This window comes from Amblyraja radiata, chromosome 38 (assembly GCF_010909765.2).
Source record: "Amblyraja radiata isolate CabotCenter1 chromosome 38, sAmbRad1.1.pri, whole genome shotgun sequence".
NCBI lineage: Eukaryota > Metazoa > Chordata > Chondrichthyes > Rajiformes > Rajidae > Amblyraja > Amblyraja radiata.
The window spans coordinates 10400398-10544576 of NC_045993.1; the positions used below are offsets into that span (position 1 = coordinate 10400398).

Below are 144179 nucleotides of genomic sequence, written 5' to 3' on the forward strand. Positions count from 1 at the left end.
AGCCCAGATCCCTCTAAACCCGTCCTATCCATGTACCTGTCCAAATGTTTCTTAAACGCTGCAATGGAATTTAATATTAAAAGTCTTAACACATTTGGTGTGCTCATGTTCAGAACTTCCAGGAGCAGAATTAGGCCGTTCGGCCCATCAAGTCTATTCAATCATGGCTGATCTAGCTTTCCCTCTCAATCCCATTCTCCTGCCTTCTCCCCGTAACCCCTGACACCCGTACTGATCAAGAATCTTATCAATCTCCACCTTAAAAATATCCTTTGACTTGGACTCCACTGCCGTCTGTGGCAATGAATTCCACAGATTCACCACCTCCTGATTTTTTCTCATCTTCTTTCCAAAGGTAGGTCCGATTATTCTGAGGCTGTGGCCTCTGGTCCTAGACTCTCCCACTAGTGGAAACATCCTCTCCACATCCACTCTATCCAAGCCTTTCGCTATTTGGTAAATTACACTTGCAGCAAAAGGGTTATTCATGGTGGGAACAGGAATGAAGCAGGTTTGTCGATCAAATATTATTTACTTGTCAAAGATGGTGGCGCAGCGGTAGAGTTGCTGCCTCACAGCGCCAGAGACCAGGGTTCGATCCTGACTACGGCTGCTGTCAGTACGGAGTTTGTACGTTACTGCGACTGCAGTTACTTTGATTCTCATTTTGTGCTCAACATAGAACGTACAACAATACAGCGCAGGAACAGGCCCTTCGGCCCACAATATTTGTGTCAGACACCATGTTGTTTAAACAGTTCCATTCAATGGTTTATTATTATCTTATGACTGTCTCTCTCTCTCCCTCTCTCTCTCTGTCTCTCGATCTCTCTCTCTCTCCCTCTCTCTCTCCCTCTCTGTCTCTCTCTCTCTCCCTCGCTCTCCCTTTCCCCCTTACCACACCCTCTTCCCCTCTCTCTCTCTCTCTCTCTCTGTATATCTCTCCCTCTCCCTCTCTCTTTCACTCTCCCTCTCCCACCCTCCCCCTACCTCTCTCTCTCTCTGTCTCTCTCTCTGTCTCTCTCTCTCTCTCTCTCTCCCTCTCCCTGTCTCTCTCTCCCTCTCCCACTCTCTCTCCCTCTCTCCCTACCCCACCCTCTCCCTCTCTCTGTCTCTCTTCTTCGTCTCTCTCTCTTCTTTCTCTCTCTTTGTCTCTCTCTCTCTCTCTGTCTCTCCCCCCCGCAGCCAGCATTGATGGTGTGGAGGGTAAGACCCCTCTCTCACCGGCTCTTCCTCCTCGTGTCCGTCATCACTGTCTGCCTCCGTCCCCCTCTCTCGTGTTCCTGTCCTCGGGGGACGCGCATGGTCCGGCACAGCAGCCCACCCTATCGACTCCATCTCCACCTCACGCTGCCTCGGCAAGGCCAGCAGCATCATCAAGGACCAGTCTCACCTCGGCCACTCCCTCTTCTCCCCTCTCCCATCAGGCAAGAGGTACAGAAGTGTGAAAACGCACACCTCCAGACTCAAGGACAGTTTCTTCCCAGCTGTTATCATCCTACCACAACCAGAGAGCAGCGCTGAACTACTATCTACCTCTTTGGAGACCCTCGGACTATCCTTGATCGGACTTTGCTGGCTTTACCTTGCACTAAACGTTATTCCCTTATCACGTATCTGTACACTGCGAACGGCTCGATTGTAATCATGTGTTGTCTTTGTGCCGACTGGATAGCACGCAACAAAAGCTTTTCCCTATACGCAACAATAAACTAAACTGAACTGATCCACATGTGTAGGAAGGAACTGCAGACGCTGGTTTAAATCGAAGGTAGACACAAAATGCTGGAGTAACTCAGCGGGACAGGCGGCATCTCCGGAGAGAAGGAATGGTTGACGTTTCGGGTCGAGACCCTTCTTCACACCATATCCTTCCATTCCCTGTCCACTATTCCTATCTAAGTCCCTCACAAATGCCATGCTTGCATCTGCCTTCGCCACCACCCCTGGCAGCGCGTTCCAGGCACCCACCACCCTCTGTGTAAAAAACCCATGGCCTACTCCGCCACCTATTTTCTATATTTCTATGTTTCTAACTCCTGGATGGAGAGAAAACATGACGAATTGGGTTAGATAGATCAGCCATGATTGAATGGCGGGGTAGACTCGATGGGCCGAATGGCCTAATTCTGCTCCCATCACTTGTGAAGTTATGAACACCCACTCCCCCCCCCCCCCATCCCATTATGTGACATGCTTTTTCTACTTCTGATGGAAGATCATCTTCTTAAATGTTTTCCTCTCCCTCCAATGATGCTGTCAGATCTGCTCCTAATAGCCCTGTCCCACGGTACGAGTTCATTCCAAGAGTTCTCCCGAGTTTGCCCTGATACGGTAATGGCCGCTCGTCGGTACTCGGGGCTCTCGTGGACATTTTTCAACATGTTGAAAAATCTTCACGAGTCTTCCCGTGCTTACCTGCCGGTAGCGAGTCTTCCCGAGTACCTGCCGTTAGCGTTACGAGCCGCTAAGGGACGTCCCCGAGCTCCGACGTACCCGCTACGTTCATTCTCCGTGCTTACCACGAGTTTGATTTTTTTTAAACTTGGGAGAGCTCTTGGAATGAACTTTAATTAGGCAAGGCAACTTTAATTAGGCAAGGCAACTTTAATTAGGCAAGGCAACTTTAATTAGGCAAGGCAACTTTAATTAGGCAACACAGCTTCAGCCGTGGGACAGGGCTTTTATTTTGTTTCACTTTTGTACTGTATCTTTACCAGCTGTAGTTCCAGTCTTTAGCAGGGATGCCAATTGGACTCTGCTCACTAGCGACACCTGCTAGTGGGATCCTGAACTGCAGCCCTGAAACATGGAGCTCTTCCAGCCCCAGTAAACAAGGGCTCTTGTAAATGAAGCATTATTGCAAAGAGATTCAGGCAGCAAGTTGCATTGTAATTTAAATGTAACAGGGACATTTTTTAATTTTTTTAATTCTTTTATGTTTTATTCACAGCTTGGTTTGGGAACAGCTCCATCCATGAACGCAAGACATTGCAGACAATTGTGGACGCAGCCCAGACCATCACACAAACCAGCCTCCCTTCTATTGACCCCATTTACACCTCACGCTGCCTCGGCAAGGCCAGCAGCATAATCAAGGACGAATCACACCCTGGCCACTCCCTCTTCTCCCCTCTCCCATCAGGCAAAAGGTACAGAAGTGTGAAAACGCACACCTCCAGATTCAGGGACAGTTTCATCCCAGCTGATATCAGGCAACTGAACCATCCTACCACAACCAGAGAGCAGTGCTGAACTACTATCTAACTGTATGGCGACCCTCGGACTATCTTTGATTGGATTCGCTGGCTTTACCTTGCACTAAACATTATTCCTTTATCATGTATCTGTACACCGTAAATGGCTCTATTGTAATCATGCATTGTCTTTCCGCTGACTGGTTAGCACGTAACAAAAGCTTTTCCCTGTACCTCGGTACACGTGACAATAAACTAAACTAGAATCATGAAGGGATCTACTGGAGTCGCTGCCTCAAAAAGGCAGCCAGCATCATCACAGGCCCACACCACCCTGGCCACGCCTCATTTCACCCCTGCCATCGGGAAGAAGGTACAGGAGCCTGAAAACTGTAACGTCCAGGTTCAGGAGCAGCTTCTTCCCGACAACAAACTCCAACGAAACTCCAAACCACGAGCTGCTTTGATTGCACAAGGGACGTTGAGCTTTGTTTTTCTTTTACACTGTATCGTTTTATTGTTAATTTATCAAACTTCATTTTACACTGGTTTCTACCGAGTACTGTGTTTACATACCTGTTGGGCTGCTGTTCGTAAGAATTTCATTGCTCTGTGTCGGGACGTATGACAACGAGACACAAAAGGACACACAGTGCTGGAGTAACCTGGAGGGCCAGGCAGCATCCCTGGAGAATTCAATTCAATTCAATTCAATTCAATTCAATTTATTGTCATTTGGACCTCTTGAGGTCCAAACGAAACGCCGTTTCTGCAGCCATACATTACAAACAAATAGACCCAAGACACAACATATTTTACATAAACATCCACCACATTGCTGTGATGGAAGGCCAAAAAACTTCTCTCTCCACTGCACTCTCCCCCCCGATGTCAGAGTCAAAGTCAAAGTCAAAGCCCCCGGCGGGCGATGGCGATTGTCCCGCGGCCATTTAAGCCACGCCGGGTGATGCAAGGTCGCACACCGGGTCTTGGTGTTAGAGCCCCAGGCGTGCGCTCGCAGAGACCCGCCGCCATTCCAAGCCGCGCGGGGCGGTGCTGTAAGGCCCCGCTCCAGGAGCTCTTCAACCCCGCAACTCGGGCGGGAGAAGTCGCCGTTGCGGGAGCCCGGAAAAGCGGTCTCCCTCCAGGGACCCGCGGGCTCCCGGTGCTACCGTCCGCCAAACCCGCAGTTGCAGCCACCGAATCTCCGGGGGTCGGGCCGCAGCAGCGTCCACCACAGCTCCACCCGCTCTGGACTCGGCCAGCTCCGCGACGGTGAGGTGAGTTCGGCACCAGAGCCCCCGGTCTTCCTGTTGGAGGCCGCTCCTCGTTGCAGCCCCAACGACAACGGAGACCCGACAAAGAAAAGGTCGGGTCTCCCGTGCAGGGAGAGATTTAAAAGTTACCCCCAACCCCCCCACACCACCCCCACCCCCCCACACACATACCCCAACAAAAATAACAAAAACTACATAGACATAAAATAATAAAAACGCAGACGGACTGCAGAGGCCGCTGCAGACGAGAGTCGCGCCGCCTACCGGATGTGAAAAGAAAAGGAATAGCTGACGTTTTGGGTGGAGACCCTTCTTCAGACTGAGTGCATCCTTCTCTCCAGAGATGCTGCCTGACCCGCTGCTAAGGTGGCCAACTTTCTCACTCCCAAGTAAGGGACAAAAGGTCAAAGTAAGGGACAAATTCCCCACGGCAATTCGTTGACCGACTCGGCCGTGGCTGGGTGAATGATGAGTTGGCCCGGGTGCTGGACTGCACACCAAGCCCAGCCAGCGGGCCAGCTGAGGAGTTTTGGCCCGGGCCGCGTGCAAAGTCCGGCGCCCCATCCAACTCGTGAACCGATGATCGGCCATGAGAAGGAGGGGTGGCGGTGGTGTCGGCTGTAAGCGAAGGTCGGAAGGTCGGACAGCTGGCCGGGCTGCCGACCGACGGGGCCAGGGGCGAGGCACTGCTGCTGCACTCCATGGGCTGCACTACGTCGGGATGGGTGAGGCGGGGCCGGATGCGGCGCTCCGACCCGACAGTCCCCTCGACCCGACTAGTAGCACTCAAATACGGGACAAGGACGGTTCCATACGGGACAAACCAATGTACGGGACGTCCCGGCTAATACGGGACAGTCGGCAACCCTACCCGCTGAGTTACTCCAGCATTTTGGGCCTAACTTGTTTAGCTTTAGGCTTATTATTGTCACGTGTTTTAATACGATACTGCAAAAAGATTTGTTTTGCATATTACCCATCAAATCAGATAGCACTATCTATAAATACAATCAAGCTAGGCAGCACAGTGGCGCAGTTGGTAGAACTGCAGCCCCACAGCGCCAGGGACCTGAGTTCAGTCCTGATTTTGAGTGCTGTCTTTGTGGAGTTTGCAGGTTTTCCCTGTGACGGCATGGATTTCCTCTGGGTGCTCCGGTTTCCTCCCGCACCCCAAGGGCATGTGGGCTTGTAGGTGAATTGGCCATTGTAAATGGGTAGGAAGTTGAAGAGAAACAGAGTATGAATGTGAATGGGTGATCGATGGTGAGCAGGAGGGCCTATTCCAATACTGCATCATTAAACTAAGCCAAGCTCAAGTACGATATGCAGAGCAAAGCAAAGATACAGAGTGTAGAATATAGTTCTCAGCATTGTAGCGCACCAGTTCCAGAGACAATGTCCAATGTCTCCAATGTGGCAGAGGTGAATCGGACAGTACCCCGGCAATAGACAATACACAACAGGTGCAGGAGTAGGCCATTCGGCCCTTCGAGCCAGCACCGCCATTCAATGTGATCGTGGCTGATCATCCCCAATCAGTCCCCCGTTCCTGCCTTCTCCCCACATCCCCTGACTCCGCTATCTCTAAGAGCCCTATCTAGCTCTCTCTCCTATAGAAGGACCATTCAGAAGCCTGATAACAGAGGGGGTGATGCTGTTTTTGACTCTGGTGTTGTATGGTGGAATGAAGGATGAGAGGATATCTTATAGAAACATGTAACATTCTTAAAAGGGATTGGACAGGCTAGATGCAGGAGAAATATTCCCGATGTCGGGGGAGTCTAGAACCAGGGGTCATACAGTTTAAGAATAAGCGGTGGGCCATTTAGGACTGAGATGAGGAAAAACCTTTTCACCCAGAGAGTTGTGAATCTGTGGAATTCTCTGCCACAGAAGGCAGTGGAGGCCAATTCACTGGATGTTTTCAAGAAAGAGTTAGATTTAACTCTTGGGGTTAACGGAATCAAGGGATATGGGGGGAAAGCTGGAACGGGGTACTGATTTTAGATGATCACCCATGATCACATTGAATGGTGGTGCTGGCTCGAAGGACCAAATGGCCTACTCCTGCACCTATTGTCTATGTTTCTACAGTCTCAAGCTTCTGTATCTTCTGCCTGATGGAAACAGGCAGATGAAGGAATGACTGAGGATGGACAAGTCTTTGATTATAGACACAAAATACTGGAGTAACTTAGTTGGCTGTGTTTCCGATGCAGCCTGAAGTACAGATGGAAAAAGGCTTGGATCGGGTGGATGTGGCGAGGATGTTTCCACTAGTGGGAGAGTCCAGGACTAGAGGTCACAGCCTCAGAATTAAAGGACATTATTTTAGGAAGAATGAGGAGGAATTTCTTTAGTCAGAGGGTGGTGAATCTGTGGAATTCATTGCCAAAGAAAGCTGTGGAGGCCAAGTCAGTGGATAGTCTGAAAAAGGGTCTCGACCCGAAACATCACCCATTCCTGCTCTCCAGCGATGCTGCCTGTCCCGCTGAGTTACTCCAACTTTTTGTGTCTATCTTCGGATATTTTAAGGCAGAGATAGGTAGATTCTTGATTAGTACGGGTGTCAGAGGTTGTGGGGAGAAGGCAGGAGAATGGGGTTAGGAGGGAGAGATAGATCAGCCATGATTGAATGGCGGAGTAGACTTGATGGGCTGAATGGTCAAATTCTACTACTATCACTTATGACCTGTTGGCAGGGAGTCTGGTCTGTGTGGAAATAAGGAACTGCAGATGTTGGTTAATATACAAAAGGATATGAAGTGCTGAAGTAACTCAGCAGGTCATGCAGCACTGCTTGAGAACATGGACAGGTGACGTTTGGGATTGAGACCCTACTGTGATGCACCAGGCTTCATCCACACTCTCCGCAGTCTTGGGTAGAGCTGTTCCCAAAGCAAACTGTGATGCAACCTAACATTCGTCCCTTCCCACCCAAACAACCCCCTCCCCTGGTACTTTCCCTTGCCACCGCAGGAAATGCTACACTTGTCGCTTCCCACCCAAACAACCCCCTCCCCTGGTACTTTCCCTTGCCACCGCAGGAAATGCTACACTTGTCGCTTTCCCTCCATCCAAGGTCCCAAGCAGTCTTTCCAGGTGAGGCAGAGGTTCACCTGCACCTCCTCCAATCTCATCTATTGCATCCGCTGCTCTAGGTGTCAGCTGCTCCACATCACGCATTTCACAAAATTCTCCGGGGGAGAATGTCCAGGGAGGTAAACTGCTCCCCGGACATCGGCAAGTCTCCGCCCACTCCAAATGTTGTCGCCACTTCACTGACACACACTCACATTGGCACACACAAGGTTTAAAGGGATATGGGCCAAATGCGGATAAATGGAACTAGTTTAGATGGGGCATCTTGAACAAGTTGGGATGAAGGGCCTGTTTCCTTGTTGTAAGACATGACACATTGTAGAAAGGGTGCAATTGCTCTGGAGAGGATCCAGGGGCGATTAATGAAGATGTTGGCAGGGCTGGAATTTTTTTTTTCACTTTGAAGAAAGTTTTGATAACTGGGATTGCATTCTCTGCAGCAACGGAGGTGAAGAAAAAATTTAGTTGAGGTGAATAATATTATGAGAATAGGACCTGTTTTGCTTAACAAAGAGTGTTAATCATGTGTTCATCTTTATTGACGTGACACCATAATAAATATATTACAGAAAAAATAATTTAATGGGGTGGCACGGTGGCGCAGCGGTAGAGTTGCTACCTTACTACCACATGGGTTTTCTCTGGATATTCCGGTTTCTCCCACATCCAAAAGAAGTGCAGGTTTGTTGGTTAATTGGCTTCTGTAAATTGTCCCTGGCTTGTAGGATGGAACTGGTGTATGATAGATTGCTGGTCAGTGTGGACTTGGTGGGCTGAAGGGCCTGTTTCCATATATATGTTTTACATATATGTTTTACATATATATCTTAATTTCATTGAACCATATACGATTGAATATGTGGCATTATTTTCTTCTTGTTTATATAGTCAAAGGGTAAGGTTGATTGATTTATTTGTGCAGAACAGTGATGGAAGTCCGGCTTGCCTTGTTTCTCTGTTTTTTTTCTCTCTATACATGCATAACAGCATGAATTATAATCTGATTTCCATACATGACTATAATCATTCATGTGCTGCATCTGTTGATCGGAGCCTGGCTCTACTGTGGAATGTAATTAGGAATGTAAGTTAGCCTTACCTTATTCATACCTAATCCAATTTAAAGCATAAATGTTGCATTCAAGTGTAAATTAAAAGACTTGCTACAGTATGCACCAGATTGCACAATTTCAAGCTGAAAAATGTGAAAGCTCCCAACTTTACAGTTTACACATTCTGTAAAAATTTTGTTGTGCTATCAGGGACTGGGACAAATGGCAATAAAACACTCTTGACTCTTGAACTGCTGTCCCTTTAAGAAACCATGCCACTGGCTTCATGATTTATTTGTGCAGAACAGTGATGGAAGTCCGACTCTTGCCTTGTTTCTCAGTTTTTTTTCTCTCTATACATGCATAACAGCATAAATTATAATCTGATTTCCATACATGAATTATAGTAATTCATGTGCTGCACCTGTTGATCGAAGCCTGGCTCTACTGTGGAATGTGATTAGGAATGTAATTTAGCCAAACCTTATTCATACCTAATCCAAATTAAAGCATAAATGTTGCATTCAAGTGTAAGTTAAAAGACTCGCTACAGTATGCACCGGATTGCACAATTTCAGGTTGAAAAATGTGAAAGCTCCCTACTTTACAGTGCACTATGTTTACACATTCTGTAAACTTTTCGTTGTTCTATGTGGGACAAATGGCAATAAAATACTCTTGACTTGAACTGCTGTCCCTTTAAGAAACCATGCCACTGGCTTCGTGGGTCTCCGCCACCATTCGGCGGTCCAGCCGCCCCTCGTCTCCTCCTCGGCAATCTCCGGAAACACTCGGGCGCCTCCGTCCTCCTCCGCCCTCCCCTCGTCCTTCCCCGCTTCCGCTCGGCTCCCCCCTCCCGGCCGGAGCCGGTCGGCCGGCGCGCCGCGCACCCTGGGAGTTGTAGTCCGTGTTCCGGCGGCCCCACGGCCAGCGCCGGGGACCGGCGACTACAACGTCCGGCATGCCGTGCGGCGCCCGCGCCTGCGCGCTGGGCGGGCGAGCGGACAGTGCATTGTGGTAAGATGGTGGCTTCTCCATTGTTCAGCTGTGTGTTTGCAAGAGGAAAAAACCCCCTAAAAGCGACCCTTGGAGGAAATAAGGCCTGAAATTCACATGTAAGGTAATATTAAACCCACCTGTGAAAAAATGAATAGGACTAGCGAGAATTTGGAGCAATTGAATTTTGCCTATAATGGATTAAGAATATATTAATCACAGTGGGAGCATTGCAGCAGGGCTTTACTGTGTGTCTCTGGCCAAAGAGGGAAGGGTATTGCAGTCTACAGCAATCTAAGGCTCTATGTCCTGGGAATCAGTTGTTTTCTACCCATTCCCTCAATTATTAAGATCCAACTTGGGGGGAAATAGGCAGCATCCCCTCCCCTCCCCTCTCCACCATTCCCTCCCATCCACCTCAACCCCCCCCCCCCCCCCCCCCCCCCCTCCCAGCAGAACACAAACCAACACTTGGCATCAATCCACAGTCAACAGGGTAATCAGATCGGGCTCCCATCCTCTTGTTATTTATGCTTCTGTCTTGTCAACTTTGGGGGACTAAATTTATGATTTTTTAATTTTTTTTCTCTGAAGGTTTTTAATGTTTGCCATGTGCCTCTTGTCAGTACTTTACTTGAAGGTATGCAAGGTATTATGTAGACCGGTCAAAATATTGAAGAATATGCTTATCTGTATTGCACTTGTAAGAACTGAACCTGTGTTTAAATATTTCTTGAATTATTCATCTTCTGTGCAAATGCCAGATTTTAAATGGATTTTACTTTTATTTTGCTGTATAGTTTGTTGTGCATTTACCCTGGTTGGTAAAAGGGATGTTACTGTCTGGGAAACACAACGTTTTTCTGTATAGACGTCAAAACTCACTCAGCAGTGTTACATGGACAGTAGATGTTTTGCAATGTGTCACAGTCCAAAACTCAGGTGCATCCTTCACTGTGTGATAACTCTCTTGGTAGCCTGTAGCATCCTCACTGAGTAATGCTGTGGAAATGTTCTGTCCTGAATGTAATTGAAAATGGATTAAGACATGTGCGGGAAGGAACTGCAGACGCTGGTTTAAACCGAAGATCGATCCAAAAAGGTAGAGTAACTCAGCGGGACAGGCAACATCTCTGGAGAGAAGGAATGGGCGACGTTTCGGGACGAGACCCTTCCTCAGATTGGAAGGGTCTCGATCTGAAAGGACATCCATTCCTTCTCTCCAGAGATGCTGCCTGGCCCGCTGAGTTACTCCAGCTTTTTGTGTTTATCCTGCATTAAGACATCTCATGTCTTGTTTGATTAAAGATTATTGCCTGCTATGTTCTGAACTGGATGTTGAATTCTGGCTTCAAAGGCAAATAGATACCCAAAAGGGCTTTAATGAGGAAATGATTTAAAGTGGAGTAGAAAAGTGAGGGAGAGATGAACACCCTTCACAGAGTATGTACCACTTCGAGCTGTTGATCCTTGATTTCCCACTAATGTACATAGCCAATCCCTCTCCAAACAGTTTAACTTCTTACTGAAGAAAGGTTTTGACCGGAAACGTTCCCTATTTCCTTCGCTCCATAGATGCTGCCTCACCCGCTGAGTTTCTCCAGCATTTTTGTCTAACTTCTTCATTGTCCCATCCATCTCCGAACCTGCGGTGTTAGTTTGTAGGAATATTTTTGTAGGGCTGGTGGGGGACATTGCACAGTTGACAGAATTGATCTTTCTCCTGATTCCTCCTTCCAAAATAACCATTCTCCACATCAATTAGCACAGAAGGTGAAGTTAATTATGCCTTTGACCAGCACACACCGATAGAATATAGAACAGTACAGCACAAGAACAGGCCCTTCTGTCCACCATTTCTGTGCTGAACATGATACCAAGACCATCACATCTACCTGCTCGTAAGCCAAGATAGACACTTCCCTTCATTCACTGCATATCCAAAAGTAAATGCCACTAATGTATCTGCTTTAACCACCACCCTTGGCAGCGCATCCCAGGCATCTTTCATCCTCTGTAAAATAAAAATAAATCTCTAAGTTGAGAGGGGCAAAGTTTAAAGAATGTTAATGAAACCTATGTCCTCCTGGTATTTGACTTTTCCATACTGGGGAAAAGATTCTGACTGCCTACCCTATCTATACTTTCTAATTAAACTCACTGGGAACTGTAGAGAGAAAGCAGCAATGTCACTAACTAACATTTCCAAAGTTTCCGAACCTGAATCCCTATTGAGAAAATTGTGAACTAGATTAGAGGCTGTGTGCATGTCCCATAAAAATAAAATCCTGGAAGTTAGAAGACTATGAATATAAATTCATAAATATTTCACACATTAATGGGCACTGATTAGTGAAATCGAAGATGTTTCTGCTGATTGGGATGGAATTTGGAGACACCTTTACAAAAATGGGAGACAAAAATGCTGGAGAAACTCATCGGGTGAGGCAGCATCTATGGAGCGAAGGAATAGGTGACGTTTCGGGTCGAGATCCTTCTTACAGTGGTTGGTGGAGGTTTGCAAAATCCCACAAGTGGTAGTTGATGGAGACTCAAAGAACTGCAGACGTTGGAATCTTGAGCAAAACACAAAGTGCTGGAGGAACTCAGCCAGTAAGGTAACGTGTGGAGGGAATGGACAGATATTGTTAGATTTTAATACGGGATTAATAGATTTTTGTTAAACTAAAAGTATTGATAAAGATTGGGTGAAAGTTTTTGCAGTGTTAAGTCAGCCATGATTTTGTTGAACCACGTAATAGCCGTTCTTATTTGTATTTCTTCTTTGTAACTTATATATCGTAATTATATATTGAGACTGCAACTGGAATGTAGTGTGAAGTCAATTCTGCTTTCGAGCAGGAAACATCGATAGAATATAGAACAGTTTAGCACGAGAACGGGCCCTTCTGTGTACCATTTTTGTGCCGAACATGTTGCCAAGAAGGAACTGCAGAAGGGTCTTCAGAAGGGTCTCGACCCGAAACGTCACCCATTCCTTCGCGCCATCGATGTTGCCAAGATCATCACTTATCTACCTGCACATAGCCCATGTCCCTCAATTCCCTGCATATCCATGTGCCTATCCAAAAGTCTTCTAAATGCCACTAATGTATCTGCTTTTACCTTTGCCTTCCATCACAGTGAGGAGGAGATTCACTATGATGGATGTCTGTGTGAATTGAGTTGGTTGTGTGTCTTGTAAAATAGTTTCTTCTTGTTGTATGGCTGCAGAAACCAAAGTTCCTAACGGAAAAATAAAGTTCATCGTATTGTATTGTACCACCATTCCCGGCAGCATATTCTGGTCTCCCTCTCGAGGGAAGGGTAAACTTGAAGAAGAGGTAGTGCAATGAAGATTCGGCAGACTGATTTCTGGGAAGGATTGTCCTGTGAGGAGAATTTAGAAGGATGAAAAATGTTCTCATTGCATCAAGGTATTCTCATTGTCTCATTCTCATTTAGAAGGATCAAAAGTGTTCTCATTGTATCAAGCAAAATTCAGACAGGGCTTGATGGGGGTAGTTGGAAGGATTTTGGTTTCTGTGGCTGGGATGTCTGAAATTAGGAATTACAGTCTCAGAATAAAGAGTCAGTTATTCAGGATTAAACTGAGAAATCTATCCATTCCACAAATGGCATAGCAGGCTAAGAGTCTAAATGGCCTATTACATGTCATCTCAGGGTGCCCGCTCTACCACCCACCAAATGGAGCTGTGTCAGGGCCTGGCAGACATTGACGTCAACAGACAACAACCTGGCTGCTCAACACCCGGCTTGAGATCTAACTATTCCTTTGGTTTATGTTTCATTCGCAAGAAGAAGAAGCCTATTACTGTGCCTTTATATTGTGTTCTTGTGTGTCTGTAAACCTACCCCGTCCAGTAGACATAAGAGGTGGGGACTGCAGCATCCTGCAGTTCTAAGCCACGTTAGCAACTAATCTCAAAATGGGCAGACTGAAAATGATGAAGCGCTGGAGCTGTATGTAGAGAGGGCTAAACATCCTGCTCGCTGGGAACATGTTTTTCAGCACTTTAGAATAAATCATCCCATGTAGAACCCATGCAACCAGCGGGTGGGTGGCACAGTGGCGCAGCGTTGGAGCTGCTGCCTCACGGCGTCAGAGACCCGGGTTCACTCTGGACCTTGGGTGCGTCTGTGCAGAGTCTGTACGTTCTCCCCGTGGGTTTCCTCCGGGTGTTCTGGCTTCCTTCCACACTCCAAAAACATGCAGGCTTGTAGGTTAATTGGCTCCTGTAAATTTCCTCTAAAGTGTGCGATGCAAAGATAGATACAAAATGCTGGAGTAACTCAGGCAGCAAATATGGAGGGAAAGAATGGGTGACGTTTCGGGTCGAGACCCTTCTTCAGGATGCAAAACTGGGATAACATAGAATGAATGTATCTATGGTTGGCATAGACTCAGTCGGCTGAAAGGCTTGTTTCCATACTGTATCTCTAAACTAAAACTAAACCTCCATCACTGGAAACGGAATCTCTTTCATCTTTGGCATAGACTGCACAAACCAAGGCGTTCCTAAGATTGATTCCTTCCCTCAAATGTTGATGGGGACACAAGAGACTACAGATGGCGGAATCTTGAATTAAAAAAACCCTCAAAGTGCTGGAGGAACTCAATGGATCAGGCAGCATCTGGGGAGGGAAATGGACAGGTGACGTTCCGGGTCGGTACCCTTCTTCTCCGAGTCTGATGAATCAGTGTCTGAAGAAGGGTGCTGACCTGAAACATAGAAAATAGGTGCAGGAAGAGGCCATTCAGCCCTTCGAGCCAGCACCGCCATTCATTGCGATCATGGCTGATCGTCCCCAATCAATAACCCGTGCCTGCCTTCTCTCCATATCCCTTGATTCCACTAGCCCCTAGAGCTCTATCTAACTCTCTTAAATTCATCCAGTGATTTGGCCTCCATTGCCCTCTGTGGCAGGGAATTCCATAAATTCACAACTCTCTGGGTGAAAAAGCTTTTTCTCGCCTCAGTCTTAAATGGCCCCCTTTATTCTAAGACTGTGGCCCCTGGTTCTGGACTCACCCATTTTTCCTGCATTTAGCTTGTCCAATCCTTTTATATTGTGACGACAGATGGCACAATGGGCTAAGTGTTCGGCTGGCAACCGGAAGGTAGCTGGTTCGAATCCCGCTTGGAGTGCATACTGTCGTTGTGTCCTTGGGCAAGACACTTCACCCACCTTTGCCTGTGTGTGTCCTTGGGCAAGACACTTCACCCACCTTTGCCTGTGTGTGTGAATGTAATTATGTGAAGCACTTTGGGGTCAATGCAAGTTGACTAAAAATGTGCTATATAAATAAATAAATTTAAAGAAATTTAATATGTTTCGATAAGATCTCCCCTCATCCTTCTAAACTCCAGTGAATACAAGCCTAGTCTTTTCAATCTTTCCTCATATGACAGTCCCACCATCCCAGGGATCAATCTCGTGAACCTACGCTGCATTGCCTCAATCACAAGGATGTCCTTCCTCAAATTAGGAGACCAAAACTGTACGCAATACTCCAGATGTGGTCTTACCAGAGCCCTATACAACTGCAGAAGAACCTCTTTGCTCCTATACTGAAATCCTCTTGTTATGAAACATTGCCCTCACCAGATGCTGCCTGAGCTGCCGAGTTCTTCCAGTACCGTGCGTTTTTCCCCGTAGGTTGAAGTCCATCACCATAAGCTTTCTAAGTTTGAGGTGTTTGGCTTCAGTTTAACTGAAGGCTTGACTGGAAACAAATGACTCTTACAATGCATTGACTGTATCACACTTTTGGAGAGCGTGACATTGTGATAAGCAATATCGAATTACCGAACATTTTTACATTAAGTTTAAATAATGTTCCTTTTACTTTTGTCTTGCGTTGATGTTATATCTCATACTGATGCTAATTGATCTTCACGTTGCAATTTAGGATTTGTCTACCAGCTACAGCTACAGCGCCCTTCAAAAATCAAACTTCACTAAACTCAAGCATCTGCTGACCAGCAAGTCTGAAATATAAACACTAAACTCTCTGGAGTTTGCAAGGATGAGGGGAGACCTCATTGAAACTTACCGAATAGTGAAAGGCCTGGATAGAATGAATGTGGAGAGGATGTTTCCACGAGTGAGAGACTCAAAGACCAGAGGCCATTATAGCCTCAGAATAAACCTTTAGAAAGGAGATTCGGAGGAATATCTTTAGCCAGAGGGTGGTGAATCTGTGGAATTAATTGCCACAAACAGCTGTGCAGGCCAAGTCAATAGGTATTTTTAAGGCTGAGATTGGCAGATTCTTGATTAGGACGGGCATCAAAGGTTACGGGGAGAAGACAGGAGAATAGGGTTGAGAGGGAAAGGAAAGAATAGACTCGATGGGTCGAGTGACCTAATTCTGCTCCTATGTCTTATGAACTTATGAGCAGGGAAGAAGGTTATAAGGCGGTCAACCAAGATGATGACGGTGATCGTCATAGTCCAGGGAATACAGAAAGCGGACCTTTGCGTAAAATAAGAACGTTTTCTTCTTGACCGTTGCATTTTGAAGTGGGCACCTAGTGCACCATCTTTGGCTTTAGTGCATTCTTACAAGGCCTTCTGTCTGTCAGTGTTCCTAGTCAGCCCTTAGGCCCAAAGTCCATGTCGACCAAGATGTCCCATCTAAGCTCGTCCCATTTGCCTGTGTTTGGCCCATATCTCTCCTATCCGTGTACCTGTCCAGGTATCAACGGGCCTGTTTCTCTGCTGTACGACCCCCATGGCCCTATGACCCAGGAGCTGGTGTGTGGCAGGGGGTGGAGAAGTACCGCAGAAACAGACCTCTCCTCCTCCCATTGCCTTCCCATTTCTCCTACCACACTCACCGAACCTTTGAAGATGTTCTGCACTTTGGCCCTTGGCATTTCTTCCTAAACAGAAGATAAGAAGGAATTCATTAGATTCAAGATTCAAGATTCAAGAGAGTTTATTGTCATGTGTCCCTGATAGGACAATGAAATTCTTGCTTTGCTTCAGCACAACAGACATAGTAGGCATGACTACAGAACAGATCAGTGTATCCATATACCATTAAATAAAAATATACACACATGAATAAATAAACTGATAAAGTGCAAATAAACAGATAATGGTCTATTAATGTTCAGAGTTTTGTTTGAGTTGAGTTTAATAGCCTGATGGCTGTGGGGAAGTAGCTATTCCTGAACCTGGACGTTGCAGTCTTCAGGCTCCTGTACCTTCTACGTAAAGGCAGCAGGGAGATAGATAGTGTGTGGGAAGATAGACGCAAAACGCTGGAGTAACTCAGCGGGTGAGGCAGCATCTCTGGAGAGAAGGCTCCTGTACCTTCTACCTGAAGGCAGCAGTGTAATGAGTGTGTGGCCAGGATGGTGTGGGTCCTTGATGATACTGCCAGCCTTTTTGAGGCAGCGACTGCGATAGATCCCCTCGATGGAAGGGAGGTCAGAGCCGATGATGGACTGGGCAGTGTTTACTACTTTCTGTAGTCTCATTATCAATCTCCATTGGGAAACACAGTCATGATTCACATCCTTAACAGGCCAGATTGTGGCAAACGGCAAGGTCTGGATGAAAGGGTTAATATCCGTGATGAAGGCCATGAAGTTATATTACATTCGCCAATATCAAACAGGGAATGAAAAGTATGTTTTTTCTTGGTTAGCCAATACATGATACCAGTTCAGTTTAGTTTATTGTCACGTACAGGTACAGTGGAAATTTTTTGTTGCGTGCTAATCAATGTGGTTGACTCTTCTTTTCAGGGGCTGTTAGGCATGGACATTGATTACCAGTCTTAGTTTAGTTTAGAGACACAGCGTGGAAGCAGAACCTTGGACCCACCGAATCTGCGCTAGCCAGCGATCCCCGCACACTAGTTCGATCCCACACACTAGTGTCAAGTTGAAGAACCCATTCAAACCTGCCCTTCTTTGGGATGTGGGAGGCAACCGGAGCACCCGGAGAAAACCCACGCAGGCCACGGGGAGAGGGTATCTTATTGAAACATATAAGGGTTTGAACACGCTAGAGGCAGGAAACATGTTCCCGATGTTGGGGGAGTCCAGAACCGGGGGCCACAGTTTAAGAATAAGGGGTAAGCCATTTAGAACAGAGACGAGGAAACACTTTTTCTCACACAGAGAGTTTTGAGTCTGTGGAATTTTCTGCCTCAGAGGGCGATGGAGGCCGGTTCTCTGGATACTTTCAAGAGAGAGCTAGATAGGGCTCTTAAAAATAGCAGTCAGGGGATATGGGGAGAAGGCAGGAACGGGGTTCTGATTGGGGATGATCAGCCATGATCACATTGAATGGTGGTGCTGGCTCGAAGGGCGGAATGGCCTACTCCTGTACCTATTGTCTATTGTCTATTTGCCTGCATTCAGCCCATATCCATCCAAACCTTTTCTATTCATTTCAAAGTGTCCTTTAAATGCTGCTAAAGTATGAGACAGCGGTAGAGTTGCTGTCTTACTGCGCCATAGACCTGGGTTCGTTCCTGACCATGGGTGCTGTCTCTCTACAGAGTTTCTACGTTCTGTGACTGCTTGGGTGCTCAGGTTTCCTCCTACACTCCAAACACGTACAGCTTTGTAGGTTGTTTAAGAAGGAACTGCAGATGCTGGAAAATCGAAGGTAGACAAAAATGCTGGAGAAACTCAGCGGGTGAGGCAGCATCTATGGAGCGAAGGATATAGGCAACGTTTTGGGTCGAGACCCTTCTTCAGATTGAAGACTTCCCCCCAGGTTCCTATTAAATCTTGCCTATCTCACCTTAAACCTACATCCTATGTATGGCATAAACCTCATGGGCATCATGTTGAGTGTAGGAAGCAGATGCAATAAACTCTGGATGTATTTACTCACATATTGCCAAGTTAAAGAAGCCGACAGGCTAGTCTATTCAGATTTGATGAACACAGCAGTAGACTTGCGTTTAAAACTACAGTGAAAGTAGCTATTTTTAAGCGGTGAGATTAAATTGTGGATATCTCTAGGTCAGACAGATGTTTCCAGATGGTGAGGCCATGAAGCCATAAATATAAAATAGTCACTCATTAATCAAATAAAGAATTCAAGAGATAGGTTCTTTATCCCTGTGTGGTTAGTTCAGTTTCGTTTCGAAATACAGCATTGAAACAGGCCCTTTGGCCCAGTGAGTCCACGCCAGCCATCGATCACCCATTCACACTAGTATAATGTCACCCCACATTCCGACTCCCTCCACAATAGGAGCAATTTACAGAAGCCAATCAACCTACAAACCCTACCCGTCTGGGATGTGGGAGGAAACCGGAGCACCCAGAGGAAACCCACACGGTCCCAGGGAGAACGTACAAACAGAGGGCACCCGAGGTCCATTTACCAGTCCGTTTGGCAGTAGTTGTAGTCAATTAAACACTTAATGGCATTTAGGTAGACCAAGTGAGATAGAAAAGAATAGAAGGCCTTGCTAATGGATGAGTTGAAATCCAAACTAACGGAGCAGATGAGCATAGAAACATAGAAAATAGGTGCAGGAGGAGGCCATTCGGCCCTTCGAGCCAGCACCGCCATTCATTGTGATCATGGCTGATCGTCCCCTATCAATAACCCGTGCCTGCCTTCTCCCCATATCCGTTGATTGAAGCATGGTCGTCAAGAGTGTTTTATTGTCATATGTCCCAGATAGAACAATGAAATTCTTGCAGCAATACAAATGAATAGGTAAACATAGTACACTGTAAACAATATAATAAACGAGAAACAAAAAACTTCAGTGTGTGTACATATACATATTTACACATAGATACATGTCTAAGAAAGACATAAAACGATGGAGTAACACAGGCAGCATCTCTGGAGAGAAGCAATGGGTGATGTCTCGGGTCGAGACCCTTCAGATCTATGCCTATGTAGTTTAGATCGTAGTTGGAGGTTGTAGTGTTTCATAACCTAAAGGCTGTCGGGGAGAAGCTGTTCCTGAATGTGGATGTTACGGTTTTCAGGCTCCCGATGGCAGGGGTGAAATGGTGTGTGGCCAGGGTGGTGTGGGTCTCTGATGATGCTGGCTGCCTTTGTGGGGCAGCGACTCCTGTAAATCCCTTTGAGGTCAGAGCCCGTGATGGGCTGGGCAGTGTTCACCACTTTTACAGTGCGGTTGTTTCAATGCCTTTTCCCGTCATTATTTGCCACGGGTTTTGTTCAGCTATTTATCTCATTTTTCTTTCATCCATTTTCTCCTGTGCTCTCTGGAGGTTGCTGGCAGCAGTGGGTTCTGAAGCCTCAGTCAAATAAAGATCTCCTACCTGTGAGGCGTTAGAGCCATTTGAAAATAAGGTCTATCACAGTGTACCTACACTGAATGCCTGCAGACGTATTTTTTTGTGCTATGGAAACAAGGGACTGCAGATGCTGGTTAATACACATGGGTATAAAGTGCTGGAGTAACTGCGAGTCAAGTCAAATCAAGAGAGTTTATTGTCATGTTTCCCTGACAGGACAATGAAATTCTTGCTTTGCTTCAGCACAACAGAACACAGTAGGCATTGACTACAAAACAGATCAGTGTGTCCATATACCATTATATACGTAAATACACACATGAATAAATAAACTGATAAAGTGCAAATAACAGATAATGGGCTATTAATGTTCAGAGTTTTGTCCGAGCCAAGTTTAATAGCCTGATGGCTGTGGGGAAGTAGCTATTCCTGAACCTGGTCGTTGCAGTCTTCAGGCTCATGTACCTTCTATCTGAAGGTAGCAGGTAGATGAGTGTGTGGCCAGGATGGTGTGGGTCTTTGATGATACTGCCAGCCTTTTTGAGGCAGCGACTGCAATAGATCCCCTCGATAGACGGGAGGTCAGAGTCGATGATGGACTGGGCAGTGTTTACTACTTTTTGTAGTCTCTTCCTCTCCAGGGCGCTCAAGTTGCCGAACCAAGCCACGATGCAACAGGTCAGCATGCACTCTACTGTGCACCTGTAGAAGTTAGAGAGAGTCCTCCTTGACAAACCGACTCTCCGTAATCTTCTCAGGAAGTAGAGGCGCTGATGTGCTTTCTTAATAATTGCATCAGTGTTCTCGGACCAGGAAAGATCTTCAGATATGTGCACGCCCAGGAATTGGAAGCTCTTGACCCTTTCAACCATCGACCCGTTGATATAAACGGGACTGTGGGTCCCCATCCTACTCCTTCCAAAGTCCTCAATCAGTTCCTTGGTTTTGCTGGTGTTGAGGGACAGGTTATTGGTCAGGCAGCATCTCTGGAGAACATGGATAGGTGACGTTTCGGGTCGAGACGGCCTGAAGAAGGGTCTCGGGCCGAAACGTCACTGATCCATATTATGTTCTATTTGGTTCCAATTCCACCAATGCTGAGGCCAGCTGTAATACCTGGATTCCTGCCAAAACTGAAATAAACTAATTTGACACAGATTAAACTCATGGACTTTTTGATGCAAGTGTCCCTGTGCCACAGCGCCACCTGTCTGGCTAACAAGTGGCCTCTGGTAGTAATACTCCTTTTTAAAAAAGGATTTGATTTGTGCATGCCAGCAGAACTCTCTGTTCACTGACGTCTGATCATGGAGCATCCTTCATTTTGGATCGCAGGATTGTAACCATTTGCCTTTCACCTCTATTAGCTCAGTTTAGCAATACAGCGTGGAAACACTAGGCCCTTCAACCCCACCGAGTCCATGCCGACCAACAATCACCCCGTACACTCATTCTATCCTACACAATCGGGACAGTTTACAGAAGCCAATTAACCTGCAACCTGTACGTCTTAGGAATGTGGGAGGAAACCGGAGCACCCGGAGAAAACCCACGTGGTCATATGGAGAACGTGCAACCTCTGTGCAGATGGCACCCATAGTCTGGATGGAACCCGGGTCTCTGGCGCTGTATGGCAGCAAATCTACCGCTGTGCCACTGTGCCACCCTTTTTTTTCATGGCCTCATACAGGTAGTTACTGCCAAGTTGCTGAATGGTGGAAATTCAATTGCTTTGAATCGAATTGAGCCTACAGTAATGTCATCAGTAACCCAGAGAGTTGTGAATTTGTGGAATTCCCTGCCACAGAGGGCAGTGGAGGCCAAGTCACTGGATGGATTTAAGAGAGAGTTATGCCCCTGCCCACTTAGGAAACCTGAACGGAAACCTCTGGAGACTTTGCGCCCCACCCAAGGTTTCCGTGCGGTTCCCGGAGGTTTTTGTCAGTCTCCCTACCTGCTGCCACTACCTGCAACCTCCGGCAACCACCTGCAACCTCCGGGAACTGCACGTAAACCTTGGGTGGGGCGCAAAGTCTCCAGAGGTTTCCGTTCAGGTTTCCGAAGTGGGACAGGGGCATAGCTCTAGGGGCTAGTGGAATCAAGGGATATGGGGAGAAGACAGGCTTATTGATTGGGGATGATCAGCCATGATTGCAATGAATGGCGGTGCTGGCTAGAAGGGCCAAATGGCCTCCTCCTGCACCTGTTTTCTATGTTTATATCTAGCCAAAAGATGTCACTGTGGGCTGACTTGTCTTGTGATCGTGTAATATACAGTCACTGTATGACTGACTGACTCTGTGACAGTGAAGTCTTGTTGCTGTCTGTCTGACCGATCGACCCTGTCATAGGCTAGTGTTGTCACGGTGTGACTAGCTGACTCCAGTTCCATGTTAAAATGCAGTTCTGTCAGTATGTGACTGGTGCCTTCGGATCTAGTTTGATCTCTTAATCAGATTATTTTGCTCCTTGGCATTCGTCTTAATTTGGCCAGTCCTCTATTAGTACCCGGAACATTCACTAAGGCCTTTTGTTCAATGTTATCGTCTTTGTGATTGCGATTATAGGCACAGCATGGGAACAGGCCCTTCAGCCCAAGCCAACCCGTTCACACCAGTTCTATGTTGTCCCACTCCTTGCACACTGGGGGCAATTTACAGAGTCCAATTAACCTACAAGCCCACACGTCTTTGGGACGTGAGGGGCAAACCAGGAGGAAATGTACTCGGTCACAGGCAGAACATGCAGACGTACAAGGATGTTGCCAAGGCTAGAGGGTCTGAGCTACAGGGAGAGGTTGAGTAGGCTGGGTCCCTATTCCTTGGAGCTCAGGAGAGTGAGGGGTGATCTTATTGAGGTGTATAAAATCATGAGAGGAATAGATCGCGTAGATGCACTGCGTAAAACGAAACTGCGGATGCTGGTTTAAACCAAAGATGGACACAAAAAGCTGGAGTAACTCAGCGGGACAGGCAGCATCTCTGGAGAGAAGGAATGGGTGACGTTTTGGGACAAGACCCTTCTTCAGACGGGGGAACCAGTGTGAAGAAGGGTCTCTACCCTAAACGTCACCCATTCCTTCTCTCCAGAGATGCTGCCTGTCCCGTTGAGTTACACCAGCTTTGGGTATCTATTTTGGTTAGATGCACTGAGTCTCTTATCCAGAGTAGGGGAGTCAAGGACATAGGTTCAAGGTGAAGGGGAAAAGATTTAATAGGAATCTGAGGAGTAACTTTTTCACACAAAGGGCGGAGGGTGTATGGAACCAGCTGCCAGAGGAGGTAGTTGAGGCTGGGACTATCCCAACATTTAAGGAACAGTTAGACAGGCACATGGATAGTACAGGTTTGGAGGGATATAGACCAAACACGGGCAGGTGGGACTAGTGTAGCTGGGACATGTTGGCCCGTGTGAGCAAGTTGGGCCGAAGGGCCTGTTTCCACACTTTATCACTCTATGACTCTAGAGGTAGCCCGTGATGGTATACTCACCCTGTCACAGTCGCCTAGCATCTGCTCAAATTTAGCCTGGAGCTTGTTCTGCAATTATCTCTTTGCATCCCTGGTAGCCTTACAGAGATCATATGTGGCCTTCTTATACAGTGCTGGGTCATCTTTCTTGAAAGCTTTGGATCTGGACTTCAACGGAGTGAATCTCCTGTCATCCAAGGTTTCTGATCAGGATGGGAAGGGTTACGCATTTAAATTTCTTAAAGGAGTGCAGGAAACGTGTTCCCGATGTTGGAGGATGGTGCAGGAGTAGGCCATTCAGCCCTTTGAGCCAGCTGAATGTGATCATGGCTGATTATCCCCAATCAGTACCCCGTTTCAGCCTTCTCCCCATATCCCCTGACTCCGCTATTTTTAAGACTCCGCTCTCTCTTGAAAGCATCCAGAGAACCTGCCTCCACCGCCCTCTGAGGCAGAGAATTCCACAGACTCACAACTCTCTGTGAGAAAAAGTGTTTCCTCGTCTCCGTTCTAATTGGCTTACACCTTATTTTTAAACTGTGGCCCCTGGTTCTGGACTCCCCCAACATCGGGAACATGTTTCCTGCCTCTAGCGTGTCTAAACCCTTAACAATCTTATATGTTTCAATGAGATATCCTCTCATCCTTCTAAACTCCAGAGTGTACAAGCCCAGCTGCTCCATTCTCTCAGCATATGACAGTCCCGCCAACCTGGGAATTAACCTTGTAGTTGTCTGTTGTCAAGATTTTGTTATGGTAGATTGAAGGCAGATGCTGGTTTATCAAAAAAAAAAGGCAGGGAGGAAACGGAAGGGTGACGTTTTGGGTCAGGACCCTTCTCGCTGAGTTGCATTGTGTCCTGTTGTCACTACGAGCTGGAGTAACTCAGCAGGTCAGGCAGCATCTCTGGAGAACATGGATAGACTGAAGAAGGGTCCTGACCCGAAATGTCATCTCTCCGTGTTCTCCAGAGGTGCTGCCTGACCCGCTGAGTTACTCCGGCACTTCGTGTCGTCATTTCTGAATAGTGTATGATTAAGAGGAAGGGAAAACTTCAGTCATTTAGTTGAACGCACACAAAAACAATAGTGGGACCGCCACTGTAGAAGGTCTTTCCCATCCAGCGTGTGAATGAGAAATGCTGTTTAGTTTAGAGATACAGTGGGGAAACAGGCCCTTCGGCCCACCATGTCCACACCGACCAGCGATCCCCGCACATTAGCAGCACCCTACACACACTATGGACACACTGCTTCAAGGTTGAGAAGGAGTTTCTTCCCATTGGCCATTAGGACTGTAAACTCCTATCCCACCAGGGACTAACTTTACTGTACCACTCTACTGCTTTTTTTTTTTAATCCCCTTTTCCTTCCACAATATTTAATATGTAAAAGAATATGTGATTCTGTTCCATTCTGTTTGTAGTTTGTAGTTTGTTTGTTTGTTTGTTTGTCTTTTTGCACAAAGTCCGCGAGCATTGCCACTTTTCATTTCACTGCACATCTCGTATGTGTATGTGACGAATAAACTTGACTTGACAATTGTATATTTATACCAAGCCAATTAACCAACAAACCTGCACGTCTTTGGAGGGTGAGAGGAAACCGAAGATCTCGGAGAAAACCCACACTGTCACGGGGAGACCGTACAAACTCCGCACAGACATTACCCATAGTTGGGATTGAACTCGGGTCTCTGGCGCTGCAATTGCTGTAAGGCAACAACTCTATCGCTGCGCCGCCTGATGTCCTTTGGTCACTAGATTGGAGCTTGGGTCCTTCGAGGCTTATCTTCCATACTTTTTGTCACCAGTTCACCGTCAATGTTCATTTACAGGATGGGTTATGGAAAGAACATCGTGTCTCTGAAACCAAGTTATCCGTCTCCCAGAACTAGGCCAATGCAAAATAGTTGCACCTCAGGACATCACTACTAGTGAAATACAGTTTGACATTTTTGCACCGTAGGGAAACAGCGAAGATTTTTTGAGCGCAATGTTGCTACAAATAAAAATAATATTATGACCCGATGAACTGTCTTGGATTGTTTCTTGAGCCATAAATATCAACCCGGGCGCGATGGCGAAGTGGTAGAGTTGCTGCCTTACAGCACCAGACACCCTGCCGGAGACAGCGACTGGGGCTGTAGGTTCAAACTACAGGACCACTCAGTCCAACAAATCCTTTTCAGCCAAGCAATCATGCACGATCCACTGACTTAGGTGGCACAGTGGAAGAGCTGCTGCCTCACAGCGCCAGAGACCCATAGTCGATCCTGACCTCTGATGCTGTCTGTGTGCTGTTTGTATGTTCTACCTGTGACCGCGTGGGTTTTCCCCGGGTGCTCCGATTTACTCCCACATTCCGAAGATGTGCAGATTTGTAGGTTAGTTGGCTTCGATAGATTGTCACTAGTGTACAGGTGATCGTTGGTTGGCGCGGACTAGGTGGGCTGAGGGACCTGTTTCCACGCTGGTTCGTTAAACTAAACGAAGATACTAAATAAAGTCCTCTGCTCATGAGATGGAGTCATGGTGTTTAAGAAGGAACCGCAGATGCTGGAATATCGAAGGTAGACAAAAGTGCTGGAGAAACTCAGTGGGTGCAGCAGCATCTATGGAGCGAAGGAAATAGGCAACGTTTCGGGCCGAAACCCTTCTTCAGACTGATGTGGGGTGGGGGCGGGGAGAAGAAAGGAGAAAGGAAGAGGAGGAGCCAGAGGGCTGAGGGAGAGCTGAGAAGGGGAGGAGACAGCAAGGGCTACCGGAAAATGGAGGTCAATGTTTATGCCACTAGGGTGCAGACTGCCCAAGCGGAATATGAGGTGCTACTCCAATTTCCGATGGTGCTCACTCTGGCCATGGAGGAGGCCCTGGACAGAAAGGTCGGATTCGGAATGGGAGGGGGAGTTGAAGTGCTGAGCCACCGGGAGATCAGGTTGGTTAATGCGATCGCCAAGCCTACTCTTGGTCTCACCGATGTAGATCAGCTGACATCTAGAGCAGCGGATGCAATAGATGAGGTTGCAGGAGATGCAGGTGAACCTCTGTCGCACCTGGAACGACTGCTTGGGTCCTTGAATGGAGTCGAGGGGGGAGGTAAAGTGACAAGTGTAGCATCTCTTGCGGTTGCAAGGGAAAGTGCCCGGGGAGGGGGTGGTGCGGGAGGGAAGGGAAGAATTGACCAGAGAGAGTCATGGAATATTTAATGTACATCAGCCCAGAAAGCCCAGCCTTCTGAAAGTAGGTACTCGTAGTAGTACAGTGCTCCCTTATTATTATACAGTAGTTTTGACCCTATATTTCTGACGTGTGGTTTATTAAATGTAGACATTGAAAGAAAGCTGTGCTTTTGGTGTTAACCAAGTGATGGATGATTGCCAAGTCATTGCACCAAGATTTAGTTTAATTTGGAGATACAGCGTGGAAACAGACCTGTTCATGCACCAACCAGCGATCCCCACACATTAACACTACCCTACACACATTAGGGACATTTTACATTTTTTTAATACCAAGCCAATGAACCTACAAACCTGTACGTCTTTGAAGTGTGGGAGGATACCGAAGATCTCGGAGAAAATCCGTAGCGGCTCGTACGAGTAACGGTAGGTACTCGGGAAATCCGGTAAACTCGTGACGTTTTTTCAACACTGTGAAAAATGTCCACGAGTAAAAAGAAAATACTCGTGATGAAAAAAATGGTTACTTTTTACTCGTACGAGCCGCCACGAGACATCCGCGAACTCATACGGACCCGCTACGGACATTCTCCGAGTTTGAATCAGGGGAAAACTCGGGAGAACTCTTGAATTACCTCGTACAGTGGGACAGGGGTTTATCAATGGTCACAGTGGACTCGGTGGGCTGACGAGCCTGTTTCCTTGCTGTATCTTTCAATACAATCAAAAAAGAATTGGAAGTCTTATTACTATTACGGGCACCACAGTAAATATAATATCTGACTCTTAGTGAACAATGCCAAAGATGATATCTTTGTTATGGGTGCAATGTAATCTTAAAAATCGAATGACTTTGCACAATAATAACAAATTGCCAAGGATTTTCTAAACTGTCTAATACTAGTCAATGAAGTGATTGAGTCAAACCTGTATTTAGTTGAGAGTTTGACCTTGTTGTCATGTAGGGCCATGCACCACATTCATAAGTGAGAGGAGTAGAATTAGGCCCTTTGGCCGATCAAGTCTACTCCGCCAGTCGATCATGGCTGATCTATCTCTCCCCCTCAACCTCATTCTCCTGCCTTCTCCCCACAACCCCTGACACCCGTACTAATCAAGAATCTATCCATCTCTGCTGCAAAATATCCATTGACTTGGCCTCCACAGCCTTCTGTGGCAATGAATTCCACAGATTCACCACCCTCTGACTAAAGAAATTTCCTCCTCATCTTCTTCCTAAAGGAACGTCCTTTTATTCTGAGGCTGTGCCCTCTGGTCCCAGACTCTCCCACTAGTGGAAACACCCTCTCCACATCCACTCTATCCAGGCCTTTCACTATTCGGTGAGTTACTCGTGCGATAAAAGGATTTTTCATGGTGAGGCCTTCAGCCTGGGCCTTGGACCTTTGACCTGTTCAGACGGAGATGGAAGTGGTGACCCCATGAGTGAATGCTCGCATGCACGCATACACACACGCACATTCGGTAAGTTTAAATGAGGCCCCTTCCTCTCATCCTTCTAAACTCCAGCGGGTACAGGCCCAGTGCTGTCAAACGCTCATCATGTGTTAGCCCATTCATTCCTGGGATCATTCTGGACACTCTCCAGTGCCAGCACATCCTTCCTTGGATATGGGGCCGATACTCCAAATGCGGTCTGACCAGCGCCTTATAGAGCCTCAGCATTACATTCTATTCTAGTCGCCTCTAAATAAATGCGTTTGCCTTCCTTACTGCCGATTCAACTCGCATCCATTTCAGCTGCTTGTTTACTGTCTCTTCAGTTTTGTCAGCGCTGCTTCAGGATTCCTGATCCGGAATTATGGAAGAAGATGAAAACCAGGATCCGCAGCAGAACGAGATCCCGGGGGAAGAGCCAGGATTGGATCCGTGCACTGAATCAGCGAGAGAAAGAGGTACCATAGGTCATTTCCTTAACTCTACACTGTAACTCTTGGCATATGTGCATGTATGCGGGCGCGCGAGTGTAGCTCTTGGATATTCTGTTCATATGTTATAGGAACAGAATCAGGCCATTTGGCCCATCAAAGGAAATCCTGGCTGATTTATCTTTCCTTCTCAATGCCATTCTTCTGCCTTCTCCCCATAACCCCTGACTATTATTGGTATGGCTGTATGGCGACCACACATTTCACTGTACCATTTGGTACATGTGACAAATAAACGTATCTTGTATCTTGTAATCTAGAATCTGTCAATCTCCACCTTAAAAATACCCAATGACTTGACCTCCACAGCCTTCCATGGCAATGAATTCCACAGATTCACCACTAAAGAAATTCCTCCTCATCTCTTTTCTAATGGTGCGTCCTTTTATTTTGAGGCTATGGCCTCTGGATACAGGCTGCCCAGCGAGTGGAATCATCCTCTTCACATCCACGCTATCCAGGCCTTTCATTATTCGGTAATTTTCAATCAGGTTCCCCCTCATCCTATTAAACTCCAGCGAGTAAATGCCCAGTGCCCTCAAACGTTCATTATTTGTTAACCCTATCATCCCTGGGATTCCTCTTATTCAAGTGAGAACTCTCATAGGCAAACTAGCTGTCAGTGTTGAGCCCCTTAGTTGGTTGATTCATTTGAATATACCTTTACTTGAATATAATTGATATATTGAATATACCTTTACAGGACTTTCATATGAAGAAAGACTGGATAGACTCGGCTTGTACTCGCTAGAATTTAGAAGATTGAGGGGGGATCTCATAGAAACGTACAAAATTCTTAAGGGGTTGGACAGGCTAGGTGCAGGAAGATTGTTCCCGATGTTGGGGAAGTCCAGGACAAGGGGTCACAGTTTAAGGATAAGGGGGGAATCCTTTAGGACCGAGATGAAAAAAACATTTTTCACACAGAGAGTGGTAAATCTCTGGAACTCTCTGCCACAGAAGGTAGTTGAGGCCAGTTCATTGGCTATATTTAAGAGGGAGTTAGATGTGGCCCTTGTGGCTAAAGGGATCAGGGGGTATGGAGAGAAGGCAGGTACAGGATACTGAGTTGGATGATCAGCCATGATCATATTGAATGGCGATGCAGGCTCGAAGGGCCGAATGGCCTACTCCTGCACCTATTTTCTATGTTTCTATGTTTCAACTCCACTAAACCTGCTTTAACTCTGCTACTTTCCTGTCATGTATTTCTCATTTTGAAATGTTCAATCAATTCCCAGCCATTATGGATATTTTATGTTAGTAGTAGGAGTTCCATATTCTCACACCTTCTTTTGCATAAACTGCATTATTTTTCTTACTGAATTAAGGCAGGTGGATCAGCTGTGCCCTAATTGAATGTTAGCATGGAGGCTGTGGGCCGATGGGCCTGTTCCTCTGCTGTAGTGTTATGTGTTAGCACAGGTTTGAGGGATTCAATGGTCAATGTTTGTGTTTTTAAGATAGTATTTTGTGCTCATCTCGATGAAGTAAATTGGGGAAAACGTAGAAACAAAGAGAACATTGAATTCTCTAATTTTAGGTAACCACTAACTAACCCTCCCCCCCCCCCCCCCCCCTTTTCACTTACCCTCCCTGATCCCCTTCCCTCCCCTGAGCCCCACCTGGACTACCACATATTTTCTTCCCCTGCCTTCGCAATTTGCAGCTTAAAACCTCTCACACCTACTGTTCTTAACTCTGGCCTTTGTCCCAACCGTTTGATCTATTACCTGCCCCGCTTTGCCCTGCTTATCCCCTTTTCCAGTTTTCTTCTTCTCTACCCCCGCTAGTTTTCTTCTTCTCCCACCCCCCCCCCCCCCCCCCCCCCAACTACAATCAATCTGAAGAAGTGCCTCGCCCCGAAACGTCACCTATCCATGATCTCCAGAGATGTAGCATGAGTTACAGCAGTACATTGTGTCCTTTTGTGTATTAGCCAGCATCTGCAGGTCTGTGTCATCATCATCATCAACACACACGGTGCCTTTTACAATGCCGTGTACGACAGTGATCGCAACTTCTACAAGGTCCTCAATGGGCTTGCCCCCCACCTACATTAAAAGTCTTCTCACCCACCACACCACCTCCAGGTCCCTCAGATCGGCCGACTTGGGGTTGCTGAATATCCCGCGGTCTAGGCATAAGCTCAGGGGCGACCGCGCCTTTGCGGTTGCAGCTCCTAAACTGTGGAACAGCATCCCTCTTCCCATCAGAACTGCCCCCTCCATCGACCCCTTTAAGTCAAGACTAAAAACTCATGTGTACTCCCAAGCCTTTCTTGACGTCCTCTGAGCGAGGGCTATATGTATGTAGTGATGTTTGTGTTTAATCTATGAACCACTGTTGTTTGTTATACTATTCTTATACCAATGTAAAGTACTTTGGCCAACGAGAGTTGATTTTAAATGTGCTATATAAATCAATGCGACTTCACTTGACTTCTACTGAAGTGTGGATGGCCGTTGGCTTGCTAGGAGCTCACCCGCCCTTTGACAGGTCTTGTTTTTGGTCCTGCTGGGGGTCCACAGCCCCCTCCTCGCCTGGCAACCCAGGTGGCGGAGACGGTTTAGTCGCCGACTATCCGACCCTGGAGCGGGTAGCACGGGATTACATGGTACCCGTGGCGGGGGGGATCTCCCCTGTCCTGACACTTATTCTACATAGTGGGTGGGGGAATTGGCTAGATAGAGACAAGTTGGGGAAGAAAATGTAAACTAAAGTATGCAGCACAGGACAAAACCAGGGTTAGGAAGAACTATATGTGATCGAATGCTGGGTAATACGGGGATGTAATGCTGTGGCTCTATAAGGAGCTGGTCAGGCTGCATTTGGAATATTGTGAGCAATTTTGGGCACCATATCTGAGGAAGGACGTGCTGGCTCTGGAGGAGGTTCAGAGAATGTTTACAAGTATGATCCCAGGAATGAGTGGGTTAACCTATGATGAGCGTTTGTCGGCACTGGGCCTGTACTCGCTGCAGTTTGGAAGAATGAGGGGGGGGGGGTGGACACCTCATTGAAACATACTGAATAGTGTAAGGTTTGGATAGAGTGGGTGGGGAGGATGTTTCCACTAGTGGGAGAGTCCAGGACTAGAGGTCGTAGCCACAGAGTTAAAGGACGTTCTTTTAGGAAGGAGACGAGGAAAATTTTATTTAGTCAGAGGGTGGCGAATCTGTGGAATTCTTTGCCACAGAAGGCTGTGGAGGCCAAGTCAGTGGATATTTTAAGGCAAAGATGAATGAATGAATAAGTTTATTGGCCAAGTATTCACATACAAGGAATTTGCCTTGGTGCTCCGCCCGCAAGTGACAACATGACATACATTGACAGTTAAGAATGATACATAAAAAATTAAACATTAATAATAAAACATAGCTATCGATAGCTTCTTGACTAATACGGGTGTCAGTGGTTATGGGGAGATGGCAGGGAATGGGGTTAGGAGGGAGAGATAGATCAGCCATGATTGAATGGGCCGAATGGCCTAATTCTATTCCTATTCCTATTGACCTCATGACCTGACGGGGAGGGGGGAACCGCCGAGAAAGTAGTGGGGGGGCCATCGATAACGAGGGGGGGGGGCTGGCAGAGGGCCGATTGCTGCCATGGGCTGAGGCACGCTGTAGATAGGACTATTCGGTGAACTTTATCCGCGCCAGAAAAGTGGCGACACTTGAGTACTACCCAGTGGAGGTCTGCTGTATGATTTAGACAATAGGTGCAGGAGTAGGCCATTCGGCCCTTCAAGCCAGCACCGCCATTCAATGTGATCATGGCTGATCATCCACAATCAGTACCCCGTTCCTGCCTTCTCTCCATATCCCCTGACTCCGCTATCTTCAAGAGCCCTATCTAGCTCTCTCTTGAAAGTATTCAGAGAACCCGCCTCCACCTCCCTCTGAGGCAGAGAATTCCACACTCACAACTCTCTGTGAGAAAAAATGTTTCCTCGTCTCCGTTCTAAATGGCTTTCCCCTTATTCTTAAACTGTGGCCCCTGGTTCTGGACTCCCCCAACATCGGGAACATGTTTCCTGCCTCTAGGTGTCCAAACCCTTAACAATCTTATATGTTTCAATAAGATCCTCTCTCATCCCCCTAAACTCCAGAGTGTACAAACCCAGCCGCTCCATTCTCTCAGCATATGACGGTCCCGCCATCCCGGGATTAACCTGGTGAACCTATGCTGCACTCCCTCAATAGCAAGAATGTCATTCCTCAAAATAGGGGACTAAAACTGCACACAATACTCCAGGTGTGGTCTCACTGGGGCCGTGTACAACTGCAGGAGGACCTCTTTGCTCCTATACTCGACTCATTTAACTGGGTTGTACGCAAAACAAAGCACTTCACTGTATCTAAGCTCGACACAAAATGCTGGAGTAACTCAGCGGGGTAGGCAGCATCTCTGGAGAGAAGGAACGGGTGACGTTTCGGGTGGAGACCCCTCTTCAGACTGTACATAGGTACATGTGAGAACAAAGTATCAGTGAATTCTCGCAGAGACTATTGGACGTTTTTGTTAATTATGAGGCAGGGAAGTGAGAACATGTCCTGTGGAGTAGTTGTCATCTCAGACCTTGTAGTTTCATTGTGTAGAAAAGAACTGCAGGCGCTGGTTTGTACCGAAGATAGACACAAAATGCTGGAGTAACTCAGCAGGACAGGCAGCATCTCTGGAGGGAAGGAATGGGTGACGTTTCGGGTTGAGACCCTTCTTCAGCCCTTTTTTTGAACAATGTGGGTTCAGAGAGGAGGGGGGGGGGCGTAAGGAGTAGTGTTGGAATGTGGGGAGATTGGAATTAGTAGGAGTAACATGGTTAAAAGAGGGGGGAAGGGTAGTCTAGACTCCCTCTCCCCTGACTCAGTCTGAAGAAGGGCCTCGACCGGAAACGTCACCCATTCCTTCTCTCCAGAGATGCTGCCTGTCCCGCTGAGGGCCTTTCCCACTTTTACGACCTAATTCACGACCTCTGCCGAGTTTGACTCATACTTGCAGCATGGTCGTCACGAGGTCGTAGGTAGGTCGTAGTAGGCCGTGATGCTAGTCGTAGGTACTCGTGGCATCAAGTAGGTCGGGGCGTTTTTCTAGCCTGATGAAAAATGTCCACGAGTAAAAAAGGTCGTGAATTAGGTCGTGAATGTGGGACAGGCCATTTACTCCAGCTTTTTGTGTCTGTCTATAGTTATAGCCCTGTCCCACGATGCGAGTTCATTCAAGTGCTCTCCCGAGTTAAAAAAAATCAAACTCGTGGTAAGCACGGAGAATGAACGTAGCGGGTACGTCGGAGCTCGGGGACGTCTCTTAGCGGCTCGTAACGCTAACGGCAGGTAAGCACGGGAAGACTCATGAAGATTTTTCAACACGTTGAAAAATGTCCACGAGAGCCCTGAGTACCGACGAGCGGCCATTACCGTAAATCTCTGAGTTCGAATCAGGGCAAACTCGGGAGAACTCTGGGAATGAACTCGTACCGTGGGACAGGGCTATTAGGTTCTTGATTAGTAACGGTGTCAAAGGTTACGGGGACAAGGCAGGAGAATGGGCTTGAGAAGGAAAAATGATCGGCCATTATTCAATGAAGGAGTAGACTCTGTGGGCTGAATGGCATAGAATTCTGCTCCTTTTCTGGTTCTGGCTCTGCTGCGAATTGCTTTAACTCTGAACACTGTTTCCCTGTGTTGCAGGCGCTGAGCATGTCCGCCGGATCCCACAGCCACTGGGCCAGAGCGCGCACTGTAATCGTCCTGAGCGCAACGCGTCCACTCAGGCTAACTGCAGCGATTCACCTTGCGGGCAGCAGGCTAAGGTAGCGCTTGCCTCCGTACTGTCACGCACCAAGTATAGCACCGATGTCTTGACCAGGAGTTACCCAGCACGGCACAACTCGTCCATGCCGACTAAGACCTAGTCCCCTTTGCCTTTGCCCCGTGTCCCTTTCAACCTTTCCTAGTATCTGTACAGATGTCTTTTAAATGTTGCTATAGTACTTATCAAATAAACACAGGTCCTCCATGGTTTTCCAGCACCCTTGGTTCCAGAGCCATTCTGGATTGCCTGGTATCTAGTAAGCGCAGGCCTATATATCGGTGAGACCAAGCGTAGGCTCGGCCATCGTTTTGCTGAACACCTCCGCTCAGTCCGCCTAAACCCACCTGTTGCTAAGCACTGGGCGGTCACGGTGGCGCAGCGGTAGAGTTGCTGCCTTACGGCGAACGCAGCGCCGGAGACCCGGGTTTGATCCCGACTATGGGTGTTGTCTGTACGGAGTTTCTACGTTCTCCCCGTGACCTGTTTTGGGTTTTCTCTAAGAACTTTGGTTTCGTCCCACACTCCAAACGCGTACAGGTAATTGGCTTGGTGTAAGTGTAAATTGTCCCTAGGGTGTGTGGGACAGTGTTAATGTGCGGGGAACGCTGGTCGGCGCAGACTCGGTGGGCCGAAGAGCGTGTTTCCACGCAAAGTCTCTAAACTGAAATAAAAACTAAACAGCACAGCACCCGTAGTCAGATCGAACCCGGGTCTCTGGCGCTGTGCGGCAGCAACTCTACCGCTGCGCCACCGTGCCGTGCAGTGGTTAGAGTTAAGAATGGTTTCACACCCAATGTAGAATGTCATCTTTACGTTATGGATGAATGCAAGTGAGCGGACGCCATCATTCCGTCCGATTGCTAATCAAAGATTTTTTTACATTGTAGAACTCCCTGCAGCGCTTGAGAGGTACGAACGTGGCCGCACGTGAGCCGAATGACTGCGGGAAGATGTGCCAGCGAGGTATGTGTCCGTGTCACTGTAGGATTCGTGCAAATGTGTTCCAAGTGTCGGCAAGTCCAAACCAAAGATGGAGTCCAGGTGATCCAGTCACAGCAGTGGATCCCCTGTCACCCAGCCTTCTGCAAATCTAGTTGGAAGTAGTCTGTACCTTCAAGAGAGAGATAAGGGGCGGCATGGTGAAGCAGCGGTAGAGTTGCTGAGTGATGCTCTACCGAGAACTTTACAGCGGATTACATCCTGATCCAGTTGCTGCCTTAAGGGCCTGTCCCACTTTCACGACCTAATTCACAACCTCTGCCGAGTTTGCCCTTGACATACTCGAAGCATGGTCGTCACGAGGTCGTAGGTAGGCCGGGGCGTTTTTTCAACATGATGAAAAATGTCCACAAGTAAAAAAGGTGGTGAATTAGGTCGTGAAAGTGGGACAGGCCCTTTACATTGCCAGATACCGGGTTTGATCCTGACTACGGGTGCTGTCTGTATGGAGTTTCTACGTTCTCCCCGTGACCGCGTGGGTTTTCTCCAGGTGCTCCGGGTTCCTGCCACACTCCAAAGACGTACGGGTTTGTAAGTTAATTGGCTGCGGTAAAAATTGCAAATTATCCTTGGTGTGCAGGCTAGTGTTAGTGCATGGGGATCCCTGGTTGGCGTGGACTTGGTGGGCCGAAAGGCCTGTTTACACACTGTAAACGGGGGGTGGGGTGTCGAATGGGATAGTGGAGGATGGAGTTAAAGGGAAAGGGTTTCTTAAATGTGTGAGCGTAGAGACAGAGGGGTGTAAAATGAGGGTAGAAGCAATAGGTAGCAAGATGAAAAGTAAAAGTGGCAGGCTGGAAAATCCAGGGCAAAAATCAAAAAGGGCCACTTTTCAACATAATTGTATAAGGGGTAAGAGTGTTGTAAAAACAAGCCTGAAGGCTTTGTGTCTCAATGCAAGGAGCATTCGTAATAAGGTGGATGAGTTGAATGTGCAGATAGCTATTAATGACTATGATATAGTTGGGATCACAGAGACATGGCTCCAGGGTGACCAAGGCTGGGAGCTGAACATCCAGGGATATTCAATATTCAGGAGGGATAGAGAGAAAGGAAAAGGAGGTGGGGTAGCGTTGCTGATTAGAGAGGAGATTAACGCAATGGAAAGGAAGGACATTAGTTTGCAGGATGTGGAATCGGTATGGGTAGAGCTGCGAAACACTAAGGGGCAGAAAACGCTGGTGGGTGTTGTGTACAGGCCACCTAACAGTAGTAGTGAAGTTGGAGATGGTATCAAACAGGAAATTAGAAATGCGTGCGACAAAGGCAAAACCGTTATAATGGGTGACTTCAATCTACATATAGATTGGGTGAATCAAATTGGCAGGGGTGCTGAGGAAGAGGATTTTTTGGAATGTATGCGGGATAGTTATCTAAATCAACATGTAGAGGAACCAACGAGAGAGCAGGCTATTTTAGACTGGGTATTGAGTAATGAGGAAGGGTTAGTTAGCAGTCTTGTTGTACGTGCCCCCTTGGGCAAGAGTGACCATAATATGGTTGAGTTCTTCATTAGGATGGAGAGTGACATTGTTAATTCAGAAACAATGGTTCTGAACTTAAAGAAAGGTAACTTTGAGGGTATGAGACGTGAATTGGCCAAGATTGACTGGCAATTAATTCTAAAAGGGTTGACGGTGGATATGCAATGGAAGACATTTAAAGACTGCATGGATGAACTACAAAAATTGTTCATCCCAGTTTGGCAAAAGAATAAATCAGGGAAGGTAGTGCATCCGTGGATAACAAGGGAAATCAGGGATAGTATCAAAGCGAAGGATGATGCGTACAAATTAGCCAGAAAAAGCAGCATACCGGAGGACTGGGAGAAATTCAGAGACCAGCAGAGGAGGACAAAGGGCTTAATTAGGAAAGGAAAAATAGATTATGAAAGAAAACTGGTAGGGAACATAAAAACTGACTGCAAAAGCTTTTATAGATATGTGAAAAGAAAGAGATTAGTTAAAACAAATGTAGGTCCCTTGCAGTCAGAAACAGGTGAGTTGATCATGGGGAACAAGGATATGGCGGACCAATTGAATAACTACTTTGGTTCCGTCTTCACTAAGGAAGACATAAATAATCTGCCGGAAATAGCAGGGGACCGCGGGTCAAAGGAGTTGGAGGAATTGAGTGAAATCCAGGTTAGCCGGGAAGTGGTGTTGGGTAAATTGAATGGATTAAAGGGCGATAAATCCCCAGGGCCAGATAGGCTGCATCCCAGAGTACTTAAGGAAGTAGCTCCAGAAATAGTGGATGCATTAGTAATAATCTTTCAAAACTCTTTAGATTCTGGAGTAGTTCCTGAGGATTGGCGGGTAGCAAACGTAACCCCACTTTTTAAGAAGGGAGGGAGAGAGAAAACGGGGAATTACAGACCAGTTAGTCTAACATCGGTAGTGGGGAAACTGCTAGAGTCAGTTATTAAAGATGGGATAGCAGCACATTTGGAAAGTGGTGAAATCATTGGACAAAGTCAGCATGGATTTACAAAAGGTAAATCATGTCTGACGAATCTTATAGAATTTTTCGAGGATGTAACTAGTAGCGTGGATAGGGGAGAACCAGTGGATGTGGTGTATCTGGACTTCCAGAAGGCTTTCGACAAGGTCCCACATAAGAGATTAGTATACAAAATTAAAGCACACGGCATTGGGGGTTCAGTATTGATGTGGATAGAGAACTGGCTGGCAAACAGGAAGCAAAGAGTAGGAGTAAACGGGTCCTTTTCACAATGGCAGGCAGTGACTAGTGGGGTACCGCAAGGCTCAGTGCTGGGACCCCAGCTATTTACAATATATATTAATGATCTGGATGAGGGAATTGAAGGCAATATCTCCAAGTTTGCGGATGACATTAAGCTGGGGGGCAGTGTTAGCTGTGAGGAGGATGCTAGGAGACTGCAAGGTGACTTGGATAGGCTGGGTGAGTGGGCAAATGTTTGGCAGATGCAGTATAATGTGGATAAATGTGAGGTTATCCATTTTGGTGGCAAAAACAGGAAAGCAGACTATTATCTAAATGGTGGCCGACTAGGAAAAGGGGAGATGCAGCGAGACCTGGGTGTCATGGTACACCAGTCATTGAAAGTGGGCATGCAGGTGCAGCAGGCAGTGAAGAAAGCGAATGGTATGTTAGCTTTCATAGCAAAAGGATTTGAGTATAGGAGCAGGGAGGTTCTACTGCAGTTGTACAGGGTCTTGGTGAGACCACACCTGGAGTATTGCGTACAGTTTTGGTCTCCAAATCTGAGGAAGGACATTATTGCCATAGAGGGAGTGCAGAGAAGGTTCACCAGACTGATTCCTGGGATGTCAGGACTGTCTTATGAAGAAAGACTGGATAGACTTGGTTTATACTCTCTAGAATTTAGGAGATTGAGAGGGGATCTTATAGAAACTTACAAAATTCTTAAGAGGTTGGACAGGCTAGATGCAGGAAGATTGCTCCCGATGTTGGGGAAGTCCAGGACAAGGGGTCACAGCTTAAGGATAAGGGGGAAATCCTTTAAAACCGAGATGAGAAGAACTTTTTTCACACAGAGAGTGGTGAATCTCTGGAACTCTCTGCCACAGAGGGTAGTCGAGGCCAGTTCATTGGCTATATTTAAGAGGGAGTTAGATGTGGCCCTTGTGGCTAAGGGGATCAGAGGGTATGGAGAGAAGGCAGGTACGGGATACTGAGTTGGATGATCAGCCATGATCATATTGAATGGCGGTGCAGGCTCGAAGGGCCGAATGGCCTACTCCTGTACCTAATTTCTATGTTTCTATTTCTAAACTAAACTAATGAGAGGTAGAGATTTGGTGGGTGGGGAATGGAAAACGTAGGGTTAAAAAGTTGCCGGCCCATTCAATATCAAGTGGCCGTCTTTCAGACTGATTGCTCGTGGTTAGCGAAGTCACATTCTTCATGGAAGAGTGAGGCTGCATTCCAATTGGAGGAACAGCACCTATTTCGCTTGGGTAGCCTACAGCCCAATGGTACGAACGTTGAATTCTCCAATTTTAGGTAACTTCTACCAACCAACGGTGCTGGCTCGAAGGGCCAAATGGCCTACCCCTGCACCTAATGTCTATTGTCAACGGCACCCGAGTTCAGGATCGAACGCGGGGCTCTGGCGCTGAGACAGCAGTACCAGCTGCTGCGCCACTGTAGTGACGAAAATTCACCTTCTGTTTTCTGGCAATGTTCTGGTTATCATCCAGTCTAACAGAACAAATCTATTCCCATCAAATTAATTTGTAATTTTGAACATCTATTAGTTCTGCCCTGATCTTCACCTCTCTAGGGAACCCTGTTTCTCAAATACAATACAATTACAATTCAATACAATACAATTCAATTTATTGTCATTTGGACCCCTTGAGGTCCAAACGAAATGCCGTTTCTGCAGCCATACATTACAAACAAATAGACCCAAGACACAACATAATTTACATAAACATCCATCACATTGCTGTGATGGAAGGCCAAAAAAACTTTTCTCTCCACTGCACTCCCCCCCCCCCCCCCCCCCCCCCGATGTCAGAGTCAAAGTCAAAGCCCCCAGCGGGCGATGGCGATTGTCCCGTGGCCATTAAAGCAACGCCGGGTGATGCAAGGTCGCGCACCGGGTCTTGGTGTTAGAGCCCCCGGCGCGCGCTCGCAGAGTCCCGCAGCCATTCCAAGCCGCGTGGGGCGGTGCTGTAAAGCCCCGCTCCAGGAGCTCTTCAACCCCGCAACTCGGGCGGGAGAAGTTGCCGTTGCGGGAGCCCGGAAAAGCGGTCTCCCTCCAGGGACCCGCGGGCTCCCGGTGTCACTGTCCGCCAAACCCGCAGTTGCAGCCACCGAATCTCCGGGGGTCGGGCCGCAGCAGCGTCCACTACAGCTCCACCCGCTCTGGACTCGGCCAGCTCCGCTCTCTTTCCGTCATCATAAAAACAATATCAAATGAGAGTGTTTATTTAGCCACCTTTTCAAATAGTCATCCCATAATACTCCAGCATTGAAGTAAGATTCAACAAGCCTTCCCTTGCCCATCTCTATATCCCGTGTGAGTCTAGACCTAGGAGCCACAAGTATACAGATGCTCCCCGATTTACGATGCTTCGACTTGCGATATTTTGACTTTACGGTGGTGCAAACGCTGGACAACGGCAGCGAGCCGCACCTCACGTCCGGTCACGCGATGTGTCAGGAGTAAGCCATTCGGCCCTTCGAGCCAGCACCGACCGTCATTCAATGTGATCGTGGCTGATCATCCCCAATCAGTACCCCGTTCCTGCCTTCTCCCCAAATCCCCTGACTCCGCTATCTTTAAGAGCCCTATCTAGCTCTCTTGAAAGTATCCAGAGAACCGGCCTCCACCGCCCTCTGAGGCAGAGAATTCCACAGACTCACAACTCTCTGTGTGAAAAAGTGTTTCCTCATCTCCGTTCTAAATGGCCTACCCCTTATTCTTAAACTGTGGCCCCTGATTCTGGACTCCCCCAACATCAGGAACATGTTTCCTGCCTCTAGCGTGTCCAAGCCCTTAATAATATTATAATGTTTCTATAAGATTCCCTCTCATCCTTCTAAACTCCAGAGTAATCAAGCCCAGCCGCTCCATTCTCTCAGCATATGACAGTCCCGCCATCCCGGAAATTAACCTTGTAAACCTACGCTGCATTCCCTCAATAGCAAGAATGTCCTTCCTCAAATTAGGGGGCTAAAACTGCACAGGAGTGCAGGAGGTGGGGGGGGGGGGGGGGGATAAAAAGAAACTACAGCACTCTCATGGAGCTGAATTAGTACGGGTGTCGGATTATGGGGAGAAGGCAGAAGAATGGGGTTAAGAGGGAGAGATAGATCGGCCATGATTGAATGGCGGAGTAGACTCGATGGGCCGAATGGCATAATTCTGCTCCTATCACTTATGAACACATGGAGCCGGGCCAGGCCTAGTGTGTCATGTATATGCTTTGTAAAACTATGATTTTTAAAAATTTGTTGCTGCTTCATTATTCCAGATTCCAGGAAGAAGAAACAGCTCAGAAGACGGAAGGCGTGCATGCCAGTGGAATCCAACATAGGTACCAGACATACACCAGAGGCTGCTGTACCCAGTCTCCATGGTAACCATGGAAACAGCAACCCGGTAAGACTCCTGAGTGGATCCTCCAAAGATGAATCAAGTCTATTTTTCCACCATTATTGTACTGTCCAAACGACTGATTGTTAGTTGGAAAACCAGGTGGACAGTCCTCGTGTCTTTAGCTGTGTAGTGGGAACTCCAATCGAATCTCGTTCCAGGTGGCACAGCGGTAGAGTGGTACCACTAACGCTGTAGTTGGGATTGAACCCGGGTCTCTGGTGGTCTACCGCTGTACCGCTACCGCACCAGAGACCCGGGTTCAATCCCGACTACGGGTGCTTGTCTGCACGGAGTTTTGTATTTTACCCCCCGGTGACATGCGTGGGTTTTCTCCGGGATTTCTGGAGAATCTCCGGGATCTCCCACACTCCAAGGACGTGTAGGTTGATTGGCTCGGTGTAATTGTAAAAAATTGTCCCTTGTGTGTGCGGGGATCGCGGTTCGGTTTCCTCCCACGCTCCAAAGATGTGCACGTTTGTAGGTTAATCGGCTAGGCACAAGCGGAAATTGTCCTTGGTGTGCGGGGATGGTTGGTCAGTGCGGACTCGGTGGGCCGAAGGGCCTGTTTCTGCACTGTATCTTGAACAAAAAAAACACGAGGACTGTCCGTCTCGTTTTCCAAATTTCATTCAGTCAGTTGAATACTACAATAATAGACAGGGAGAGCCAGGTGTTACTGGGAGGCAGCAGTAGGCACCAAGTCTGCAGCCGGAGTCAGTTCCTAAGACAATTCTGTGGTTGTGAGACAGTCGACAGTCTGAAGAATGAATGAATGAATATGAATGAATGAATCAATAAATTTATTGGCCGAGTATTCACATACAAGGAATTTGCCCTGGTGCTCCGCCCGCAAGTGACAACATGACATACAACATGACAGTTATGGGCCTGTCCCTTTTAGGCGACTGCAGGAGACTTTGCAGTCGTCACATGTTGGCGGGTGGTTGCCGGGGAGTCCCCTTCATAGTCGTGAGGAGTTGCCGCATTTTGGGAACTAGTCGCGGCCTCATTATGGTCGCCGAGAATTCCGAGAACGAAGTTGCCTTGGAGATTAGCGAGAATTCTCAAACCGTATGTGGGTTGCCGGGCGGTCCTAGTGGGTTGCCAGGAGGTCAAAGGTTCTCTGAGGTTCTCGTAGGTTGGAGCCGGTGCTGATTGGCTCATTGGGGGGAAAAAAAAATACGCAGTAGTTTTCAGAACCAAGGAACCGACCGGTAATGTTAAATGTCCGCCGAACTTCACAGCCGTGTATCTCTGGCTTCTTAAACATTGTCTCTACTCCTTCTCCCTCCTTCTCCCCCCTCTCCCCCCCTCTTTTAAAGGACTTACCGTACACTGTGCTTTAGCCGTCTTAATTACAGCGCCAATCTTCCTGTTCATTGTGGTGTGTGTCTGTATCATCTTGGTTTTGCACCGTGGGAATTTTTTAGACAGCGCTCCCCCGCTTGCCCTGGCCCCCGCCTTTGCGACGTGTTTGTGTGTGTGTTCCTCTCTGACAGTCGCCGTTCCAGTTCCCGTTTTTTTAGGCGACTGCTGGCAACTTGACAGTCGCTGGCAGTCTGCTGAAAAATCGCCTGTGGGACAGGCCCATTAGGAATGACACATTAAACATTTGTGTGTATCTCCGGTGCTCCTTCGAGGAAGCCACTCCGTGCTCGTGGTATATCCCAATTGTTAACAGTCCCCTTATTTTCTCTTTTAAAAAAAATGTATTCATTGCCTTTTGAATGAATTATCTCTGACTAGTTCCACTGATCTTTGTATTCTCTCTGTTTTAAAGGAGAAAGAAGTGGTGTCGGTTTTGCTGTCCCATCTCACCAGTGCTCTACAACACATCGGATCCACGTATGGAGCCACACTGCAGGCACGGCTGACTCCAGAGCCAGAGTCTGCTGCCGATCTGGGACCCTCTTATTTGTAAGAACCATTTATTTTTCTGAATCCTGTCGAGCAAGCTGCCTCTTTCGTGTCTTCTTCCCGTCCTCTCTGTTCATTTTTAGTCTTGTTCAAGATAGTGAAGTGAAAGCTTGCCATTTTTTAGCCCTTTCACCTCGAGCTGTCACAAGCTCTTTTAGTTTAGTTCAGAGATACAGCACGGAAACAGGCCCTTCGTGTCGACCAGCACTATCCTACACGCACTAGGGACATTTTATTTTACCAAGCCAATTAACCTACAAACCAGTACATCTTTGGAATGTGGGAGGAAACCGAATATCTCTGAGAAAACCCACGGGTACAAACTCCATACAGACAGCGCCCGTAGTCAGGATCGAACATGGGTCTCTGGTGCTTCCCCTGGCGGACGGGGGGGGTAAGAAGACACAAAGTGCTGGAGTAACTCAGCGGGTCAGACAGCATCTCTAAGGAAAAGGAATAGGTGATGTTTCAGATCGGGACCCTTCTTCAGACTGTCCTATTAGACCTGAGTTCCTATCAAATATATTTCCCACCGAACCTTAAACCTGTGACCTGTGGTTCCCAATTCTTCTACTCAGGGCAAAATTCTCTGCATTTACCTGATTTATTCCTCTCATGATTTTGTACACCTCTATAAGATCACCCCTCAACCACTTGCGCTCCAAGGAATAAAATCCTAGCCTGCTCAACCTCTTCCCATAACTCAGGCGCTTGAGCCCTGGCAACTTCCTCGTAAATCTTCTCTGCACTCTTTCCAACTTGACAACATCTTTCCTCTAACAGGGTGACCAAAAACTGAACACAATGCTCTAAATGCGGCCTCACCGATGCATTGTACGACTGTCACATGACCTGCCAACTTCAACACTCGTTACTCTGACTGATGAAGGCCAAAGTGCCGACGGTCTTTTTGACCACCATATCTACCTGTGATGCCACTTCCAAGGAACACTCCACCTGCACTCCGAGATCCCTCTGCTCTGCAACACTCCCCAGAGCCCGGCCATTCACTGTATAGGTCCTGCCCAGGTTAGAGTTCCCAACGTGCAACACCTCACATTTTTCTGTAAGGGTTTTGCTGCAAATTATGACAGCCATCTTCACTATCTCGAACACCACCCACTTTGGTGTCTTCTGCAAAATGGCTAATCATGCCTTGTACGTTCTCATCCATATCATTGATATAGACAGCAAATTATTGATATAGACCACAGATCATTGATATAGATGACAAATCATTGATATAGATGACAAATCATTGATATAGATGCCACTTCATTGATATAGTTGACAAATCATTGATATAGATGCCACATCATTGATATAGATGACAAGTTATTGATATTGATGACAGATCGTTGATATAGATGCCAAATCATTGATATAGATGACAAATCATTGATATAGATGACAAATCATTGATATAGATGACAGATCATTGATATAGATGACAGATCATTGATATAGATGCCAAATCATGGATATAGATGACAAATCATTGATATTGATGACAAATCATTGATATAGATGACAAATCATTGATATAGATGACACATCATTGATATAGATGACAAATCATTGATATTGATGACAAGTTATTGATATTGATGACAAATCGTTGATATAGATGACAAATCATTGATATTGATGACAAATCATTGATATTGATGACATCGTTGATATAGATGACAAATCATTGATATAGATGACAGATCATTGATATAGATGACACATCATTGATATAGATGACAAATCATTGATATAGATGACAAGTTATTGATATTGATGACAAATCGTTGATATAGATGCCAATTCATTGATATAAATGACAAATCATTGATATAGATGACACATCATTGATATAGATGACACATCATTGATATAGATGACAAATCATTGATATAGATGACAAGTTATTGATATTGATGACAAATCGTTGATATAGATGCCAACTCATTGATATAGATGACAAATCATTGATATAGATGACACATCATTGATATAGATGACAGATCATTGATATAGATGACGCATCATTGATATAGATGACAAATCATTGATATAGATGACAAGTTATTGATATTGATGACAAATCGTTGATATAGATGCCAATTCATTGATATAGATGACAAATCATTGATATAGATGACACATCATTGATATAGATGACAAATCATTGATATAGATGACAAATCATTGATATAGATGACAGATCATTGATATAGATGACACATCATTGATATAGATGACAAATCATTGATATAGATGACAAGTTATTGATATTGATGACAAATCGTTGATATAGATGACACATCATTGATATAGATGACACATCATTGATATAGATGACAGATCATTGATATATATGACAAATCATCGATAGAGACGACACATCATCGATATAGATGACAAGTTATTGATATTGATGACAAATCGTTGATATTGATGACAAATCGTTGATATAGATGACACATCATTGATATAGATGACAGATCATTGATATAGATGACAGATCATTGATATAGATGACAAATCATCGATAGAGACGACACATCATCGATATAGATGACACATCATCGATATAGACGACAAATCATTGATATTGATGACAAGCATCTGCCTCAACCACTCACACCGAGTGAATTATTCACCTTTTGTTTCCATGTGAAAGAAATTGTTCAGCCTCATCCTAATTCCAAAGAGGCATGACTGCTGCAAGAAAAATAACAAATTGAAGGTAGATACAAAATGCTGGAGTGACTCAGCGAGTCAGGCAGCATCTGGAGAAAAAGAGCACTTGATGCTTCGGGTCGGAACCCTTCTTCAGACTGTCTGACCCGAAACGTCACCTATTCTTTTTCTCCAGAGGAGGTCATTGAGGCAGATACTAGTTGAGGCTAACAGGTTTGAGAAACATTTAGACACGGATAGAATAAGTTTAGAGGGATATGGACCAAATGCAGGCAGATGGGACGAGGGTAGATGGGACGTGTTGGTCAGTGTGGGCGTTGGGTCAAGGGGCCTGTGTCCGCACTGCGTCACTCTATGACTGTGTAACTCACCTATCCGTGTTGGCTCTGCAGTCATTATTACACTATCTCAATGACAATCTATCTGTCTGAAATTTTCAGTTGAAACCCACACCTGCCAGCTCCACAAACCTTCCCCCCCCCCATCCCCCTATTCCCTTCCCTTCATATTCTTGCCATAGAGGGAGAACAAAGAAGGTTCACCAGACTGATTCCTGGGATGTCAAGACTTTCATATGAAGAAAGACTGGATAGACTCGGCTTGTACACGCTAGAATTTAGAAGATTGAGGGGGGATCTTATAGAAACTTACAAAATTCTTAAGGGGTTGGACAGGCTAGATGCAGGAAGATTATTCCCGATGTTGGGGAAGTCCAGAACTAGGGGTCACAGTTTAAGGATAAGAGGGAAGTCTTTTAGGACCGAGATGAGAAAATCATTTTTTACACAGAGAGTGGTGAATCTGTGGAATTCTCTGCCACAGAAGGTAGTTGAGGCCAGTTCATTGGCTATATTTAAGAGGGAGTTAGATGTGGCCTAATTGTGGCTAAAGGGATCAGGGGGTATGGAGAGAAGGCAGGGATGGGATACTGAGTTGGATGATCAGCCATGATCATATTGAATGGCGGTGCAAGCTCAAAGGGCCGAATGGCCTACTCCTGCACCTATTTTCTATGTTTCTATAAAGGCCCTTCTTGCAACCTCTTAAGTGAGTTATTGCTTTGAAGAATTCATCCTCGAATTAATTCAAAAGGGGGCGCATTGCGTTACTTGCAATTGTTATATGTTGTATCTAGAGCTGTCTAAATTGATGATCCATAGCTTGAAGCCCAAGCCACTGAGTTGTTTTGTTTCTTATTTGATGTCTTTGCAATTGTGGGCTCTAAAGATTTTTAAAAAATGGAGCTGCTTGGATAATTTATTGAATCAATTGTAAATTAAGACACCAACATTGAATCATGTCAATGATTTGGGGTACATGAATTAAATGAGTAGAAAGAGTGATTTAAACATAAGAGTCATACAGCGTAGAAACAAGCCCTTTGTGTACAGGAAGGAACTGCAGATGCTGGTTTAAGCCAAAGATTGACACGAGGTGCTGGAGTAACTCAGCGGGGCGGGTAGCGTCTCTGGAGAGAAGGAATGGGTGGCGATTCGTGTCGAGCCCCTTCTTCTTGTTAGGGTGGCACGGGTGGTGCAGCGGTTGAGTTGCTGCCTTACAGCGAATGTAGGAGGCCCGGGTTCAATCCTGACTACGATTGCTTTCTGTACGGAGTTTGCACGTTCTCCCCGTGACCCGCGTGGATTTTCTCCGAGATCTTCGGTTTCCTCCCACACTCCAAAGACGTACAGGTATGTAGGTTAATTGGCTTGGAAAATGTAAAAATTGTCCCTAGTGAGCGCGGACCCGGTGGGCCGAAAGGGCCTGTTTCCACGCTGTATCTCTAAACTAAACTAAACTAAACTCTTTGTTGTCTATGTTGGTGTCTTGTCCAGTGGCAGGTTGGAGCCAGAAAGCACAGAAGACGCAACAGACTTGCACGAAGATGGCATCTCCACTCTCGGCATCCGCTTTGTCCGCCACCCCAGGTTTCCTGTAAAGAAAGATCAGACCTGGAGATACAATAAGTCAGGTGAGGGAAATATTCCTCCTGTTCGCCCCTTTTATGCAGGCACGCGCGCGCTGATGGAAGGTTTCAAGACGACCGCCTGCAAAATTCATCTCACCTTGTGCTGCAGTCAAGGCTGAGGTTCTCACTGCATGATAAGATGCATTACACTCCCGTCCTCTTTGCATCATTCCGAGGATGTTGCCAGGACTTGAGGGCCTGAGCTATAGGGAGAGGCTGGGCAGGCTGGGACTTTACTCGTTGGACTGCTGGTGGCTGAGTCTCCCCTTATGGAGGTGCGTCACATCATGAGGGGAATAGTTAGGGTGAATGGATGAGATAGGGTAAGTGAGTCCTTCACCCAGAGTAGGGAATCAACCAGAGGACATGGGATTACGTGAGAGGGGAAACATTTAATAGGAACCTGAGAGACAGAGGGTGGTGGGTGGATGGAACGAGATACTGGAGGAGGTGGTTGAGGCTGGTACCGTAACACCATTTAAAAGATATTTTGACAGGAAAGGTTGAGAGGGATATGGGCCAAACGCAGGCAGGGGGGAACTTGTGAAGAATAAGGAGTAAGCCATTTAGGACGGAGACAAGGAAGCACTTTTTCTCACAGAGAGTGGTGAGTCTGTGGAATTCTCTGCCTCAGAGGCGGTGGAGGCCGTTTCTCTGGATACTTTCAAGAGAGAGCTAGATGGGGCTCTTAAAGATAGCGGAGTCAGGGGACATGGGGAGAAGGCAGGAACGGGGTACTGATTGGGGATGAATGGCGGTGCTGACTCGAAGGGCCGAATGGCCTACTCCTGCACCTATTGTCTATTGTCTATTGATTGTTGTTAACTTTTCTTTGTTTCTCCTTGCAGCGTCCGCTGGTTTCTCGCCTTCATTGCAGCGGGTACCACCTCACAGCATCATAAGGGAAGCTCTACCTTACAGGGATTGCTTATGCAACGGTGGACTGTCCAGCAGTAGGAACAGTGGCAACCATTACATGGGAGCCAAACAGACAAGTGACGGCTTGGGCTTGTTGGATTCGTACATTCTTTCACCGGCGTCCTTGGACTGTTTGAGACGAGGGTTACTGAGAAACATGGGCGGTCTGGAGCGATCAGGAACGTTGGGGGGCTCGAGAACGACAAGGACAGAGAAGAGTGGCCAGGCAGCAGCGACGGACTTGAAAACACCGGTGTTCTCCCCGGCCACCGACTTGGCGATAAGAGGAAGGCTGGATCCGTTGGGGGTCGAGCTCGGCTGTCCATCGCGGAGAAGCGGCAGGCTCAGTCCGAGCATGGGGCGAAAGCCGGTGGCCAACTCCCCTCTGCACAGGCTGGTGGGTCACACCCAGGGCTCGCATCCCTCGGAAGGAGTCGCTTGGGGCTTGGCCCTTGGCAATGGTGGCGGCATCTCCAACGGGCAGCAAAGACCATTGAACGGTGGAGGTTGCTCCAACTCGGGGAACCAGCCCGGCTCCTCCAGCATGTCTCAGACGTGTCCCGACAAGGCAGAGTCCAGCTCGGTCCCTTGCCACCAGGGCGTCACCAATCGGATCAGTTGCTCGGACAGCCGCCTGCGGCCCGAGGCCTACGACCCCTTCAATCCAACCGACTGAAGAGAATATCAACGGGGGGTTCCTGGGCGGCGACTTTTCCCCGAAGGAAGCGGACGGGCTTGGAGGAGGAGGAGGAGGAGGAGGAGCCCGAGGAGGAAGACGAGGAGAAGTACGACCCCTTTGACCCGACGGGTTCCATCGCCAGCTCAAACAACCTGAGCCCCATGGGAGACGAGTCGGAAGGCGAGCTGAAAATTGTCAGCGACGCCGGAATGAGCGAGGAGGAGGAGGAAGAGGAGGAGGAGGAATGCATGAGCCCCGAGTACGAGATGGAGCCGTCTCCGGAATCGCCAGCGTGTGTGTCGTCGGATGTGGAAGTGCAGGCGGGCTGTGGCCACGCGGCCAAGTCTAATTTAGAACCGGACGTTTACAGTTCTCCAGAGTACCGAGACCTAGAACCCGAGCCCCCGGCCAACTTTGGCCAGGGGTTGAGCTCCATAATGGGAGGAGAATTTGAAGCAGATACCAAGTTCCAGCGTGAAACACAGCTTGACACCATCTCCCAACCAGACTCCGACTCGGTTGACTTCGACTTTGACGCTTGTTCCCCGAGCGAACTCATGATAGACGAGACGGTCGGCGCGATGCTCGAAGAGGAGGAGCCCGCCTCGCCACCGGCCGCCGCCGCCGTGGATTTTGGCTTCGCGCGCAAACCCGACCCCAAGATGGAGGCCAAGACCTTGAAGGCCGCAGAGAAATGGGGCCACGCCGCGGAAGGGGGCGGCCCGTGGAAAGGTGAGCCGGGCAAAGAGGCGAGCTTCAAAGCAAAGTCGAGCGCCAGTGCCGCCGAGCCGCCCAGACACCAAGCGGCCTCAGAGTCGCAGAATGCCCCGAGGTATCGGAAGGACTCCGAGAGGACTGCTCCCGAGTCGGCCGCAGCTCGGCAATTCCAAAGCCGACCGGCGGAGAAGACGGGCTCGAGCAGCCGGGTTGTCTCCAAGTCGGCGTCGAAGCAGAAGACGCGGGCAGAGACGACACGGGCGAAGGATAAATCGGGCGGCAAGGCGCACTCCAAGGCGGAGCACAAGAGCAAGTCCTCTTCCACCGCCAAGTACCACCACAAATCCCACCGCACCGTCGAGAGAAAAGACAACCTGGTCTTCACGGTCAACGTGTCCAAGTGGCCCGAGGACGCACATACGTACGACGACTCGGAGATAGAGGAGGGCGAGATTGTGCAGCAGGATGAGGAGAACTTCAGCCCGGCCAGAGCCTTCCGCACCCGCGGAAGAATCTTCGAGCGCCTGCGAGGAGTTGAAGGGGACGACTTCATCTCCCTCCATGCTGACTCCGACGAGGGGGCGCTGCAGATAGACCTGGGCGAGAACTCCACCGAGGGGGGCCGGAAGAAGTTGGATTGCCGGAGGAAGGTGCCGGACCTGCAGCGGGAGAAACTCCCCAAACACTCCAGGTCACCGGCCGAGTCCAAAGGCCAGTCCGGCTCGCATTCCGAGTCCAGCTCCCGCAGCCGGAAGAAGCGCAAGCGGGAACACAAGAAGAGCCGCTCGAAGGACCAGAAACGCTCCCGGTCCCAATCCCGCGAGCGCAAGAGGTCCACGTCCAGATCCAGGTTGCGGATCCATCACAAGAAGTCCCGATCGAGATCCCGGTCGTGGGAGAGGAGGAGGTCAAGCTCACGGTCGCGCCATAAGGTCTCGCGGTCCCGCACCCACTCGAGGGAGCACCGCCGGTCACGGTCCTGGTCGCCTTCCATCAGCACCAGCGTGTCGGCGCTGGGCTCCATGAGGGCTTCGGCCGAGCGGTGGAAGGGGCGGCCCCCCCAGGCGAGGGAGAGCGGGGCCTTCCACCGCTCCCGCTCCAGCAGCAAGTCCAGGAAGGAGAGGCGCAAGAAGGAGAAGCACCGCGAGCTGGAGGCCGCCAAGCGGCGTAGGCACTCTCGGTCACGGTCCAAGGAGAGGCCGCAGAGGGAGAAGAGGCAGCCCAGCCCTTCCCCGCACAGGCCGAAAGAAAAGAACGAGAAAGAGAAGGACAGGAGTAGAGAGAGAAACCCTGTCAGCGAAAAGAAGCACGAGAAGGCAGCAAAGGGGAGAAGGGACAGCAGGATTGTGATTCCTCCTTCCATTCAGGAGCTGAACGACGATGACATATTGATCAAGGCCCGCTCCATCACCAGGACAATTACCGTCAACACAGGAGAGGCCATGGTAGACCATGAAGAGTCGATGGAGGTGGCAGTCCTCTCGCCAACCCGGGAGGGCCTGTACGACTCGGACGATCTGGGCTTTGAGAACAGCTTCTCCGATGCGGAGCCGGCGGATCACCTGCAGGATGCCAGGCTGCCCGGGAAAGGTCCGGACGGCAAGAACGAGCGGCGGAGCCTTCACGAGAAGAGCCACCGGGCGGGGGAAGCCGGCGCCAAAGCGGCCAAGGTCAAGGAGCGGAAGAGAGCCCACCCGGAGGAGAAGGCGGCCAAGGAGAAGCGGCGGAAAAAGCTGGCCGACGGGCAGAAGGTGGGGGCGGGGGCGGGGGTAGCGGCGGCGGCGGCCACCGCGGCCGACAGCCTGAAGGCGGAGAAGAAGGCGACGAAGGAGCACCTGATGGGCGGCCAGTCCGGGAAGAAGATGAAGGCGCCGCCCAAGGAGAACAAGCAGCAGGTGCCGCGGAAGGTGAAGCTCCAGTCCAAGGTGGCCGTCCTCATCCGAGACGGGGTGACCTGTGCCGCCTCCATGAAGGAGGACCGCGGCAAGGGCGGCGGCCTGATCGGCGTCAAGTTCAGCCGCGACCGGGAGAGCCGGTCGCCCTTCATGAAGACCGAGGACAAGCACCACGAGCCGAAGGCCAGCCGGCACCGCGCCGCCGACGTCCCGGAAAACAAGGGGGCGCCGATGCGGCCGGCAAAGGGGAAGGCCGCGGTCAAGCCCCGCTCGGCGGCAAAGAAGGTCAGGGCCCCCAGCGGCAAGGTCAAGGGGTCGGGCAAGAAGAAGAAGGAGGCCAAGCCCAAGGTTGCCCTGAAGAAGGCGCCCAGCGAGAGCGGCGGAGGCGGCAGCAGCAGTAGCAGCAGCAGCAGTAGTAGCAGCAGCAGCAGTAGCAGCAGCAGCAAGAGCTCCAGCCCCTTCAGGATCAAGGAGGAGCTGCTGTGGTCTTCCTCGGAGAAGTCCGACGACAAGCCCGCCCTGCCCAGCCCCGCCAAGGAAGCGGTGGAGCTGGACCTCTCCCCCCTCTCGCAGATCTCCGAGACCACCTCGCCGCCTATGGAGCCGGCCTTCGTGCCGAAGGAGCCCCCGCTGCACCAGCCCCCGCCCCCACCACCCCCGCAGCAGCCGAAGGATTACCACGAGCATATCGACACTTCCAAGGTCAACGGGGACAAGCCGCGGGCCGTGGGCAAACCCTTGTCCTGGGACCTCCAGACCGGAGGGGGAATGTTAGCACGTGAGTAGTCCTTGGCAACAAGCAGAACTGACCTCGAGCTTTCCTCCCGTACGGTGGAGCAGCGGTAGAGTTGCCGCCATAACGCGAATGCAGCGCCGGAGACCCTAGGTTCCATCCCGACTACAGGTGCTGTCTGTACGGAGTTTGTACGTTCTCCCCGTGACCTGCGTGGGTTTTCTCCGAGATCTTCAGTTCCCTCCCACGCTCCAAAGACGTGGAGGTTAATTGGCTTGGTAAATGTACAAATTGCCCCTAGTGGGTGTAGGATAGTGTTGGTGTGCGGGGATCGCTGGTCAGTGCGGACTCTGGGGGGTCGAAAGGGCCTGTTTCCGCGCTGTATCTCTAAACTAAGCCTCTGACCTGTGCCTTTTTCTGGAGTTCTCACCACCCAGTGATGACCCCTTCTCCCGTCACCACCGGTCCCCCTTCTCTTGGACTCTACCCTCCCTAGACCTTTTCATTTCCTACTGCCGGCGGCACATCAACCGTCTCAACTTTTCCACTCTCCTTACCTACTCTAACCTCCCCTCCACACCCACAAAAGTCTAAAGTAAACATCGTCCCATAACAGCGCAACCAAACCTGAACACACCCGGGTGCCAGTCTGATGCAGGGACTGGACTATCCCTCCATAGATGCTGCCTGTCCCATTCATTTCCCCCAGCAGTCTGTTTTTGGCTGAATCAACGTTTCATCTATTTGGAACGTGACGTCGACAGATAGGCACAAAAAGCTGGAGTGACTCAGCGGGACAACCTTTTGTGTCTATCTTCGGATTAAACCAGCATCTGCAGTTCCTTTGAAGATTGGAGGAACAGCATCTCATATTTTGCTTGGGCAGCTTACAGAACAGTGTTATGAATGTTGATTTATCTCACTTCAGGTAACCCTGACATTCCCTCTCTCTCTATCCCTCCACCACCCAAGTCGCACCAGCTTCATGTTTTCACCCAACAAACAGCTAACAATGGCCTGTCTCCCTTATCATCGTTACTTTTTTTGAATATTTTTCATTCGTTGTTCTTTATCTCTGCATCACCGTCTATATCTCTCGTTTCCCTTTTCCCTAACCAGTCTGAAGAAGGGTGTCGACCTGAAACGTCACCCATTCCTTCTCTCCAGAGATGCTGCCTGTCCCGCTGAGTTACTCCAGCAATTTGTGACTATCTTCGATTTTAACCAGCATCTGCAGTTCCTTCCTGCACTAAGTTTAGTTTGGTTTGTTGTTATCATGTGTATAAGCCGTATTAAAAATGCGGGGCTGTACCATAGATAGACACAAAATGCTGGAGTAACTCCGCAGGTCAGGCAGCACCTCTGGAGAACATGGGTAGGTGACTATTCGGGTAGGGGCCCTTCTTCAGACAGCAAAAAGCTTTTGTTTGCGTTCTATCCAGTCAAAGATAAAACTACTCATGAATACAATAGATAACGGTGCAGGAGTAGGCCATTCAGCCCTTCGAGCCAGCACCGCGATTCAATATGATCATGGCTGATCATCCCCAATCAGTACCCCGATCCTGCCTTCTCCCATATCCCCTATCTTTAAGAGCCTTATCTAGTTCTCTCTTGAAAGTATCCAGAGAACTGGCCACAATCAAGCCATCCACACAAATCCAATCAGGCACTAAAAAGGAAAAAGGACATGTTGTGTAAAGATATGACTGAAGTCTGATTAAAGATGGTTCAAAGACCTCCAATGAGGTAGATGGGAGGTCAGGGCCGCACTCTAACTTATTCGACGATGGTTCAGTTACCTGATAACAGCTTGGATGTAACAGTTTAGGAAGGGACTGCAGATGCTGGTTTACACCGAAGATAGACACAAAATGCTGGAGTAACTCAGCGGGTCAGGCAGCATCTCTGGATAAGGCAGCATCCCCTTTGATGTCTGGTTTTCCCACCTTACACTTCCTTATCTCTGTATCTCCCTCTCCCCTGACTCTTAGTCTGAAGAAGGGTCTCGACGTGAAACGTTCGACCAGCGATCACCCTTATTCGCCATCAGTGTCCCACACACTGGGGACAATTTATAGTTCACAAAAGCCAATTAATCTGCAAACCTGTGTACGAAGGAACTGCAGATGTTGGAGTGTGGGAGGAAACCGGAGCACCTGGAGGAAACCCACGAGATCATGGGGAGAACGTACAAACTCTGTGAGCAGTTGCACCCGTAGTCAGGATCGAACCCGGGTCTCTGGCGCTGTAAGGCAGCAACTCTACCGCTGCGCCACCGTGCCGCCTCGTTTAATCAACAGCAATAAAATACGTTGAAATCCATATGTGATCTCTGGAGTGAATGGACAGGCAGGACCTGAAACGTCGCCTGTCCATTCCCTCCGCAGATGCTGCCTGACCCATTGAGTTCCTCCAGCACTTTGTGGGTAGACAAAAATGCTGGAGAAACTCAGCGGGTGAGGCAGCATCTGTGGAGCGAAGGAATGGGTGACATTTCGGGCCGAGATCCTTCTTCAGACTGATGTGGGGGGGTCGGAGACAGTAGGCTGTGGGAGAGCTGGGAAGGGGAGGGGAAGGATGGAGAAAGCAGGGACTACCTGAAATTGGAGAAGTCAATGTTCATACCGCTGGGGTGTAAACTACCCAAGGGAAATATGAGGTGCTGCTCCTCCAATTTGCGGTGGGACTCACTCTGGCCATGGAGGAGGCCCAGGACAGAAAGGTCGGATTCGGAATGGGAGGGGGAGTTGGAAGTGCTGAGCCACTGGGAGATCAGGTTGGTTAATACGAACTGTGCAAAAGTGTTGGGTGAAACGATCGCCAAGCCTACGCCTGGTCTCACCGATGTAGAGCAGCTGACTTCCAGAGCAGCGGATGCAATAGATGAGGTTGGAGGAGGTGCAGGGGAACCTCTGCCGCACCTGGAAAGACTACTTGGGTCCTTGTATGGAGTCAAGGGGGGGAGGTAAAGCGACATTTTGTGTTCTGTGCACTAGACTACTCATGACTTTACCTGTTCCTCAGCATCGACTAATCGGTAGTAAAGAAACCAAACTCAATGCTAGCATTTGTTTCAAGAGGGCTTGTATACAAAAACGGATGTAATGCTGAGGCTCTATAAGGCGCTGGTAAGGCTGCATTTGGACTATTGTGAGCAATTTTGGGCACCATATCCGAGGAAGGATGCACTGTTTTCTTGCACTATTCCCCACGTCGCTCAGCGTCCAGCAATCCATTGATCTCGACTTTAACTACTCCAATGGCTTCTCAGTTACATAGAAACATGGACATAGAAAATAGGTGCAGGAGGAGGACAATCAATAACCTGTGCCTGCCTTCTCCCCATATCCCTTGATTCCACTAGCCCCTAGAGTATCTAACTCTCTCTTGAATCCATCCAGTGATTTGGCCTCCACTGCCCTCTGTGGCAGGGAATTCCACAAATTCACAACCCTTGGTAAAAAAGTTTTTTCTCATCTCAGTCTTAAATGGTCTTTATCCTCCCCTTTATTCGAAGACTGTGGCCCCTGGTTCTGGACTCGCCCAACATTGGGAACATTTTTCCTGCATCTAGCTTGTCCAGTCCTTTCAGAATTTTATATGTTTCTATAAGATACCCCCTCACCCTTCTAAACTCCAGTGAATACAAGCCTAGTCTTTTTCAATCTTTCCTCATATGACAGTCCCGCCATCCCGGGGATCAATCTCGTGAACCTGCAGTTAAACACGCACAATTGCCAGCAATGGCCTCATCATATTAGTAACTAAAATATCCACTAAAATTCTCCCAGTCATCTTAACTTCCCCCCCCCCCCTCATTTAGGAGATTGAACAAAAAAACTCATCAGGTCAAGCAGCATCTGTGGCGCCAAGTGGAGTATGTCAACATTTTGGATTGAGAACATGCATTGTTTCTGATGCTGCTTGGCCTGCTGAGTTCTCAGCATCCTATCAGTCAGGCAGCATCTCTGGAGGACCTGGGGGTCTGAAGAAAAGTCCTGACCTGAAACATCACCTATCCATGTTATCTAGATATGCTGAAGAATAGACACCAAGGGCTGGAGTAACTCAGCAGGTCAGGCAGCATCTCTGGAGAAACTCTGTCATCAGCCTGAAGAAGGACCCCTCCATCCTTTTTCTCCAGAGATGCTACCTGACCCTGCAGAGTTACTCCAGCACTGTGTGCCTGTCTTCAGTATAAGCCAGTGTCTGCAGTCCCTTCCTGCACCATCATTTCTATATCCACCTGTGCAAGTCCGTGGAAGAATGCAGGGAATTGTGTGAGGATTAGAGATAAAAACATGGACTAAAACCATCTCCGTTTCCATTGTAACTTGTGTCCTAACATTTGCATGCCCCTAACTTCAACAAATACCGTATATCTTCCGTATAAACTAGTACTTGCAGTTCCTTTCTATACTTCTCCAGAGATGCTGCCTGATCTGCTGATTTACTCCAGAATTTTTTATTTATTTTTTTGGTAAACCAGCATCCGCACTTCCTTGTGTCTCCACCTTGTTTTTTTTGGTCCAGATGCCAACATCTGCAGTCTCTCTTGCCCTCTATACATGGGTCTAGCCAAGGCTTGACTGTGGACCTCTTAAACCAAAATGTCTGATTTATCAGTAAGGTCTCCAAGTCCTTGTAGTCTCAGCACAGTTATTCCAAAGCCTCATTGCTGCCTTAAAGCCCTGTCCCATGGTACGAGTTCATTCCAAGAGCTCTCCCGAGTTTAAAAAAAATCAAACTCGTGGATAGCACGGAGAATGAACGTAGCGGGTACGTCGGAGCTCGGGGACGTCTCTTAGCGGCTTGTAACGCTAACGGCAGGTACTTGGGAAGACTCGCTAACGGCAGGTAAGCTCGGGAAGACTCGTGAAGATTTTTCAGCATGTTGAACAATGTCCACGAGAGCCCCGAGTACCGATGAGTGGCCATTACTGTAAATCTCCGAGTTCGAATCAGGACAAACTCGGGGGAGCTCTCTTGGAATGAACTCGTACCGTGGGACAGGGCTTTAACTCTGCCTTAATTTAGACGTTGCAGCAGCCTCGTTATCTACCACTGGTTATTGACTGTGAGGTGAGATTTCTTCCTTTTGAATGTAATTTTGGGACTTTGCCTTTTGTGTTTCAAGTTACTGCACTGCTGTTCAAGATGGAGGAAGCCAACCGAGCAAAGGCCCAGGACTCTTTCCAAGCAATCACCCAGGTACTGTCGCCTAAAGACCCCGAATGTGCCTTCAAATTCTCTCTGCAGCACAGAGGTTGGGAGGTCGTGTTGTAGTTGTGTAAGGCGTTGGTGAGACTGCATTTAGAGTATTGTGTGCAGTTCTGGGCACTATGTGGTAGGAAAGATATAGTCAAAGAGTTCAGGGAAGATTTATGAGGGTGTTGCCATAGCTAGAAGGTCTGAGCTAAAGGGAGGGGTTGAGTAGGCCGGTTCTCTATTCCTTGGAGCGCAACAGGATGAGGGGTGATCTTATAGAGCTGCATAAAATCTCGAGAGGGATAGATCGGGTAGATGCACAGAATCTTTTGACCAGAGTAGGGGAATCGAGGACCAGAGGACATAGGTTTAAGGTGAAGGGGAAAAGATTTAATAGGAATCTGAGGGGTAACTTTTTCACACACAGGGTGGTGGGTGTATGGAACAAGCTGCCAGAGGAGGTGTTTGAGGCTGGGGCTATCCCAACGTTTAAGAAACAGTTAGACAAGTACATGGCTAGGACAGGTTTGGGGGGATATGGACCAAGTGCAGGCAGGTGGGACTGGTGTAACTGGGACATGTTGGCCGGTGTGGGCAAATTGGGCCGACGCTGTATTTCCACGCTGTATCACTCTAAGAATCTATGACTATCCATTAGAACTGCCGCCACCTCTGAACTCGGACAAGGTTGGCTGTTTCTCTCACACACTTGTGGACCCTGAACCTCCTCTTTAGTCAGAAGGTGGTGAATCATTGGAATTCATTGCCGCAGTTGGCTGTGGAGGCCAAGGCAATGGATATTGTTAAGGCGGAGATCGACAGATTCTGGATTCGTGGGTTATGGGGAGAAGGCAGAAGAATGGGGTTGAGAGGGAGAGGAAACGATCAGGCATGATTGAATGGCGGAGTAGACTTGATGGGCCGAATGGCCTAATTCTGCTCCTAGAACTTATGAACATATAGATCCCGAAGGATAGATGGGAAAAGTATCTGATGAACACACATAATTGTTCCATTAATGAAAGACATAATTTAATTCAATTTAAATTATTACATAGACTATATTATTCAAAAACGAGGTTGAAAAGATTTTACCCAAACCTCTCTCCCAGATGCGATAAATGTTTGTTTCAAAATGCTAATATAACACATTCATTTGTAGGATGTATAACGTTGAATACATTTTGGAGCGATATATTTGATATATTTACAAAGCTTTTCAAGTCAAGAATAGAACCTAATACGGAATGGATTATATTTGGAATAATAGTAGAAGATATCAATTTAAATAAGGACCAAAAGTTTTTTTTAAATTATGGGTTAATAATTGGAAAGAAATTGATACTTAAATTTTGGTAAAATACAGCTATTCCAACTGTTAAAATGTGGATTAGGAATATGATGGACATAGCACACCTTGAAGAAATGAGACTCCGACTAATAGATAAATATGACCAATTCTTAAGGAGTTGGTCCCCTTTTATCGACTTTTTGGAATCATGTGATGCAGCGGTACCGTAAAGATGACTGATTTCAGGTCAGGTCGTGGATAGATCTACATCTCCGAATAAAGATTTGAAAAATTCTCTTTTAAGGGTCTTTTTCTCCTATTTCCACTTTCCACTTTTTCTTTTCTTATACACACACTTCACGTTTTTCTATTTTCTGCTATCTAGTTTTTCTCTTTTTCTCTTCAATTTTTTCCCCCCCCTTCTTCTTGTCTTTCTTATTTCCTTTTCAAAAACATAAAACTAGAGATTGTACATAGAATGTATAATTACGTTATGACATAGTTGGCACCTAAAATTAGGTCCTACTGTATTGTTTTGTATTGTACTAACTTCTAATAAAACAAACAAAAAAAATAAAATAAAATAAAAAAGAACTCATGAACATATGATGTACCACACCTGGGTATCTGGTTGCCAAAGGCCCATGATTCGTTCCGTCTCTGTCTCTCATACAAGGCGAGTGACACCTGATAGGAACTAAAAGCATCATGTAAGACACTTATATTAAAACGTCAAGTGCTGGAATTGTAGTCAGGGCGTTTAAGATGTCACTGCGGTTTGGGAAGGAGGTGGGACTAGCTCGTGAATTCTTCCAGTGACGATTCAGAAGCAGGATAATGTTAGTGTGCGGGGATTGCCGGTCGGCACGGACTCGGTGGGCCGAAGGGCCTATTTCCGTGCTGTATCTCGAAACTAAACTAAGCAAGGTGCACCATATGGCCGTTACCTGTCCTGTGCTATTGTACGAAGCTGGCAGCTGGATAACTGATCGATCTCTCCACAGATTCTCAGCCAGGCGAAGCCCCCTGCCTCACAAGTGCCGAGCAGCCTGTCCGCCCACTTGCACGCCAGCCAGCCCGGAACCAAGTTCCTGCGCCAGGGCTCCCTGTCCATGCTGGGCACCTCGGCCGGGCCGCCGGCGTTGTCGGGTTCTGCCAGCCAGCCGCCCGCCACCACCTCCAGCAAGCTCTACAACATGCTAGACAGCGGCGACATGGCCAAGATGGAGGGGTCCACCAGCTCCGATGCCAACATGGATAGCGACAGGGTAAGGTTCCCCAACCAGCTCCAACAGAGCGTGGCAAGGTGGCACAGCGGTAGAGTTTGCCTTCATTGAGAGAGGATTTGAGTTTAGGAACAAGGAGGTCCTCCTGCAGTTGTACAGGGCCCTGGTGAGACCACACATAGGGTATTGTGTGCAGTTTTGGTCTCCTAATTTGAGGAAGGACATTCTTGCTATTGAGGTAGTGCAGCGTAGGTTCACCAGGTTAATTCCCAGGATGGCGGGACTGACATATGAAGAAAGAATGGTTCGACTGGGATTGTATTCACTGGAATTTAGAAGGATGAGAGGACACCATGTAAAATTCTTAAAGGATTCGACAGGCTAGATGCAGGAAAAATGTTCCTGATGTTGGGGAAGTCCAGAACCAGGGCTCACAGTTTAAAACTAAAGGGTTGACCATTCAGGACTGAAATGAAGACAAACTTTTTCACCCAGAGATTTGTGAATTTGTGGTATTCTCTGCCACAGTAGACAGTGGAGGCCAATTCACTGGATGTATTCACAAGAGATTTAGATTTAGCTCTTAGGGCTAACGGAATCAAGGGAAAAAGCAAGAACGGGGTACTGATTTTAGATGATCAGCCATGATCATATTGAATGGCGGTGCTGGCTCGAAGGGCCGAATGGCCTACTCCTGCACCTATGTTTGATCCTGATGACAGGTAATGCTCCATTTTCTTAGGATCACACACCTAGCTGATATTTGAATCTTGAGAGAGGGGCAGCACGGTGGCGCAGTAGTAGAGTCGCTGCCTCACAGCGCCAGGTACCCGGGTTCGATCCTGACTACGGCTGCTTGTGTGCACGGAGCTTGTACGTTCTCCCCGTGACCGCGTGGGTTTTCCCCGGGTGCTCTGGTTTCCTCCCACACTCCAAAGACGTACAGGTTTGTAGGTTAATTGGCTTTGGTTAAAAAGTCTAAATTGTCCCTAATGTGTGTGTGTGTATGGGATAGTGCTGGTGTACTGGGATCATTGGTCAGCGCGGACTCAGTCAACAGGCCTCGCACAACGCTGTATCTCCAAACTGAAAATAAACTTTCCTGTGCACTCACCTGGCCTTTAAAATGAAACTGATTCACCCCAAGTGCTGGAGTAACGCAGCGGGACAGGCAGCATCTCTGGAGAGAAGAAATGGCTGACATTTCGGGTCGAGACCCTTCTTAAGACTGGCCCCCAAGTGTGTTCAGTTTTGGTCGCACTGTCATGGGAAGATGTTTCCTTTAGACTTTACTTTGTAGACAATAGACAATAGGTACAGGAGTAGGCCATTCGGTCCTTCGAGCCAGCACCGCCATTCAATGTAATCATGGCTGATCATCCCCAAACAGTACCCCGTTCCTGCCTTCTCCACATATCCCCTGACTCCGCTATTTTTAGGAGCCCTATCTAGCTCTCTTGAAATAATCCAGAGAACCGGTCTCCACCGCCCTCTGAGGCAGAGAATTCCAAAGACTCTCCACTCTCTGTGAGAAAAAGTGTTTCCTCGTCTCCGTTCTAAATGGCTTACCCCTTATTCATAAACTGTGGCCCCTGGTTCTGGACACCCCCAACATCGGGAACATGTTTCCTGCCTCTAGTGTGTCCAAGCCCTTAACAATCTTATATGTTTCAATGAGATATCCTCTCATCCTTCTAAACTCCAGAGTGTACAAGCCCAGCTGCTCCATTCTCTCAGCATATGACAGTCCCGCCATCCCGGGAATTAACCTTGTAAACCTACGCTGCACTCCCTCAATAGCAAGAATGTCCTTCCTCAAATTAGGTGACTTTAGAGATACTGCATGGAGACAGGCACTTCGGCACAATGAGTCTGCGCCGACCACTGATCACCCTGCACATTAGGAATAAGCTCCACACTAGGGACAATTTGCAATTTTACAGAAGGTACAGGTCACGGGGAGAGCATACAAACTCCGTACAGACAGCACCCGTAGTCAGGATCGAACCAGGGTCCCCAGCGCTGTGAGGCAGCAACTCTACCGCTGCGCCACCGTGCTGCTTCGTGTTAAGCCAAAAAAGGGTGCAGTGAAGGTTTACGAGGAAGTTGTCAGGACTTGAGGGCCTGAGCTATAAGGCGAGGTTGAGCAGGCTAGGACTAGTCATTGGAGCGCAGGAGGATGAGGGGTGATCACATAGAGATCATGAGAGGAATAGATTGGGTAAATGAAACCGTGTAGGAAGGAACTGCAGATGCTGGTTTACACTGAAGATAGACACAAAATGCTGGAGTAACTCAGCGGGACAGGCAGCATCTCTGGAGGAAAGGAATGGGTTTTGGGTCGAGACCTTTCTTCAGACTGAGAGACAGGGGAGAGGGAAACCAGAGATATGAAAGGGTAAGGTGTGAAAAGGACAGGTCAAAGCAGACAATGCTCAAGGACATCTAGGAATGGGTTCATTGTTTGAACTGTCTTTTATCCAGAGCAGGGGAATAGAGAGCCATGGGAGCAACTTTGTCCCACAAAGGTTGATGGGTGTCTGGTGCGAGTTGCTGGAGGAGGTAGTTGAGGCCAGAATGTTAATGAAGCGTTTGGTCAGGCACAGGATAAAGTATTTGAGGCACGTATGAAAAGCTTGGCCATGAAGGCCGGTTGTCTTGGTGGCGACACTGGATCAATGTTGCTGGGGTTGGTCTGGCCAGGTGACGTTGCCAATGTTGTCCTCCACCACTGCTCCGTGCTGTTGCAGGTCGCATCCCATCCCCGCGCTCGGCCCCTTGGAGCGGGGCCCAATCTAATTGAGGCCCAGGCTGCTGCTGGGCCTCCAGAGGCCCACTCCGCTCGACGTGGACACAATGTCCCACAAATACACCGTCCCTCACCCTGCCCGCGCCTCCCTCAGTCCACCTCGTGACCCCCCCCCCCGAGCGTCTCTGAGCCCCTCGTCCCTGCTCGGTTAGTACTGACTCTGTCGCTGGTGTGTGTGTGTGTGTGTGTCCCACACAGTACCTGAAGAAGCTGCACACTCAGGAGCGCGCGGTGGAGGAGGTGAAGCTGGCCATCAAACCCTTCTACCAGAGGAAAGAGATCAACAAGGAAGATTACAAGGACATCCTCCGCAAAGCTGTACATAAGGTAAGCACTACAGGAGGAAATCCCAGGCGGCCATATGGAGAACGTACAAACTCCGTGCAGGCAGGATCCAACCCGGGTCTCTGGCGCTGTGAGGCTGCCGTTCTGCCGCTGCGCCACCGTGCTGCCCGTGATATGTTCGTTTCCTCCACTGTTAAGACTGCAGAGTGCATCATCTACAAAATGCACATGCTAAAGGGCTTGTCCCACTTGCCGATTTTACCGGCATCATATTTTGATTTTGAACATTTCGAAATCCAGCGACGACAAAAAAAATGTTGCGATACTTGAAAAAACACCGCGCATCAATACATCATCACGCCGCATCACGCCGTGACATGATACATCAGTCAATGTTGCCGGCAGTCGCTGAAAAAATCGCCAAGTGGGACAGGCCCATAAGACATTACAGTTTTCACAGTTTAGTTTATTGTCACGTGTACCGAGGTACAGTGCAAACGCTTTTGTTGCTGCTAACCAGCCAGCGGAAAGACAACACATGTTTACAATCGAGCCATTCACAGTGTACAGATACATGATAAGGGAATAACATTTAGTGCAGGGGTGGGGAACCTGCGGCCTTCTAGGCCATTAAGTGCGGCCTTTTGAATGAATCCAAATTTTGTCGAACAAATCCTTTTATTTTTATTAATATGTTTTTGTTTGTCTTTTATTATTTTTATTTTAATCTTAAAATGAACATATTTAAAATACTAAAGAGTAAAAGAAGATTAAACGGAATAATCCTCCCCGACTGACAGCCACAATTAAAACATTAGTAAGTCATGAGGGCTATTTTAACAGAATATTGAACATTTTGAAGTATATCTAATTGAAGTTTCTTGGATGCGGCCTTGTTAGATTACAGCTAACTTAATGCGGCATTCCAACATGTAAAGGTTCCCCACCCCTGGTTTAGTGCAAGGTAAAGCCAGGAAAGTGATCAAGGATAGCGTAAGGGTCTCCAGTGAGGTAGATAGTAGTTCAGGACTGCTCTCTGGTTGTGGTAGGATGATTCAGTTGCCTGATAACAGCTGGGAAGAAACTGTCCCTGAATCTGGAGGAGTGCTGAATGGGGAAAATACTATGATTAAAGGAGGTTCTCTGACGTTCACTGGCTGCAGAACTGGTGAAATGGTATTCAGGCGGCACTTTCTAAAGGTGAATTTTTCTGAGGCCGAGGCTTTATAAGGCGCTGGTCAGGCTACATTTGGAATATTGCGAACTATTCTGGGGTCCCATATCTGAGGCAGGATGTGCTGGCGTTGGAGAGGGTCCAGGGGAGGTTGACGTGAATGAACCCGGGGATGAGTGGGCTAACTAAAGGATGAGGAGCGTTTGACGACTCTGGGCCTGTACTCGCTGGAGTTTAGACGGATGTGGGGAGGATCTCATTGCTGCAAATCGAATGGAGAAAGGCCTGGATGGAGTGGATGTGGAGAGGAATTTATTGCCACAGATGGCTGTGGAGGCCAAGACGAGGGATATTAGTAAAGCAGTGACAGGTTCTTGATTAGCAAGGGGATTAAAGGTTGTGGAAAGAAGAATGGGGTTCATAAGATCATAAGTGATAGTAGTAGGCTATTCGGCCCATCAAGTCTACGAGAAACATAGAAAATAGGTGCAGGAGGGGGCCATTCGGCCCTTCGAGCCAGCACCGCCATTCATTGTGATCATGGCAGATCGTCCCCAATCAATAACCCGTGCCTGCCTTCTCCCCTTATCCCTTGATTCCACTAGACCCTATTCAATCATGGCTGATCTATATCTCCCTCCTAACCCCATTCTCCTGCCTTCTCCCCATAACCTTTGACACCCGTACTGATCAAGAATCTATCTATCTCTGTCTTAAATATATCCACTAACGGCCTCCACAGCCTTCCATGGCAAAGAATTCCACAGATTCACCACCCTCTGACTAAAGTAATTCCTCCTCATCTCCTTCCTAAAAGAATGTCCTTTCATTCTGAGGCTGTGACCTCTAGTCCTAGACTCTCCCACTAGTGGAAACATCCTCTCCACATCCACTGTATCCAAGCCTTTCACTACTCTGTACGTTTCAATGTGGTCCCCCCCCCCCCCCCTCATTCTTCTAAACTCCAGCGCTGTCAAACGGGTTGAGAGGGAGAGATAGATCAGCCATGATTGAATGGCAGAGTAGACATGATGGGCCGAATGGCCTAATTCTGCTCTTATCACCTATATTTTTTTTTTAAATCGCCTACCATAATTTGTGTTAAAAAAAAAATCCTATGGTAGACAAAAATGCTGGAGAAACTCAGCGGGTGAGGCAGCATCTATAGATGCTGCCTCACCCGCTGAGTTTCTCCAGCATTTTTGTCTACCATAGGATTTTTTTTTTAACACAAATTATGGTAGGCGATTTAAAAAAAAAATATAGGTGATAAGAGCAGAATTAGGCCATTCGGCCCATCATGTCTACTCTGCCATTCAATCATGGCTGATCTATCTCTCCCTCTCTGGGCCTGTAGATGCTGCCTCACCCGCTGAGTTTCTCCAGCATTTTTGTCTACCTTCGATTTTTCCAGCATCTGCAGTTCTTTCTTATAAACCTCAGATTCCTATTATTATACCTCTAAAAATGTCCTATCCATGGACCTGTCCAAATGTTTCTTAAAAATTGTGATAGTACATCCTCCAGCAGCTAATACCATATACCTAGCTCCCCTTTGTGTAAAAAAGCAAGTTGCCACTCGGGCCCTTATTAAATCTTCTCTCCCCCCCCCCCCCCCCCCCCCCGCCCCCTCCTTGGCTTAACACCATGTCCACCGTTAAAAAAGTATCAAGAACCAAAGCTTTTCTCTGTACCTCGGTACACAGCTTCGGTGGCGCAGCGGTAGAGGTGCTGCCTTACATCGCCAGAGACCCAGGTTCGATCCTGGTTACGGTTGCTGGTCTGTACTGAGTTTGTACTGTTGTTGAGTTTCTCCCCGTGACCCGCGCGGGTTTTCTCCGAGAACTTCGGTTTCCCTCCGCACTCCAAAGACGTGCAGGTTTGTAGGTTAATTGGCTTGGCACAAATGTCAAAAAAATCATCCCTAGTGTGTGTGTGTGTGGGATAGTGTTAACGTGCGGGGATTGCTGGTCGGCGCGGACCCGGTGGGCCGAAGGGCCTGCTTCAATAGACAATAGGTGCAGGAGTAGGCCATTCGGCCCTTCGAGCCTGCACTGCCATTCAATGTGATCATGGCTGATCATCCCCAATCAGTATCCCGTTTCAGCGTTGCATCTCTCAATTAAACCAAACTAAACACACGAGAACAATGTGGACAGATGTATTTATGTATGCATTGTTAGATCTATGTACCACTGTATGTAGCATGTTAGTACCTGCACTGATGTAAAGCACTTTGGTCAACGAGAGTTGTTTTTAAATGTGCTATAGAAATAAAATTGACTTGACTTGATTTGACAAAACTCAGCGGGACAGGCGGTATCTCTGGAGAGAAGGAATGGGTGACGTTTCGGGTCGAGACGATAAACCTAAACTTGGCGATGGAACTCTCGGCGTGACTTCCCCTCGTGACTCTCCAATCCTCTCGACCCTTCCTCCCATCCCCGACTCACGGCATCTCTGTCTTTTCCACCTCCCCCCTGCAGATCTGCCACAGTAAAAGTGGCGAAATTAACCCGGTCAAAGTTGCCAACATGGTGAAGGCTTACGTAGAGAAGTACAAGTACGCGCGGCGGCACGGCAAGCGGCCAGACGACGCCGGGATGCAGAGCAACGGCAAGGAGATCGGCAAGCTAGAAAAACCCCGCAAAGTCTCGGCGCAGACGTAAACAAAAAAAAGCCCCGCAAACCAGAGACAGATTTTATGAGTTACCAGAATTCAATAATCTTTGAGCACCTCCCCTGTGTTTTTTTTTTCTTTTTTTTTTTTTTTCATTTTTAATAAGTGTGAAGACGTTTTTTTTTTAAAAAGACAAAACAATTTTTAGAAATCCATCTGGCATTCCTGAGTTTCCGATCTCAATAGTGGCGGTGCCTGAAGTAGATGCAAGAGACTCGGGACACTTTTAATGAAATGCAGAAAGGGGAGGGGGGGGTGGGAGGTGGGTGGGGGTGGGGTGGCAGAATCATCTTGGAAATTTGGAAAAAAATACCACTTCTATAAAAACCTGTATACTGTATTTCCCAATTGCTGTACATAGGATTAGAGTCACAGGCAAAGTTTCTCATTTCCTTTCTCATCTGTTAATATTCTGTTTACCTCTCCTGCACATCCCATCCTACATTCTCTCTCGCTCTCTCTCTCTCTCTCGCACGCTCTCTCTCGCACGCTCACTCTCTGATTCTCTCTCTCTCTCTCTCTCTGTCTCTCTCTCTCTGTCTGCCTCTGTCTGCCTCTCTCTGTCACTCTCTCACTGTCTCTCTCTGTCTGTCTCTTTCCCTCTCTCCCACTCCCTCTCTCCCCCTTTCTTTCCCCCTCTCTCTTCCCTCTCTCCCCCCCCCCTCTCTCTCTACCCCCCTCACACCTCCTCTGGCCCCTCCACTCTAGTTGTGCATGACACCCCTTTTTGTAGATCAGTGAATTCTATATGTTTGCACTGTCTTTTAACCGGAAATAAATGATATTATTCCACGCTCGGTGACTGAGAGAGATGGGCAGTGTATTAGAGAGGACCCTGTCTGTCCTGGTGATGTCTATGTTATTCGTTACTGTTTTTAAGGAAAAAAAAAAAGATATATATATATAGTTGAAGACTGCAGGAGAGCATACGAGAAAGTGTACGTCTTCTCATTTGCACGTTTTGAATTGGGTAAGAGGAGGGGATCGAACCTGCGACCACTGCTCTCGGAACACGCTCTCTCCCTGTTTCCTTTAGCCGTTGATCCTGACGCCATGAACATGTCGGTCTCTCGAGGCACGGGAGCGGGATATCGTCTTTTGTCACCATCACACTGTAATTACTGTTGTAACATTAGTGTTGGCTCTTGGAGAGCAGGTGGGGTTTGGTTGTTGGGGGGGGGGCTGGAACAAAACAGGTTGGTTTCTCCTGTGTCAGAGGGGATCGTACGGTCCTGCATGTCCACCTTCCTGCTGGCTCCCACTGCCCCTTGGCCATCTCTCCCCACTTCCATCACACCAGCGACCTACAAGGCACAGAGGCTTGGCTGGCTAACAATTCCCTCCCACTAAAGGGCCTGTCCTGCTTTCAAGACCTAATTCACGACCTTTTTTACCCGTGGCCATTTTTCATCATGCTGGAAAAAACGCCCCGACCTACTTGATGCCACGAGTACCTACGACTAGCATCACAACCTCGTGACGACCATGCTGCGAGTATGAGTCAAGGGCAAACTCGGCAGAGGTTGTGAATTAGGTGGTGAAAGTGGGACAGGCCCTTAATGCACATAATGCATCCAATTTCCACCCATGTTGAGCTGTGCCCATAAACCAGTCCCCAGCCACCATGGACAAACGACCAGTCTGCCGACTGTCCCCACTGACTTTCATTTAGCTGTTTCTTTTATTTATTTTTCCAAGCAAAACGTGTTTCTGGTTTTTCTTTTCAATAGCCCTCCTCGCCCTCTTCTCCATTTGGTGGGGTGGGGGGATCGCAGGCCCTCTGACATTCGAGTGCCAGAGTTGGCCACTGTCACCCACCTTCCGGGCCCCACCATCTCCCCAGTCTGCTGCCAAATCATGTTACAGACATAGGATTGATTGGGGCCACTTTCTGATCACGTTGGAGCCCTGTTGCCCCATCATCCCCGTCCCTCTCCTGCTCCACGCCCCACCCACGCCGAACAGTCACACGGTACCCCCAGTAGAGAGGGCGGCCCTTTAGCTTCAGCACTCGGCAGCCCCTTGCTAGAACAGTTGTCTGGTGGCTCTGCAAGAAGGCACTGCAGGGGGCTGGCTCACACCACGGACACACACAAAATGCAGCAGTAACTCAGCGGGACAGGCAGCACATCTGGAGACAAGGAACGGGTGACGCATCGGGTCTGACGAAGGGCCACCTTCATCCTTTTCCCCCAGAGATGCTGCCTGAACCTCTTGAGTTTGATCCGTTTGTGTCGGTCTCTTGGGCTTGACTTGACTGCCAATATTATGGAAGGGAGGGGAAGGAGATTTAATTTTTTTTAACTTGAGGCTTACCCTTGTATGTAGTATCATCGCAAGAGAAGAGGTTTGGATGTGTGTCATTTCAGTGTGACAAGTGTATTGGCCATTCTAGTGCTAGGCTGGAGCAAGCCCTTGTCTTCTTAACTATTGTTTGCTGTCTTTTGCTCCTGAATGGATTTGCAAGTATGTATGGTGTGATGAATGAGACGTGTGTCTGATGTACTGGGGCTGCTGAGGTGGGAGGGGTAAGGGATAGACCAGGTCTCATGCACCCGCTGAGTATATATATATTGATAATTGGGGGTTTTGCTGACCATTTTAAATACTAGATAACAAATCGCTCATTTAGGAAGAGGCAATGATGTCCCTCTTTGAGAAATTACAGAATCTCATCATTTAAAAAATAAAAGAAACAATTTTTTAATTAAAAAAAAAAAAAACAAGCCTCAAGAAAATTGGAGAAATTGTTTTGTAAAACAACTAATTTATTTCAGTTGTTTATATTTGCGGTTGAGGGGGCCCGCCCTAGTGTTTCTGCACTTCTGCCCTGAAGGAGATGAAACTATGAGCAGTATTAGCACAGTTGAAGGTAAGGGGCGCTAAATGTTGGGGACTCGAGTCGCCAGGGGGTGGGAGATGATTTTAGTCCAGGTTTTATCTCTAATAATCCTTACACAAACTCCTCGCGTCCCCCCAGCAAACTGGCACAGACAACTGCAGGAGTTATACTTTAGGACTGAACCGCGGGTGCTGGTGTACACTGAAGATGGCCACACAACGCTAGAGTAACTCAGCGGGACGGGCAGCATCTGTGGAGAAAAATGAATGGGTGACGTTCTATGTTTGTGCCATGTACCTTTTTCATACCTCTCGTTCGTTCATTTGCTCTACATATCTCTCGGCATCACCGTCTGCAATGTCTCATTCCCCTACCCCCCCCCCCCCCCCCAACTCTCTCCCCCTCCCCCAACTCTCGGTCTGAAGAAGTGTCTCGACACGGAACCTCAGCCGTTCCTTTTTCTCCCAGAGATGCTGCCCTGATCCCCCCCCCATACCCATCCCCCGAGTTACTCCAGCTTTTTGTGCCTGGCCTTCTACAGAGATGGCGATACCTCGACTGCATGTGGTGGGTGCAGGAGTGGGGAGAGCGGGTGGAAGGAAGGTTGCCCTCTCGACTCCAAAGCAAGTGAGTTTTATTATCGCTGTTCCCGGGGGACTCGATGTGATGATGTGCCTCTGATAGCTGGGAGGATGCCTGTGGCACTGCCACTATGCTCGATCAGCCGTGCTAATATTGTAATTATCTGCCTGTTGTTGAGAAATATTGTATAAATAAAAACGAGATTGTTACAGAACACAAGTGCTAGTCTCTTTTAAAATGTCTGATCCAAACTCCAGCCCCCAATTCTGTCCCAGTTCCTGCCCTACCCTGACTCTGGTTAAATCTGCTGCATTGGCAGCTTGAGGCGTTCTTGTTATTGAGGGAGTGCAGCGTAGGCTCACCAGGTTAATGCCCAGGATGGCCGGACTGACATATGATGAAAGAATGGGTCGACTGGGCTTGTATTTACTGGAATTTAGAAGGATGAGAGGGAATCTTATAGAAACATAGAACATTCTTAAGGGATTGGACAGGCTAGATGCAGGGGAAAAAATCCTGATGTTGGGGGAGTCCAGAACCAGGGGTCACAGTTTAAGAATAAGGGGTATGCCATTTAGGACTGAGATGAGGAAAAGCTTTTTCAGCCAGAGAGTTGTGAATCTGTGGAATTATCCACCACAGAAAGCAGTGGAGGCCAATTCATTGGATGTTTTCAGGAGGGAGTTAGATTTAGCTCTTAGGGCTAAAGGAATCAAGGGATGTAGGGGAAAAGCAGGAACAGGGTACTGATTTTGGATGATCAGCCATGATCATATTGAATGGCGGTGCTGGTTCGAAGGGCCGAACTGCCTACTCCACCTATTTTTAGTCTGGCTGGCTTTGGAGTCATTGCAGTGTTTTGGAGAGGGGGGTGAACAAGCTAGGGATACTTTCAGTTTGAAGAAGGGTCTCGACCCGAAACATCACCTATTCCTTTTCTCCGCAGCTGCTGCCTGACCCTTTGAGTTTAGTTTAGAGATACAGCACAGAATGGGGCTCTTTGGCTCACCGAGTCCACACCGACCAGCGAGATCCCCTGCACATTAACACAACCACACACATACATACACACCAATTTTTTACATTTATACCAAGCCAATTAACCTACCAACCTGTACGTCTTTGGAGTGTGGGAGGAAACAAAAGATCTCGGAGAAAACCCACGCAGGTCACAGGGGAATGTACAAACTCTATACAGACAGCACACGTAGTCAGGATTGAACCCAGGCCCCTGGCGCTGTAAGGCAGTAGCTCTACCACTGCGCCACCATGCCGGAGGTTTACGTAGAGGCCTGGCTTTAGGGTCATTGGAGTGCTATGGGGAGGGGGTGAACAACCTTGGGATACTTTCAGTCTGAAGAAGGGTCTCGACCCCAAACATCACCTATTCCTTTTCTCCATTGATGCTACCTGACCCGCTGAGTTACTCCAGCATCTTGCGTCCATAAGTGATCGAAGCAGAATTTGGCTATTCTGCCATTCAGTCCTGGCTGATCTACCTCTCCCTCGCAACCCCATTCTCCTGCCTTCTCCCCGTAACCCCTAACATCTCCTATCTCTGCCTTATAAAAGTCCACTGACTCAATGAATGAATGAATTCCACAGGTTCGCCACCCTCTGACTAAAGAAATTCCTCCTCATCTCCTTTCTAAAGGTACGTCCTTTTATTCTGAGACTGTGCCCTCTGGTCCTAGACTCTCCCGCTAGTGGAAACATCCTCTCCACATCCAGGCCTGGGTCTAAGCTGGCAATACTACTACCTGTTGCTGCCCACTGGTCTCCTGCCAGGCCTTGCACATTGGGGCAAGTATTGTGTTTAAGAAGGAACTGCAGATGCTGGAATAATCGAAGGTAGACAAAAGTGCTGGAGAAACTCAGCGGGTGCAGCAGCATCTATGGAGCGAAGGAAATAGGCAACGTTCAGGCCGAAACCCTTCCACAGCGGGGAAACAGGCCCTTCGGCCCACCGAGCCCACACCGATCATCCCCTGCCCTAGGGGGAAATCTTTTAGGACCGAGATGAGAAAAACATTTTTCACACAGAGCGGTGAATCTCTGGAATTCTCTGCCACAGAAGGTAGTTGAGGCCAGTTCATTGGCTATATTTAAGAGGGAGTTAGATGTGGCCCTTGTGGCTAAAGGGATCAGAGCGTATGGAGAGAAGGCAGGTACAGGATACTGAGTTGGATGATCAGCCATGATCATATTAAATGGCGGTGCAGGCTCGAAGGGCCGAAGGCCTACTCCTGCACCTATTTTCTATGTTACTTTGGGTAAAGCCTTCACCTCTCTGGGTTCTCCAGAGATGCCTGCCTGACCCGCTGAGTTCCTCCAGCACTTTGTGTCTTCTTTTGTTATAAACCAACATCTGCGATTCCTTGTTTAGTTTTGTTTAGAGATACAGCAGTTTGGAGTGTGGGAGACAGGGTGAACGTGCAAACTCTGTACAGACAGCACCCATAGTCTGGATCGAACCCGGATCTCTCTGTCCTATTAAAACGGCACCAACTTGGTTTCACAGCAGACTGTTCATTCTAGTCCATGTAGATTGAGGGGACTGGCACAGTAGAGGAGGTGAGGCCATGGTAGATCAGCCATGATCAGAATGTATGGGGTGGGGCAGACACGAAGGATCCAGGGTCCAGTCCTTGTGTCTTTGTAGATTAACAGCCCTGTCCCACGGTACGAGTTCATTCCAAGAGCTCTCCCGAGTTAAAAAAAAATCAAGCTCATGGTAAGCATGGAGAATGAACGTAGCGGTACGTCGGAGCTCGGGGATGTCTCTTAGCGGCTCGTAACGCTAACGGCAGGTACTCGGGAAGACTCGCTAGCGGTAGGTAAGCACGGGAAGACGTTGGAAAATGTCCACGAGAGCCCTGAGTACCGACGAGCGGCCATTACCGTAAACCTCCGAGTTGGAATCAGGGCAAACTCGGGAGAACTCTTGGAATGAACTCGTACCGTGGGACAGGTGTTTAAGCTTGCTGAAGTTACCTGACAAGGAGTTACTGGGAAAGGGAATCAGGAGCAAGGAGGTGCAGTCCCACCCGTAGACAATGTGAAACTTCTGTCAACATTGTGGATCATTGACTGGTTGAGGAAGCTTTAGGAGGCAGTCCCTGAATATTTTGAAGGTCACTTTGGTCTGTGAGAAAGTGGAAGCTGATGAGCAGGAAGCAAAGTTTCAGTTTCATTTATTGTCACGCGAAAAGCCTTTCTGTTGCCTCCCATCCAGTCAGCGGACAGACTCTGACGAAGGGTCTCGACCCGAAGCATCACCCATTCCTTCTCTCCAGGGATGCTGCCTGTCCCACTCAGTTACTCCAGCTTTTTGTGTCTATCTTCAGCGGGAAGACTATTCATGATTACAATCGAGCCATATCGACACACGATACATGAGAGTTGTGAATTTGTGGAACTCCCTGCCACAGAGGGCAGTGGAGGCCAATTCACTGGATGGATTTAAGAGAGAGTTAGAGAGAGCTCTAGGGACTAGTGGAATCAAGGGATATGGGGAGAAGGCAGGCACGGGTTATTGATTGGGGACGATCAGCCATGATCACAATGAATGGCAGCATCTATGGAGCGAAGGAAATAGGCGACGTTTCTGGGCCGAGTCCCTTCTTCAGACTCTCGACCCGAAACATTGCCTATTTCCTTCGCTCCATAGATGCTGCCTCACCCGCTGAGTTTCTCCAGCATTTTTGTCTACCATCTTTTAATGTTGTTATTCTGCCTGCCTCAAGCACCTCCTCTGCCGGCTCATTCCTTATATGTACCGCACTCTGTGGAAAAAGTTAGTCCACTGTTTATTATTCCCCCCCACTCACCATAAAGCCAAGGTCAGGTCGAGACTAGCCACGATGGCAGGCCTAACTCGAGGAGATTTCGCATTGGAGCAGACAAAATGTGCAGGAAGGAACTGCAGATGCTGTTTTAAACATAGACACAAAAAGCTGGAGTAACTCAGCGGCTCAGGCAGCATCTCTGGGGACGAGGAAGAGGTCACGCTTTGGGTCGAGACCCTTCTTCAGACTGAGTGTCTGAAATGGGAAAGGGAAACGAGAGATAGATGGCACATGGAACAAATGAAAGATGGCCACTAGGGGCGCCGCATGATGGCAGCCTCTGCCTATAGTCTGTTTTTCCACCTTTTTTATAAAAATAGTCTGTTTAAAAAGTATGTTTTTTAGTATTTCTTAGTATTTTTATGTGGGGGAGGGGGGTAGGGTAAGGGAGAAACTGTTTCCCAGTCACTTCCTGGCGAGGATGCGACTATTCTTTGAGCAGCAGCGCAACACTGATTTGCCATCGCGGAGCGGGCGATGCCTTACCCGGGATCGCCGTTTGAAGCCCCGGAGTGTTGAACCTGCTGCTTCAACATCGCGGAGCTGTGGTTTTGCGGAGCTCCCAGGCGCGGGCGGCGCTGACTTCAACATCGCGGAGTCCCGGTGATCCCTTTGCCGAGGGCCGCCAGCGTGAATCTCCGCCCAGCGCGGCCTGAGGACTTTCGGGAGCCGTGGTCTCCGGTAGGAAGTGGACGATTCGGAAGTTTGGAGATGCAGGGCGGAAACAGGCCCTTCGGCCCATCGAGTCTGTGTTGACCGGCGATCCCTGAGCACTAGCACCATCCTACATGCTTTTGGACAATTTACAATCTTTACGGAAGCCAATTAACCTACAAACCTGCACGTCTTTGGAGTGTGGGAGGAAACCGGAGCACCCGGGGAAAATGGTCACGGGGAGAACGTGCAAACTCCACACAGACAGCACCCGTAGCCAGGATCGAACCCAGGACACTGGAGCTGTTCATATATATATAAACCAGTTCCTTCCTGCACAGTTATTAACATCCCTTCAACTATCCAGAACCAACAAACAACAGAATACAACAGTTGGTTAATTGCACGGCCATCTTTTAATGAGTCCGTCAGCAGTGTACATAACACTACAGAAACCTCACAGACATTTCACACAAGTACTATTTCAGTTAAGGCACCCTGGTACATTTGGTCCGGTCACTCTCCAGCTCAGACTGAGCCAACATTACAGCATGTGGTTCACTGTAGAGCTGCCCCCTGCATCAGGCCACATTCAACACAGGGTAACAGCCCGGCAGCCAGCATCGTCAGAGACCTACTTCACCCTGGCCACGCTCTAATTCCACCACTGCATCGGGAAGAAGGGACATGAGCCGGAAAACTGTAACGTCCAGGTTCAGGAGCAGCTTCTTCCCTACAGCCATTTGGCCATTAAACACGACAACCTTCAAATAGCTGTGAACTATGTAGACTTGGGGGCATTGGTTTTATCTTTGCACTGTTGTTTGGTTATTGTGTGTTCGTGCGTGCGTGTATGTGTGTGTATATATATGTGTGGGTGTGTGTATATATATATATATATGTGTGTGTGTGTGTGTATATATATATATATATATACGTGTGTGTATATATGTGTGTATGTGTCTGCATGCGTGTGTGTATATGTGTGTGCGTGTGTGTATGTGTATATGTATGTATATCTATATATGTGTATATCTATGTGTATGCGTGTGTATATATGTGTGTGTGTATATCTGTATATATATGTGTGTATGTGTATATATATATGTATGTATATCTATATATGTATATATTTATATGTGTATATATATATATATATATATATATATATATGTATATATGTATATATTTATATGTGTATATATATATATATATATATATATATGTGTGCATATGTGTGTGTGTGAATATATATATATGTATGTACATCTATATATGTGTATATTTATATGTGTGTGTATATATGTGTATGTGTGTGTTACAGTAGTGGAAGCAGGTACAATAACAGCATGGAAACAGGTGAACACATAGGGCAATGAACATGTAAAATAACAACACGTTTTGTTAACAGCCTTACAATTTCTCTGCTAAAAGGCACTCCGGCTAAAAAAAAAAATGAATGGGCCTGTCCCACATGCGATTTTTTTTCGCGACTTACCGGCACCCGTCACAGTCGCAGCAGTTGACCGAAAATGTTCAACGTGTTGGAAATACTCTTGGGCGACTACTTACGACAATACAGGCGTCACCCCGCGACATGTCGACACGTGATGCCTGTACGGTCGTGAGTAGTCGCCCAAAGAGTCGTACATTTTTCTGGTCGCCGCTGGATTTTCAACACGTTGAAAATGTTCGGCCACCTGCTGCGACTATGACGGGTGCCGGCAAGTCGCCGAAAACAAAAATCGGGTGAGTGGGACAGGCCCTTTACCGTTTCTCCACGGATGCTGCCTGACCTGCTGAGTATTTGCAGCATTTTTTTCTGATTTTACTCCACTTGAATTGAATTGAATTGAATTGAATTGAATGCCTTTATTGTCATTCAGGCCTTACGGTCTGAACGAAATTTCGTGCCTGCAGTCATACATACAATCATACAATAATAACAACAATAAACACAAATTAACATCCACCACAGTGAGTCCTCCAAGCACCTCCTCACTGTGGTGGAGGCAAAAATCTTAGGTGTTTTATTATCAAATTTTTTTTTTAAAGCACTGTTATTCTCACCAGCCGGGTGGGAAATGGGGGTTCAGTTTGCGTGATGAACCGGCTCCACCAACTCCGGCATGGCATGCGGTAGGCAGAGGAGCAGTGGGGGGGGGGGAGCGGAGGCACCACCCAGCTAGCTGATGTCCATGAACTCCTCCAGTATGGACAGAAAACTGGTGGGGGACAGCTGGTGGTCGGACAACTGTAGATTCATCTCCTCGCTCCTCAGAGACGAGGCGCCAATTCCGTGGGCCAACTCGTGCAGCAGCCTGAAGGTCACCGGAGTCACCTGCGCAAGGGAGGAAGGAACAACCCATCAGGATGGGCGCCATCGTGCCACCCAGAGATGTTCCCCGCAGATGCTGCCTGAGTTACTCCAGCACTTGGTGTCTTTCTTTGAAATCCAACATCTACATTTCCTCAGGTAGACAGACACAAAATGGTGGTTCAGAAAGAATTGCAGATGCTGGAAAAATCGAAGGTAGACAATAATGCTGGAGAAACTCAGCGGGTGGGGCAGCATCTATGGAGCGAAGGAATGGGTGACGTTTCGGGTCGAGACCAAGGGCCACCTACTCCTTTGCTCCATAGATGCTGCCTCACCCACTGAGTTTCTCCGGCAGTTTTGTCTACCCACAAAATGGTGGGAGTAACTCAGCGGGACAGGCAGTATCTCTGGAGAGAAGGAATGGGTGACGTTTCGGGTCAAGACTCATCTTCAGACTGATGTCAGGAGAGTGGGCGGGACAGAGATAGAATGTAGTCGGAGGCAGTAAGACTGGTGGGAGAACTAGGAAGGGGAGGGGATGGAGAGAGAAAGCAAGGGCTATCTGAAGTTAGAGAAGTCAACATTCATATCACTGGGGTGTAACCGACCCAAGCAAAATATGAGGTGCTGCTCCTCCAATTTGTGCTGGGCCTCACTCTGACAATGCGGTATGAACGTTGACTTCTCTAACTTCAGATCAAATTGGCAGCATCTCTGGAGAGAAGGAATGGGTGACGTTTTGGGTCGAGACCCTTCTTCAGACTATCACCACATAACATGTAAATCTTTGGAGTGTGAGAGGAAACAGGAGCACCCGGGCAAAACCGCACCTGGGCGGGTGTCTGGGGTTACGGGGAGAAGCTGTTGGGAGGGAGGGGTAGATCAGCCACGATTGAAGGGCGGAGTGGACTTGATGGGCCGAGTGGCCTGATTCTGCTCCGACCACTTCAGAACTTATCAAGGCGAAAGATCCAATGCGATGCCCACACACACGGACTTACCTTCACCACGATCATCTTTTTGTTCCAAGGTTTGCCGTTGGGATCTGGCCAGAGCTCTCCAAAGCACAGCCAGATCGAGTACTGTGGGGAACCACCGGTGGAATTGAGAAAGGCGCACATGTCTGCAAAAGGAGCGTAGAATCTATTAGCAAAAGGATTTGAGTATAGGAGCAGGGAGGTTCTACTGCAGTTGTACAGGGCCTTGGTGAGACCACACCTGGAGTATTGCGTACAGTTTTGGTCTCCTAATCTGAGGAAAGACATTCTTGCCATAGAGGGAGTACAGAGAAGGTTCACCAGACTGATTCCTGGGATGTCAGGACTTTCATATGAAGAAAGACTGGATAGACTCGGCTTGAGAATTTAGAAGATTGAGGGGGGGATCTTATAGATACTTACAAAATTCTTAAGGGGTTGGACAGGCTAGATGCAGGAAGATTGTTCCCGATGTTGGGGAAGTCCAGAACAAGGGGTCACAGTTTAAGGATAAGGGGGAAATCATTTAGGACCGAGATGAGAAAAAAAAAATTCACACAGAGAGTGGTGAATCTCTGGAATTCTCTGCCACAGAAGGTGGTTGAGGCCAGTTCATTGGCTATATTTAAGAGGGAGTTAGATGTGGTCCTTGTGGCTAAATGGATCAGGGGGTATGGAGAGAAGGCAGGTACAGGATACTGAGTTGGATGATCAGCCATGATCATATTGAATGGCGGTGCAGGCTCGAAGGGCCGAATGGCCTACTCCTGCACCTATTTTCTATGTTTCTATGTTTCTATTACTCACTGCCTCTGCTCGGGCCTGTGATAAGACCAGTTTATTCATCTCCGCCCATCAGAGCTTAGAAGGATGAGGGGGAGGGGTCCTCATTGAAGCCTATCTGATGAGTGAAAGGCCTGGATAGAGTGGAGGTGGAGAGGGTGTTTCCACTAGTGGGAGCCTCAGGATAAAAGGCCGTTCCTTTAGGAAAGAGATCAGGATGCAGGTCAGGCAGCATCTCTGGAGAAGACGGACAGGTCGCGTTTCATGTCAGGACCCTTTCTTCAAACTGAACATCGAACATTAAACATGGAGTAGCGCAGCACAGGCACACGGTGTTTGTGCCGAACGTGCCGACAGGTTACTGATCTCATCTGCCTGCACATGAGCCATAGCCCTCCAAGACAGACACTAAATGCTGGAGTAACTCAGCGGGACAGGCAGCATCCCTGGAGGGGAGGAATGGGTGAGGTTTTCGGGTCGAGACCCTTTTTCAGTCTGAAGGAAGGGTCTCGACCCGAATCGTCACCCATCCCTTCTCTCCAGAGATGCCGCCTGTCCCGTTGAGTTACTCCAGCATTTTGTGTCTACCTTCGATTTGAACCAGCATCTGAAGTTCCTTCCTACACAACTAACTCCGACATTGATTTTCCAGTCAGACATTAGTGATGTGTTAAGTACTCAGTCATTAGACAATAGGTGTAGGAGAAGGCCATTCGGCCCTTCGAGCCAGCACCACCATTCAATGTGATCATGGCTGATCATCCCCAATCAGTACCCCGTTCCTACCTTCTCCCCATATCTCCTGACTCTGCTATCTGTAAGAGCTCTATCTAGCTCTCTCTTGAAACTATCCAGAGAACCGGCCTCCACCGCCCTCTGAGGCAGAGAATTCCACAGACTCACAACTCTCTGTGATAAAAAGCATTTCCTCATCTCCGTTCTAAATGGCTTACTCCTTATTCTTAAACTGTGGCCCCTGGTTGCTCCTAACTGCATTTCGTTGTCTCTGTACTGTACACTGACAATGACAATTAAAGTTGAATCTGAATCTGAATCTGATCTGGTTCTGGACTCCCCCAACATCGGGAACATGTTTCATGCCTCTAGCGTGTCCAAACCCTTAATAATCTTAAATGTTTCAATAAGATCCCCTCTCATCCTTCTAAACTCCAGAGTCGCACTGCAAACCTGGAGCCTGGCTAAGTGAGTGCTGAGGACAGACACAAAATGCTGGAGTAACTCAGCGGGACAGGCAGCATCTGTCCACGATCCATATTCCCTGCACATCCGTATGCCTATCTAAAATCCCCCTACACTCCATATCTGCCTCCACCACCACCTTTGGCAATGCGTTCCAAGCCCCCACTACTCTTTGTGAAAAGAAAACTTGCTCCCCACATCTCTATTAAACTTTCCCCTCTCGCCTCACAGCTACGCCCTCTAGTGTTGGACATATCCACCCTGGGGAAAAAGGTTCTGACTGTCTGCCCCATCTATGCCTCCCATCATTTTATACTTAAAGGTCACCAATCCACGTTCTTCAGAGATGTTGCCCAACCCGCTGAGTGACTCCAGCACTTTGTGTCCATTCAGTTCAGTTCAGGTTAGTTTATTGTCACGCCTACCGAGGTACAGTGAAAAGCTTTTGATGCGTGCTAACCAGTCAGCGGAAAGACAATACGTGATGGCACTCATGTCATTTGAGTTTAGGAGCAAGGAGGTCCTACTGTGGTTGTACAGGGCCCTGGTGAGGCCACACCTGGAGTATTGAGTGCACTTTTGGTCTCCTCATTTGAGGTAAGGACATTATTGCTCTCGAGGGAGTGCAACGTAGGTTCACCAGGTTAATTCCCGGGATGGACTGACACATAATGAAAGAATGGGTCGACTGGGCTTGTATTCACTGGAATTTAGAAGGATGAGAGGGTATCTTACAGAAACATATAAAATTCTTAAGGGGTTGGACAGGCTAGATGCAGGAAAAATGTTCCCCATGCTGGGGGAGTCCAGAACCAGGGGTCACAGTTTAAGAATAAAGGGGAGGCCATTTAGGACTGAGATGAGGAAAAACTTTTTCACCCAGTGAATTGTGAATCTGTGGAATTCTCTGCCACAGAAGGCAGTGGAGGCCAATTCAGCGGATGTTTTCAAGAGTTAGATTTAGTTCTTCGGGCTAACAGAATCAAGGGATATGGGGAGAAAACAGGAACGGGGCACTGATTTTGGATCAGCCATGATCATATTGAATGGTGGTGCTGGCTCGATGGGCCGAATGCCCAATCTCTGCACCTGTATTCTATGTTTCTATGTTTAATCGATTCATTTACAGTGTAATGATACATGATGAGGGAATAAAGTGTAGTGCTGGGTAAAGCCAGTAAAGTCTGATCAAGGATAGCCCGAGGGTCACCAAAGAGGTAGATAGTGGTTCAGCGCCTGCTCTCTGGTTGTGGTAGGATGGTTCAGTTGCCTGATAACAGCTGGGAAGAAACTGTCCCTGAATCTGGAGGTGTGCGTTTTCACACTTCTTTCACACTTTGTGTAAACCAGCACCTGTAGTTCCGTGTTTCTACTATGTTTAGTTTTAGTTTAGAGTTGAGATACAGCGGGGAAACGGTCCTTTCAGCGCGCCTACCAGCGATCCCCAGACGCTAACACTCTCCGCGGGTCGAATTACACTTATACCAAACCAATTAACCTACAAACCTGCTCGTCGTTGGAGAATGGGAGGAAACTCATGGGTGAACGTACAAACTCAGTACAGACAAGCACCCGAAGTCGGGATCGAACCCGGATCTCTGGTAGCTGGGAGGCAGCGACTCTACCCCTGCGCCACCGTGCCACCTACGTGTTAAAGACGTATACTGGCTGAAGAAGGGTCTCGACCCATAAATGTCGCCCATTCCTTCTCTCCATAGATGCTGCCTCGCCGCTGAGTTACTCCAGCGTTTTGCGTCTATCTTCCCACACACTATCTATCTCCCTGTTGCCTTCACGTAGAAGGTACAGGAGCCTGAAGACTGCAACGTCTAGGTTCAGGAATAGCTACTTCCCCACAGCCATCAGGCTATTAAACTCAACTGAATCAAAACTCTGAACATTAATAGCCCATTATCTGTTTATTTGCACTTTATCAATTTATTTATTCATGTGTGTATATATTTATATAATGGTATATGGACACACTGATCTGTTCAGTATTCATGCCGTCTATATTCTGTTGTGCTGAAGCAAAGCAAGAATTTCATTGCCCTATCTGCAGGGCCGGATTTAGATGAAGAGAGGCCCTAAGCTGTTCCACTTGTGAGGCCCCCTCCGCGTTGGTTTTCAGCACTGGCGGCGAAGCAGCGACCGGGCAGCCATGGCGGCCAAATCTCCCACAATTCAAAGCGAGGGTGAAAGTGCCCAGCGCCGACCGGTTGCCGTTGCAGTGCGCTTGCGCAGGGCGGCCGATGATGCGCTGGCCCGTGGTTGTGCGCATGTGCAGGGGGGGAGGACGTGCAGGACGCAGCAATGCGCATGTGCAAGGCGGCCTGCCATGCCGGCGGATGAGGAGCGAGCCCGGACACGGATAGCGGGGGGAGATGGAGAGGGAGGCCGCCCAGAGTTGAACGGTAGGTGTCCTGCCCATAGATCTCGAGGCCCTAAGCTTAAGCTTGTCTAGTTTATACGTAAATCCGGCCCTGCCTATCTGGGACACATGACAATAAACTCTCTTGAATCTTGAATCGATCTAGGCTGCGCCACGCCATGAACGCCACTCACCTTTATTGAAGTCTGCCTGGCTGTAGAGGACAGTGACGTCCCTGTTGGAGATTTGCTGGGGTTCGAGACCGGTGGGATTATCCCCCATTGACCAGAAGGCCCTGCAGCGGCCGTATCGCCGGGCGATGATGAGGTTGTCCTGCACCTCCACCGTCAGCCCTTGGTCCATGCGTTCCAACATCTGGTTGGTGTACTTGACCTGCTGCTGGTCGCTCATCAAGGTGGAGGCGGTGGTGGGGAAGCGGACGTCGTGCAGGTACGGGAAGTCCGACTGCGAGTTGTAGGAGAAACGCAGGCCGTTGGTGTTCTTCACCACCTCATTCGCTATCACTCTCCCACGGTAGTGGATCGACACCTCAAACTCTGTCACTGCAGGGACACCAGATTCAAAATTAATCTCATGTTGCGTCTTTGGAGTGTGGGAAGAAACCGGAGCACCCGGAGAAAACCCACGCGGTCACGGGAACAACGTACAAACACCGCACAGACAGCACCCATAGGCAGAATCGAACAGGGGACTCTGGCGCTGTGAGGCAGCAGCTCTACCGCTGCACCACTAGTTACGTCCTGCTGTAACTAGATGGGAATATAATCGACCAGCTCCTGCACGGATGGCCGCACAGGGTGAATGTGGAACAAAGGATAGGGACTCACCCAGTTCTTTGTTGGGAAAGTATTCCTTCATCTGCGCCTTGAACTGGGAAGTGCTTGGGATCGCGGTGTTGGGGTCTTCCATCTGTGGGGGCATTGCCCAAGCACTGTCCGGGGCCGTGCCGAGAATACCCACCCCGATCGCACTGGCTTGGCTTAGGTCGAATGGAGGCAGAGCTAGGATTGGAGAACAGTTGGGAATATTCGTGGACAAATTCCCGTGTTCCAGGAGCCTTTGGCCTAAAATAAGAGAGGCAACGTTAGATTACAATTTAAACACAAAGTTCTTCAAGAGATTCAAGATTCAAGAGAGTTTATTGTCATGTGTCCCTGATAGGACAATGAAATTCTTGCTTTGCTTCAGCACAACAGAACATAGTAGGCATGAATACAAGAACAGATCAGTGTGTCCATATACCATTATATAAATATATACACACATGAATAAATAAACTGATAAAGTGCAAATAAACAGATAATGGGCTATTAATGTTCAGTCTTGTCTGAGCCAAGTTTAATAGCCTGATGGCTGTGGGGAAGCTATAACTCCAGGATAAGCGATCAACTAAGAAAGCCAAGCCCAAAGCCAGAGTATTATCCAACTATCTAAATATCTCAACTTACAATAAATAACACTGTATGCAAAAAAACTCAGCTACCTACATATTAATTAGCTCTTTAAAAAAACTAATCCTGCAGATGCAAGTATATAGTTGGGGTTCTCAAATGGACATCTCCCTTCACTGATGTTTCGTTGAGATTGACTTGTAGCGGCTGGGCTTGTACACTCTGGAGTTTCGAAGGATGAGAGGGCATCTTATTGAAACATATAAGATTGTTAAGGGTTTGGACACGCTAGAGGCAGGAAACATGGTCCCGATGTTGGGGGAGTCCAGAGCCAGGGGCCACAGTTTAAGAATAAGGAGTAAGCCATTTAGAACGGAGACGAGGAAACACTTTTGTCACAGAGAGTGGTGAGTCTGTGGAATTCTCTGCCTCAGAGGGCGGTGGAGGCAGGTTCTCTGGATACTTTCAAGAGAGAGCTAGATAGGGCTCTTAAAGATAGCAGAGTCAGGGGATATGGGGAGAAGGCAGGAACGGGGTACTGATTGGGGATGATCAGCCATGATCACATTGAATGGCGGTGCTGGCTCGAAGGGCCGAATGGCCTACTCCTGCACCTATTGTCGAAGGCCAAGGAATCTCCGAGCTGTAGACACTGGCGACACATAACCCCATCCAGACATGGGTAATGCAATGTGGGACGGTGGCGCAGTGGTAGAGTTACTGCCTTATAGCGCTCACAGCGCCAGAGACCCAGGTTCGATCCTAACTACAGGTGCTGTCTGTACGGAGTTTGTACGTTCGCCCTGTGACCTGCGTGGGTTTTCTCCGTGATCTTTGGTTTCCTCCCACACTCCAAAGACGTACAGATTTGTTGGCTAATTGGCATAAATTAGAAAATTGGAAAAAATTGTAAATTGTCCCTAGTGTGTGTAGGATGGAGTTAGTGTGCGGGGATCGCTGGTCGGTGGGTCAAAGGGCCTGTTTCCACGCTGTATCTCTAAACTAAACTAAACTAAACTAAACGTGAGTTCCCAAAGAGGAAGCCACAGGGATTCAAAGATCAGAATTCCCTTCACATTCTCCCAAAGCTGAGTCGACCCGAGGATGGTGATCCGTGGAATTCTTTGCCACAGAAGGCTGTGGAGGAGCCTATCTGTATGAGGAGAAGGCAGGAGAATGGGGTTGAGAGGGAACGATAGATCAGCCATGATTGAATGGCGGAGTAGACTTGATGGGTTGAATGGCCTAATTCTGCTCCTATCAGTTATGGACTACACTAGTCCCACCTACCTGCGTTTGGCCCAGATCCCGTTAAACCTTTCCTGTCCATGTGGAATCCCCATGCCTGTCATAAGTACACCACCCTCACTGTAAAATGGAGACAATGGGAACAGTGTTGGGAGACCCCCGATGTGGCGCAGTGGCCCAGAATCAGGAACACAAACAAAACTGTAGGAGCCATTAAGCTTAAGTCAGTAAATTATAGCCATGTCTAACATTTTTAATATTTTAGACAATAGACAATAGGTGCAGGAGTAGGCCATTCGGCCCTTCGAGCCAGCACCGCCATTCAATGTGATCATGGCTGATCATCCCCAATCAGTACCCCGTTCCTGCCTTATCTAGCCCTATCTAGCTCTCTCTTGAAAGCATCCAGAGAACCTGCCTCCACCGCCCTCTGAGGCAGAGAATTCCACAGACTCACAACTCTCTGTGAGAAAAAGTGTTTCCTCGTCTCCGTTCTAACTGGCTTACTCCTTATTCTTAAACTGTGGCCCCTGGCTCTGGACTCCCCCAACATCGGGAATATGTTTCCTACCTCTAGAGTGTCCAAGCCCTTAACAATCTTTTAGTTTTTATCTGTCTGTATTTTTGTAGGTGGGATTTGATACATAGAAGGGGTGTGTCTATTTCTAGCAGAGTCTAGCGCAGACTCATAGATTAGGAGTCAGTTGGGTCTCGGAAGGATGGTGAGAATAGTTTTTTAACATTTTCACACACACACACACGTTAATGAGACGACATACTTTTATAAGAAGAAACTTTCATATGATTTATATGACACGAATGGAACTGCGATTTAGAACGGAAAGTGATGGATTATTTCTTTGCTATGTACTACGTCAATAAATGACCAATTAATCAAGAAACAATATTTAAGAAGGAACTGCGCTTGCTGGAAAATCAAAGGTAGACAAAAATGCTGGAGAAACTCATCGGGTGAGGCAGCATCTATGGAGCGAAGGAAATAGGCAAAGTTTCGGGCTGAAACCCTTCTTCAGATTGATGTGGAGGTGGGGGTGGGGGGGGGGGGGGGGGGGGCCCCGCAGACGAAGAAAGGAGTGGGAGGAGCCAGTGGGCTGAGGGAGAGCTGAGAAGGGGAGGAGACAGTAGGGACTACCTGAAATTAGAGAAATCAATGTTCATACTGCTGGGGTGTAAACTGCCCAAGCGAAATATGGGGTGCTGCTCCTCCAATTTACGGTGGTCCTCACTCTGGCCATGGAGGAGGCCCAGGATAGAAAGGTCGGATTGGGAATGGGAGGGGGAGTTGAAGTGCTGAGCCACCGGGAGATCAGGTTGGTTATTGCGAACCGAGCGGAGGTGTTGGGCGAAGCGATCGCCAAGCCTGCGCTTGGTCTCACCGATGTAGAGCAGCTGACATCAAGAAACAAATGTTTGGAAGGTTCGTTTTTACTATCTTAAGTGTGTCGTGAGTGCGTAAAATATACCTCCTGACCATCCCCGAGGAGTGACGGCTCTCGAAGTTGGACTTTGAGAACGTCGTAAAGACTGCCATTATAAAAAACAAAACCTGAAAAGTCTGAAGAAGGGTCTCGACCTGAAACGTCACCCATTTCCTTTCCCCCCAGAGGTTTTAGTTTAGTTTACTTTAGAGATACAGTGCGGAAACATGCACTTCGGCCAACTCAGTCTAGGGAACCAGCGATCCCATGCACTTTACCCCGCACCCACTAGGGACAATTTTTACAAAGCCAGTTAACCTACAAGCGAGCCGTCATTGGAGAGTGTGGGGAAACCGAAGGTCTCGGTGAAAACTAGGGCCAATTTACAATTTTTATGGAGCCAATTAGCCAACAAATCTGGACGTCTTTGGAGTGTGGGAGGAAACCGAAGATCTCGGCGAAAACCCACGCAGGTCACGGGGAGAACGTGCAAACTCCGTACAGACAGCGCCCGTGGTTCAGGATGGAACCCGGGTCTCTGGCTGTGAGGCAGCAACTCTACCGCTGCACCACCCTGCCGACCGAATGCTGCCTGACCCGCTGAGTTATTCTAGCATTTTGTGTCTGTCCTTTGGTGTAAACCAGCATCTGCACAAAATAAAATCAATACTCTCCAGGTACCTGGTGAGTAGTTGAATAACTTCATGCCTTCCAGACTGACCTCGAGAGTTCCCTGTCGGGGGGAAAAAAATACACGAGTCATGCACACAGATCAGACAAAGGTTTCTACGTATTTCAGAGTGAATTTTCTATGTCCCCTCTTTGTCAGTGGTGGTGCGTCTGTCAGGTTTTTCAGAGAGGAGGCCAGGAAGAGATGGGGCTCACCTCAATAACAGCAGGACAGAGCAAAGGGGCCGAATGGCCGTTGAGCTTTAGATACAGTGTGGAACAGGCCCTTCGGCCCGCTGAACCCACGCCAGCCATTGTTTAGCTTATTGTCACGTGTACCGAGGTACAGTGAAAAGCTTTTGTTGCGTGCTATCCACTCAGCGGAAAGACAATACATGATTACAATCGAACCATCCACAGTGTACAGATACATGATGAGGGAATAATGTTTAGTGCAAGGTAAAGCCAGAAAAGTCTGATCAAGGATAGTTCCAAGGTAGACAAAAATGCTGGAGAAACTCAGCGGGTGAGGCAGCATCTATGGAGCGGAGGAATAGGTGACGTTTCGGGTCTCGACCCGAAACGTCACCTATTCCTTCGCTCCATAGATGCTGCCTCACCCGCTGAGTTTCTCCAGCATTTTTGTCTACTTTCAATTTTTCCAGCATCTGCAGTTCTGTCTTAAAGGATAGTCCAAGGGTCACCAATGAGGTAGATTGTAGTCCCGGACTGCTCTTTGGTCATGGTAGAATGCGAAGTAAAGGGCCTGTCCCACTTCCACAACCTAATTCACGACCTCTGCCGAGTTTGCCCTCGACTCATACTCGCAGCATGGTCGTCACGAGGTCGTAGGTAGGTCGTGATGCTAGTCGTAGGTACTCGTGGCATCATGTAGGTCGCGCCGTTTTTTCAACATGATGAAAAATGTCCACGAGTAAAAAAGGTCGTGAATTAGGTCGTGAAAGTGGGACAGGCCATTAAGGGACAATCTAAGAGGAGTTTCAGAAGATCATAGTTAAATTAAGAGATGTTGCTGTAGGAGTAGAGATTTAAGTGTGTGGAGCGATTGTAATGTGAGTTTGTAGATCTGCTTCTGTGGCCGGCACGCAAATAGTCGCCTGAGTTGGGCGCCATCTTGGAAACAAAATGGTGGCATGGCCTTGCAGTACCGTGTTTGGAGGAGCGGGCAAGGAGGCATGGTCAACTTCCACAGCAGAGCTGACGTTGTCTTCATCCTCTTCAGTGCTGGCTCTCACTTCTTGGTCTTTGGAGAGAAAAGAAACATTTTATGATCGTTTAGTTTAGGGACACAGCGTGGAAACAGGCCCTTCGGCCCACCGAGTGCCCGTTCACTGTACCCACCGAGTGCCCGTTCACGCTCGTTCCTTGTCGTTTATCCCGCTCTCCTGCCCGCCAGGGGAAATTTTACAGAAGCCAATGAACCGACAACCCTGCACGTCATCCCCGGAGCGTGGGAGGAAACCGGAGCACCCGGAGGAAAACAGGTCACGGGGAGAGCGCACAAACTCCACACAGACAGCACCACGGGTGTTTCACAGAGGAAGAGGTCTTAACTTTCTGGTGCCTTTCCCCACAGTGGAAATTTTTGATTCTGCTATGAGGGGGACGTTTGTGTTCAACTCCATAATGTGTTATGTCCATTTTCTTTATTTTTTAAACCTTTTTCTATGGTTTGTATGGAAACTTATTATCTATTTTATGTAAAGCACTTTGGTGTCAATGCGAGTTGACTTAAAATGTTTTATATAAATAAAACTTACTTACTTACTTACTTACTTACTTACTTACTTACTTACTACCACATGGAGTGCAACAAAGGTCGCACATGCCCAGTCTCAAATATCGAGCTAACACAGCACAGAAACAGGCCCTTCAGCCCAACTCACCCGTGTTGACCAAAATGCCCAGCTTCAGCACAGTTTCTTCCCAGCCGTTATCAGGCAACTGAACCATTCTTCCAACAACCAGAGAGCAGTGCTGAGCTACCATCTACCTCATTGATGACCCTCAGACCATATTCGATCGGACTTTATCTTGCACTGCACATTAATCACATTATTCGCTTTCTCACGTATCTGAACACTCTGGATTGTAATCAGGTATTGTCTTTCCGCTGACTGGTTAGCACGCAACAAAAGCTTTTTACTGTACCTCGGTACACGTGACAATAAACTAAACTAAACTCTTAGCAAGTTCCATCCGCCTGTTTTTGGCCTACATCCCCCTTTATCCTAACCCTGTCCAAATATAGCCTTTAAATGCAGTAGTTGCACCCGCCTCTCTACAGCTTTCACTGGCAGCCCGCTCACACATCCGATACTCCACCCTCTGTGCAAAATGGTTGTCCCCCAGGACCCCTTTCAATACGATACAATACAACTTTATTTATCCCAGGTGGGAAACTGATCTGCCAAGTCATACAAACACCATATACATGAAACATTAAATTAAAGTGACTAGTGGAAAGGATTGGGAATGTGTAAAGATTGGGAAGGGGGGGGGGGGGGGAGAGGGAGGGGATGGAGAGGGGAGTCAGTCTCAGTCTAACCCACGACAGAAGGTGGGGGGTTTTAAAGTTTGATAGCCGCAGGGAAGAAGGACCTCCTGTGGCGTTGTGCCCTGCATCTTGGTTCATCTTTCCCGTCTCACATTGAAGCTGTGGGCGGCACGGTGGCGCAGCGGCAGAGTTGCTGCCTCACAGCGCCGGTGACCCGGGTTCGATCCCGACGACGGGTGCAGTTTGCACGTTCTCCCCGTGACCACGTGGGTTTTCTCCGGGTGCTCCGGTTTCCTCCCACTGTCCAAAGACCCACAGGTTTGCAGGTTAATTTGGCATCGGTAAAAATTGTGAAATTGTCCCGTGTGTAGGATAGTGCTGGTGTACTGGTCGGCACGGACTGGGTGGGCCGAAGGGCCTGTTTCCACGCTGTATCTCTAAACTAAACTAAGCAATGGCCTTTAGTTTTAGACGGTGGCAAAAAAGACTGTGGCCATCCAAGTTATTTATGACCCTCGTGATGTTATGCACCTCATAAGGTCTCTCCTCAGTGTCTTATACTCCGGGATAGAAGCCCCAGACTCTCCTCATAACTCCATACATCCAGTTGTGGGAATATTCTTTGCTGCTCCCTGTCCAGCTTCATGGCATCTTTCCTATAGAATATAGTCACAAAGTGCCGGAGTGACACAGCGGGTCAGGCGACATCTCTGGAGAAAAAGGATGGGTGACCCTTCTTCAGACTGAAGGTGGCCAGGTGCTCGTCTGTGGTGGTCCATGGTCCAGGGATAAAAGTAGGAGGAGGTGCCCGAGAGCTGGCGCCCGCCTGGCCTCAGCCTGGCCGATAAGACACATCAAAAGCTGGAGTAACCAGCGGGTCAGGCAGCATCTCTGGAGAAAAGGAATAGGTGACGTTTCGGGTCGAGACCCTTCTTCAGATCCGAAATGTCACCTATTCTATTTCTCCGGAGATGCTGTCCGACCCGCCGAGTTACTCCAGCTTTTTGTGTCTGCCTTCGGTTTAAAGCAGCATTCCTACACAATCAGCCTGGTAGAGGTCAGCGCGCCAGACTACCACGGCACCTCCCGTGTCGGCGGGCTTGGTGATAATGTCGGGGTTGCTGCAGAGTGAGCGGAGGGCTGTACCTTCAGAGGGGGAGAGGCTAGAGTAGGTAAGGGGAATGGAAAAGTTAAAACAGTTGATATGCAGTCGGTAGCTAAGGCCCTGTCCCACTTGGCAGTCATTTGCGTGTAATTTACACAACATCATTTACGCGTCACGACATGCGACTCACATCGTGACACAATAGACAATAGGTACAGGAGTAGGCCATTCGGCCCTTCGAGCCAGCACCACCATTCAATGTGATCATGGCTGATCATCCACAATCAGTACCCCGTTCCTGCCTTCTCCCCATATCCCCTGACTCCGTTATCTTTAAAAGCCCTATCTAGCTCTCTCTTGAAAGCATCCAGAGAACCGGCCTCCACCGCCCTCTGAGGCAGAGAATTCCACAGACTCACCACTCTCTGTGAGAAAAAGTGTTTCCACGTCTCCGTTCTAACTGGCTTACCCCTTATTCTTAAACTGCGGCCCCTGGTTCTTGACTCCCCCAACATTTTGAACATGTTTCCTGCCTCTAACGTGTCTAAACCCTTAACAATCTTATACGTTTCAATAAGATGCCCTCTCATCCTTCAAAACTCCAGAGTGTACAAGCCCAGCTGCTACAAGTCAATCTCAACGAAACATCAGTGAAGAGAGATGTCCATTTGAGAACCCCAACTATATACTTGCAGCTACAGGATTAGTTTTTTTTAAAGAGCTAGTTAATATGCGATGTGATGCATGACGTGCGCATGGTGCGTGATGACATAGGCAGTGACGCACGGCCGCGCACGGCGTCCCAGGATTTTGTGATGTACAAAATCTTCGTGCGCCATCTGTGTGAGGCGTAAATGACGGCCAAGTGGGACAGGCCCTTTAGAAATGAAAAGGTCTAAAGAGGGTGGAAGGTCGTCTGGAGGAGTCCAGGGGGAGGGAGACTGGTGGACACGGGAGAAGGGGTCATCACTGGGCGGTGAGGACTTCTTCTCATAGAAAAAGGCACGGAGGAGGAGGCGATGGAAGAAAAGCTCCATATCGTGGTGGGCCCGGAACTCGTTGAGGTGGGGACAGAGGGGAACGAAGGTGTAGCCTCTGTTGTGGACTTTCAGTCTGAAGAAGTGTCTCGAACCAAAATGTCACCCATCCTTTTTCTCCAGAGATTCTGCCTGACCCGCCGAGTTACTCCAGCACTTTGCGCCTCTCTTCAGCATAAACCAGACTCTGCAGTTTCTTTCTGCATAGACTGCGACTACACAACTGCACAAAATACTTTGTGGTCTCACCAACATTTTGTTACGTTCCCATCACATTTGTGGCACCTGCATGAGAGTCTTTCCCTGCCATCTCTTGGGTATAGTTTCACTTTTAGAATTTGTCCTAACCTCCAACCTCTGCCAAGCAGAAGTGTTTAGTCTGCTCCTCTCCCTGCTGCCTTTGTCGCTGTGTCCGGCTGTTCAGTGGCGCAGCGCTAGAGTTGCTGCCTCACAGCGCCAGAGACCCGGGTTCGATCCCGACTACGGGTGCTGCCTGTACGGAGCTTGTACGTTCTCCCCGTGACCGCGTGGGTTTTCTCCGGGATCCTCCCACATTCTAAAGACGTTTGTAGGTTAATTGGCTTCTGTAAATTGTCCCTAGTGTGTAGGATAGAACTAGTGTACGAGTCAGCACCCGGTATATATATATATATAGATAGCCACAGACACACACGCACAATGCCATGATTCATAACATCATTGATGTACAGAGGTATCTTGGAGTCCATATTCATTACTCCATGAAAGTGGCAACACAACATGTGGGGTGGCGCAGCGGTAGAGTTGCTGCCTCACAGCGCCAGAGACCCGGGTTCCATCCTGACTGTGGGTGCTTACTGTACGGTTTGTACGTTCTCCCTGTGACCTGTGTGGGTTTCCTCCGAGATCATTGGTCTTCCCCCCCCCCACACTCCAAAAGACGTGCAGGTTTTGTAGATTAATTGGCTTGGTATAAGTGTAAAATTGTCCCATCCATTGCAGGTAGGATCGCGTTAACGTGCGGGGATCGCTGGTCGGATAGTGTTAATGTGCGGGGATCGCTGGTCGGTGCGGACATGGTGGCCCTTCGGCCCAGCGATCCCCACCTATCACTAAATGAAATCTAAACTGGATAGACTTGGAAAGAAGGCATATAGTACGCTTGCATTCATACCATGGTGGAGGGACTGGATGGAGCGACTGGGCTTGTATATACTGGACCCTACTAGCAGAAAGTCTCTGATCGGGTATACAACATTACTGAACCATGAGCGCAATGATAAACTTTTTAAAAAAAAGATACACACACACAGAAATCTTTCTGACACTCATAATCGTTTTAATATTTTAGGGCCCTTTTGCGTTGGCTTTTCAAAACAATTCATCACACAAGTGCATCAGTCTTGACATATTGCACCCGCTAATATTCTTCCCAAACATAAGCACTACCACCTCATATTCATCCCCTTCCCTGAAGCAACCGTAAGCAAAGATCCTACAGCGAGCAAGATAGTCCACTCGACGAAAAAGACATAGTATGGTCATGGGCAGATTCATGGGTAATTTAAGGCCCCATTTCTGTAACCGGCTTCCGTCTCCGTACCAAAGATTCCATAGCGGAGCGAAGATACTAGTGCTGAGACGGAAGCCGGTTACGGAAACATCCTCGTAAAAATAAAAGTTATTTGGTTAAAATCTTCTCATTTTAATTTATTAACACAAACTGTTCCCCCGCAACGTTGATTACACTGCGAGTCGGGTTACGGAAATGGATGAAAAAAAGGCCCACGTTCCGTTCCGTTGCGTACTACACGTCAGCCCATTGCATTTAGCAGGAGTGGTCTATCTTGCTCTGCTATAGGATCTTTGACTTTAAGGGCCTGTCCTACTTGGTGATTTTTTTCGGCGACTGCCGGCATCATTGACTGACGTATCAGGTCACCGAAAAATATGCGGGGCGTGATTTTTTTTTTGTCGCCGCTGGATTTTGAAATGTTCAAAATCTTTTGGCCACACTGGTATGATGCCGACAGTTGCCGGGAAAAAAATCGCCAAGTGTGACAGGCCCTTTAAAGACTTAAATCAAATCCTTGAACATATCTGTTTTAATGAGCGTGCATAGTACTACCACCAGGCTATCCAGTTCAATAGGCTTTCCATTGATTCTATTACTCTCTGTATTAAATATCTGTGTGGGATCACTTGGAACCAGCACCTTGGCAGTAACATGATTTAAAAAATATTTAAAATATTTAAAAATTGAGGAAGCTGGTCATGGTCGCAGCAGCGGGGTACTGATTGGGGATGATTAGCCACGATCACATTGAATGGCGGTGCTGGCTCGAAGGGTCAAATGGCCTACTCCTGCACCTATTGTCTATTGTCTAATAAGAGGTCCATTTAAAATCGAACGAGGTATGACCTCACCCTCAACTCCTGCCATCATAATAAGGTGAGCCTTGCAAACGAGCAGATGCAGAGGTCGAGAGTGCTTGACCCTATTGGAGAATTAGGGGGCGGCATGGTGGCATAGTTGTTGTTTTACAGCATCAGAGACCCGGGTTCGATCTTGACTATGGATGCTGACTTTACGGAGTCTGTATGTTCTCCCCCGTTTCCCCGGGTGCTCCGGTTTCCTCCCACACTCCGGAGACGTGCGGTTTTGTGGGTCAACTTGGCTCCAGTAAAAAAAAAATTGTGAATCGTTCCCAGTGTGTAGGATAGTGCTGGTGTACGGGGTGATCGCTGGTGAGTATGGGCTTGATGGGCCAAATGGGCCTGTTTCTGTGCTGCGTCTCCAAACTAAACAAGTTGTTTGTTTGAGATAACTTGCTTTGGTTCTGATAGTCACGAACGGGCCAAGCCAGCTCCATCCATGGCCCACAAGCTCAGAATGTGGCATTCAGTCAGCATGAATATTTCACATCACATGATGATTCCTGGGATGGCAGGACTTTCATATGAAGAAAGACTGGATAGACTCGGCTTGTACGCGCTAGAATTTAGAAGATTGAGGGGGGATCTTATAGAAACTTCCAAAATTCTTAAGGGGTTGGACAGGCTAGATGCAGGAAGATTATTCCCGATGTTGGGGAAGTCCAGAACTAGGGGTCACAGTTTAAGGTTAAGAGGGAAGTCTTTTAGGACCGAGATGAGAAAATCATTTTTTACACACAGTGGTGAATCTGTGGAATTCTCTGCCACAGAAGGTAGTTGAGGCCAGTTCATTGGCTATATTTAAGAGGGAGTTAGATGTGGCCCTTGTGGCTAAAGGGATCAGGGGGTATGGAGAGAAGGCAGGTACGGGATACTGAGTTGGATGATCAGCCATGATCATATTGAATGGAGGTGCAGGCTCGAAGGGCCGAATGGCCTACTCCTGCACCTATTTTCTATGTTTCTATGAAGGATTTATGTCCCTCTGCTGACCACAATGTCATTCAATTTTGCAACAGGCCCTCCGATTTACGTTGAATGGACGTGCGTTAGCCCCTGCGCCTCAGTGCTTTATTAAACTGCTTCATTCTCGTCGAGGTCGATGGAGGGATAGCCCAGTTGTCGGGGGACACCGGAGGTCAGAGGGGCCCACGGTGAGCACAAAACTGCAAAGATGTACAGGTTTGTAGGTGAATTGGCTTGGGCGTATGCGTAAATTGTCCCAGGCGTGCGTAGGATAGTGTTAGTGTGCAGGCGATCGCTGATCGGCGTGGGCCGAAGGGCCTGTTTCCGTGCTGTATCTCTAAACTAAACTAAAAGGGGACCGTTGGTCGGTGCCCTTTATGTAGCGACTCTTTGCATACCGTGTGAGTGCAGAACAACAAGTCTCACTGCGACATGTCACCTGTGACAATAAAATATCTTTCATTCATTCAGTAATTTCACAATGTAGGTATGTTACAAAACTTACCTTCAGCGGCGCTGCAGTTCTGCCACTGGCCGTGTGGGCGACTTTAGTGCCTTTGAGGGGGGGGGGCGGGATTAAAATGTCATTTTCTCCTGCCTGGCCGAGATATATTTTCTCGGGCTACTATCTGATGCTGAAAAATCGTTCCGACTGCCGTTCTCTGAATCTTTTTTTAAAAACCGCGGGACAATTTAATCCCTGGAGTAAAATAAAAATCTACTTCTAATGCCGTCAACGGGACGGATCTCACGTAGGGGACAAAACATAAGGTAAGTCGTTTATTTTACATATAATCTTGCTTCTTAGGATCAAAATTTCATCGGCGAAAATGTGATCTTGTAAATATACGAACCGGCAGTGTTTTTCCTGCCGATATGGGGTTTAAATTCACCGCAACCGCAACGTTCCAATCGATCGTGTTCCACAACAACCAACTCGCAAGATGATTTAAATGGCCATTAATTTACGGGAATTAATCACTAAATTCCTTCCATTTGGCTTGACAATGAGATTTAAAAATCATGTTATATTGTGAATTCTTGTGTGAATGTTATTTGGACACTTAAGCTATTTTAAAATGTTAACCTTTTCTTAAGAAATGGATAGATGTTTAGATCTAGTAATTGAATTTTGGAATTAGCTACAATTAGGTAACTAACTAATTATATGCTTTAATTTCAGGTCATCCAAGTAAGATTTGTTTCAGAATGCTTCAAGCTACAATAACTGAAAATTTCATTCAGTTCGCTTAATTTTTAAGAAAGTTATAGGCTTTTGACTGTCCTTGATCACAGCTTTTGAGTTAAGTCAATGGAAAATCAATAGGGAACAAGATGCTGATTTCAGAGTATGAAAATGGCCATAACGTTTTTAATACTGAAGATATGAAAGTGAATTAGGTGTCAAATTAAACTTCTTTTTATGCTTTATCTGATGGGATAAATTGCAGACTTGATTTTTTAAATCTCAAAATTTTGTAACATTGCTACACAATGCTGTCGGCCCCAGTTCATGAGTTTGATAAACCCATTATACCATAGCCTTGACAACTACCATCAGGGTCTCGACCCAAAACGTCTCCTATTATTTTTCTTCAGAGATGCTGCCCGTCCAGCTGAGTTACTCCAGCTTTTTGTGTCTATCTTGGGTTTAAGCCAGCATCTGCAGTTCCTTCCTGCACACACACACACACACACACACACACACACCATCTGATGGGTTTGAACAGAGGTGTTTAACCGTCACATAATATGAGTCCAGATATAACATTGACGTGAAGAGCTAATAGACTGCTGGTCCTCCTCATCAATGGCTTGCAGTTGGGTTCTGCTCTACCATTGTATCCCAGTGAGCTCACTGGGGCCGAGACTCCCAATTGTGGCGCCGCTCCCTCGGTGGGCCCTCACAGCCGCAGTTCCAGCTTGTTGCCATCGGCTGCGGCCAGGCAGGCCGGGGGCTTTGCCCGGGAGGACGAGAGGCGGGGTCGGAGGGCGGCGCGGCGGAGTCTTTCCTGCGCGGGCTGTCGCTTCCGCCGCCCCGACTGTGCTGCGAGTTGCTCCCGCGCGGCGTCCCGCTGCCCCTGCATGAGCGCCGCCTGCTCCCTTGCCGCGTCCCGCTGCTGCTGCACGACTGCCGCCTGCTCCCTTGCAGCGCCCCTCTGCTCCTGCATAAGCACCGCATGCTCTCTTGCGGCATCCCGCTGCTCGCGGGCCTGAGCCGCATGCTCCCGCTGCAGCAACGCCCCCTCCCGCGAGGCGTCCCGCTGCTCCTGCATGACTGCCGCCTGCTCCCTTGCAGCGTCCCGCTGCTCCTGCAGGACTGCCGCCTGCTCCCTTGCAGCGTCCCGCTGCCCCTGCACGACTGCCGCCTGCTCCCTTGCAGCGTCCCGCTGCTCCTGCATGACTGCCGCCTGCTCCCTTGCAGCGTCCCGCTGCTCCTGCACGACTGCCGCCTGCTCCCTAGCAGCGTCCCGCTGCTCCTGCATGACTGCCGCATGCTCCCTTGCAGCGTCCCGCTGCTCGCGGGCCAGAAGCGCCCGCTCCCGGCTGACGGCCAGCAGAGCTCTGCCGGGACCCCCCTGTATCTCCACGCAGCCGCGCAGGCCCCGAATGGCCTCCTCCTGAGTCTCCAGGGAGGTGGACACACGGTCCATCAGCCGCTGCAGTGCTACGGACTCGTTGCCCGCTGACACCGAGCTCCGCATCGCCTCCATGCTGGAGCTGATGTTGCCCTGGCCCGACAGGATCTCCTGTGCCAGGTTGGAGACGGACGCCTCCAAGCTCCTACCCATCTCGCACACCCCGACCGACAGGTTGGACAGCGAGCCCAGCATCTGGCCCTGCATCTGCACCAGCCTCCTCTTGAACATTTCCCTGTCGCTGCCCTCCCTCGAATCCTCCGCCGCCGTGCTACTGTGCGGACTCTCCCTCCAGGCAGCCTGCGCGACGGGCTCCATTTCACCCCGCAGCCCGCTGGCGCCTGGCTTCACGGGTTCCTCCAACGGCGTTTCCTCCACCTTCACAATGGCGGTGATGGAGGCGCTGCGCGGGGAGGGGCGGCATCCCGCGCAGACCCCTTCCATATCTTCCTCAGACACCTCCTCCTCCTCCTCATCTTCCCCCGGCTTCAGTATCCGGTCAGTTGAGGATGTCGGCGAATTCCCCTCGGGATAGTCTGCAAAGAGAAAAAAAAGCTTGGCTACTTTGCGTGAAAGGAGAGTAGCCAAGAGCGCACATCCTTGGGTGGGAAATGATTCCACCCGGGAGATGAGAGAAAGACCAGCAGGATTTGATTTCCTCTGTGGTAGTTGAGGCTCGGGGATTGGGAGCCAGGGGATGGATCTGTTCCTCCTACCCACGTCAGGCTCCGCTCCTCTGACCGTGCCGGCCAGCGTTCGCTGGAAGACTTTGTCCGCAAGACAAAGGGGAAGGTCTTTTTTTAAGGAGGGCGCCAATGCAAGAGTTCTCCACGTGATCTGTGCTCGTGTCAGTTTGACTATGTCTGATCATGGGAGCCATAGTGTGTGTGTTTGTGTGATTGCTGTGTGTGTATGTGTGTGTGTGTGTGTGTATGTGTGTGCGCGCGTGTGATTGCCGGATGTGTGCGTCAGTGCACATCAACAGGAGGGGTGCAAGTAGTTCGGAGAGTAAGAAGCTGAAAGGAGGTACATTTGAGGTGCAGCTCAAAGTGTCGAAATATCTACAGATATCACCGCAACTCAAGTCGCCGGGAATAAACATCGGCAGCGACTCGCTCCGGACCGGCCACACACCGACAAAGCACGGCGACGCTTTTACCTCCGCAGTGGGTTCGAAAGTTTGGCATATCCCCAACAACTCTCACCGACTTCTACAGATGCATCGCAGCCTGCTTTGGGAACAAGCTCCATCCGAGACTGCAAGAAAATTGCAGAGTTGTGGACGCAGCAGCCCAGACCTTCACGCAAACCAACCTCCGTCCATTGACAGTGTGGGCTTGGCCTCCAATCTACCGCATTGGAGACCTTGGAACTATCTTTAAGAAAGAACTGCAGATGCTGGAAAAATCGAAGGTAGACAAAAATGCTGGAGAAACTAAGCGGGTGAACCAGCATCGACGGAGCGAAGGAATAGGTGACGTTTCGGAACGAGACCCTTCTTCAGACCCTGAAGAATTTTGTCCTGATTAAAGGGGGGGCCGGACCACCAGGTCCCGGAATATCGGTGGCGGAATTGTACTTAAAGGCAGATTACCTGACTATTACAACACTGATTCCTCTGGGGGACTTGAGGCGCTCCTGTGTGGCTGCCCACTTGCCACGTTGCAAGAGGGCTTTGAAATAAATACTGATGAGCACCTTGGGATATCATGACAGGGATGTGGAAGGTGCTACAGAAATTCAAGTCTTCAAGAAGAAGGTTGAGTATGAAGTTACTCACCGGTGCTTTGGATCTCGTAGACCAAGTGTGGGTCATGGGGGTCGCTCCTGTTGTCGCGTACTCTGCGGAAATGCTTCTTCCGTGCTAAGGCACTTCGAAAGTTTCTCTTCCACACGGGAGGGTTTGGAACATCGATTCCCGGTTTGTAGCGGCCACTTGCTGTTGCCCAAGCCTGCGGAGCGGACAAAGTGTGTTAATCCTTATCCCCCTCGTCGTAAATACAGACAAAGACTATGGGGGGCAAGGCAGGAACGGGGTACTGATTGAGGATGATCAGCCATGATCACATTGAATGGCAGTGCTGGCTCAAAGGGCCAAATGGCCTACTCCGGCTCCTACTGCAGCCTACACCAGCCTGAAGCCGCGGTCTCTGGTTGGGAAGAGCCGATCCTGGACTCACCTTGACTTTGACTTTGTCCCTTACCATCTGGACGCCCGCAGCAACGGCTGTGGAGGGTGGAGGTCCCGACCACGGGGGAAAATGGAGGAGGACTGGCCAAGCTCTGTGCCTTCCACCACAGTGATGAATGCTGTGGTGGATGTTTGTGTAAAATTTTAATGTGGTTGTGTTCTTTATTATTGTACCGCTGCTGGCAACCCAAATACCACCGACCTTGGTTGTGTGGCAATAAAATTATTTCTATTTCTATTCTATTGTCTATTGTGCATACCACCACAACACTGCATTGCGCTTTCCTGAAGATGGAGGGATTTAACATTACTTCCCAACCGGCCGGCAGCAGCATAATCAAGGACCAGTTTCACCCGCTGAGTTACTTCAGCACTTTGTGTCTTTTTCATAAGTTAGTTAGGTTGCTTTTCTTATCTATTCTCTCTCCCTTTCCTTAAATTGGTGAACTCGCGCTGCCTCGGCAAGGCCAGCAGCATAATCAAGGACGAGTCGCACCCCGGTCACTCCCTCTTCTCCCCTCTCCCATCAGGCAAGAGGTGCAGAAGTGTGAAAACGCACACCTCCAGATTCAGGGACAGTTTCTACCCAGCTGTTATCAGGCAACTGATCTGAAGTCTGAAGAAGGGTATCAGCCCGAAACGTTGTCTATTTCCTTCGCTCCATAGATGTTGCTGCACCCGCTGAGTTTCTCCAGCACTTTTGTCTACCTGCTGAAAATACTTAGTACGGTCAGAGTGATACAGTGTGGAAACAGGCCCTTCGGTCCAACTTGCCCTCTCCAGCCAACGTGTCCCAGCTACACTAGTCCCACCTGCCTGCATTTGGTCCATATCCCTCCAAACCTGTCCTATCCATGTACCTGTCTAACTGCTTCTTAAACGTTGGGATAGTCCCAGCCTCAACTGCCTCCCCTGTCAGCTTGTTCCATACGCCCAACATCCTTTGTGTGAAAAAGTTACCCCTCAGATTCCTATTAAATCTATTCCCCGTCACCTTAAACCTATGTCCTCTGGTCCTCGATTCCCCTACTCTGGGCAAGAGACTCTGTGCGTTTACCCAATCTATTCCCCTCATGATTTTGTATACCTCTATAAGATCACCCCTCATCCTCCTGTGCTCCAGGGTATAGAGACCCAGCCTACCCAACCTCTCCCTATAGCTCACACCCTCTAGTCCTGGCGACATCTTCAAAAATCTTCTCTGTACCCTTTCCTGCTTGACATCTTTCCTATAACATGGTGCCCAGAACTGAACACAATACTCTAAATGCACTCATCAATGTCTTATACAACTGTAACATGACCTCCTAACTTCTACACTCAATACTCTGACTGATGAAGGCCAATGTGCCAAAAGTCTTATCTAGCTGCGGCTCCACCTTCAAGGGACCATGCACATGTACTCCTAGATCCCTCTGCTCGATAACACTACCCAGAGGCCTACCATTTACTGTGTAGGTCCTGCCCATGAGGCACACCACTAGTCGCAGGCCTCCAGTCCGAGAAGCAACCTTCCACCTTCACCAATTTTCTATCCATTCAGCTATCTCTCCTTGGATCCCATGCGATCTAACCTGCGACTGTGCATGTGTGAGCTGCACAAAAAGAATTTTTACTGTGCAGTGCATAATCGGGATGTCCCACTTGGTGATTTTTTAGGCAACTGCCGGCGACTGTCATAGTCGTAGCAGGTCGCCGAAAAACCAGCGACACCCTACGTCATCCTGGCGACAACCTACGACAGCACCTACGTCAGGAGAAGTCAAGCTACGCTCATTGGCGTCAAACCCACTGTCGCCAAAAAAATTTCCACGTGTTGAAAATTTAGCGGCGACCAGAAAGACGCTACTTTGACTCTTTGCGCGACCGAGGAGACTACGCCCGGCGAACATGTGGCGACAAATTAGTCACCTGTAGTTGCCTAAAAAATCCCCTAAGTGGGACAGGCCCATGTGGCAATAAAGAACCATTTGGATGCTTTACCTGAAATGCCCGATGCTAGCCCTCAAAGCATAAAATGGAGAAGATTGTCCGCTCTTGCACCATAATTGCACCGGGGGCAGCACGGTGGCGCAGCGGGTGGAGCAGCTGTCTTACAGCGCCAGAGACCCAGGTTTGATCCCGACAACGGGTGCTGTCTGTATGGAGTTTATACGGAGTTCTCCCTGTGACCGTGTGGGTTTTCTCCGGGTGCCCTGGTTTCCTCCCACATTCCACAGACGTACAGGTTTGTGGGTCAATCAGCATCGGTAAGATTGTAAATTGTCCCTAGTGTGTCGGATGGTGCTAATGTACGGGGTGATCGCTGGTCGGCGCGGACTCGGTGGGCCAAAGGGCCTGTTTCCACGCTGTACCTCTAAAGTCTAAAGTAAATCGGAAAAATATATTCTAATGGCAAATACCTTTAAACATGTAACCTAAGATAGATACAAAAAGCTGGAGTAACTCAGCGGGACAGGCAGCATCTCTGGAGAGAAGGAATGGGTGATGTTTTGGGTCGAGACCCTGTCTGAACCACTGAGATACTCCAGCATTTTGTGTCTATCTAAGGTTTAAACCTGCATTTGCAGTTCCTTCCTTAACATGTAACGTATTAGGTGCAGGAAATCATTTGAGTTTTCTTTCCGTTACAAAAAGCAGAACTAACAAGCTAACTTTGAAAGCTGAGGTGCAAGTTTGACAAGCATAAATCTAAGCGCGTTATTCCGAAAATAGGAGTGCCTAAATTTAACCGCTATTAGACAAGTATACTATTAGACAATGTCTAATGTCACCATTCCTGTTCCTCCTGGCAATTGGCTGGATCATGTTTAAGAAGGAACTGCAGATGCTGGAAAATCGAAGGTAGACAAAGGTCTCAGCGGGTGCAGCAGCATCTATGGAGCGAAGGAAATAGGCAACGTTTCGGCCCGAAACCCTTCTTCAGACTCTTTCCTTCGCTCCATAGATGCTGCTGCACCCGCTGAGTTTCTCCAGCACTTTTGTCTACCCCCAATTGACTGGATCATGATGGAAACACCTGAAGGGAAAAGAGTTTAGAAGGATGAGGGGGTATCTTATAGAAACATATAAAATTATAAAAGGACTGGACAAGCTAGATGCAGGAAAAAATGTTCCCAATGTTGGGCGAGTCCAGAACCAGGGGCCACAGTCTTAGAATAAAGGGCAGGCCATTTAAGACTGAGGTGAGAAAAAGCTTTTTCACCCAGAGAGTTGTGAATTTGTGGAATTCCCTGCCACAGAGGACAGTGGAGGCCAAATCACTGGATGGATTTAAGAGAGAGTTAGATAGAGCTCTAGGGGATAGTGGAATCAAGGGATATGGGGTGAAGGCAGGCACAGGTTATTGCTTGGGGACGATCTGCCATGATCACAATGAATGGCGTTGTTGGCTCGAAGGGCCGAATGGCCTCCTCCTGCAACTATTTTCAATGTTTCTATGTTTCTATGAAATGGAATTCAGTGGACAATGTGGGAGCAGCTAGATGATCTTGACTTTGCAGACGACATAGCTCTCTCCACTCACACACACAGATACAAATGCAGGAGAAGGCGGACAGACTCTCACAAGCTGCACCAAAACTTGGTCTTTCACCCAATACAGCAAAGACGCAGGTGATGAGGATCCACTCCAAAACCAGCAACCCTATCCTTATGCACAGCACTGCTCTAGGGGAGGTCGAAACATTCACATACCTAGGCAGTGTTGTGGACATCACCGGAGGGGCAGAGGCAGAGATAAAAAGTAGAATCAATAAGGCTAGGGTGGTGTTTAACATGCTCAAGAAGATCTGGAGCTCAAAACACATCTCAATCAACACCAAAATACGCATCTTTAACTCAAATGAGAAACGGGTGATGCTGTATGGATCAGAGACATGGAATACAACAAAACACACTACAAACAGGTTGCAAACATTCACTAACACCTGCCTTAGGAGAATACTTAACATCTGGGGGAGAGACAAAGTAAGCAATGTGGACCTGTGGAAAAGAACACGAACTAGCCAGGAGCCCATTGACTTACAAATTAGAAGGAGAAAATGGAGTTGGATTGGACACACCCTCAGGAAACCTGCCACAAACATCACCCGGCAAGCCGTGAAATGGAACCCCCAAAGAAAAGGAGGTCGCCCCAGGAACAGCTGGAGAAGAGATGTCCAGACAGAAATGTCTGAGAGTGGGCTCAACTGGGGAGATCTCGAAAGAACTGCCAACAACCGAGTGTGGTGGAGGACATTTGTCAATTTGTCATTTGCTCCCTAGAGGAGCAAAGGGCTTAAGAAGAAGAAAGAATTAGACAATTATCAGACAGATATTGGCAATTAAACAAGCTTATTCTGTTATTCTAAATACGCGTAAATCATGTATGTGTAAAACCTGAGGTGCCTGTATGTCAGACAGCATCTATGGAGAGAGAAGCAGAGATAATGTTTCAGGTCCATGTATTTGTTCCCTTCGCCCTTGCCTCACATATAAAATGTTATATTTTCAATTTAGTTTCATTCTGATGAAAGGTTATTGACTTGAATCATTAATTGTTTGATTCTCCACAGATGCGGCCCAATCTGCTGACTGTGGCCAGCACTGTTTTAGCATTACCTCAAATATCTTGGTATCGTCAGCAGAAATGTTCTGTCTCAAGCAATGCTTCCAGGGGATCCTGAACTGTTGTTTCCCTTCGTTCACCCAGTGGAGGCCAGGGTACTGACAGCTGTCGACTTGCTTGATGAGCCACGGACACAGCAACGGCTTCTGAGAACCCATCCTGATGGGAAGAAGGTGAGAATAAACGAGGGAAGGCCGGGAGATAGGAAGAACATGGGGGACCGAGAGCGCAGAGCAGGCCGGGGTAAAGGTACCAGTATAGATGACGATCGAGTCATGGAGCTTTAGATAATGGGATCAGGCCCTTCGGCCCAACCTGTCCATGCTGACCAGGTTGGCATTTTGGACCAGTCCCATTTGCCTGGATTCGCCCCATATCCGCAGGGCAAAGGAAACTGAGGAACAATAACTACAAAGTGAAATAATGCAATAAAAATGAACTGCAGATGCTGGTTTATACCAAACACAGGCACAAAATGCTGGAGTAACTCAGCGGGTCAGGCAGCATCTCTGGGGAAAATGGCTAAATGACATTTCAGGTCAGGACCCTTCTTCAGACCGAGTCAGACTCAGTCTGACGAAAGGTCAATAGACAATAGGCGCAGGATTAGGCCATTCGGCCCTTCGAGCCAGAACCGCCATTCAATGTGATCATGGCTGATCATACCCAATCAGTACCCCGTTCCTGCCTTCTCCCCATATCCCTGACTCCGCTATCTTTAAGAGCCCTATCTAGCTCCATTTTGAAAGTATCCAGAGAACCTGCCTCCACCGCCCTCTGAGGCAGAGAATTCCACAGACTCACAACTCTCTGTGTGAAAAAGTGTTCCCTCATCTCAGTTCTAAATGGCTTACCCCTTATTCTTCAACCCAACCTAAAAAGGTCACCTATCTGTTTTCTCCAGAGATGCTGCCTGAGTTACTCCAGCATTTTGCGTCTTTCCTTGGTAAACCAGCATCTGCAGTTCCTTGTTGCTACAAGAATTGGAGCGAATTAGTCACACACGACTGAACATTAATCAAACCACATTGACTAGTTTTTCAGTCATATTCAGTTTTTTCTAAATGATTAGTAATTTCCTCTGATTTGGGCATATTGTCAGCAATAGACACTAAACTAACCGGCCTAGTTAGATAGAGCTCTAGGGCCTAGTGGGATCAAGGGATATGGGGAGAAGGCAGGCACGGGTTATTGATTGGTGACGATCAGCCATGATCACAATGAATGGCGGTGCTGGCTCGAAGGGCCGAATGGCCTCCTCCTGCCCCTATTTTCTATGTTTCTAAAGTTCTCCACCCACTGTCTACCTGCTTTTTGAATAAGGGTAGACAAAAATGCTGGAGAAACTGAGCGGGTGAGGCAGCATCTATGGAGCGAAGGAAATAGGCAACATTTCGGGCTGAAACCTAATAAGGGTGTCGCCTTGGCTGTTTTCCAATTTTAAGGTTCCCTCTCAGAGTTTAGAAATTTTGGATAAAGTTCAACCAACAGGTAGAAACAAAGAACTGCTGCAGATGCCGGTTTATACCAAAGATAGACACAAAATGCTGGAGTAACTCAGCGGGTCAGGCAGCATCTCTGATAACAGCTGGGAAGAAACTGTCCCTGAATCTGGAGGTGTGCGTTTTCACACTTCTGTACCTTTTGCCCGATGGGAGAGGGGAGAAGAGGGAGTGCCCGGGGTGCGACTCATCCTTGATTTATGCTGCTGGCCTTGCCGAGGCAGCGTGAGTTCACCATTTTAAAGTAAGGGGGAGAGAATAGATGAGAAAAGCAACCTAACTAACTTAAGCCCCTGTCCCACTTAGGAAACCTGAACGGAAACCTCTGGAGACTTTGCGCCCCACCCAAGGTTTCCGTGCGGTTCCCGGAGGTTGCAGGTGGTTGCCGGAGGTTGCAGGTAGTGGAAGCAGGTAGGGAGACTGACAAAAACCTCCGGGAACTGCACTTTTGTGCATAAGACAGCAAGTCTATCGCTCCGTCACTGTGTCGCTCCGGTTAAACGACTAGGGTGGAGGATGGGGGCAGGAAGGGGGGAAAAAGCAGGGGAGTGTAGATCGAAGGTAGTCAAAAATGCTGAAGAAACTCAGCCGGTGAGGCAGCATCTATGGAGCGAAGGAAACAGGCAACATTTCGGGTCGAGACCCTTCTTCAGATTACTTAAAATTTGAAAAAAATCGACCGTCTGCAACCACTTCCTTTAAAACCTTTGGGGTCAGGATATTGGGTCGCAATAAGTTGCCCGTATTTAGTCCCGTGTACCCGAGCATCCCCAAAGCCTTGCTGTCCCATTCCACCCCACCCCAATTCCTACTCCCATTTATGGACCTATGTCAACAGGCAAATTTCACAATCTTTCATAATATTGCAACCTGCCTCCAGATCTCCTGTGTCAACTGTGTAACTCTGCTCCTCAATCTCTCCATCTCGTTCACGATAACCTCCTCCAGCCTCACACTTGTGGCAGTGCTCTGGGCCGATGAGTCTTCGACCTGGAATCTTAGCTCTGGTTCTCTTCCCCCGGACGCTGCCTAACTTGCCGAGCATTTCTGACACCTACATTGCACCTACCTTATCCCCTGTGATCGGGATTTACTACCAATGATTTTCCAGCAACTGGTGGTCCGCCACCTCCCTTAATCCGGATAGAATTACGAGAGCGCACTTGAATCCTCCCCCCACCCCGGAAGTCCCCCACTGAAAATGTGGCACCCAGGCTGGGTGAGGCGGCCGATCTCTACCTCATCGGGACTTCTGTGGCCGATCTCTCCAGCCCCCCATTTGCTCCCCATCCAAAAGGATATTTCCCACCCCATCCAACATGGGCTCCCTCCCCCCCCCACCCCACCATCCAAGAGCGTCTCGCTTCCTCCTTCCATCTGAAGGACTCTTCCCCCCTACCATCCAAGCTTCTCTCAACCCCTCCTCACCCAAAAGGGGGGCTCTCCCTCCCCCCCTTTCTTCCCCCCCCCCCCCCCAAAACCATCCAAGAAGCATTTTGTGCCTTTGATTTAAACCACCATCTGCAGTTCTTTCCTACACATCCAAGAAGGATGCTCCCTCACCCTCTACATCTACACCCCCGTCTACGTGGGGCACTCCCTCCATCTCATCCAAGAGTCAAGAGTGTCTTATTGTCATATATCCCAGATAGAACAATGAAATTCTCACTTGCTGCAGAACAGAATATGTAATCATAATAAATAATATGATAAACGAGAGAGGGAAAAGTCCAATGTGTAAATATACACATGCACACATACTCAAAAAAACATGTGTATTCCCTTCTTTCTTTCGTTCCTTCCCTCCCTCCTTCCTTCCTTACCTCCTTCCTTACCTCCCTCCTTCCTTACCTACTTCCCTCCCTCCCTCCCTCCTTCCTTACCTCCTTCTCCCTTCCCTCCTTCCTTCCCTCCCTCCTTCCTTCCTTCCTTACCTCCTTCCTTCCTTCCTTCCCTCCCTCCTTCCTTCCTTCCTTGCCTCCTTCTCTCCCTCCCTTACCTCTTTCTCTCCCTCCTTCCTTCCCTCCTTCCTTCCTTCTCTCCCTCCTTCCTTCCTTCCTTACCTCCTTCCTTCCTTACCTCCTTCTCTCCCTCCTTCCTTACCTCCTTCCCTCCCTCCTTCTCTCCCTTCCTTCCCTCCTTCCTTCCCTCCCTCCTTCCTTCTCTCCTTCCTTCCTTCATTCCTTCCTTACCTCCTTACCTCCTTCCTCCTTTCCTTCCTCCTTCCTTCCCTCCTTCCTCTTTTCCACCCCCACCCTGAGGGGCTTTCTCTCCCCATTTTGGGTGTGGGGGGGGGGTATTCTCTCCATCCCACCCAAAGGGAACACAGCCCCCTACCCCCCCCCCCCCCCCCCCCCCCCCCCCCCCGTTGCCCTGGAGACGGGCTCCGGCCGCTGCTCTCACCTGTAGGCCGCACAGGCCCGAGCGCCCCGGCCTGGCCCTAGCCCTTCCCCGCCACTCGCTGCTCTCCCGCTCCGGGTTCCTCCTGTCAGACTCAGGGCGACGGATGTCCCGCCCCCGCCCCCGCCGCCGTCACTTCCAGCCTCCAGGGAGTTAGTTGTCCTCTGCTGCATCAGATCTGTCACGGGGCAGGTAGCAGCTCACCTGGAGACAGGCATCACATGCTCATGGGGCAGGTAGCAGCTCACCTGGAGACAGGCATCACATGCTCATGGGGCAGGTAGCCGCTCACCTGGGGACAGGCATCACATGCTCATGGGGCAGGTAGCAGCTCACCTGGAGACAGGCATCATCAGCTCATGGGGCAGGTAGCAGCTCACATGGAGACAGGCATCATCAGCTCATGGGGCAGGTAACAGCTCACCTGGAGACAGGCATCATCAGCTCATGGGGCAGGTAGCAGCTCACCTGGAGACAGGCATCATCAGCTCATGGGGCAGGTAACAGCTCACATGGAGACAGGCATCATCAGCTCATGGGGCAGGTAACAGCTCACCTGGAGACAGGCATCATCAGCTCATGGGGCAGGTAGCAGCTCACCTGGGGACAGGCATCACATGCTCATGGGGCAGGTAGCAGCTCACCTGGAGATAGGCATCATCATGCTCATGGGGCAGGTAGCAGCTCACATGGAGATAGGCATCATCAGCTCATGGGGCAGGTAACAGCTCACATGGAGATAATAATAATAATAATGGATGGGATTTATATAGCGCCTTTCTAATACTCAAGGCGCTTTACATCGCATTATTCATACACTCCTCAGTCACACTCGGTGGTGGTAAGCTACTTCTGTAGCCACAGCTGCCCTGGGGCAGACTGACGGAAGCGTGGCTGCCAATCTGCGCCTACGGCCCCTCCGACCACCACCAATCACTCACACACATTCACACACAGGCAAAGGTGGGTGAAGTGTCTTGCCCAAGGACACAACGACAGTATGCACTCCAAGCGGGATTCGAACCGGCTACCTTCCGGTTGCCAGCCGAACACTTAGCCCATTGTGCCATCTGTCGTCCCAAACTTCTAGTGTTTGCTAATCATTAGAACTCATTGAACTAAATACAGTGACCTATATCCTTTATATTCCTGCGTCCTTCAAGTGAAGCAAAAAAAAGTTCAGTATACGTACCATAAACGAACATCGCTGTCACGTTTTAATTCTGCATACATTTTGGACTAGCTCTGCATAAAGCACCACACACAGATATTGGAACAGGATTCCATTTAAACTTCTATTTAAAGCGTTGAACAAATTTGGATTTCCTTTTACAAGATGTCAGCTTAGATAAAGGCAACAGATTAAATATTTACAAAGTGCGAGACGGATAGGTAGACTGCTTTGCTAGCACAAACATGCGCACAATCCTCATAGATAGATAGATATTACAGTATACAAATTGATAAATGAAATAAATGACAATTATAAACAAACTAATAGTTTAACCCATAGTTGGACAGAAGGTGGAGAATATACAGAATGGGAGATAGGCATCATCAGCTCATGGGGCAGGTAACAGCTCACCTGGAGATAGGCATCATCAGCTCATGGGGCAGGTTACAGCTCACCTGGAGATAGGCATCATCAGCTCATGGGGCAGGTAACAGCTCACATGGAGATAGGCATCATCAGCTCATGGGGCAGGTAACAGCTCACATGGAGACAGGCATCATCAGCTCATGGGGCAGGTAACAGCTCACATGGAGACAGGCATCATCAGCTCATGGGGCAGGTAGCAGCTCACCTGGAGACAGGCATCATCAGCTCATGGGACAGGTAACAGCTCACCTGGGGACAGGCATCAGCTCATGGGGCAGGTAACAGCTCACATGGAGATAGGCATCATCAGCTCATGGGACAGGTAACAGCTCACCTGGGGTAGTTATCTTTAGTTTTGTATTATGTGGGGTTGGGGAATTTTTTAAAATCTCTTTCCTCGACGGAGATGCGACTTTTTTTCGTATCGTATCTCCATCCGCGCGGCGGCCTAACATCATGGAGCTGGCGGTCCCTTTGCTGGGGATCGACCTCGGGAGCTCCAACCGCGGGAGCCTGCGGACTTAACACCGTGGAGCTCGCGGCCCCTGGTTAGGGACTGACTTCGGGAGCTCCAAGCCACGGGAGCTTCGACCGTCCCGACGAGAGAGCTTCGATCGCCCCGACCGTGGGAGAAAAGGAGGAAAGAAGATAAGACTTTATTGCCTTCCATCACAGTGGGGAATGTGGTGGAGCCGCTGTGGTGGATGTTTATGTTAATTTTTATGTAGTTGTGTGGCTTGTTGCTTTTTTTTTGGTATAACTATGGCAAAATCAAATTCCTTGTATCTTGCAAAACATACTTGGCTAATAAATGAATTACGATCAGTGGACACATCATCTCCACATTTACTCTATCCAAGCCTTTTACTATTCGGTAAGCTTCAATGAGGTTCCCCCCTCATCATTATAAACTCCGGCAATTACAGGCCCAGTGCTGTTCAGTTCAGTTTTATTTGTCATATGTAGGTTAACACAGGGTCAACGGTACAATGAAATGTTTTTGACAAGACAACGGGTCACCTCAGCAATGATATTACAGTTGATATTACAGATATTACAATGTTTAACGCTCATCATATGTTAACCCACTCATTCCTGGGATCAATTCTTGTAAACCTCATCTGGAACTTCTCCAGGGCCAGCACATCCTTCCTCAAATGTGGGGCCCAAAATTGCTCGCAATACTCCAAATGCGGCCAGATCTGTGCCTTATAGAGCCTCAGCATTGCACCCGTGTTTTTGTACTCTAGCCCTCTTGAAATAAATGCTAGCATTATGTTTGCCTTCCTTACTACCGATTCGACTTGCAAATTAACTTTTTGAGAATCCTGCACCAGTACTCCCAACTCCCTTTGCCTCCAATTTCTGGATTCTCTCCCCATTTAGAAAATAGTCTACTCCTTCAGTCCCACTACCAAAATGCATGACTCCACACTTTGCAGCACTAAATTCCATCTGCCACTTCTCTGCCCTCTCTCCCAGCCTGTCCAAGTCCTTCTGCAGAGCCCCTGCTTTCTCTACACCACCTGCCCCTCCACCTGTTTTCGTATGATCTGCAAACTTGGCCACAAAGCCTTCAATCCCCTCGTCCAAATCATTAATATACAAATGAAGAGTAGCAGCCCCAACACTGAGCCCTGTGGACTCTGTGTACTGGTCTCATTGGAAACTTGCCCAATCCGACCAACATGTCCCAGCTACACTAAACCAACCAGCCTGCATTTGGCCCATATCCCCCTAAACCTGTCCTATCCATGTGCCTGAATGTTTCTTATGAGTTGCGATAGTACCTGTTTATCTGTGATGCTTATCTAGGTGCTTGTATACTGTGATACTTGTACAGTACTGAACTATCTAAAAATGAATTTCACTGTACCTTGGTACACGTGACAAATAAAATACTATTGAGCCATTGTGCTGGAAGATAGACGCTAAATGCTGGAGTAACTCAGCAGGACAGGCAGCAACTCTGGATAGAAGGAATGGGATTCTGCTCTGCAGTAATTACCAAAGATCTTATAGCAGAGCTCCGCTATAGGATCTTTGGTAATTACAGATGTACTTTCTGTTCTGGCTGTAAGGCAGGAACTCACCAACAGGGGCCAGTAGAGGCCACGATCAAAGTGGCAGAGATTTAACAACTAAAGTGGTGCTGAAGGTGATGATGAAGGACATGTCCTATCCACACTGAAGGGTTTTCCCCCTCATCTCTCAACAGGAGATTCATCTTCTATTGGTAACTGTGCCAATCTACTGCCACTTCCCATATGGCATCAGATTCCAGTCCTCAACTGTTAGCACACGCTGCAGCACTGGTGAGTAAGGCAAGGCAGCGCCTTTACCACCTCAGGCAATTGAGGAAATTCAGAGTGTCTCCGAGGATCCTCCAGCGCTTCTACTCAGCGGCTGTGGAAAGCATCTTGTCCGGAAATATTACAATCTGGTTTGGGAATTGCTCTGCCCAGGACAAGAAGGCTCTGCAGAGAGTAGTGCGTTCGGCCGAACGCACTATGGGAACTTCACTCGCCCCCCCCTGCAGGAACTATACATCAGGAGGTGCAACTCCAGAGCCAATAAAATCATGGGAGACCCCTTCCACCCCTGCAACGGACTGTTCCAGCTGCTACGGTCAGACAAACGCCTCCGTTGCCATGCTGTGAGAATGGAGAGGTTGAGAAGGAGTTTCTTCCCAGAGGCCATTAGGACTGTAAACTCCTATCTCACTAGGGACTAACTTTTACTGAACCACTCTACTGCTTTTTTTAAATTGTTGTTTTTTTCCCTTTTTCCTTCCGCCCACAATATTTAATATGTAAAAGAATATGTGAATCTGTTCCATTCTGTTTGTAGTTTGTTTGGTTGTTTGTTTGTTTGTCTTTTTGCACAAAGTCCGCGAGCATTGCCACTTTTCATTTCACTGCACATCTCGTATGTGTATGTGACGAATAAACTTGACTTGACTTGACTTGACGCATGTCCCCAGATTAAACTCAGAAACAAACTCACACACACGCAGACGCACACATCCAAATTAAGTTTAAAAGGTCTTGACCCGAAACGTCAGCCATTCCTTCTCTCCAGAGATGCTGCCTGCCCCGTGAGTTACTCCAGCCTTTTGTGTCTACCATCCAAATAAACACGCTGACACACATACATCCATACACTCATCACCTATCATGCTCACACATGCACACTCACGCATACTCTCACACTGTGTCTCACTGCAAGCAAGATTTTCATTCTACCTGTGTCAGAAGGAACTTACCGAACAGTGAAAGGCCTGGATAGAGTGGATGTGGAGAGGATGTTTCCACCAGTGGGAGAGTCTAGGACCAGAGGCCACAGTCTCAGAATAAAAAGACATGTCTTCAGAAAGATGAGGAGGAATTTCCTTAGTCAAAGGGTGGTGAATCTGTGGAATTCATTGTCACAGAAGACACAGAGGCCGTCAATGGATTTTTAAGCCTGAGATTGAGAGATTCTTGATTAGTACGGGTGTCAGAGGTTATGGGGAGAAGGCAGGAGAATGGGGTTGAGAGGGAGAGACAGATCAGCCATGATTGAATGGCGGAGTGGACTCGATGGACCGAATGGCTTAATTCAGTTTAGTTTAGAGATACAGCACGGAAACAGGACCTTTGGCCCACCGAGTCCGTGCCGATTAGCGATCCCCGCACACTTATACTGTCCTATGCAGTGACAATTTACACATACGCCAAGCCAATTAAACTAAACTAAACTAAACTAAGCTAAAGGTAGATAAAAATGCTGGAGAAACTCAGCGGGTGGTGCAGCATCTATGGAGCGAAGGTATTGGTGACGTTTCGGGTCGAGACCCTACTTCAGACCCGAAACTAAACATCACCTATTTCCTTCACTCCATTGATGCTGCCTGACCCGCTGAGTTACTCCAGCATTTTTATCTACCTTCGATTTTTCCAGCATCTGCAGTTCCTTCTTAAACTAAACTAAAATGACTTTATTGGCCATGGAACAGATTGGGGGTGGGGGGGTTATGAGAAATATGCTGAGAGAAATGCAAAGGTCTCTTTGATTATCTCAATTTGAGGACTGTTGCAACATCGGGTGAGTGAGAACATAAGACTCCCCCTTCAGCAGGTTAGCACCAGTAAACATGAGCAAAGAATGAGACCTAGCCCATCTCGTTAATGTTCCTTATCTTTCGAATGATTAGCAGAAAGAAGCAATGTGAATTCCTTCCCAATTGTTTTATGATTTGGTCGAATCAACTCACATTCCTGAATGTGAATGTTTTCATCTGCGTTGAGGTCACCGTTCATGATGGCATCTGGCTTTCGTTCCTTGCGGCCAGATATTTCACAGTGATCGATCATGTACAGGTTTATAAAACACTGGTCGGACCTCGGCTGGAGTAGTGTGTGCGGTTCTGGAACCCACACCCCGGGATCGATGGGGCAGCTCTGTCGAGGTTGCGGAGGAGATCCTCCAAGATGTTCAAGATTCAAGTGAGTTTATTGTCATGTGTCCCTGATAGGACAATGAAATTCTTGCTTTGCTTCAGCACAACAGAACATAGTAGGCATTGACTACAGAACAGATCAGTGTGTCCATATACCATTATATAAATATATACACACATGAATAAATAAACTGATAAAGTGCAAATAACAGATAATGGGCTATTAATGTTCAGAGTTTTGTCCGAGCCAAGTTTAATAGCCTGATGGCTGTGGGGAAGTAGCTATTCCTGAACCTGGTTGTTGCAGTCTTCAAGCTCCTGTACTTGAAGGTAGCAGGGAGATGAGTGTGTGGCCAGGATGGTGTGGGTCCTTGATGATACTGCCAGCCATCTGCTGTTGTCAAACAAGATGACAGCAGACGCTGGAGTGCTGAGCAAAACACAAAGTGATGGAGGAACTCAACACTGTAGATGCTAGTTTACACCGAAGATCGACACAAAATGCTGGAGTAACTCAGCGGGTCATAAGGTCATAAGAGCTAGGCCCATCAAGTGTACTCCGCCATTCAATCATGGCTGATCTATCTCTCCTTCCTAACCCCATAACCCATGACACCCGCACTAATCAAGAATCTATCTATCTCTGCCTTAAAAATATCCACTGACGTGGCCTCCACAGCCATCTGTAGCAAAGAATTCTGCAGATTCACCACCCTCTGACTAAAGGAATTCCTCCTCATCTCCTTCCTATAATAACGTCCTTTAATTCTGAGGCTGTGACCCCCTAAGTCCTAGACTCTCCTACTAGTGGAAACGTCCTCGACACATCCACTAACCAGGCCTTTCACTATTCTGTATGTTTCAATGAGGTCTCCCCTCAATCTTCTAAACTCCAGCAAATACAGGCTCAATGATGACAAAAGCGTGGTGTAGATGGAGTCAATGGGCCAAATGGCCTGCTTTATGATTTACCCTGGATTCCCAATGGATTCCCAAATCTTGTGTTTATAACCCATTGATCCCGTCTCCTTCATCTTCTCTATGCCAGTCCTATCAAGGCCTTTCATATTCCCTAAACCATCACTCAAGGCAACCCTTCAGCAATCTCTCTTCTGTTTAGACATAAGACATTGGAGCAGAGTTAGGCCATTCAGCCCATTAAGTCTGCTCCGCTATTCATTTATTTTTCCCTCTCAAGCCCATTATTTTGCCTTCTCCCCGTAACATAGAAAATAGGTGCAGGAGGAGGCCATTTGGCCCTTCGAGCCAGCACCGCCATTCATTGTGATCATGGCAGATCATCCACAATCAGTAACCCGTGCCTGCCTTCTCCCCATATCCCTTGATTGTGCTAGCCCCTAGAGCTCTACCTAACTCTCTTTTAAATTCATCCAGTGAATTGGCCTCCACTGCCTTTTGTGGCAGGGAATTCCACAAATTCACAACTCTCTGGGTGAAAAAGTTTTTTTCTCATCTCAGTTTTCAATGGCCTCCCCTTTATTCTTAGACTGTGGCCCCTAGTTCTGGACTCCCCCAACATTGGGAACATTTTTCCTGCATCCAGCTTGTCCAGTCCTTTTATAATTTTATACGTTTCTGTAAGATCCCCTCTCTTTCTATAAGATCCCCTCTCAAACGTAACTCATCAAGAACAGGAAAAATGTTCCCAATGTTGGGCGAGTCCAGAACCAGGGGACACAGTCTTAGAATAAAGGGGAGGTCATTTAAGACTGAGGTGAGAAAAAGCTTTTTCACCCAGAGAGTTGTGAATTTATGGAATTCCCTGCCACAGAGGGCAGTGGAGGCCCAGTCACTGGATGGATTTAAGAGAAAGTTAGATAGAGCTCTAGGGGCTAGTGGAATCAAGGGATATGGGGAGAAGGCAGGCACGGGTTATTCATAGGGGACGATCAGCCATGATCACAATGAATGGCGGTGCTGGCTCAAAGGGCCAAATGGCCTCCTCCTGCACCTATTTTCTATATTTCTATGTTTCTATAAGAACCTATCAAGTCCTGCTTTCAAAGTACCCACTGACTTGGCCACCACTGCCGTCTGTGGCAATGAATCCCACACAATCACCGCCCTCAGACTAGAGAAATCCATCCTCATCTCCATTACAATGGTACGTCCGTTTATTCTGAGGCTATGCCCCCTGGCCCTAGATTCTCCGACTGCTGGGAACATCCTCTCCTCACTCAGAGGTGGGAAGAGTCCTGGCCAGTTCAATGTTTGCATTGCGGTCAAAACGCAACCTTGCCCTGCGTGTACAAGGGTTGGGATGAAAACAGTGTTTAAAGAGGATTAAGCAAGGGCGATTACGTTGATCTCCTCAAGGTGAATAAAATGTGAAGTGATACAGGCGAGATAAATACAGAAGATTACTTCGCATGAAAGCAAGACGGCTGGAGCAGAGGACACAACACAGACTCGGACAGAAGAGAGGATGAAATCGCAAAGCGATGCAGGAACTCAGCGGGTCAAGCAGCAGCTGGGGAGGGAATGGAGTGGCGACATTTTGCGTCTCATCCCTCCCCCCTTGCCAGGTCCCTTCTAACCATCCGAAGAGATGACACCCCTATGGTTCCACCAGTCTCCTTGTGGACCGAACACCTCTTAACTCTTCCACCCGAACGACTTTCGATCTACGTTTGCACTTGTTCAAGAGCCAAGGGTGTTTCATTGTCATTGGACCGAGACCTGAACAATGAAATTCTTAACCCTTAACATATAAGTGTTAAGGGTTTGGACACGCTAGAGGCAGGAATCATGTTCCCGATGTTGGGGGAGTCCAGAACCAGGGGCCACAGTTTAAGAATAAGGGGTAAGCCATTTAGAACGGAGACGAGGAAACATTTTTTCTCACAGAGAGTTGTGAGTCTGTGGAATTCTCTGCTTCAGAGGGCGGTGGAGGCCGGTTCTCTGGATGCTTTCAAGAGAGAGCTAGATCGGGCTGTTAAAAATAGCCGAGTTAGGGGATATGGGGAGAAGGCAGGAACAGGGTACTGATTGGGGATGATCAGCCATGATCACATTGAATGGCGGTGCTGGCTCGAAGGACCGAATGGCCTCCTCCTGCACCTATTTTCTATTAAGGGCCTGTCCCACATAGGTGACTTTTTAGGCGAGTGCAGGAGACTCTGCGCTCACCTCATGGTCGCCACATGATCGCCACATGTTCGCTGGTGGTCTCTGGTGAGCCTCCTTCATGGTCGCGAGGAGTTCCCGCATTCTGGGAACTACTCGCAGCCTCAGTATGGTCGCAGCAAATATTTCAACACGTTGAAAATTTTCTGTGACCAAAAATTGGTCGCCATGGAGAAAATTGATACTTTTGTAGTCGTAGATGCAGTTGTAGTGGGGTCGCCGTGTAGTTATGGGTAGTCGAGGTAGCCGTAGGTAGTTTTAGTTAATCTCCTTTGTTGGCCGGGCATTTTCAATGGCTCATGGGGGGGAAAAAACGTAAGCACGAGTTTACAGAACCAAGGAAAACCGACCGGTAATGTTAAACGCCCGCCGAACTTCACAGCTGTGTATCTCTGGCTTCTTAAAAGTGTCTCCACTCCTTCTCCCCCCTTCTCCTCCTTTCTCCCCTCCCCCCCTCCCCGCTCTTTTAAAGGACTTACCGTACACTGTGCTAGCCGTCTTATGCCCCTGTCCCACTTAGGAAACCTGAACGGAAACCTCTGGAGACTTTGAGCCCCACACAAGGTTTCCGTGCGGTTCCCGGAGGTTGCAGGTGGTTGCCAGAGGTTGCAGGTAGTGGAAGCAGGTACGTAGACTGACAAAAACTTCCGGGAACCTCCTGGAACCGCAGGGAAACATTGGGTGGGGCGCAAAGTCTCCAGAGGTTTCCGTTCAGGTTTCCTAAGTGGGAGGGACAGGGGAATTAACCTTCCTGTTCATGGCAGTGTGTGTCTGTATCACCTTGGCTTTGCACCATGTGAATTTCAGACAGCGCTCCCCCGCTTTCCCTGGCCCCCGCCTTTGCGATGTATGTGTGTGTGTGTGTGTGTGTGTGTGTGTGTGTGTGTGTGTGTGTGTGTGTGTGTGTGTGTGTGTGTGTGTGTGTGTGTGTGTGTGTGTGTGTGTGTGTGTGTGTGTGTGTTCCACTCTGACAGCCGCCGTTCCACTTCCTGGTTTTTCAGCGAGTGTCGCAGCTTGACACTCGCCGGCAGTCCGCTGAAAAATCACCTAAGTGGGACGGGCCCTCAACTGGCTGCATCTTTATAGACCCATTATCGCAATAACGCTACGAATAAATATATAGAATCATAGAGTCATACAGTGTGGAGACAGGCCCTTCGACCCAAACTTGCCCGCACCGACCAACATGTCCCATCCACATTGACCAACATGTCCCATCCACATTGACCACCGACCAACATCCCATCTGCTTGCATTTGGCCCATGTCCATCTAAACCTGTCCCATCCATGTACCTGTCCAAATGCTTCTGAAACGTGAGATGCTACCTGCCTCAATGACCTCCTCCGGCAGCTTGTTCCATACACCCACCACCCTCTGTGTGAAAAGGTTCCCCTCAGGTTCCTATTAAATCTTTCCCCCCTCACCTTATACCTATGTCCTCTGATTGTTGACTCCCCTACTCTGGGCAAGAGACACTGTGTGTCTACCTGATCTATTCCTCTCACGATCTTGTACAATAATCAATAATACAGTAATTAGCAGCAATACCAGGTAACAGCACCGTAATACTACCAAGCGATTCAACTCAACCTGTCACATGGGCACATGCACAGAGAGATTCTTTGTGCATATTTACACATGCGGGCACTGCCATGTTTTTGTCTCCATTTCCAAAGTCCGGTCCGGTCGGCCCACGTGCTCGGTCTACTGGAGCGGTTCCCGATCTAGGCGAGCCCCAGGCTTCTGCAGGGCCTCCCTCCGTCGCCTTCGACTGGATCAGCCCGTCAACAGAAACGTCCAAGTTGAAACTCTGGAATTCCCAGAAGCGCTGAAGTAAACAGAATACCAGCCATACCTGAAGATAGCGACACACACACAACTTATCGCTGAGGAGATAAAGATGACAGTCCCAGGACCTGGTGCAATAATTGTCCACAGACTCAGAGATAAGGACCACTCATTTGTGAATGTTTTAAATATTTTCAGGTATTTTTCATTTTTGCACCTGTTTTGTTTACTTGGCTTTTGCCACCCTCTCCGCTCCCTGAAGCTTCACGGTACATTGGATTCTTTAATGACTTCTTCTTGCGTATGGCGTGCACAGCATAAAGTTGTAGGACAACTTGTTCTATTTGATCTTACTTGATTTTGCACGCCAGGTTGATTGCATTCGTCGAAACAGTGAAGGTTGCAATCTCCCACCCCGGATTCTTTAACTATTGAGCTTTAGAAATACAGCACGGAAACTAGCTCTTCGGCCCCGCCGAGTCCACGCCGACCAGCGATAGCTCCGTACACTGACATTACCCTACACACACACTCACACACTAGGGCCAATTTACAATTGTACCAAAGCCAATTAATCTACAAACCTGCACGTCTTTGGAGTGTAGGAGGAAATTGGAGCATCCGGAGAAAACCCACGCGGTCAATAGACAATAGACAATAGACAATAGGTGCAGGAATAGGCCATTCGGCCCTTCGAGCCAGCACCGCCATTCAACGTGATCATGGCTGATCATCCCCAATCAGTACCCCGTTCCTGCCTTCTCCCCATATCCCCTGACTCCGCTATCTTTAAGAGCCCTATCTAGCTCTCTCTTGAAAGTATCCAGAGAACCAGCCTCCACCGCCCTCTGAGGCAGAGAATTCCACAGACTCACAACTCTCTGTGAGAATGTACAAACTCTGCACAGACAACACCCGTGGTCAGGATCGAACCCTGGTCCCTGTCGTTGTAAGGCAGCAACTCTACCGCTGTGCCACCGTGACACTACAATGAGTCTGAAGAAGGGTCTCGACCTGAAACGTCGCCCATTCCTTCTCTCCAGAGATGCTGCCTCACCCGCTGAGTTACTCCAGCATTTTGTGGAGTAACTCAGCTTCGATTTAAACCAGCATCTGCAGTTCCTTCTTACTACATTGTTTATGATCGCCACTCTCTTGATTGATTGAATTGATCGAAAGTTACAGCATGGAAACAGGTCCTCTGGCCCACCAAGTCCACACTGACCATCGATCAGCCGTTCACACTAGTTCCTATATTATCCCACTTTCTCATCCACTCCCTTCACACTAGGAGCAATTTTACAGAGGGCCAATTCACCTAAGAATCCTCTCTCTCCATCCCTCCCACACCCAAGTCGTACCAGCTTCAAAGTCGTCTTGTAGAGTCTCATTGTCTGCAACTCGTTTTCACCTAGCCCATCTCTACCAGTGGCCTGTTCCCTTTATCATCGTTTCTTTTTGCACATCTTTCATTCATTTTGTTATATCACCGTCTATATCTCTCGGTTCACTTTCCCCTGACTTTCAGTCTGAAGAACGATCTCGACCCGGAACATAGAAACATAGAAAATAGGTGCAGGAGGAGGCCATTCGGTCCTTCGAGCCAGCACCGCCATTCATTGTGATCATGGCTGATCGTCCCCTATCAATAACCCGTGCCTGCCTTCTCCCCATATCCCTTGATTCCACTAGCCCCTAGAGTTCTATCTAACTCTCTCTTAAATCCATCCAGTGATTTGGCCTCCACTGCTCTCTGTGGCAGGGAATTCCACAAATTCACAACTCTCTGGGTGAAAAAGTTTTTTCTCACCTCAGTCTTAAATGACCTCCCCTTTATTCTAAGACTGTGGCCCTTGGTTCTGGACTCGCCCAACATTGGGAACATTTTTCCTGCATCTAGCTTGTCCAGTCCTTTTATAATTTTATATGTTTCTATAAGATCTCCCCCTCATCCTTCTAAACTCCAGTGAATACAAGCCCAGTCTTTTCAATCTTTCCTCATATGACAGTCCCGCCATCCCAGGGATCAATCTCGTGAACCTACGCTGCACTGCCTCAATCACAAGGATGTCCTTCCTATGTCACCTATCCATGTTTTCCAAGGATGTTGCCTGACCCGCTGAGTTACTTCAGCACTGTGTGTTTTTTTGGAAATAAATAAGGGATTGAGTCCAATAGGATTGTTCTGAAAGCATCCAGTTGTGTGAAAAGACCTTCTATGTTGTAAAGAAAGATGGATTGGTAGACATTAGCTCCTCGAGTGAGGATCCAAGATTTATTTGTGGTCTCCAGTCCCTGTTGTAGACATTCAACCCTTTCATAGTTAAACATCAGTGGACTGACTGTGAGCGAATCATTTGCAGTCTTATCCCTAAGAAGTGCTCAGTGTATTCTTAAAAGATTTCAAACAAGACATTTAGTTTAGTTTAGAGATACAGCACGGAAATAGGCTCTTCGGCCCACCGAGTCTGCGGCCAACCAGCGATCCCCGCACACTAGCACTATCCTACACACACTAGGGACAATTTACAATTTTTAACAAAGCCAATTAACCTACAAACCTGCTTGTCTTTGGAATGTGGGAGGAAACTGGAGCACCCGGAAAAAACCCACACGGTCCCGGGGAGAACGTGCAAACTCCGCACCGACAGCACAAGTAGTCAGGATCGAATCCTGGTCTCTGGCTCTGTAAGGCAGCAACTCTACCGCTGCACCACTATGCCGCCCTGAATTTGGCCTCATCTCATACCCCGATAGCAGGGAATATTGAAACTAAGGGCCTAGAAATCAGGACATATAGTCATGTTAGCCCCTCGGGCCATGATACTGAGTCGAATAGACACAAAATGCTGGTGTAACTCAGCGGGACAGGCAGCATCTCTGGCGAGAAGGAATGGCTGACGTTTCAGGTCAAGACCCCTCCTTCTTCAGACACGAATGATCGGGTCTGAAGAAGGGTCGTGACCCGAAACATAGAAAATAGGTGCAGGAGTAGGCCATTTGGCCCTTCGAGCCTGCACTGCCATTCATTATGACATAGAAACATAGAAAATAGGTGCAGGAGTAGGCCATTTGGCCCTTCGAGCCTGCACCGCCATTCATTATGACATAGAAACATAGAAAATAGGTGCAGGAGTAGGCCATTCGGCCCTTTGAGCCTGCACCGCCATTCAATATGATCATGGCTGATCATCCAACTCAGTATCCTGTACCTGCCTTCTCTCCATACCCCCTGATCCCTTTAGCCACAAGGGCCACATCTAACTCCCTCTTAAATATAGCCAATGAACTGGCCTCAACTACCTTCTGTGGCAGAAGGTAGTTGAGGCCATGGCTGACCATGGCTGATCGTCCCCAATCAATAATCCGTGCCTGCCTTCTCCCCATATCCCTTGATTCCATTAGCCCCTAGAGCTCTAACTAACTCTCTCATCATCCATTCCTTCTATCCAGAGATGCTGCCTTGCCCGCTGAGTTACACCAGCATTGTGTGACGATCTTCGGTTTAAACCAGCATCTGCAGTTCCTCCCTACAACATACTGAGCTTGGATTCACTTGTCTACCCTTGTGAAGGGTGATTGCAGCAGTAACTGAACCTTTACGTATTTGCCTGGAATACCAGGGATAATCCGGATAACACTGAACCTGGGCCAGGCGCATCTTAGAAAGTCATATCCTTCTGTGTCCTTAATCGCATTGCACAACACTCACCACATAGTTCAGCTGCATTCCACTCCACCAGGTGATTACTGACTTCATGGCTATCTGACCATGACCTTGAGAAATGCAAACCTTCCCTCTGATTAACTGCAAGGGGTCCACTGATCTCCCGTTTTTCGATGTTTACTTGCCTTTGTGGCTAGAGGGACCATTTTCTTGGGTTACTTCAAGATTCAAGATTCAAGAGATTCAATAGAGTTTATTGTCATGTGTCCCAGATAGGACAATGAAATTCTTGCTTTGCTTCAGCACAACAGAATATAGTAGGCATAAATACAGAACAGATTACTGTGTCCATATACCATTGAATATATATATACACACACACATAGTGCAATAGGTTATTAAAGTTCAGATTTTTGTTTGAGTTGAGTTTAATAATCTGATGGCTGTGGGGAAGTAGCTATTCCTGAACCTGGTCGTTGCAGTCTTCGGGTTCCTGTACCTTCTACCTGAAAGTAGCGGGGAGATGAGTGTGTGGCCAGGATGGTGTGGGTCCTTGATGATGCTGCCAGCCTTTTTGAGGCAGCGACTGCGATAGATCCCCTCGATGGTAGGGAGGTCGGAGACGATGATGGACTGGGCAGTGCCTCGGAGAAGCTCCCGCGGAGCGACGTGCGGCCGTGTTGGAGCGGACTCGGACACTGCCGCCGAGCCGATCACGTTGATAAGTTCCGAAGAGATAGGAGCAGAATTAGGCCGTTCGGCCCATCAAGTCTACTTCGCCTTTCGATCATGGCTGATCTATCGTTCCATCTCAATCCCATTCTCCTGCCTTCTCCCCGTAACCTCTGACACCCGTACTAATCAAGAATCTATCTATCTCTGCCTTAAAATTATCCACTGACTTGGCCTCCACAGCCTTCTGTGGCAAAGAATTCCACAGATTCACCACCCTCTGACTGAAGAAATTCCTCCTCATCTCCTTCCTAAAGGAACGTCCTTTAATTCTGAGGCTGTGCCCTCTGGTCCTAGACTCTTCCACTAGTGGAAACATCCTCTCCACGTCCACTCTATCCAGGCCTTTCACTATTCAAGACCGGACTTGGCCGGCGGTTACTGACAACGAGGACGGGCAATGTCAAGGACAGACAAGGAGGGATGAGGACGATGGACCCGGCGGGTGAAGCCAAAAAAGACTTGAGAACGAAGGCGCAAATGGCCACGTGCGTTGGAAGCCCCGGAGCCCTGAAGACCGGAGAATCGTGCAGGGAGCTGCTGGCAGCGACGGACGCGAGCGGTGGGTCGGCAGGAGAGGCAGTATTGCCTCCAGCGCCTTCAAGCTCGGCTGCAGGAAGCGCACATCTGTTTCCGCGCTGTATCTCTAAAGTAAAGTCTAACGAAAAGGAAAAGCCTGCTACCAATTGAAGCTGTTTGAAATGAAGACTGTGTAGATTCAGCGTGGAAGCAGGCCCTTCGGCCCACACCGGGTCAACATGTCCCAGCTACACTAGTCCCACCTGCCTGCGTTTGGCCCATATCCCTCCAATCCTGTCCTATCCATGTACCTGTCTAAAGGGCCTGTCCCACTTGGCCGTCATTTGCGCATCATTTACGCGGCATGACGCGCACGTGAGGCACACATGGCGCCTGGTGGCGTAGACAGTGATGCGCGGCCGCGCGCGGCGCCCCAGGATTTTGGGATTCACAAAATCTTTGCTCGCCACCTGCGTGATGGGTAAATGATGCCCTTAACTGTTTCTTGTATGTTAGGATGGTCCCTGCCTCAACCACCAGCTCGTTCCACACACCCACCACCCTTTGTGTGAAAAAGTTATGATACGACACAATAGAACTTTATTTATCCCAGCAGGGAAATTACCCATCAGATTCCTATTAAATCTTTTCCCCCCTCACCTTAAACCTACGTTCTCTGGTCCTCGATTCCCCCACTCTGGGCAAGGGACTCTGTGCAGATCTATTCTTCCGATCTGTTAATTTTCAATATGAATCAGCAAAGTCCAAGTACAAGTGGACATCCTGTTTGAGAAAGCACTGATCTGACTTAAGAACTGAGAAACAGTGTTATAGTTAAGAATGTTCAGCTTGAGTGAACCAAAGTGTTCTTGTGGGAATGATAGTGATAAATATGAATGGTTGGCAATGCAGGAGTCATGTTTCAGGGTACATCAGCTGGTACTGTGAACTGGAAAATATTGTTAGTTAGCACTTTTAGTTCTAAGACTCATACATTGGAGTCTAATGTTGCTGGAATGGATGGGAAGGAACTGCAGATCATAAGAATTGGAGTAGTATTAGGCCATTTGGCCCATCAAGTCTACACCATCATTCAATCATGGCTGATCTACCTCTCCCTCCATCTTAACCCCATTCTCCTGCCTTCTCCCCATGTTGGTTTACACCGAAGATAGACACAAAATGCTGGGGTAACTCAGCGGGCCAGGCAGCAACTCTGGTTAGAAGGAATGGGTGACGTTTCGGGTCGAGACCCTTCGTCAGACAGAAAGGTCTCGACCCGGAATGTCACCCTTTCCTTCTCTCCAGAGATGCTGCCTGTCCCGATGAGTTACTCCAGCAATTTGTGACTATCTTCATTGTTAGAGCATACAGAATAGTGAAAGGCTTGTATAGAGTGGATGTGGAGAGGATGTTCCCACTAGTGGGAGAGTCTAGGACTAGAGGTCACAGCCTCAGAATTAAAGGACGTTCATTTAGGAAGGAGATGAGGAGAAATTTATTTATTGAGGGTGGTGAATCGGTGGAATTCTTTGCCACAGACGGCTGTGGAGGCCAAGTCAGTGGATATTTTTAAGGCAGAGATAGATAGATTCTTGATTAGTACGGGTGTCAGAGGTTATGGGGAGAAGGCAGGAGAATGGGGTTAGGAGGGAGAGATAGATCAGCCAGGATTGAATAGCAGAGTAGGGCCTAATTCTACTCCTATTCCTATGACCTTATGAGAGAAGCCCTTCATTATATCGTGTCCAAACTTACCATCAAGCTCTATGCCTGCATTAATCCCATTGTATTCCCTCACGTCCTCACCAAACCCCTGATTCTGCCACTCGCTACCCAGCAGGGGCAACCTACAGAGGGCCCATTAATCTACTATTAACCCACCAATCTTTGGGACATGGAGGAACAAAATACGTTGCGTCAAGCTGGACTGGAAGATTTACGAGGATGTTGCTTGGACTCGAGGGCCCGAGCTATGGGGCGAGGTTTAGCGGGCTATGACTCTATTCCTTGGAGCGCAGGAGGATAAGGAGTGATGTTCTGGAGGTGTATAAGATCATGAGAGAAATAGATAGGATGAATCTTTTCCCAGAGTTGGGGAATCCAGAATCACAGGTCGTAGGTTTAAGGTGAGGGGGGGGGGGAAGACTTAATAGGAACTTGAGGGGCAACCTTCTTCACACAAAGGGTGGTGGGTGTATGGAATGAGCTGCCGGAGGAGGTAGTTGAGGCAGGGACTATCAAAACATTTAAAGGGCCTGTCCCACTTTCACGACCTAATTCACAACCTTTTTTACTCGTGGACATTTTTCATCAGGCTAGAAAAACGCCCCGACCTACTTGATGCCACGAGTACCTACGACTAACATCACGGCCTACTACGGCCTCCTACGACCTTGTGACGACCATGCTGCGAGTATGAGTCAAGGGCAAACTCAGCAGAGGTCGTGAATTAGGTTGTGAAAGTGGGACAGGCCCTTAAGAAACTTTTGAACAGGTACATGGATAGGATCGGTTTGGAGGGATATGGGCCAAACACAGGCAGGTGGGACTAGAGATGGAGTATGTTGGTGGCTGTGGGCTGTATGGGGCAATGCAACGGGAGCTCATGAAGGAAACCCATGAGGGCATGAGGAGGGCGTGCAAACTCCACTCAGATGGCACTAGTGGTCAGGATGGATCTGGGGTTGCTCGGGCTGTGAGGCAGTGGGCTCTGCTAGTTGTGTCGCTGTGTTCTTGGAATCTCCTCCTCCACTACCTGGGTGTGGCATAGAGAGCATAGAACCGCACAGCACAGGAACAGGCTCTTCGGCCTACAACGTCTGTGTTCTCATCCACTCTCTACATACCAGAGGCAATCTTTTACTGAGGCCAATTCACCTACAAATACGGTTGCCAACTTCCTCACTCCCAAATAAGGGACAAAAGGTCAAAATACGGGACAATTTCCCGATGGCAATTTGTCGACCGACTCGGCCGTGGCTGGGTGAATGATGAGTTGGCCCGGGTGCTGGACTGCACACAAAGCCCAGCCGGCGGGCCAGCTGAGGAGTTTTGGCCCGGGCCGCACGACCTCGCGCGCAAAGTCCGGCACCCCATCCAACTCATGAACCGATGATCGGCCATGAGAAGGTGGCGGTGTCGGCAGTGAGCGAAGGTGCGGAGGCCGGGCAACTGGCCGGGCTGCCGACCGACGGGGCCCACGGGCGAGGTGCTGCTGCTGCTGCTGCACTCCATGGGCTGCATCACGTCGAGGCAGGGCCGGACGCGGCGCTCGAAGGGAGAACGTGCAAACTCCACATAATTGGCACTCGAGGTCAGGATCCAACCCGGGTCTACCCGCTGCGCCACTGCCTTGAGTTATTGCTGTTTAGCACATTTGTGGATGCTGCTTCTCGGTTACGGTGCTAGTATATTTGCGGCTCTCTGTGCCCTCTTTGAACAGTATAGCAGTACGGCGCAGGAACAGGCCCTTCGGCCCATAGTGTCTGTGCTGGGCAAGATGCCAATACCATCTGGTATCTGCCTGCACATAATCCTCCAACCTCTACATGTCCACGTGCCTATGTAAATGCCTCTTACACGCCCCTATCATATCTGCCTCCACCACCACCAACCCCGAGCAACATGCCCAAAAGATCGGGTAAGATCATCTCTGACCCTCTCACCCTGGCCACAAACTCTTTGAATCACTTCTCTCTGGAAGGCGACTCCGGACTGTCAAAGCTGCCACAGCTTTTTTCCACGAGTAGTAGCTCTACTCAATAACCAAACATCTGTAGCCTCCTTTCGCTCTGGTATTTTATTTAATTCACATGTTTAATCAATAATGTTTTATTATTAATGTTTAATGTTTTATGTATCATTCTTAACTGTCGCTGTATGTCATGTTGTCACTTGCGGGCGGAGCACCAAGGCAAATTCCTTGTATGTGAATACTTGGCCAATAAACTTATTCAAACACCACTATGTATAAAACATGCCCAGAATATCTCCTCTAAACGTTGCCCCTCTCACGTCAAAGTTTATGGGTAGGTTTGAACATAGAACAGTAGGTTTGGCATAGGAACAGGCCCTTCGGCCCACAATGTCTGTGCCGAACATGATACCAACCTCCTCAACCTGATCCATGTTGCTCCATCCGCATCATATCCAAGTGCCTATCTAAAAAATCTTATTAAAACCACACTCTCACATGTGCCTCCCCCACCACCCCTGGCAGCGTGCATTGTTGGGGTTGTAGAATTGAATAGGTCTGCCCTTTGCAAGGTGTTTTTGTTTCTTTCTGGCACATGGTTGTCCATAGGTAGCTTCATCACTCCCCAACAATGGCTCCAGGGAAGGGATCACTCTCGTGAACCTACGCTGCACTGCCTCAATCACAAGGATGTCCTTCCTCAAAAGGTCCTCCAGCACTCTGCATTTTCCTCAAGATCCCAGCGTTTTGCAGTTCCCTGCATCTGCAACAATGGTGTGCCCGCCTCATTGCTGTTATTCAGGATTGCATGCCAGTGTTGTCCGAATATTTCCTGAACCTGATACTCTTGCAGAATGTTTCTGACGAAGAGACAACGTGTTTAATGGGAGCAGACTTCCCTGATTAGACATCATGTTATATTTATTACATTAGAAATCAATACTAATAAAGACCGGCCATCAGAATAACATCAGACCATTCCTTATTCACTTATCACTTCAAAAATTACTTCCTCATTCTAACAGATAAGAACAATCGAATCTAAACACTTGCACCAACAAAGTCATTTAGTTTTTTTTGATTGCGTATAGACTGTCTTCATCTGATGGGCCAGTGGAGTAGACCACAGCCCACTTCTAATCACTGTCCTCTTTGCCTTGTTTTGGTGAGTAAGCGTTTTGACATTCGTGGTTATCTCCCCTTGACCTTCCAGTAACAAGATAAAGGATGCATTGCTTGTCAATTATGGGAATGATTCAAGGAAGCAGGCTTCGAATGAGTGGACATATCCGGTGATCGCAAGATCAGGAGCGTATATAGAGGGCAGGGTTTACAAGACCTTGAGAGTCAAAGGCTTTAGCTGGACTGCTAGACCTCACAAACGAAGGACAGACACCTGCATCTTAAAGCCCCACAGATACTGTAAGTAAGGGCGTTGCAATGGATATTTGTTCACTCCGTATCTTTCCTCTGTGGAGCAGGGGTCTCTTTGCATTAATCCCATGGACGTTCCTTGCTGGAGGTTTGCAGCACTCCACCCATCCCACTCTCCCACAGATGTTGGCCTTCATAACAAGGGGATTTCAGAATAGGAGTAAAGAGGTTCTTCTGCAGTTGTATAGGGCTCTGGTGAGACCACATCTGGAGTATTGTGTACAGTTTTGGTCTCCTAATTTGAGGAAGGACATCCTTGTGATTGAGGCAGTGCAGCGTAGGTTCACGAGATTGATCCCTGGGATGGCGGGACTGTCATATGAGGAAAGATTGAAAAGACTGGGCTTGTATTCACTGGAGTTTAGAAGGATGAGGGGAGATCTTATAGAAAAATATAAAATTATAAAAGGACTGGACAAGCTAGATGCAGGAAAAATTTTCCCAAAGTTGGGCGAGTCCAGAACCAGGGGCCACAGTCTTAGAATAAAGGGGAGGCCATTTAAGGCTGAGGTGAGAAAAAAACTTTTTCACCCTGAGTGTTGTGAATTTGTGGAATTCTTTGCCACAGAGGGCAGTGGAGGCCAAATCACTGAATGGATTTAAGAGAGAGTTAGAGAGAGGTCTCGGGGCTAGTGGAATCAAGGGATATGGGGAGAAGGCAGGCACGGGTTATTGATTGAGAACGTTTTAACCCAACAAAATAGTGCATTGCAATAGCAAGGAACTGCTGATGTTGTTTCTACCAAAGATAGATGGCACAATGGTGCAGCGGTAGAGTTGCTGTCTCACGGGGCCAGAGACCCAGGTTCCATCCAGAGTGTGGGTGCTGTCTGTAGGGAGTTTGCCCGTTCTCCCTGTGGCCGCGTGGGTTTTCTCCGGGTGCTCCGATTTCCTTCCACACTCTAAAGACGTAGAGGTTTGTAGGCTAATTGGCTTCGGTAAAAAAAAAAAATTTGTCTCTCGTGTGTGTGTGTGTAGGATAGTGTGTGTGCAGGGGGATCGCTGGTCGGCTCGGACTCGGTGGGCCGAAGGGCCTGTTTCCCCGCTGATTCTCTGAAACCGAGTCCATAAAAAACCCCAAAAGGACGGGTGATCACTTGTCGTGGTGGGCTGAAGAGCCAGTTTCCATGCTGTGCCTCCAAAGTAAATGAAAGTAAGTGCTCTTGACACTCCATCCTTGACTTGTTGTGTTGCAGGACCATGGCTGGAAGACACTGGCTCAATGTGTACGCCCTCCTGATGGTTGCTCTCTTCTTCCACGGGACGCAGTCGTTCCCACCAGTGAGCAGGTGAGGGCGGTCGTACCAGATATTCCCCTTCCTCTCCGCAAGTGAAGCCTTTCCCGAGACATGAAACACTTCCTCCAAACTTCTTGGTGTCTCCAAACGACAGAAAGTCCAGTTTTCCACATTCTGGAATCCGACAGCACTTTCTCACAGAGAGTTGTGAGTCTGTGGAATTCTCTGCCTCAGAGGGCGGTGGAGGCAGGTTCTCTGGATGCTTTCAAAAGAGAGCTAGATAGGGCTCTTAAAAATAGCGGAGTTAGGGGATATGGGGAGAAGGCAGGAACGGGGTACTGGTCGGGGATGATCAGCCATGATCACATTGAATGGTGGTGCTGGCTCGAAGGGCCAAATGGCCTACTCCTGCACCTACTGTCTATTGTCTATGTTTGTGCATGAAAGCTTGAAAGCCCGCACTATCAGTCTCAGGAACAGCTTCTTCCCCTCTGTTATCAAGCGCTGAATTATCCTTCCATAAGCTAGGGTACTGTCCAATTCACCTCTACCCCATTGTGGACATTAGACTTTGTCTCTGGAACTGGAGCGCTACAATGCTGAGAACTAAATGTATGCTCCCCTTCACTCAAACTATTGTTTATGACTTATTTTTGACTGCACTGTCATTATCTATTTATTTGTCTGTTTGATAGATAGATATATTAGTATACACACACAGAATGCTGGGGTAACTCAGCGGGACAGGCAGCATCTTTGTAGAGAAGGAATGGGTGATGTTTCAGGTTGAGACTGAAGTGTGAAGAAGGCTCTCAACCTGAAACGTCACCCATTCCTTCTCTCCGGAGAGGCTGCCTGTCCTACTGAGTAACTCCAGCATTTTGTGCCTATCTTGAACAAAGATTGCTCTACGCCCTATTGCAGGGAATACTTCATGCCTCAATACTTCAATACAGGGAAGTCTTTTTGGTCTCCAAGTTTGAGGAAGGACATTCTTGCTATTGAGGGAGTGCAGCATAGGTTCACGAGGTTAATTCCCGGGTCTGTCACATGTTGCAAGAATGGAGCGACTGGGCTTGGATACACCGGAATTTAGAAGGATGAGAGGGTATCTTTATTGAAACATATAAGATTATTAAGGGATTGGACACGCTAGAGGCAGGAAACATGTTCCCGATGTTGGGGGAGTCCAGAACCAGGGGCCACAGTTTAACAATAAGGGGTAAGCCATTTAGAACGGAGATCATTTTCAACCAGAGAGTTGTGAATCTGTGGAATTCTCTGCCTCAGAAGACAGTGGAGGCCAATTCTCTGGATGCTTTCAAGAGAGAGCTAGATAGGGCTCTTAAAAATAGCGGAGTCAGGGGATATGTGGAGAAGGCAGGAACGGGGTAATGATTGGGGATGATCAGCCATGATCACAGTGAATGGCGGTGCTGGCTAGAAGGGCCAAATGGCCTACTCCTGCACCTATTGTCTATTGTCCTTTATTTGCAAGATCAATGCTTTCCTCTTGTGAAGGTGGATACAGGATTGTCCTTGAGGATCGTAATGATGTCTTCCCTTTGCAATTCTCCTTCAGTGGGGGACTGGGGCACTAACGGTGGATGTAGGTGGGAAAGCGAGCAGCCTTGACTGGATGGCATGCCCCACAACCAAGCTTCCCACTGTACCTCGGTACACGTGACAATAACAGACTTAAAGCTAAACTCAAGGGTTACAATATTAACTGCTCTCCTTTTCCCACATCAGACACAAGAGGCACACAGACGGTCTGTTCACCAGCGAGTTAAGCAAAGTAAGAGGAAGAACAGCCGCTCGCAACCTGCTGAACACAATACTGGGGACGCAAACAAGGTACGTATCTTCCAGAGATACAATGTTTAACAGCCCTGGCAATTGGCTCAGGGCCTGATTCAGAAGCAGAAGACTCTGGATAGTTGAGTTTAGTTTGGAGTTACAGCATTAGTTTAGAAATGCAGAATGGACATAGGCCCTTCGGCCCACCCTAGTCCATGCCGACCACCGATTACCAATTCACATAAGTTCTATGTAATCCCATCCACTCCCGACAACTTATAACCATATAACCATATAACAATTACAGCACGGAAACAGGCCATCTCGGCCCTTCTAGTCCGTGCCGAACACTTACTCTCACCTAGTCCCATCTACCTGCACTCGGACCATAACCCTCCATTCCTTTCCCGTCCATATACCTATCCAATTTATTTTTAAAAGATAAAATCGAACCTGCCTCCACCACTTCCACTGGAAGCTCATTCCACACAGCTACCACTCTCTGAGTAAAGAAGTTCCCCCTCATGTTACCCCTAAACCTCTGTCCCTTAATTCTCAAATCATGTCCTCTTGTTTGAATCTTCCCTACTCTCAATGGAAAAAGCTTATCCACATCAACTCTGTCTATCCCTCTCATCATTTTAAAGACCTCTATCAAGTCCCCCCTTAACCTTCTGCGCTCCAAAGAATAAAGCCCTAACTTGTTCAACCTTTCTCTGTAACTTAGGTGCTGAAACACAGGCAACATTCTAGTAAATCTCCTCTGTACTCTCTCTATATTGTTGACATCTTTCCTATAATTAGGCGACCAAAATTGTACACCATACTCCAGAATTGGCCTCACCAATGCCTTGTACAATTTTAACATTACATCCCAGCTTCTATACCAAACTTACAGAGGCCGATTAACCCAGAGGCGGCACGGTGGTGCAGCGGGTAGAGCTGCTGCCTCACACCGCGCCGGACACCCGGGTTCGATCCTGACTACGGGTGCTGTCTGTATGGAGTTCGTACGTGCTCCCTGTGACCCGGGTGGGTTTTCTTCCGGGTGCTCCGGTTTCCTCCCACATTCCATCCTAAGATGTACAGGTTCCTCGACACCCTTCGTCTCCCTCCGAGACGCAGGGAGGCGTGTCCTGTACAGGCTCCTCCTCCACATCCTGCACTTCCTCGCCCTGGTCCACCGTCCGGACACCAAGTGGCGGTCGGTGTTGCCTTCCGGTCGCGAGGGGGGCCCCCGGTGGGGGTCGCGAGGGGGGCCCCTGGTGGGGGTCCCTCTACGCTGGGATTCTCCCCCTCTACATTGGGGACCTGGGGAGGAGGGTATTGCACCAAGGTATTCCCTGCAACCTGTTTCTCTCGCGGTTCACAGACTCGCCAGCCGCCTGCCACTTTTGCGGGCTGGAAGAGTCTGTGTACCACGTGTACATGGAGTGCGTGAGGCTGCAGCCACTGTTTGAATATCTAAAGGGGCTGCTCCTTGCCTTCTGGCTGCATTTTTCACCCACCATCCTCATCTTTGGACACCCTGTGCGTAGGGGAGAGGGTAGGGCTGAAGATGTCCTGGTTGGGTTGCTCCTGGGCCTGGCCAAGCTGGCCATCCGCGAGTCACGGCGCCAGACAGTGGAGGGCTCTGCCCGAGCCAGCTGCCTGCCCCTTTTCCGGGGTTACGTCCGTGCCCGGGTGGGGTTAGAAAGGGAATACGCCCTGTCTACGGGCACCCTGAGGGAGTTCCGGGACCGCTGGGCTCCGCAGGGTGTTGAATGTATCCTCAATAAGGATTGTAACATAGTTGTATAGTAGTTTATTATGGATACATGTTTGTATTGTATTATGGTGGTGGGTTCTGGCTTGTTTTATTGTAGTGTCAATATTATTTTTAATAATTGAATAAATTTTTTGATTTAAAAAAAAAAAAAAAAAAAATAGACGCTCAAGTTCGGGTAAAAGTTGTCCCGAGTGTGTGTCGGATAGTGCAAGTGTATGGGGCGATCGCTGGTCGGCGCGGACTCGGTGGGCCGAGGGGCCTGTTTCTAAATTTTGGGTGTGCATTTTAGTTCCAGTGTGGGTTCCACCTCTGGGAAGGTGAAGAGGCATCTGAATGAGAGAGAGGATGGACTCTCCCCGGCCACACTGCAGAACATGCGGGAACTGCTGTCAGACTTCCAGTCACGTGAAGGAGGGTGAGTGGATGATCCATTTCCTGTCTTCTGACCTTAGGAACACCATCTAACACGAGGTGATGTTGGGTCCTTGCTCCCAACCTTGTTTCACCTTTCCTGCTTTCTCCGGCCATCCGAAATCATTCCCGAGATCCCTGACTCATCAGGATTTGGAATGATGTCCCAATTCCTCCCTTTCCTCCTTTAAGTCGAACACAACCAGCTATCATGTGTGGGAAGGAACTGCAGATGCTGGTTTACACCGAAGATAGACACCTCCGCTCAGCCCGCCTAGATCAACATGATCTCCTGGTTGCTAAACACCCTCCCATTCCCACACTGACCTTTCTGTCCAGGGCCTCCTCCAGTGTCAGAGTGAGGCCCAGCGCAAATTGGAGGAACAGCATCTCATATTTTGCTTGCGCAGCTTATAACTCAGTGGTATGAACATTGACTTATCTGACTTCAAGTAACTCTTGCTTTCCCTCTCTCTCCATCCCTCCCCATCCCTCCCCATCCCAGTTCTCCAACCAGTCTGACTCTCCTCCTGATTAAATTTTATCTTTGTCAGCCTCGTTGTCAGCCTCCCCGAGCTAACAATGATCTATTCTACACTTTCCTCGAACTTCATCCCTTCTGATATCTCGCTTTCACACCTTATCCTTCCATATCTCTGTGACTCCATCTCCCCTGACTCTGAGGAAGGGTCTCGACCCAAATCGCCACCCATTCCTTCTATTCAGAGATGCTACCTGATCCGCTGAGTTGCTCCAGCACTTTGTGTCTATTTAACCAGCTATCTTTATGCCCGAGCTCGTGGTATCCTGAGCAACTATCACCTCATGACATTGGCCTCGTACACATCTGGGATTTGACTTGCTCCACCATTAGTTGCTGTATTTATAGCTTCATAAGTCACAGGAGCAGAATTAGGCCATTCGACCCATCGAGTCCACTCCGCCATTCAATCATGGCTGATCTATCTTTCCCTCACAACCCCATTCTTCTAACTTCTCCCCGTAAACCTTGACAAGAACCGTACTAATCAAGAACCAATCTGTCTCCGCTTTAAAAATCGAAAGACGAGGCCTGCAACGCCATCCGTGGCAATAAATTCCACAGATTCTCTGACTAAAGAAATTCCTCCTCATCTCCTTTCTAAAGATACGGCCTTTTATTCTGAGTCATGGCTGCTCCGTAGTTGGTGAGAGCACGGTTCAGATGCCTGATAATATTCTAACCTTGCCGAGCGCAAATTAACGCTGTGTTTCCTATATAACCACGATCAGAAGTACAACGTGAAACTTTGGCCGACTCCACAATAAGCAATTTAATTCCCTTTATCATGTGCCTGTACACTATGAATGGCTCGATTGTAATCATCAAAGATCCTATAGCGAGCAAGATAGATCACTCGACGAAAAAGACGTAGTCCAGTCATGGGCAGATTCATGGGTAATTTTCGGCCCCATTTCTGTAACCGGCTTCCGTCTCCGCACCAAAGATCCCGTAGCGGAGCAAAGATAATAGTGCAGAGACGGAAGCCGGTTACGGAAACATCCTCGTAAAAATAAAAGTTATTTGGTAAAAATCTTCTCATTTTCAGAATTATATATAATTTATTAACACAAACTGTTCCCCCGCAACGTTGATTACACCGCGAGTCGGGTCGGGTTACTGAAATGGATGAAAAAAGGCCCACGTTCTGCTCCGTTGCGTACTACACGTCAGCCCATTGCATTTAGAAGGAGTGGTCTATCTTGCTCCGCTATAGGATCTTTGGTAAATCGTTGCATTCTTTCCGCTGACTGGTTAGCACGCCACAAAAGCTGTCCACTGTACCTCAGTGGCGGCATGGTGGCGCAGCGGTAGAGCTACTGCCTCACAGCGCCAAACACCCGGGTTCGATCCCGACTACGGGTGCTTGTCTGTGCGTTCTCCCCATCACCTGTGCGGGGTTTCTCCGAGATCTTCGGTTTCCTTCCACACTCCAATGATGCCCACAGGTTAATTGGCTTGTTATAAATGTAAATTTTCCCTAGTGTGCGTAGGATAGTGTAGGTGTGCGGCGATCGCTGGTCGGTGGGCCAAAGGGCCTGTTTCCGCGCTGTACCTTTAAACTAAACTAATTTGCTTTTTCTTCTCATTTTCAGCAAAGCGCTTGACTTTTTGATGAGGAGACATGAGGTACCGGCAATGCTGAAGGAGATCCTGACCCTTCACCACCGAGCCCAACCCTGCAGGAGGTGGTTCTACATCTACTACCTGGCAAAGAGGTAATAAAACATCTCCTTGAAGATCTGGCTTGCTGTATATTGATGGCACACGTGACAAACAATTAAACACAAAGAGAGACACACGAAAAGCTGGAGTAACTCAGCGGGTCAGGCAGCATCTCTGGAGAAAAGGAATGGGTGGCGTTTCGGGTCGAGACCCTTCTTCAGACCAAGTGTAATGGGAAAGGAGAGATATAGACAGTGATGTGGAGAGATATAGAACAAATGAATGAAAGATATGCAAAAAGTAACAATGATAAAGAAGACTGAGACTGAGACCCGAAACGTCACCTATTCCTTTTCTCCGGAGATGCTGCCTGACCCGCGGATTACTCCAGCATTTTGTGTCTGTTTTTGGTTTAAACCAGCATCTGCAGTTCCTTTTTACCCTGACAATAAAACACTTTTGATGGCGTAGCATATAACAAATTAGGTCCTATCGACAGATCATTGATTTGGTACATGTGGATTGTTTGAAATGTGTAGCTAGGAAACAGGCCCTTCAGCCCATCTCGACCAATGATCACCCGTTCACACTGGTTCTGTGTTATTCCATTTTTGCATCACTCCCAACACGAGAATCAATTTACAAAGGATAAGAGTTGAGTGGGTGTAATGGGAGAGAGATTAATAGCTGACACATAGGGTTGCCAACTGTCCCATATTAGCCGGGACATCCCGTATATTGGGCTAAATTGGTTTGTCCCGTACGGGACCGCACTTGTCCCATATTTGACCGCTACTACTCGGGTCGAGGGAACTGTCGGGTCAGAGCACTGTGTCCGCCCCCTCCTCACCCGTCCCGACGTAGTGCAGCCCGTGGAGTGCAGCAGCAGCAGCAGCAGCAGCAGCACCTCGCCCGTGGCCCCGTCGGTCGGCAGCCCGGCCAGCCGTCCGACCTTCGGACCTTCGATTACACACCAGATCTCATTTGTAGTTTGGTTTAGTTCTAGTTTAGTTCAGAGATACATCATGGAAACAGGCCCTTCAGCCCCACCGAGTCCAGCCTGACCATCGATCACCTGTTCACAGTGGTTCTATTTTATCCCACTTTCACATCCACTACACACCAGGGGCAATTTGTAGGCCAATTGACCTACAAACGTGTGTGGCTTTGGGACGTGGGAGGAAATCGAAGCACCCGGAGGAAACTTGCACAGTCGTATGGAGAACATGTAAACTCCACACAGACAGCACCCGAGGATTGAATGCGGGTCGACTGAGAGGCAGTGGCTCTACCGGCTGCACCACTCTGCTGCTCTATACCTTTCCCCACCAGAGGGCAGCACCAGTGGCGCAGAGGAAGAGTTGCTGCCTTACAGCGCCAGAGACCCAGTTTTCTCTGGGACCACGTGGGTTTCCTCTGGGTGCTCCGGTTTTCTCCCAAAGATGTACGGGTTTGTAGGTTAATTGGCTTTGGTAAAATTGTAAAGGTGCACCTAGTCTGTAGGATAGTGTTAGTGTGTGCGGGGTGATCTCTGGTTGGCACGGGCTTGTTGGGCGAAGGGCCTGTTGCCACGCCGTATCTCTAAATTAAAAGTCTAAAAAGATGCTGCCCGACATGCTGAACATCTCCAGTTATATCTACATTATTTCAGATATCCAGCTTCTGCAAGGCGTTGGTTTTTCCCACGACCGATTCACGATTAGTACGGGTGTCAAGGGTTACGGGGAGAAGGCAGGAGAATGGGGTTGAGGGAGATAGATAGATCAGCCATGATTGAATGGCGGAGTAGACTTGATGGGCCGAATGGCCTAATTGTGCTCCGATCACTGATGAGGTGATGAACATGAATATATTGTATTGGATACTTAACGGCAACACAGCCCCTTCTTGCCTGTACCACTGTTTAATTCAACCATTATAGACAATAGGTGCAGGAGTAGGCCATTCGGCCCTTCGAGCCAGCACTGCCATTCACTGTGATCATGGCTGATCATCCCCAATCAGTAGCCCATTCCTGCCTTCTCCCCATATCCCCTGACTCCGCTATCTTTAAGAGCCCTATCTAGCTCTCTCTTGAAAGTATCCAGAGAACCGGCCTCCACCGCTCTCTGGGGCAGAGAATTCCACAGACTCACCACTCTCTGTGTGAAAACGTGTTTCCTCGTCTCCGTTCTAAATGGCTTACCCCTTATTCTTAAACTGTGGCCCCTGGTTCTGGACTCCCCCAACATCGGGAACATGTTTCCTGCCTCTAACGTGCCCAAACCCTTAATAATGTTATATGTTTCAATAAGATATCCTCTCATCCTTCTAAACTCCAGAGTGTACAAGCCCAGCTGCTCCATTCTCTCAGCATATGACAGTCCCGCCATCCCGGGAATTAACCTTGTAAACCTACGCTGCACTCCCTCAATAGCATGAATGTCCTTCCTCAAAATGGCTGAACAGTTCAGCAATGATTGACTTAAATGGGGAACAGGCCAGAGGAGCTGAAGGACCTCTTCCTCTTCCCTTGCTCTTGCTAACCTGGGCCACCCTTCTCCTGTGTTGCAGTCTTTCCCCGGACAAGTCCTACTTGCCAGCCACAGCCCTGATGGATCATCGCTCCTGTGGGATTATCCGCCAGTTAGTTGAGGACCTCCAGTTACAAGCCTTCCAGACGCTGCAATAATCAGGTCAGTGCGACATCTCACTCCCCCGCTGTTTAACGACGTGCTTTCTATTTGTAGGGCGAGGAGAATGTCACTGGTTGGCAGAGTTTGCTAGACCAGCTGGGTATTTTTATGAGTGGGGTAAATACTGCCTAGGCATTTTGCCAACCTGTGTTGCAAAGTTGGCCAGACACAGGCTAGACGTTTTCTTTCCAAACTGGGTGTCACAGTTGGCTGGACCCTGGCTAGACCTTGTCTGCCAAAGATAGACACAAAGTGCAGGAGCAACTCAACAACCGCCCCCTACCCCCACATCAGTCTGAAGAAGGGTCTCGACCCAAAACGTCACCTATTCCTTCACTCCATAGATGCTGCCTCGCCCGCTGAGTTCCTCCAGCATTTTTGTCTACTTCCGATTTTTCCAGCATCTGCAGTTCTTTTTTAAACGGAGCAACTCAACGGGTCAGTCAACATCTCTGGAGAGCATAGATAGGTAACGTTTCGGGTGGGGACCTTTCCTCACACTGCCAGTCTGAAGAAAGGTCCCGACCTGAGACATCGACAATCCATGTTCTCCAGAGATGCTGCCTGACATGTAGAGTTACTCCAGCACTTTGTGTCCATCTTTGGTATAAGCCAACATCTGCAGTTCTTTGTTTCTGGACGTTTTGCCAAAACTGCTTTGGCATAGTTGGCGAGACTGACTTCACTTTGGAGATACAGTGTGGAAACATGCCCCCGCCGGCCCACCGAGTCCACGCTGACCAAACCACCCAGAATACCAACACTATTCATAGCAAAAGGATTTGAGTATAGGAGCAGGGAGGTTCTACTGCAGTTGTACAGGGCCTTGGTGAGACCACACCTGGAGTATTGCGTACAGTTTTGGTCTCCAAATCTGAGGAAGGACATTATTGCCATAGAGGGAGTGCAGAGAAGGTTCACCAGACTGATTCCTGGGATGTCAGGACTGTCTTATGAAGAAAGACTGGATAGACTTGGTTTATACTCTCTAGAATTTAGGAGATTGAGAGGGGATCTTATAGAAACTTACAAAATTCCTAAGGGGTTGGACAGGCTAGATGCAGGAAGATTGCTCCCGATGTTGGGGAAGTCCAGGACAAGGGGTCACAGCTTAAGTTGGGGAAATCCTTTAAAATCCTTTAAGGGGGAAATCCTTTAAAACCGAGATGAGAAGAACTTTTTTCACACAGAGAGTGGTGAATCTCTGGAACTCCCTGCCACAGAGGGTAGTCGAGGCCAGTTCATTGGCTATATTTAAGAGGGAGTTAGATGTGGCCCTTGTGGCTAAGGGGATCAGAGGGTATGGAGAGAAGGCAGGTGCGGGATACTGAGTTGGATGATCAGCCATGATCATATTGAATGGCGGTGCAGGCTCGAAGGGCCGAATGGCCTACTCCTGCACCTAATTTCTATGTTTCTATGTTTCTATGTATCCTACACACTAGGGACCATTTATAATTTGGGGTTGTATCTGAGATGGTCTTGGGGAGATGTGAATGTGGACATTGCTCAACAACCTCTGCTGAGAGGTGGGGGAGTCCAGAATGCCAGAGTTTCATTGCTGCCTTCATACAAAGGGATGGATGGAAATCTGGGCACCTTTCCCACAAACACTGTTGGAGAGGAGGTGGGGGGGGATTATATCAAGCTAGTGATGAATAGCGAAGAGTTTGTACATCCTAAAACCCTGGGGCGCCGCGCACGACCACGTGTCATTGCCTCGTGACACGGAAATTATGTTGCGAAAATGACGCGCAAATGACGCCCAAGTGAGGCAGGCCCTTAAGTCTTGAGATCGTGTTCGGCACAGACAATGTGGGCCGAAGGGCCTATTCTTGTGCTGTACTGTTCGATGTTCTACAGTTGAGGTCGGATTGAGCGAGTGGTTTTCGCGATGGTCCTCCCCATGGGTTTTGACCGTCTCTCTTTGGCTTTTTCCCCCCAAAGCAACAGGAGAGCCTGCCCAGATGTGACTCAGTGATAGACATCATCCTCTTGCCCGGGTCGTCTCCCTTGTGCCTCTCCGTCTATTCCATAACGCCTGGAAACACAGCAAGCGCAAGACGAGCCTCTGACAAAATGTGGAACCTGGAGTATCGTGTGGACAGGATTGGGATGACACCTGGATCTTCTGAGATGCCTTGAGAGCAGGAACACCTTCTCAACCATCGCTCGGACCTCTCGCTTCACTATTTTTGTTCTACTTGTATACCAAAGAGGTAATTCAAACTATCGCTTCAGAACTGATCATCACTCGGCCCCTCCATTTTATTTGAGGGGTGGGATTAGCAATTGTATTGCTTGTGTGCATCCTTCATTCCCAACCTCTTCCATTGAGACTGGATGTGTTCCTTTAAACCCTCCCCCCCCCCCCCCCCCCCCCCCCCCCCCCCCCCCCCCCCCCCCCCGATGCCATGGGGTAATTAGTCAATTGTTCCTCATGTGTAGGATAGAACTATTGTACGAGGTGATTGCTAGTCAGCACGGACTTGGTGGGCCGAAGGGCCTGTTTCCCGGGGTGACTCACTCCACTGGTAAATGCATTGCAAGGTTTTTGATTGAGAAATACAGGCCCTTCGACCCTCAGAGTCCGCGTCGACCATCGACCATCCCGTTCAAACTAGTTGATTGATTGATTTTGAGTGATTGAGAGATACAGCACAGAAACAGGCCCTTTGGCCCACCGGGTCCGTGCTGACCAGCGATCACCCCGTACAGCAGTTCTATCCTACACACACCAGGGACAGTTTTCTGAAGCCAATTAACCTCCAAACCCATACGTCTTTCGGATGTGGGAGGAAACCGGAGCACCCGGAGAAATCCCACACGGTCATGGAGAAGGGCACAATGGGAACGTACAAACTCTGTACAAACGGCACCCGTGGTCAGGATCGAACCCAGGTCCCTAGTGCCATGAGGCAGCAACTCTTCCCCTGCGCCACTGTGCCAAAGATGTGAGTTCGAGGGATGGCAGGGATAGAGATGGGCAGAAGTTCTTGCAGCAGAAGGACATCACAATTGCTCCTACACCGTACAGTCACCACCCCCCTCCCCCACCCCACTCCCCCATCTTCCATATTCCGTCTTATTCTGAAGCCTGCTTAAGTGCGGTGAGTTTAAATAAACATTTTTCAACTATTCCACAATCTTCCCAGCCCCATCGTTAACTCCACCGTGGGCACATCAACAAACAGTCGTCAACGTTGCATGGAGACAGGGTTTGGGTGGAACCTGTTACTATGATACAGGCTCTGACAGTTATCCAGAGATCTGACCACTTAACTGTACAGGACTTCCCACATCCTGTATTAAATTGTCTCCTTCCTCTTTGGCATTGAACATCACATCATACAGTCCCCATGGTTACAGGGGACAGACAAGATGGCGCCCATGATCATCTCTTGTGACCATAGCAACAGGTTCCACCCAAATCCTGCCTCTGATTATAATGCAATGTTGACAACTGTTTGTTGATGTGCCCACTGTGAATTTAATGATGGCGCTGGGAAGATTGGTGAATAGCTGAAGAATGGTTGTTCAAGCTCACTGCGCTCAAACGGGCTTCAGAAAGCTGCCTGACCCTTGTGACCTTGGCACAGGATCGCAAACAGCTGGGGCCACCATCAACCACAACTCAAGCCAGTGATCAGTGACATCATCACTAGGTTAGCCCAGAGGGGCACAGTGATGGT

General features: G+C 48.3%; 2 protein-coding genes across 2 annotated transcripts; one reads left to right on the forward strand and one right to left on the reverse strand.

Annotated features, from left to right (window-relative positions):
- The first annotated feature begins 9632 nt into the window (after positions 1-9632).
- scaf1 (SR-related CTD associated factor 1) lies at positions 9633-67760 on the forward strand. The gene is given in 14 exon segments (XM_033013330.1): positions 9633-9748; positions 28342-28473; positions 34200-34321; positions 35211-35286; positions 41316-41443; positions 43221-43357; positions 47884-48020; positions 48866-49608; positions 49610-49712; positions 49714-53004; positions 58100-58173; positions 60466-60729; positions 63695-63823; positions 67442-67760. Coding segments are annotated over 13 exon segments (5481 nt in total). The 5' UTR covers positions 9633-9748; positions 28342-28379; the 3' UTR covers positions 67625-67760.
- A 9834-nt stretch (positions 67761-77594) lies between these two features.
- Positions 77595-109582, reverse strand: LOC116966805. The gene is made up of 10 exons (XM_033013144.1): positions 109366-109582; positions 105454-105619; positions 100441-100612; positions 97928-99196; positions 89150-89244; positions 87993-88044; positions 84061-84297; positions 83407-83775; positions 78883-79004; positions 77595-77902 (listed from the first exon to the last, which is right to left on the reverse strand). The coding sequence occupies exons 1-10, from the start codon at positions 109533-109535 to the stop codon at positions 77747-77749; spliced, it is 2808 nt and encodes a 935-aa protein (XP_032869035.1). The 5' UTR covers positions 109536-109582; the 3' UTR covers positions 77595-77746.
- Between the last annotated feature and the right edge of the window lie 34597 nt (positions 109583-144179).

Excerpts from the sequence above, each read along its gene's own strand:
- LOC116966805 (XM_033013144.1), bottom strand. The coding sequence starts at position 109,535 with ATGCAGCAGAGGACAACTAACTCCCTGGAGGCTGGAAGTGACGGCGGC. Across the intron at positions 99,197-100,440 it reads CTACGAGATCCAAAGCACCG|ACTATCCCGAGGGGAATTCG; the intron begins GTGAGTAACTTC and ends TTCTCTTTGCAG. Across the intron at positions 89,245-97,927 it reads CAAGCTGGAACTGCGGCTGT|ACCAAGAAGTGAGAGCCAGC; the intron begins GAGGGCCCACCG and ends TTCTCTCCAAAG.